Source organism: Phascolarctos cinereus, unplaced genomic scaffold (genome assembly GCF_003287225.1).
Source record: "Phascolarctos cinereus isolate Bilbo 61053 unplaced genomic scaffold, phaCin_HiC Scaffold_3;HRSCAF=262, whole genome shotgun sequence".
NCBI classification, from domain to species: domain Eukaryota; kingdom Metazoa; phylum Chordata; class Mammalia; order Diprotodontia; family Phascolarctidae; genus Phascolarctos; species Phascolarctos cinereus.
Genome location: NW_027555736.1, coordinates 138853292 through 138997470, shown reverse-complemented (window position 1 = coordinate 138997470; position 144179 = coordinate 138853292). Strand labels below are relative to the sequence as shown.

Genomic DNA, 144179 nt, shown 5'->3' with positions numbered 1-144179 from the left:
TTAGGGGTATCACTATCATCTTCTTTCCCTCCTTGGCCAGCTGTTGCTGTCTGTTAGGTTACTAACATAGCCTTAATTTCTTCCTGTCCTTACCCCAACTCTACCAATCTGGAAGAACAGTGTAGCAAGGGAGGAACAAGAAGATAAGGCTGTCCCTTCCTCTCATACTTGTCTAGCACCATCAGTCAGTCTATCAACAAATTAACATACATTTTATTAAGCTTTTCTAATGTGCCAGGCCCTGTGCTAGGGACCAGGGATACAAAGACAAAAAATGGAACAGTGTATGCTGGCAAAGACTACATTTTATCACCATTATTAGCCTCCTTCTGATCTTCCATCAGGGCCCCAGGCAGGCCCATTTTCTAATCTTTGTACCATTCCCAATCTTTTACACCCTTACCCCGTCAAGATCTTGACCCCCAGATCTCAGGCCTGCCATCCCAAATCCAGCAACAAAATGCCCTGAACCAGCTGAGTCTGCTTTTCCTTTGACATTGATGGATCTTACTTTAGTACTCTGTGGACTAAAAGACCTCCATTAGCACCTGAAAGACATAAACGAACTTTCCCTACCCGGTCTAAGTGAAAAAAAAAAAAAAGGTGGTTGGGTAGGGGGGAGCCCAAAGAAGGAAGCCTTTAAAGCAACCCTTCTATTTCCCTTTTGTTATTAGCAGTAAAATCCATTAGAAAGCCTCCAGTGAGGGCTATGTCTTTGCTTTGGGATCCTGTTCAATGATGAGACAAAGAGGAGAGATACCATAATTGGAAGCAACAGGCAGGTTAGGGGAAAGGAAACAAGGTAAGTCAATCCATTTGGCCTATAGAAGAAAAGAAAAAGGGTGACTGAGGAATAGGGTTGGAAACTGGTTGGTACAAAACTAGCCTAACCACTATCTTATCTCTCTCTCCCGCCCTCCACACACACACACACCAAAAAACAGTGCTTGTTTGTTTTGGGGGTTTTGAATTTTTTCTAAATTTTCAGTTACAAATTCTCTCCCTCATTCTACTCCTCCCCCACCCACTGAGAAGGCAAGAAAAATAATACCTGTTACACATATGAAGCCATGAAAAACGTATTTCCAAATTAGCCATAAAGAAGGAGAAAAAGGAGGAATAGAAAAAGAATTATTCTTCAATCTGCACTCAGAGCCCATCAATTCTTTGTGTGGAGGTAGATAGCATTTTTCTTCGTAAGTCCTTTGGAATTGTCATGGATCATTGCATTGTACTGATCAGAGTTGCTAAGTCTTTCACAGTTGATTACTGTTACAAAATTCCTCTCACTTCACTTTGCATCAGTTTGTATAAGTATTCTTAGATTTTTTTTTAAACCACCCTCATAGCATAATAGTATTCCATTAAGATCATATACCATAACTTGTTAAGACATTCTCCATTTGATGGGTATCCTCTCAGTTTCTAAGACTTTGCCACCACAAAAAGAGCTGCTATATTTTTGTATAGAGGGGTCCTTTTCTTTTTCCTTTGATCTCATTGGGTAGATACTTAGTAGAGGTGTTGCTGAGTCAAAGTGTATGCACAGGCTTCATAGCCCTTTGGACATAGTTCCAAATTGTTCTCCAGAAAGGGGTTCGCAGCTCTATCAACAGTGTATTAATGTACTTATTTTCCCATATCCCCTCCAGTATTTGTCATTTTTCTTTTTTGTTATGTTAGCCAATCTGACAGTTGTGATGTGGTAACTCAGAGGTATTTTAATGTTCATTTCTGTAATTATTAGTGATATAGAGAATTTTTTCATATGACTATTGATGGCTTTGATTTCTTCTTCTGAAAACTGCCTGTTCATATCTTTTGACCATTTATCACTTGGTGACTGACTCTTATTTTTTGTATATTTGGCTCAGTTCCCTATATATTTGAGAAATGAAACCTTTATCAGAGAAATTTGCCACAATTTTTTTCCTGTAGTTTCTTCTTTTTCTTTTAATTGTACTGATTTTGTTTGCACAAAAATTTTAAATTTAACATAATAAAATTTAACCATTTTACCTCCCAAGAACATTTTTATCCCTTGTTCGGTCTTGAATTCTTCCTCTAATCATAGATCTGACAAGCATTTTTTCCCATGCTTCCCTAATTTGCTTATATGATCCTTCATGTCTAAATCATGTACCCATTTTGAGCTTTTTCTATACACAGTGTGAGATATTTGTCAATGCCTGATTTCTGCCAGACTACTTTCCAGTTTTCCCAGCAGTTTTTTCCCCAAATAGTGAGTTCTTGCTGCAATAGCTGGAATCTTTGAGTTTATCAAATGCTAGGTTAATGTACTCATTTACTTCTGTATATTGTGTACCTACTCTGTTCCATTGATCAATCACTTTATTTCTTATCTAGTACCAAATTATTTTGATGATTACTACCTTGTAATATAGTTTGAGATCTGGTGTTGTCAGACTCTCTTCCTTCACATTTTTTTTCATTGCTTTCCTTGATATTCCTGACCATTTATTCCTCCAGATTAATTTTTAATTTTTTTTGTAGCTCGATAAAGTAACTTTTTGGTAGCTTAATAGGCATGGCACTGAATAAGTAAATTAATTTAGGTAGTATTATTATTTTCTTATATTGGCTCAGACTAGCCGTGAACAATTGATATGTCTCCAATTAGTCAATCTGTATTTATTTGTGTGAAAAGTGTTTTATAATTGTGTTCAAATAGTTCCTGTGTGCATCTTGGCAAGCAGACTTCCAAGTACTTATACTATCTATAATAATTTTAAATGAAAAATTTCTATCTCTTCCTACTAGGTTTTGTTGGTAACATATAGAAATGCTGATGATTTGTGTGGAAAAACAGTGTCGTGTGTCATGTTTTGGTTGCCCCTTTAGGCTAGTTTTAATTTGGTAATTCTAATAGAAAGCAAGATCAGAGATGTCTTCAGTAGGCTCCATCTCAACATTTCCTTACCCCTCTGAACTTTTTTTCCTCCCACCTCAAACTTCCTTATTAATACCTACCCTTGGCTAAATCCCCACCATGCATGGATAAGAGGGTGAGTTGGGGTGGGAGAGACCTTAAAAATGCATTCCTATGGAGTTCTATATTGTTACAGGAGTTGGTTTTATTCTACAGCAGTGGCATCAAACTCAAATAGAAAGTGGGGTGAGGAGTCACTAAGACATAATAACGATTCCTGTAGGCTACATGTTGATTTAATTTTAAAATGTTATCTGTGTTTTGTTAGATTTTTATTTATTTTGTTAATACTGGTTCTGCCATCTGGAATATTCCACTCCAGGCTTACCTCTAAGGTAATGCCAAACTATTAACGATTACTGTTTGGATATAGTCATTCAACTAGTTCCAAATCTACCTATTATTATCCAGCCCACATCCTTCCATTTTGTCGATGAGTTTAACACAAATCATTTCTCCAATCTACCAAACCCATAATCCTGTCAGAAAAAGAAAATTAAATATATATATTTGCCATATCTTGTAAAAAAGAAAGTCATTCTGAGTTTTTGTGGACATCACTTCCCTTTTTAGATGTTCACTAACCATCTCTTTGCTGATGTGTTCTAAATTTTTTCCATGACTTGAAGTCAAGTTCATTGGCCTATTTTTTATATACTGTATACACAGACACATAATGCATATGCATAGTGTACATTTGTATGTATGTATATACATGTACATATGTATTATTCATACATGTGTATATGTATTGTATATAAATATGTGTATATGTATATAATGCCCATAAGTTTCTATGTGCAGATATAGATAAAGATTGTATATCTATGTACATGTATCATATGGGTGATGCAGTGAATAGAGTGTCTGACCTGGAGTTAAGAAACCATGAGTTTAAATCTGTCTTCAGATACTTACTAGCTGTGTGACCCTGGGCAAGTTGCTTAACCCTGTTTGCCTCAGTTCCTCATCTGTTAAATGAGCTAGAGAAGGAAATGACAAACCATTCTAGTATCTTTGCCAAGAAAGCCCCAAGTGGGGTTACAAAGAGTTGGCACAACTGAAAAACAACTGAACAATAAAAATCTCTCTCTCTCTCTCTCTCTCTCTCTCTCTCTCTCTCTCTCTCTCTCTCTCTCTCTCTCTCTCTCTCTCTCTCCCCTCCCTCTGTCGCTCTTTCTCTGTTCCTCTCTCTCTCATCTTGCTCTATAATACCTCTCCTGTTATCCAAAGTCTTTTAAAAATCACTGTCATTCAGTCAACAAGTAGGTATTAAATTGTAGTTGTTGACAGTGCCTCAGCAATTGTAATTATCAAATGATAATTACAGTTGCTGAGGCACTGTCAACAATCACAATTCAGCACTCTAGAATACAGTGATTTTTGATATGGTGACTTGAACCCTTCAAGAACAGTTAGATGTTCTATAGTTATCCTATTATTTTATAGGATAATGGATCTATAATTTTCTGGGACTTCATACGTCATCTAGCTCAACCCTCTTGTTTGATGGATAATGAAACTGGAGCCTAGAACAATTAAAGAATTTTCTCATTGTCATAGAGATATTAAATGTCAGGCCTAGGAATTAAACCCAGATTCTCTGTCTAAAAATACATTGTTCCTGTCTCTATACTGTGTTGCCTTATTCATTCTTCCTTTCAGAAAAATTATTGTGTGAACAATCTTTAATACACTATCACAAGCCCTGGTGGCGGGGCAAGACAAGGAGCATCACAGATATCGCGATAAGCAAAACATGGTTCCTGCCTTCCAGGAGCTTAACATCTTTTTGGTTACTCCCTATGTTACAGTATAGCCTCCAAAATAGGATAGCGTTGAATATCAACCATAACACTTGCTGGTTAGGATTGACCATCAGTAAAACTGGGATAAACAAAGTTTGTCTTCAGAGCCCTAAATCTTTCAGTTTCATGTCCAGATCTTTAGAGGCATCCCTTCCTAGATACTCATTTCCCTTTTACTTTCCTTCTCTATTTTCTATTAAAATCAACTTCTAGATATTTCATCTATACCAAGGTATAAACGGGATAGCAATTAAAAACCTAGCACTTCTAGTGATATTTTTCAGATATTAAACCTTCCTCAGACCCTTAGGTTAGTCCTGTTTGTTACTCCCATTTTCTTTTTGGCCAGTTTTCATTGTGGCCAAGCCCAAGCGCAAACAATTTTTCTGAGAGTCAATCATTCAAGAAAGTGATGTTTATACCAGAAAATACGTGAACACTACAGAGGCAGTTGCTGGAGTATAGCATATATTATTTGAAAAGAGGAGAAAAAAGTATATGCTTAATCTTTTGATCTGTCAAATGAAAGGAATGCTCTCAAGTGAATAAATGTAATACTCGTGGGCTTAATTACTGAGAATGGGGAGGGGAAATCAAATACACAAATAATATATTTACTCTGTGTAGGGGTATATTAGATATGCAGTACATAATCATGGAAATTTGAGATGGATAATGTAGAAGGTTATTCTAGACATTCCCTAGGGCCAGAGTAGGACTGTTTACTACTTTGTATTCAGGACTGCTCTGTCTCATCTAATTGGCAGTCCTGCTAAAGGATCTTCCACTGCTTTCTCTAGCAGAAGATTCTCCACTGGGATGGATGTCGCCATTTAAAATCATTTGGGAGCATATATAGTCTGTTGATGTTTTCATCTGCAAATGATAGGATTCCTCTACAGGCATATGGTGTTAATGTGGCCCAGGGGATGAAATGGAAGAGTTCAAGAAGACTCCTTCTTTGTCTACTGTAAAATCCATTTGTCCAAATTCCAGCTGAAATCTGACCTGGGGCAGAGTGAGTGTGGGCACAAGGGAATAGTGCTTGTTTTGCTCCCATGCATCTGAAGATTGTAGACAAGTTACAGTTTTCCTAGAATGCCAAGCCCAGGATCCATAGTCGGAGGGGAGCCTTTTTTTCCTCTTTCCATGCCTTCTGTGAAATGGTGTGCAATTCTGTGCAAATCAATCAGTTGTTTTGTTAATTGACTGCCAATGTATAGACAGTGTCATAATGTAAGACTAAATTTGACTCTTTAAAGCTGAGATTCATACAATGGCTGTGCCCTGATAGACTCACCACATTACAGGACCTTGTACTCAATCCAGATCAACAAATAAACATTTATCAAAGCCTACTATAACCCTCAAGTGGCATAGGAATACATTTCAATGCTTTAATGAGTCCATGATCTCATCAGGGTGGGTACTTCCTCCCAGATAGATCATAACCAATACATGCCTTCTCTTGTGTGAATTTTGTCCAACTCCTCCCATAAATGCTTCTTAGAGAATCTATCAAATATATTAGAGGCCTTCTCATGATTCTTTTAATATGGATACCAGGTAACACTCAGGTTGTCTATCTGTTTTCTCATAGTCTTACTATATGACTGGCACACGTCCTTTTCTTGTGATAAATGTTATTGAGAAGTGGCATGGCATAGTGGACAGAGATTTAGGAAGATCTTGATTTAAGTCCTGCCTATGACACCTCCTGGCTGTGTAATACAGGCCAAGTCACTTAACCTCTCAGTGCTACAGGCAACTCTTGAGGAATGTAAATTGTAGAACAGTTGCCAATTTGCACTGGTAGAGGGAGATCCCTATTTCAATCAACCCTCCCCCATAATGAGAAAAACTTATTCTTGATGATGTTTTAAAAATGCACGAGTCATCTCTGTTGATAGGCTGCAGCTAACTTATACTTACCAAGAATCTTTCTACAATTTTTAGGGTCATCTGTAATTTTGATTCTTCTGAGGTCATGGTATTCCATGACTTATTATAGCCATATAATATCAGAAGACAGGTGCTTTTGAAATGATGGGTTTTGGTGACAGGAAACAGCTTGAGATGATTAAAAGTATTGCACAATTTTGCAAATGTGATCTAGCTTGATCTCTTATACAATTCTAGGCCTAGCTCATTGTCTGAGACGTATGTTCTGGTGGACTAACTCAATGAACTATCTATCTCCACTATATCTTATAATTTGAGAAATGCATATTCTTTATTTGTTTTTTCCTGTGTGGATTACTGTGCTGATCTATCTTGAGTTCAGTTCTAGGTGCCATAGTTTAAGAATGGCATTGACAAGCTAGAGAGTTCCAGAGGAGGGTCACCAGGATGGTGAAAGGACTTCAGTCCCTGTAATATAAGACTTGGTTGAAGGAATTGGGGATATATAGCCTGGAGAAGAGATGACTAAGGGAAGAAACCACAGCTGTCTTCAACTATTTAAAAATATTCATCATATTGAGGAGAGAGATGACCAACTGGAAGCAATGAATAAATGTTGCAGAGAAAAATTTGGGTTTGGTATCAAGAAAAAGTTGCTAGCAATTAGAGCAGTTCAAAAGTGGAATGAGCTGCCTCTGGAGGTAATATTTTCACTCATTAATCTTCAAGCCTAGACTAAATGGTTGTGTGTTGGGTATATTATAATAGGAATTCCTTTTAGGTATTGGTTAGAACAGGGCTTCTTAAATTTTTTTCCACTTGCAACTACTTTTTTCATTTTGGCAGTATTGATTGGCATTGCATGGCCTGAGGGCATGCACAGTACAAAGCGTGCATGCTTTGTGTTCAGAACCCAGGCTGCAGTGAAGTTGTATGATGCAACATGGGCAAGCGCTGTTAGAAACACCTTGGATTCATTACACGTTTCATTTTTAATTAATTTTTGGTCATTGTGCGTGCAGAAATCTTTTACTGTTGCCAAATTTTTTAATTTTTAAGAAGTGCTGGAATATACTAGTTGACTACTGAGGTTCCTTCCAACACTAAGATTTCATGATTCTTAGTGGCCATGGTGTCCTTAGAGGAGGCCCTGTGGCATTCTAAGATTCATTGAAGTTAGCACAAACAGAAGCATAAAGAGGACCACCATCTACTTGGTGAGGGACTTAGTTGGACAGTGTACCTGACAACCTCCATTACATTAATTACATTCATTTTTAATTAACATCTCTCCATCTTGTGCCTCACTTGTTATGGATAATCAGAGGAACTTTGAATACAATTATCTTTGTGACTACTTCTTCTAAGGAACTTATAATATATGCATGGGAGGAGAGCTCCTAAAATTGCATTTTGTCTGTAGAATTAAATTCCTTTAAAAAATAAAAATACAGGGTTTTTGCATTCTATATAACTGTCATTTAATTGTGTGGTTCTGAAGATGAAAACTGTTTGCAAAAGCCTTCCTGTTTCCTTCTTATATTTTAATCAGGCGTACTCTTAGTATGCGCATAGACATTTTCTAAAGGTTTTATAGTAACAAGAATGTAGGTCTATGGATTGCTAGTTATTGTTCTCTTCAATAAACTTCTAAATTTTTTTTCAAAGATACTATCCATTATACTTTCTATTCTTCTGAAATTTTCCTTTCTTTAAGATTTGTTGAAAACCAGTCCTTGAGTTTTAAAATGTGTAATCTTAAACAGAAATTTCCTCTCTCCATATGTAGTTTGATCCAGCTCTTCTTCCTCCTGATGTCATCTTTCTAAGTGCCATTTTCATTTCCTAACATAACAATAGGTTACGGAGGTGTTAGCATTGAATGTGGTAGTTTCCTATCATCATTGACAAGAATAATGTGCCAGAGAGAAGCTTTTTTACTATCGCCTTTATTTGTTGTCCTTTTATGTTCATCTAAAAATGCTCTGGGATGATCTGCCTTTATTAGATATCACACCAGGCTTTCTATGGCTCATTTCCCTTGCCATTGTTATTCTGTTTTGTGAGGTGATACTGATTATAATCTCCTATTTTCCTCCATGGTGTTTTTATTAGCTAGCTTGTGTTCTAAATGGGCATTTCCCTTTTCTTCCCAACTCTCTGCTTAGATACATCAAGTATTTACTGGCTAATATTGTTTCAGGGCTCTTTTGGCCTCCTCATTGTGGCAATCATTTTTACGTTGGTTAAACTTTTCTAAGAAATAATTATTATCAGAGGAAATACCCTTGCCCTTATCTTTCTATTTATTTTTTACAAAGATCTAGTTAACAGTTTAAGAGTCAATAGCTTATTTAAATAGTTCAGATTGGAGCTACTATAATTGAATGCAGTATCTTCTTTTCATCATTTTCTTTATTTCTAATTTGCTATTGATTTTTACTCTACATTGGTAATCCAACTTTATGCCCGCAGCTATCATACTGGCAACTAGTTGTTTTCTAAGAGGTAAGATATAGTCAAATTTACTTTTTATGTTGTTCTATGCTTGCTGCTTCTAGTGCTGCCTTTTACTTTTCTTCTTCAAGAAATTTTTCATGGTATACCTGAGTGAAACTTCTGAGTAATCTGCAAGTCTTGAGTCTCTTTCATTTCTTAGTGTGAACTATATTTTCTAGCATAATTTTTACTGTCTCCCTATGCCCACTATTTTATTGAAGTCACCGGGTATCAAGCTATATCTTTTTTTCTATTTTTTCCTCTATCCTATTTCCACCCTATTTATCCTACTCTCTCCTCTCGCCCTGTCCATTCTCAAAAGTATTTTGCTTCTGACTTTTATCTTCCACAATACACTGTCCCTTCTATCAGCTGCCCTCCCTGCCCCACTCCTCTTGTCTTCTTCCCTTCCTACTTTCCTGTAGGGTAAGATAGGTTTCTATGCCCAACTGAGTGTGTATATTTTTCCCTCTTTGAGCTAGTTCCAATGAGAGTAAGGTTCATGCACTCCCCCCACTCCGCTATCAGGCTATATTTTGAGTAGGTTTGGAGGATCTTGTGCAGTTCTTTATAGAATTTCTCTAGTTCCTGAAGCCTCTGCAACAGATAATTGACACCTAAGTTACAAGTATCCATATGGCGGTCTTCTTTCCTACACTCATCATGGAACCTGCAAGGAAAGATGACCAAGTATCCCATGGAATAATGTTTCTTAGTGATCTTTGGTTGACCAACACTCAGTTTTGTGACCTTGAAGTTCTGTGCAGCATCCTCATACTTCCAGAATGATAGGGACAAAAAAGCAGAAAAAAGGTGGCAGAGACTGATAAGAATCACGTGGTTTTTATCCACAACATGAATTTATTGTTCAGTACTTTGAATGTGAGATGTAGAAGGAATAGAGGGGACAAGAGAAGATTCTTTTGCTGGAAAAAGGAGAGATCTGAGAATGTTTATGTATATGGAAACTTTGGAGATTCAGAAATCCAAACTTACCAGTTTGGGAGTGATCAGCCTCTAAAAGACTAATATGAGCTAACAAACTATAGAAGGCACTCATTTTCCAGATAACTGGAACCTATCTGTTTACAAACTTGTAATCTTAAATACTATTATTAAAAGTCTTTCTAATGTGTATGATACACTTCCCTGCCTTTTAAGTTGAACATGAGGAACACAAGAAACTTTCCTTGAGGATTCAGCATAACCATTATGAACACCAATTATTGCACAGTGTTTTAAATGCAGTAATATCCTCAGAGATTACTGTGGTAGATAAGGCTGCTTACTCGTATGCTAAATAGCCTCTGACTGCTGGTTTTTGAGTGCTTAGGACTTAAAAAAATATTTTTGCCTTTATAGTGCAGTGGTTAGAGTGCAAGGCCTAGTGTCAAGAAGACTTGAGTTCAAATGTGCCCTTGGATAGTAGCTGCGTGATCCTGGGTAAGTCATTTAACCTCACCTCAGTTTCCTCAGTTGGTGGGGGCAGGAGGGAGGTGGGAAGTGGTGGTCACAGTAGTGGACATCGGAGTCTAATAATAGGACCTACTTCCCGGGGTTATTGTGAGGGTCAAATGAAATAATGTCTGTAAATACTTAGTACAGTTCCTGACAGAGTAGGGCTTAATAAGTGCTCATCTTCTTGCTTTCTTTCTTTTCCCCTTAATCCATCCCTCTTTCCTTCCAAAATCAGACTGTCAGCTCATCTTGCTGCTTTCTGTGTCTGGCACTGTCTCTCCCTATTCTCTCTCCTCCCTCTATACTGCTTCTAGTCTCATAGAGACTTGAGAAGCTAGATAGCATAACTCATAAAGACCATGTAAAATTAATCAATAGGTTCTTTGTGAGGACTCAGAAAGCTTTTCTGTGAATAACACACTTCCTTTTTAGCACAACATCTAATGTGGCTATTGGAGGCCCTTTCCCTTTGCATTCGAATCATTTGCCTGATAGATAGTTGAAATCGTTAAGGGTCAAATCTTTCATTTATGAGTTCTAGACAGCACTGCCACAACATGCTCTCCTCCAGTTTGCTGCTGCCTGACCAAGTTTTACAAGTTTAGTTCTTTTCATACTTTTTTTCATACTATATGTCATTCGCCCACTGCCTATCATTTTTCTTGCTTTTCTCTGATTTCTTGCCAATATGTCAACCTTTTTCTCAGCTGTGAGTTTTGCAGAAGTGAACAGGCTTATGGAAGGACAAATATCTCTGGGGCTCAGCTAGAGGGAAAGGTTATATGCCCCTTTATTACCTGTGTGCCAATAGCCTCTAATTCCACGGATGTCTATTTCTCCTGACTTGTTGAATTGCTCTTTGATATATATATATTCCTTGGTATTCTATCTTGTCTGGATCATCTTCAAGCCCAAGAACATGGTGCAAATCTCATTTTCTGTGCTCAGTTCTCGCCTGAATGATGTGGGGATCCTTAGTGAACAGGTTGAGCTGTGAGTATCATTTATATTCATTAGCACTAATTATTATGAACATGCACCCAGAGGCCTAAACACATCTTTTATAAATGGAAAGCCTGCATAAATAAATGAGTTTCTGCACAGTACATGGATTATTCTTTTCTTTTTCCTCTCCTGACTTCTCTGACTTATCATGAGTCTACTGCTTTCTGTTTTCTTCTTTTAAAACAGTTTAAAAAAAAAGACTGAGTCTACCCATCTTACCCAAATTGAAGTGTAGGGGCTTCTGATGATTCTGATCAAACTACCAATCAATTGACTTGTCCTTTGCTTTCCTCTGCTGGTTTGCCCATTCTTAGGCTACCTGGTAGCCCCCTGCTTAATGTGGGGTGGGGTGGGGGAGATGGTGGCAATGCCTGCAGCTCAGAACTTCAGAGCTCAAGAGATCGGCCCAGCATCTTTCCTAGATTTTTGGTGGGGCAGGAGGGAGGTGGGAAGTGGTGGTCACTGCAGTGGACATCAGAGGGAGCATGTGGGAGATATCTAATATTGTCTCTGAAATCCTTCATCAAAATGGCATCTCATTTTTGTTTGGGTTTGCTCTCCCCTCTTCTCCTGATCTAAAAGATTATGCTACCCACAATTTGGTGGTGCAGTGGATGGAGTGCTGGGCCTGAAATCAGGATGACCCATCTTCTTGACTTCAAATCTGGCCTCAGATACTTATTAGCTATGTGACCCTGGGCAAGTCACTTAACCCTGTTTGCCTCAGTTTCCTCATCTGTGAAATGAACCAGAAAAGAAAATGGCAAACCATTCCAGTTTCTTTGCCAAGAAAACCCCAAATGGGGTCATGAAGAGTCAGCTATGACTGAAAAAGAACTGAATGTCAACAAAGAGTTATGGAAAGTTATAGTTGTCATTTGTTTCCTCATAGACCCCACTGATGTCCTTATTCATATACCATTGGTACTCCAGATATCTCAGTTTTATATAAAACCATAAACTTTAAAAAGTTCCCTTTTGTTGTTATGAATTTGATAAACCTCAACAAACATGAACATTTCCCTATACAAAGAAGAATAGAAAAGGAATTGCATATGTAACCATGAATCTCTGCTATCTGCAGCTTAGGTTTGTGTATACATGTTTCAAATAAAAAATGCTAAGAACCCTCAGTTTCTTTTTTTTTTTTTTTGCTTTATGGTGAGGCATTCAGGGTTAAGTGACTTGCCCAGAGTCACACAGCTAGTAAGTGTCAACTGTCTGAGGCTGGATTTGAACTCAGGTCCTCTTGACTCCAAGGCCAGAGCTCTATTTACTGCACCACCTAGCTCCCCCAACCCTCAGCTTCTGGAAACATTTTTCACAACTATTATTTTTCTTACTATTATGATTTCTTGGGGAAAGAAGATATTGTTATAATCAGTCAGGTGATTAAAGTGATGGATTTGGAGTGAGCAAGACTTGAGTTTTAATCCTGCCTCAATACATACTAGCTGTGGCATCCTGAGCAAGCCACCTAATTTCTATAAGCCTCAGTTTCCTCATCTACAAAATGGGGACAAAATGGGGGTGATAATAGTACCTTCTTTAAAGGGTTATTGTGAGGATCAAATGAGATAATATATATAAAGTGCTTTGGGAACTGAAAGCGCCATATAACTTTTTACTGTTATGGTTGTTATCCTTGTTTTACAAATCAGGAAACAGAAGCACAGGTTGAAAAGGTGATTTGTCCAGAGACAAAACTATTTAATACAAATCTAGGATTTTGTTGTTTAGTTGTGTCTGATTCTTCCTGACCCCATTTGGGGTTTTCTTGGCAAAGATGCTGGAATGATTTGCCATTTCCTTCTCCAGCTCATTTTATGGATAAGGAAACTAAGGCAAACAGGAGTAAGTGACTTGCCCAAGGTCGCACAGCTAGGAAGTGTCTGAGGCCTGATTTGAATTCAGGAAGAGGAGCCTTCCTGACTCTGGGCCCAGCACTCTATCCATTGTGCCATCTAACTGCTAGGATAAGAATCACAGAGTCTCAGAGTTGGAAGTTATCTCAGAGGCCATTTATTATAGGATGATTCTAAATAGGAATCTCTTCTACAAAACATACCTGACAAGTGGACACTAACTTTTGCTGAAGACCTCCCATGAGCACCCACAGCCTTCTAGATCTTAGGATAGCAATGCTACATCGTGTTGCCTAATGAGTATCATTTACTTGATCAGGGTGTGTGTGTGTGTGTGTGTGTGTGTGTGTGTGTGTGTGTGTGTGTGTGTGTGTGGTGTGTGCATGTGTGCATGCATATGTGTGTGCACGTGCATGTGTGCATGTGTGTGTGTGCTGAATTCCTTTGGTAGTCTGGTGAAGCCCATGGATAAGTTCTCAGAATGATGTTTCTTAAGACAAAATATATAGGATTACAATGAAAGCCAATTATGTTGAAATACAGTTATCAGAATTTTTTTTTTAAATCCATGGACCTCAAGTTAAGAGTCTCTGTTGAAAGTGAGCAACCATATGGAAATATGAGTAAACTGGTGTGGCTGCCAAAGACAAGCCACTGCCATCTATGTGAATTATCCATCAGTTGTCATGTTTCCCGTCCCCTCATCAGTATCTTGATATGGGAGTGAAATCTCTCTATTTCAGCAATCTTTAGCCAGTGGTGTGATTAATCCCTACTCAACACTGCTGAATGAAAAGAGCTGGCACCTTAGTATGCTCATTTTAAAAGCTTGATGATCCCTGATCTAATCCAGAAGCAGTGGTATTCTAGGTCTTGCTGCCACACAGAAACACCAGTAAAATGTTTCAAAGGACCTTCGCTGTTATGAGAAGCTTCAGGTCAGTAAAAGTGCTTTGCACATTCCTTAAAATAATCAAAATGCGTCTAACTTAATCTGAAGTAATAATAATGTACTAACGATAAATAAAGTAATAATCTAAATTAATCTAAATCTGTGATAAAAGGAACACGCTTTAAAGCTGGGAATAAAATAAGAGTCTGCTGACTGAGGACTAGTGTGGTGCTTGAAAGCATTCCAGGTCAGGCCTGACTAGTCTAGTCTGGTGGGTCATGTTTGGGATTAGAATGAAATGTGATGCTTTTCAACTATTAATTGAAAAGGCTTAACAATTTAAAAAGAGATTTACTGAGCAATAGCTTAGAGAGAATATTCACCAAGGATACAACATTGGTTCAGTCGGATGCAGCAACTCTGCTTTCCTTTTTGCCATGGTGTATGCCTCATGTGAAGCTGCTGTTCCTCATTTTCTGGGCTCTTGTACTTGGGTGGCTAAGAAATTATGTGAATAGCCCAAGCCTTTGTTGCCTGGGCTAATCGTTTCAGAGATGATGCTTTCAGACGTGGTCCTTGTGTTGACTGGTTTAGCTGAACTCTTTCTTTGTTATAAGGGAAGGCTATGGGTAAGAGAATAGATTCAGAAATGACTGTATTGTAAACATATAAGGCACTGGTAAAACTTTGGTGGGTTTTTTTTTTTTAGGTGCATGCTTGTTTCTGTTGGTGCTCCTATGGTCTGGAGAGCTTAGACACTTATTTGTCCTGAGGTGTCACCTTGTCACGGGTGAGCATTAATGTGCAAGCCAAGACTCAGACATAAGTTTCGTGTCTAATTCTGTCAGAAATGAGAAGGTGATTAGGAGTTGCACGTGGAAAAAATGTTAAAATTAACCAGAAAAAAATACAGCTAAGGGGCATTTAAAGCAAAGATGAGTTTTTAAAAAGCTATTAAAAAGTACTTAATCATGTCTCTTTAAGTTTATCTGTATTTATAAAGAGCAATTTTTCAATTAACACACATTGGTTTAATTCATTGAACCTGTCGACTGAGGTTAGGGATGATTTATCCTTCCACTTTCTTTCAATGCATATCTTTGCACATGCAAGCATTATTTTAAGAAGTTTATGATTTGGAGAAGATAGATAAGTTAAACTGGGCGTGATGCCAAGTACAGCCTGTTCAGAATACCCTGTAAGCAGAGATGGAGACAGGGCATAGACTAGGGAAAATTAGCATTGGGCACAGCTCCTATGAGAGCGTCTATCATGCTGGGTGTATGGGTAGAAGTCAACATAGTATTCTGGAAACAATATTGGATTATGAGTCAAAAGATCTGAGTTGGGTAATGCCATTGACTACCTTGTGAAGCAGGGAGAAGCATTCATCCTTTCTGGACCTTGGTTATCTCTTCTAGAAGATGAGGATGATAAATGATGCCTACCTAATCTACAATGGTGATTGTCAAGATCAAATGAGAGATGTTATTTGACTATTCGATCTCAAGATTGGATATATGAGTCAGTGTTCAGGATATCAATAATGTTTTTGACTGTGGTTTGGTTAAGACTCCTTTTCTAGATAGCTAGCTAGGTGGCCCAGTGGGTAAAACATTGGGCCTAGTCAGGAAGCTCTGAGTTCAAATTCTGCCTCAGATACTAGCTGTGTGACCCTGAGAAAGTCCCTTAATTTCTGCCTATATCAGTTTCCTCAGCTATAAAATCAGGATATAATTAGTACCTACCTCTCAGGCTTGTTGGGAAGATCAGATGAGTTAAAAAGTGTAAAATATTTAATACAGTGCCCAATGAATAGTAGGTGCTCAATTCTTTCCTTTCAAATATAACTTATCTCTAATATTTTTTGTATTTGAATTATAAGAAATAATAATCAAATTAAAGCATATAGAATGGAGGGGATAGGGAATGGCTGAACACACTGTGGTGTATGGAAGTAATGGAATATTATTGCATAGGAATGTAATTTAAAATGATGCATGTGATGAATTCAGAGAAACCTGGGAAGATATGTATAAATAATGCAGAATGAAGATAGTAGAACTAAGAAACACACACAATTCCTATTAAAATATAAACAGAAAATGAATAACAAAATGCTCAGCTCTTTGTGACTGAAATAACCAATGCACTACTCTCCTTTTGTTGGAGAGCTGGAAGATTGTCAATCAATTAATCAGTCACCAGGTATTTATTAAATAGCTACTCCATTCCAGGCACTCTGCTAGGTGCAGTGGATGTAAAGATAAAAATTAAACAGTCTCTGTCCTCAGGGAGCTTATAATCTATTGGCATACACATATAGATATGTACAAAATATATACATATATATCTATATCTATATCTATATCCATATGTAGAGTATAGATATAATATATATGTATACATACACAAAGTAATGGGGAAGGGTAGGGGAAGGAAGTACAAGCCCCTGGAGGAATCAGGAAAGGACCTCATATAAAAGATGATGCTGATGGCTGGTTTCCCTACCACAAATCTCTCCTCACTATAATCCATCCTCCATGACTTATCTGTCAAAGTGATCTTCCTAAGGTTTGACCGCTTCACTGTTCCACTCAATAAACTCCAGAGGCTTTCTGTCATGTCCAGGATCGGACGTAACATCCTCTTTGGCATTCAAAGGCCTTTATAACCTGCCCCCTCCTTCCAGTTTTTTTTTTTTACAACTAAACCACCCCTCTCCACCCCGCACCCCCTGCTTCCTCTATAATCCAGTGACATTGGCCTCCTCCTTGCTGTTCCTCACACAAGACACTACCTCCTGACTCCAGGCATTTTCACCAGCTGTCTGAAATTCTCTCCCCTCATCTCTGCCTCCTGCCTTTCCTGACTTCCTTCTAGTCCCAGCTAAAATGCCACCTTCTATAAGAAGCCTTTCCCAATCCCTCTAAACTCTCAGTTCTTTCCCTCTGTTGATTATTTCCAATTTGTCTCGTATCTAGTTTGTTTGTACACAGTTGTTTTTAACTTGTCTCCTGCATCAGACTGTGATTTCCTTGAGAGTAGAAACTGTCTTTTGCCTTTCTTTGTATCCCCAGTGCTTAGTACAGTGTCTGGCACATAGCAGGCACTTAATTAATGTTTATTGACAGACTGAGCTGAACTATGAAGGAAAATGTGCATTTTAAGAGGTGGAAGTGAAGAGGGAAAGCATTCCAGGCATGGGGGTCAGCCAACGCAAAGACACGGAGGTGGGAGATGAAGTGTTGTGTATAAAGGATGTTTTTTTTTGAAGGAGCATATATTCAGAAATGACTATGATAAAAAGGTATGAACAATTTTTTTTAAATGCAGGCAATATGGACTTTTTTTTTTATAAAATATTCAAGTGTACCTCTTAGTAAGATTGACAGACGCACCTGAAGCATCACAGGACCTCAATGCCAAAAATCTAGGCCAAACAACTCAAGCAGTGGGAATGATTAGGTGTTATTCCTAGAATCCTAGAATGTTGAAGCTGGAAATGAGTTCAGGGGTGATCTGGTTTGGATAAGGAAACGGATCTACAGAAAGGTGAAGCACTTTGTCCAAGGTCGCAAAGCTAATTAGTAGAAGAGAAAGCCCAGGTCCCTTCACTCTTAGCAAGGTGCTCTTTATATATGTCCCCTATCTCCCTGTTCTATCACTGAATAGAAAGCTTGTATATCAGCTGCTTTTTCCTTTCCTATTTCTTTAACACTCAGTTCAGAGAAAAAACCCTTATTCTTTTGAGCCATTCACTCTTGTTGATTTTGTGCTCTAAATTTATATTATTTAAATCCCTTTGGCTTCTACTCCTCCTCAACCTGGCCACCAAAGCTGCTTTGCCAAGGAAGCAGTACAGAACGGTTTAGTTAAATTCTGCCTTTCTTTCTGTGGCTTCCTCTGGCTGTGCTTGGTCCAGCTTGGTGGATCTAAATTTTAAGGGCCTAAATGCTGATTTCCCACAGACTCAGCCCCCTTTCTCATTTAGGCCAGATACAAATGCTCTCCAGCGATGACATGAATCCACAATTCAGCGGAAGATAGTAGCATACGGTTACTGTGCTCAAGAGCACATTTCAAGTTGGCTTCTACCAGCACTGAATAAACACATATTGATATTATAGAACAAAATAATATATTAGTGCATTGCTCATTTGTGCTCTGATAGTCACCCTGATAGTATTAGTCATGTGGGGAGTGACAAACACAATTATACTCGAGTGCTAATAGAGTGGAAGGGCAAAACTGCCTGACCTCGGCATCCTGGGTCGATTTAAATGTTTGATGTCTCATTGAATTAGTATCACAGTGTGAAAGACAAAGCTCAAACTAATGGAGATGAGCCTGGACATGCAATACTGCTGATTGGGCTGGCATAATTAGAATAATATTCTTCACAGGGCTAATAACAAGCTGGAGAAATAAATAACCAAGAGATAACCTAATTGCTGCATGCTAAAATGCTCCTTTGAATATGCTAAGGTTAGCATTTTCTATTTACTTATAGAGAGCCTAGAAGGCTTTTAAAAAAAAGGAAGAAACAGCTCCCAATTTGGGAAGCTCAGTTGAGAGCAAAGCACTTCCCATCGCTCTCCTTCCATCCCATTGTGAAGGATACATCATATAGTAAATTGGGCTTTGAAAGAAAAGAAAAATAGTTTACTAGTATTGCTATAAATGACTATTTATTATCTTATTCTTACTTGGATCCCTGAACTAGATTAAGTTGGATTTACTACATTGGCTTATTCCTCAAAAGAAAAATGGAAAATTTAAAAAAAAAAAACAACCACCAAGCATTTGGAATAGATTGGCCAAATTTGGCTTTCTTTATCTCCTCTTTAACTATTATTCATTTTAATAATGATAACTCACATTTATGTAACATTTTCTATAGCATCCAAGAATAAGGAAGTGATAATATACCTGTAGTATGGTATCCTGGTCAGATCACATCTGGAGTATCAGCTTCACAGAACAGAATTAGGAATAATATGGTGGGGGTGGGGGGGTGGCTTGCAAAGAGGCAGGTTTATGATTGACCTGAGGAAAAAAACTCTATGATCTAGAGTTATCCAGAAGTGGAATGGGGGTAGGAGAAGACCTCTCATAGGTCTTCCAACAAATATGGGATGATTACCCATAAAATATGGTGTAAAGGGGATCCTTATTCAAGTCAGAGCTGAACTAGATGAACAGGTTCCAGCCCAATAGAGTACTGAGAAACGTTTAACAACCAGCTCTCAAAAAAATGTACTGTGCAACACACTTTTAAGTTTAATTTGCATACTAACATTTTCTCCATCATTTTCTTAAGTCTAGCAATCAATAAAATAATAAATCAAGCCCTGATTTTTAGCACCCAGTTGTAAACAAACGATCACGTTGAAATTTTGACAATGACTTTCTGCAGCTGGTAAGAGCTGGCTCCAGCACAATATTTCATCTTCCTCTGACCTCTTGTGCTTTTGTGAATCTCTGAAATCTGACAGTCCTACGAGGCAGGTACACAGGGGAGGGATTATTATTCTCAAACTGCAGTTGAAAAAACCTGAGGTTCAGAGGGGTTAAATAACTTGGCCAAGACCACACAATAAGGAAGCAGATGGAGCCAAGTTTAAAACTCAGGTGTTTTGATTCCTGCTTTAGTTCTCTTTCCACTCTGACATTCTCTATGCATCTGTAGTCTATTAAGTTCTGGGTGACATTTTGTAGGAGAAGAGACAATACTGAATCATGGAAAGAGTCCTGGATGGGTTTCCAGAGACCTGAGTTCTAGAACAGGCTCTACCATGTCTCGCTGTGTGACGTGGTTCTCTGGGCCTCAGTGTACCCATCAAACAAAAAGACTTATGTCTTAGGTCCCTTAGACTTAAAATACTATGATTCTAAGTGAACTTCTGAATTAGTTTAACATGTAGGCTGAAAAATAAGTTCCTTATCCTGGCAAGGGAAGATTGAAGTCACTAGGTTGGTTGTTATTCAATCATTTCTGACTCTCTGTGACCCCATTTGGGGTTTTCATGGCAAAGATACTGGACTGGTTTTGCCATTTCCTTCTGCAGATCATTTTATAGATGAGAAACTAAGGCAAACTGAACTGAGGTTAACTGACTTGCCCAGAGTCACACAGCTAGGAAGTATCTGAGGCCAGGTTTGAATTCAAGTCTTCCTGACTCCAGGCTCAGTGCTTTATGTATGGTGCCACCTAGCTGTCCCTGTTAGGTTGGACAAATGATACAAATATGACCCAAAATTCATGGATCTCGAGGAAAGAGGAGTCACTGAAATAATTAAAAAGAAACACATGTAGTAGGGAGGAAGAGATGCTAAATCACTCCTTGAAATGAACTAAGGCCAAGCATATCGCAGCTTCTTTTCAAAATTTGGTCACATTTGGTGGTCTTGAGTGTTTCTTATGCTTTGTCTGGTATCTGTGCTAAGAAAACAATATATGACCAAGTCTCAATAATTGACATCAGGATTAGCCACAGCAAAATTTTCATCCTGGGCCAGCTTCTCCTGCAACTGCGGGGTAATGCCAGGCAGTCCTCTCCCACCCAATCAGACTGAATTCGAGGAACGTAAATTAGTCAAAATTAAAATAGGGAAAAAAAAATCTACTATTAAAAATTCCCCAACCCCAAGTGAATGAAATATTTGTCAAAGGCAATTAAAATACCTTTTAGAGAACCTGAATTTTGACATTATCCATAGCACCCCTTCTTGCAATTAGCATTCTATTTTCATGTATTAGTCAACCAGCATTCATGTACCTGGCACCATGCTAAGTGATGGAGGTACAAAGATCAAAACAAAACAGTCTCTGCCCTCAAGGAGCTTACATTCTAATGTGCAGAAGAAATCCGTACATAATTAAATGAACACAAAATTTATACAAAATATTTTTGGCAGGGGGAAGCTGTTAGCAAATATGGGGAATCAGAATGTTATAGAAGGTGACACTTGAATCATATGGAAACCAAGACCCAGAGAGAAGAAATGGTTTTCTGAAAGCCATAGGGCAGAAAAGCAGAATTCATGTTAAGTATGGGTGATGATATAAGTAGACTTATGGAGGAGGGAGGAGGCGGGATGAGAAACAGGGAAAGAAAATAGTCCAATTTGGCTAGAACATAGATTAAATGAAGGGGAATAGTATCAGCTAAAACTGGAGAATTACATTGGGACCATATTGTAAAAAGCTTTGAATTCCATTTTCAGCAATGAATACATTTTGTAGCCACTGAAAGTTTTTTAGTAGAAGAGTGATGTGATCACAGTGGTATATTAACAATCACTTGGACAGCAATGTGAAGGTTACATTGGAGAGGGTACAGACAAGAAGCAGAAAGAATGATTAGGATGCTTTCTTGATGAAAACAGGAAAGGGCTTTACAAAGGGTGATTTCAGTGAGAATTGAACTGAAAGTGAGCATATAAGGAATATTTTTTGAGGTAAAATTGAGAGGAATTGGATACTTATTGGTTGTGAGAGTGTAGTGTATAGGAAAGTTTCAAATGGTAACTCCAGAGGTTGGGTGATTGGGAGAATAATGAAGTCATCGACAGAAAAGAGATATTAAGGGGAACAGCAGAGTCTGAGGGGAGCATTGTGGGTTCAGTTTTTTTTTTTAAAGATTTGTTTACAATGTTAGAAGAACATAAGAATTTGTGTGTGAGTTGGACATCTGAAAGTGTAGCTGTCAGGAGAAGTTGGAGGTAGAGTCATATATTTTAGATTGATTCTCATAGAGGCAATTGTTGAAGTCATTGGAGTGGATGATATTACTAAGGGAGAGAAATGTAGATTAATAAAAAGCAGTGCGTATACATTTGAGGGATGGGAAAAGGATGAAGAACCATCAAAAGAGCCAGATAATGAGTGATCTGAAAGATAATGGGAAAATGTCATAAAATTCAATGAAGAAGCAGATATTCAGAAGGAGGAGGTGTTCCAAAAGGTTAAGGAGACTGGAGATGGACAAAATACCTTTGGAGTTATTCACAAAGAGTTCATAAAGTGACCTTGGAAAGAGATGTTTCAACAGGGTGCTGTGGATGAAATTTGTATTATAAAGCATTAAGAAATGAGTGAGTGGTGAGGACATGGAGGTGAATATAGACTGGTCTTTGGGCAATGAAGGGAGGAAACATGTAAGATAAGGTAGGAGATAGATTTTAAAATACAAAGCATTTTGGTAGAGAACTCTCAAGAGTGAGACCTTAGAATGGAGAGTAAGAAGCCATTGAAAACATCAGTTAGATTCATAACATGGTAATCTGCTCTCTATTCCCCCAACTCAGAGCCCTGTCTTCATCCAGGAGCCAAGAGCTATTTCTAAGCTGAGGTAAATTCACTGAGTGCTCTCCAACCTATGTGTTGGCTTGTTTCCAGCATAGGCTGGCTATTTTGGCCTTGACTTTGTCCTTGGAAGTCTTTTGGGCAAGCACTGATGTTCAAGACCTGCATATAATGGCAACAAATCAGGTTCAAGATTTCCTAGTTAGATTTGGCCATGACCGAGATAGTCATTACTGGAAAAAAACCCTTCTCTCCCCCTCCTCCCACCCCAGTGAGAAGTGATGTCAGTATTTTAGGATGAAGGTTGGGAAAATATTAGGACACATTAAATTTGGCTCTATCAATGAATATTACATAAAAAAGGTTTCAATGTCCTTACAATTAAAAGAATTACAACCATGTAGAGGTTGGTCTTTCCTTCCTTCTCTCCCTCCCTCCTCCCTATATCTCTGCCTCTCTATTCCTTTCTTCACCCTCTTCTTTCCTCTCCTTGCTTCTTTCCTCTGTCTCTCCACCTCCTCCTTTCCTGTTCTTTCCTTTCTTTCTGCCTCCCCTCTCTTCCTATATCCCCTCTTTCCCTTTACTTCCCTCTTTTCCCCCTTCCCTCTTTGTCTAACTCTCCCTTTTTACACACACACACACACACACACACACACACACACACACACACACACACACACACACACACACAGTCTTAGAGCTCTAAATTATTGAGCTTGCGTTGTTAGTACATACAGTTATCTTGTACAGAAAAGACAGTTAAGCATGGGGTGCTTCTCTGATGGGTGAAAACATTCTTTATAGGTTTCATTATCTCTTCTTAGTTCCCAAAGATAAGATTAAGATAGGCTTGTTTCTTTCTCTCTCTCTCTCTCTCTCTCTCTCTCTCTCTCTCTCTCTCTCTCTCTCTCTCTCTCTCTCTCTCTCTCTCTCTCTCTCTCCCTCCTCCCTCCCTCCCTCTCTCCCTCTCCCTTACTTATTGCTGTTATTTCCCCTAAAAGAAGAAGAGCTCTTGCCTATACAGCAAATCACATTATTTCACTTCATTAAGGGTTAAGCGTTTGATTTCAGTTTATTACCAGTTGATACTGAGTAAGCAATGCTGAGCCAGCAGATGGCAATCAGTGGCTTGCTTCAGGGGTAGGTCTTTGCATTCTCTGTGCTGCCCCAATTTACCAAAAGGTGAGCACAAAAGTGGGAGTGGAAGAAGAGCAGAGAACAGGAAGGCTATGTGCCTCTAATGTAGTAGATCTAAATAATGTGAGAAAAACAAAAACTAATATTTCTTGTTCCTGGTCTTTCACTGAAACTGATGGTTGTTCTCACACCATAATTATAGAGTACAACTGAAGATCAAAATTTGTGCTTTTGAGATCATATAAGGCTGTTTGTACCTGTAAAAGTAGCATGATTAGTATTGGGTTTGGGGGCAGAATGCTTGGGTTTTAGCCTGGCTCTGATACTTACTGTGGTTGGAATGATAAGAAAGTGATTTAGCCTCTCTGAACCTCAGTTTCATCATCTATAAAGTGGGGATAATGCTTGCTCAAGCAATCTCATAGAATTGATGTAAGGAAATCACTTTGTGAAATTGTAATGTGCTATATACATGTGTGCTTTTATTCTTATATTAGGCAGCCCTTTGTGTAGATGAATTTGAATGTTTGATCATGTCTTTGTGAAGAGTAAAAATGATTTAGAAAATAGTGCAAATAGATGGGGGCTATACAATTTTGTTAAATATTTACCAATTACATTTTATTTTGCTTTGGACAACACTCAGGAGTGTTGTGGGCCACATGTGGCCCATTGGTGGCATATTTGACACCTCTGCTGTACAGTATGTTTCTTTAGCTTTTGTAGATTTCCTTACAACAGCTAGAGTCAGCTGCACAGGATAGTGTATACGGTGTCAGAATTGGATTAAAAAAGATATGAGTTTGATTCCTTCAGACACTAACTATATGACACTGGCCAAGTCACTTAACTTGTTTGTGCCTCAGTTTCTTCATCTGTAAAATGGGGATAACAACAGCCTCTATCTCATGAGGTTGCGGTTAGAACCAAGTGAAATGATTTATATAAAATGCTATCCATACTTTAAAGTGCTGTATAAACTTGAGATAAAAACAACTAAAGGAAGGTAATGCAATTATGCACCAAATTTTTAAGGATTAATTGGCTCCTACCTTACTCCCAATGTAGTGTCTGATTTTTGATCCTTGCTTATTCATTGAGATGTGTTTGGGAACACACGGTAGATACTCTATACTTCCGAGTTTCATCTGGTAGGGAAGGGCAGGACTTAGAAAACTCACTCAAAGGTTTCTGTGGAAGCTTGGGCAATTGAAGTCTCAAGAAGTGGGTATCCATTGATTGAAAAAGGGTTGAACAAATTGTGGCAAATGAATGTATTGGAATATAAGTGTGTGATAAGAGATGATGAATATGAAGAATTCAGAGAAATTCAGGAAGACTTGGAAGCAATTTACATGGAGTGAAACAAGCAGAACCAGGGAGCAATCTACTTGGCATCTACTTATGGGTTCCTGTTGGTTTGTTGAGTGCCTTATGTGTTTCCTGTTTTTGTTTATGGAGGCTTTGGGTTCTTTGAATCTTCTACACTTTCTATGCAACGAAATAAAGGTTGTCTTAGCTTTTATGCATTTATTACCTTGAATGCTTATATGGGATCTCGGGGCATTTTTACCTACATTTGGGGAAATATAGACATGTGCTATAACATGAGCAAGTTTGGAGATTTTCCTACAGCAAATCCCAAGTGGCAAAGAAATAAAATTACCTATTCTGGGTTATTCTTCAGGATCAAATTTGGTTCAAGTGAATCTAGAGTCTTTGGGAGCAGACTTGAGCAACAGGTAACTGAAAGACTTCAGAACTCTGAACAATATGACTAAAAGTCATTTCATCATACGAATGATAAACTATACTCTTCGCATAGAGATGGTGGGACTTTAGATGCAAAATGAGACATTTTTAAAAATAGTCTATTGATTTGCTTAAACATGCTTGTTTGTTACAGAGGTCAAAGGGGGGAAAGGCTCACATAGTGTCCAAAGAAGAATTCAAATTCATGTCTTCTTGGTTCCACTTCTGACACTTTTTCTTTGACATGGGAGGACTAGACTTTGGCTGTGATGTCGCTGGGACTTTTCTTTTTGGAGTTTCTTTTAGGAAGTGATAGGTAGATTGCTTCTATCCTTATTTGGCTTTTTGTTTTCAATAGATCTGGAAAGTTTTCACTTATGTCTCTTGAAATATAGTGACCAGGCTTTATTTTTTAAAAAATTAGGAAATACAATGATTTGAATTCTCTCTCCTTGACTTACTTTCCAGATTTGACTTATTTCCTATTTGTTTTTGATCTTAGTTATCTTCTTTATTCATTTTTTTCATCTTTTAAATTTATTCTAATATTTATCTCATGGAATCACTCATATCTGTTTAGTATATTCTAATTTTCAGAAAGTCTGTTGTTTGGGTAAAGATTAATACTTTCTCTTCTAAGAATTTATTTTCCTTCCAGTTCTTTCCTGGAACTTTTATTTTTTTAAAATACCTTGCTTCATTTCTTCTGGATATTCTTATAGTCCTGGAAAATCTGTTTTTTTTCCATTAAGTCTCTGCTTCTAATTGTTACCAAGTTATTTTGGGAAATATTTCTAGATTTCAGTAGACTTTTGGGCTGGTTAAGGACCTTTTTTTTGGTTTACTAATCTATCTAGATTTAATCCTTGAATTGGGGTTTGTGCCAGAGCTAGCCTCTAGCCCTGTAGCACTATTGGTAGGGGAGGTTTATGGAGTGTTTGTGGAGACTAGAACCTCTGGTGTGAGGACTTGCCAAGCACTTTTCAGGACTGATCATCTATCTTTGGTGTCCATCACTCAACTCTCTCACCTTTGACTCCAAGAAGCTTTAGCATGTGCAGCAACCTGGTAAAACCATCTCAGTGGGCTGACACAGGTTGAGTGTAACTGACAGGTCTCAAAACTGTCAGTGAGTTAGGGGGACATCTACCCAAGTATGAGAAGACTTCTCCCAGCAGAATGAGTAGATGAGAATAATTTGTTCCAATGGCCATGAAGCAGCCACTGTGGGTGCTTAGAGCTTGGTCAGACATTGAAGATATCAAAGTCATCCACTGCATTCTGGGCTGCTACCAGTCATCCTGATTTTTGTCAAGCCACTGGACTTTGATGATTGGAAAAGTGAGGCTGATGACTTTGTGTAACTCTGCCTCACTTCAATCCAGCTTGTGTGCAAGTTAAGACATTATCTCATGATGTCATTGGTCCTCTTCAAAACTGAAGAATGAATGACAACAATATTGTTACAAAGGAAGGTTCTTTTGGAGGCATGATGAGGGGTCTCTAGGAAGTGATTGCTATTTTTTAAAAAAGATCATCAATAAATCATTTACTTTAAAAAATGTTGAACTTTCTCTTCCCCCCCCCCAAAAAAAAGAATTCTACTCTCTGTCTCCCCTTTACTGCTTGGGTACTTTGAAAAGGATCAAAGTGTTAATACCAGAGAATTTCTTCAGATTTAAAAAATATATTTGAACCATCATGTAAGTACTTTAATATTAAAGTTATGCTGGACCTGAGTCTACATTTGACTTTTCCTTTCCTCTTTTCTCTTAGAGACTCCCATTTCTGTAATGTTTCAGAGCTTTCAGAATGAAATCATTAGAATCTAGATGCATATTCAAGTTCTATTGACTGTTGTTGAATAGAGAAGGTCATCAGTTTTCATTATGACATCCAATGACATTTAGGGAACATAGATTCCCTAAAGAAGCAGTGCCTAAACACCACATTGGACAACAACAAAAAAGATATTATTCTGGATTCCTATTCTTGGCTGTCACTTTTGAGTTCTCCAGTTCTCCAGGACAAGAAAATCAAGGAATTGAAGAGGTGAAGGTCAGTAGTTGTGTTAGAATTGTTATTAGCTCATAGTGAAAACCTAAGGCAGATGTTATGTCTTCCCCATCATACAGTAAATTCTGGTATCCAGCATGGTCAGGGAATGTCTTTCTGGTTAATCAAATATTCAGGCCAGTACAGAATTTCTGTAATGTCTTATCAATTTTCAAAGAATGGAAATAAAATACACAACACTAAAATGATACTGAACATAATTTACTATTTCTTTGATAATTTATAAAGCACATCAGAATCATGCAGTGCCTCAGGGTCATCATTATAGACATCAGTTATCACTTGTTCTGGAAAAATATGGAAATGCCTGTGAATAGAGATTTCCTGTTGATGGAATGCAAAGTGAGCAAGCAGTTTTCATAATTCTCCTACTGACCAATATACATGCATAGATGCTGCCCCAATGTGTGAGAAGATATTCTACACAAGACATTCAGATTTTCTGAAGCATGAAAGCATACTCTATGTTGATTCATTCTGTGTCTAACTTTTGTTTTACATCTTTAACATAGAACACACCATTCTCTTCCACTCTTGTTCCCAAAGTTGTTCCAACCTATTCCATAGTGCTACATTTTCAATTCTGGCATGTGCCATGTGGATGTGCTCTGAGTCTAGCTGTACATATTCAAAAATGTGGAGAGGAATGCAAATAGACATAGAATCTACCTACACACTATTCAAATGAAGACATTAAGAAAGTCCATTGCTCTCAATTCTTTGTCTTCCAGAAGGCACATATGAAAAAGACCATCCTTCATTAATATAAATTCAATTTCATAGCTCTTTGGGAGTGGAATATGTATTACCAAGCAATACCCCTTTCTGTAAGAATTTTACTTTTTCTGTTTTTCCCTTTCCTAGAGTCATATGAACAAGCTGTCATTACTGAACATTATCTACAATGGGTAGATCTTATGGCCTTAGGGAGATGTATGAGATTAAATGGTTAGTCATTCAGGTCTGAAAATGGAGAAAGTGATTTTATCATCTCAATATGGGTGGGAATTCTAAGAATTACACTAACATAATGCTTTATGGTTTGCAAAAGATTTTATATACATTATTTTTTTAGAAACATTATTCTTTTTAGAAACTCACAACAATTTTGTGAGGTTAACACTATAGGTCTTACCTTAGGAAAGTTAAGAAAAATTAAATGACTTGGTCATGCCTCACTAGTAAGTGTCTGAAGTGAGATATAAACCCTGGTCAACCAGGCTCCAAGCCCATAACTCTAGCCACAAACTCCTTACTTCTTCTTGCTAAACTTAAGGCTGGCAAAGCACTTTATGGACATTATTGTCTTTAAGCTTTGCAACAACTCAGTGAGGCAGATAAGATTATTGCCCTCAATTTATGGATAAGGAAACTGAAGCAAAGACAAGTTAAGTAACTCATCGTCTATGGTCTCACAGCTACTAAGCATCATAGGGGAAATTCTAGGCCCCATCTGATTCCAAGTCTGTTGTTTTTTTCTACTATAACATATACCTAACCCTTATGGTTCACCCTTGTGTCCAGTTGTAGTCAATCAACAATCTTTACTGAGTGCTTCTTACATTTCCCACCAGCTATCCTGCTTTCTTTTAACTCCATCATCATCCCCCACCCCCAGGAAGAGCTCACCCCCAAGAAACCTATCAGCAAGGAGATTTCATCATGTTTGATGCTCACACCTCATCGGAATCCTTGGTTGCCTCTGCTCCTCTGAATGAAAAGGTGAGAGGATGGAGCAAAGACTCCTACCAAAACCCCCATTTAAAGAGAACTCAGAAGCCCAGCTAACTCTCTATTTCCCACTAGCTGCTTGGCTTCAACTCAATCCTGGGGTGGGGGATCCCTTCACCTTCTTTTTATGTGTTGTCTTTCCCCTATTAGATTGTAAGTTTTTTGAAGGCAGGAATTATTTTTTTCTTATTTGTATCAATGGCACTTAGCACAGTGTTTGGAAGATACTAGATATTGAATAAGTGTGTTCTATATTGTATTTTATTGCATTGTATTGTATTATAATGTAATGTGGTATATCCTATATACAGGGCACTAAATGTTATTAGATGTATCTCTGACCTTGAAAAGTGTATACTTTAACAGCGGGTATGATGTTAGTGGACAAATAGGAGAAAATATGTAAACATGAGGAGACATACACACATACATATGCATATGTAGATATTTGAATACACCTGAGAGAGAAAGAGGGGTAGATAAGTAAGACTGAGGATTGCTGGATTGCTTAGTGTCTGAAGCTAGATAGAATCAATTAGGAAAGGCTGTTATAGAACAGCTTTCATAAGTGATGGTTTGAAAGAGAAGAAAGACATGATAAAGACAGAGGAGTACAGAAAGCCCAGGCAATTCATGAATTGACTTCAAACTCAGAGTTAGGAATTTAAATTTGATTTGTGAGGTAACTGAAAGACATCATCAGCTCTGGAGAAGTGGTGATTAAAAAGATGAGTTACTGTTGTATGTGGGATTGACTTGCTTGGATGGAAATTGGAGGCTAAGAAGTTGTATGTCTGGATGTGAAGAGGTTGGTTAAGGATTAAAACGATGGGATTTGATTTTAGTGGATTCCAGAAGTATATTTGGGCAGAAATGGCAGAACTTGATGTCTGACCAGATGTCGATGGGCATAGATAAGGTAAAGGGAAAGATGACTCCAAAATTATGAGCAATAGAAACAATAAATACTATAGAGATGTGTCCTTGACAGAGAAGAGAAAGTTGGGGAACAGTAGAGCAGTGAGGGCTTGGATTGGGAGTTCGATTTTAGATGTGGTTAGTTTGAACTTTGTTGAACATGCCAAAATATAGAAAGTGGGCTAGAAGTAGAGATAAGAGTTATGGCTTGGAAACTTATTGATACACATGCAGAAGCTGAAGTCATATAAGAAGGTCAACTCTTTAAGAGAGTGAGCCCTAGGCTTGGGTGGGAGGGAAAAGGCAGTGTGGGTTTGTTCCCAGTACTCTATACTGTGGTGAAGGTGTTGGCATTCTGACTCAAGATCCTTTCCTTTTGCTAATAGCATTCCATAATTGCCACAGACATAGAGAATAAAGTAAGATAAATTTTGTATTTAGCATATGTGGAAACATTATGAATAGTTGTAGACCCCATTCTCTTTGATGCCGTTTGACAATCTGATAATTTTTGCAACGATGTACTTAAAATGCTGTTTCATGCAAAGTTCAAGTTTTTCCCCTTTGTTTAAAAAACACACTCCATCTTTAATTTGCAGGGCTGTGTATTAATTTTGCTGAGAGCACCATTTATGTCCGTGTTCCTTCACTTTGTTTAAAGTCAGTTGTTGACAACTCTCAAGCGTGTCAAACTCTCATCGCTAATAATTGCTTAAGGATCCCTAACTTCTACAAATGTTGGTTCCAGCTCAAAACCCCATGCTAGCCCTGGAAGAAGAAAAAAAAGAGGGGGGGAGAAAGAACTTCTTCTGATGAATTTTTGATTTTCCTTCTTAACAAAGAAATGTCTGGGATTCAAAGAAATAGCTTAAAGTGATAATATAAAATAGAATATGGAGTGCACTGTTCTGAATGACTCTTTGCTTTTAATGTGGGGCTGAAAAATTGTCAGTGCCTTTTTTGATTAGATGACATTTTTTTTTTTGTTCTTGATCTAAGAATTGAGGAGAAAAACATGCTACTTGCATTTGAATATGGCATGAGTGGAAATGTAACATATTGGAGATAAAGTAATACCAGCAACGCCTCAAGGCAGCACCTGTATCTGTGGGTCAATGCTATTTCTCTTTAGATCGCTGCTGTGCCACTCTCACAGCCGCTGCTTTATTAGGCCTAATTAGGCGGGCTGTCACTTTTATTGGTGATGGAAAAGGAAGATAAGTAGATCACTTGTGTCATCTATCTCCATCCGGACGTGTCTAAAAAGTCTAAAGTGATTGCTGGAGGCCACAAATATATTCCACAAGAGGGAGAGAGGAGAAAAAAAAACACGCAGATCTGTAAAAAAATAAAATAAAACCTCTAGAAATTTCATCTTACCTTTAGCACTGCTGTGTGTAATTTCAAACCCACAGAGAAGACAGTAACAGAACACACTGAAAGCCCTTTTGTTCAGAGGGAGAAGGTTGTCTGTAATGGTTTTTGTGATTTTGAGTGGGGAAAAAAGCTGTTTTTCTACTTAGGAGTCTAGTGACAGTTTTTGAAGAAAAAGTTAGTCCAAGTTAAAATATGAAAACTACATGCAGTGCTACTAGAGACCAAAAAGCTACTTTAATGAGAGGAGAATCCTGCTCCTGATAATACTTTTTTTGGGGAATATCTGAAGGAGTTTTAATAGTCAGAGCCTGAATAGAATTATTTCCCCCAATTTGCCTGTAACAGTAATGTCTGTAAAACTAAATAGTCCAAAGGTGGAAAGTAATGTCCTTTCCTGCCTTGATCAAGTACCTAGGCCTATCTCAGAAGGGTCCATTTCCTTCTTTAAGATCCTTATATAACCACCATAGTTGATTAACAAATTGACTTTTCCCCATATATTCTTTCCAGTGTTATGTTAGTACTGCATTTGTAGTCTGTTCTTGTAACTTGATGTCTCTACTTGATATTATGGGATATTATTTGGAAATCTCCAATTCATTTGTTGCAATTCAACAAAAATTTATTAAACTCTTCAGTATTAGGCAGTGTTCTAGCCTTTGGGGATAGAGACAAAAATGAAATGATCCTTTCCCTCAGTACATTCTACTGGTGTGATGCATTGTGTATACAAGTAAGTAAATACAAAGTAAGTACAAAGAAATCCTCTTTAATCTGGAGAGGGAAAAAGGACTTATAACTTGGAGAAAGGGAAATCATGAAAACCCTCCTGTAGGAAGTAGCATCTTAACTGAGTGTGAAAAAAAAAACCCCAAACCAAGAATTCTATCTGTATGAAACACAGATTGCGTCCTCATGAAACTTACAATGTAGTTGAGGAAATACTTTTCTGTATCCCCAACAATGGCTCATATCCCCATCAGGGCCACAGAGCAAGAACTCAATAAACAACTTGTACTTTTTAAAAACTGATAATTGCATGCATTTTTTGATGGTGGTTGGGAAACTTGTTCGGCTATTTCCATGCCAGATCCTGAAAATCTCACCATTACAAAGCAAATATGTATAGGGAATCAACTTATACATAGTGCTGCCTGTGTCCTCTGAGTTTAGAGTTTTTAATCTAAAATAGGTGACTGACCTAGACCAACCAAAACCTTACAGAGACTGAGTGAGCACAGTGATAGATAAGATCAAATATTAACACTGTGTAAATGGAAGGTTAAGGGTGTTTGTGAGTTGGCAAGTATGATGGACTCATGGAAACTTCCTGCTTCACTGTAATGGAATAGATGCAGTTATCATTTTTCTATTAATCAGTTAGAAGGGACTCAAGGAGAAGGATTTCAGGAGATATTTGAAGGAAGAGAAAGAAAGAGATTGATGATCTGGGTTTTAGGGCTGCCATTTGTGAGGCATGATGTGCCACTTGGGATAAGGATCAAAAGTAGAGTGTGAAGGTCATGAAGTCATATGCAATTCTGTCTGTATTCAGTAGTCAGAACATGACTTACTGATCTTTTAGTAACTTCTGGTGTCCAGTATTACCTTTCATTCACTTGGGAACCACACTGTCTATGGGAGTGATTATAAGGGAAACTTGGATTATGTCTTAATGTTACTGTTTGTGAAAGACTGACAGTTCATTGACCCCCTAGACTTTTCTGTCATTCTTTCTATTTTTGGTCTTGTTGTCTTTGAAATCAAGAAGGACATTATCTTAGTTGGATGTGAGTTTAGTGAATAGACAGGTCTTCCTCCTCCTCCTCTTCCTTTTTTGTTTTTCTCCTTCTCTTGTTCTACCTGATCTTCCAGATCCAAGCTATATTTACATAAAAGCAAGTTTTCTGGTCAACCCAGAGAGCCATTTACTTGATCACCTGGCTGCAGGGTTTACATGATGAAATTATCTGGTTTTGCTGAATTAATTTCCATCTATGCCTATATGATTCCCATTCCCAGCATGCCAATCCCATTCTCAACTCTCCACCATTAACTTTGACTTTCAAAATTCTAAATACTTTTCAAGGCCCAACTCAGAAGTCATATTTCTCTCTGAAATCTTTCCTAATGCCTTTTAACTAGAAGTGATTTCCCCTACCTCTGGGCACCTATTTGTAACTCTTTGTTGTTGTTCAGTATCCGACTCTTTGTGACCCTGTAGACCATAGCACACCAATACTACCCATGGAGTTTTCTTGGCAAAACCACTGGAGTGGTTTGCCATTTCCTTCTCCAGTAGATTAAGGCAAACAGAGGTTAAACTACTTGCTCAGGGTCACACAACTAGTAAGCATCTAAGGCCAGATTTAAACTCAGGTCTTCCTGTCTCCAGGCCCAGTGCTCTATCTACTGAGACACTAAGCTGCCCCCTTATAAGTCATGCATTTGTAATTTTCTGCCTTGTATTATAGTTATTTACAAGCATGTCATCTTCCTTAGTAGATTATAAGCTTACTGGGAGCAGAGATATTGTTTGATTTATTTTGGAATCTCCCAAGGCACCAAACATAATGCCCTGAATATGTACCTAAAAATACGAGCAATCTACGATTTTGTCCATTGAGGAACTCCTTTCACTAACAAAGAGTTCAGTGACTCCTAGAAAGCTACTTGACACTCCTAAAGGTTAAGTGACTTATCTAGGTTCATATATCTAGTTAATGTCAATGTAGGATTTGAACCCATGTCTTTATTCCAAACTCCAGGCTCATCACTGTGGCCACTTTATTGGCTCTGCAGCACACACATTAGGCACTTAATAAATGATTATTGCAACCCGAATTGACTGGATGTTTTGATATTATGTAGATACAACCTCAGTCCCAATAAACAGTGTTATGGTAATAATATTAATTCAATGGATCTGTGAACACAGCAGAGTGAATATTTTTTCCAACTTATTTATGGCTTCTCATCTTGCAGAATTTTTGTCCATATTCTTCTACAGAAGGTCATGCCAGAAGTCTTCCTCTAGGTTTTTCTAAATTTATGGATACCAGGGTAGCCCTTGGGCTATTCATCTCTTATTGCTTATTCTTGTCTTGTAACTAGGTTACCTTGTTTTCTGATCATAAATTTCTTCAGTGGTAACTCTTGGCTACTTTGGAAACATAGTTCGATTTGAGAAATATGGTATTGCCTTCTTTGGGAAGGAAGGAAAAGGAATAAATATTAAGTACCTGCTATATGCCAGGCTCTGGCTAAGCACTTTATAAATATTATCACATCTGATCCTCACAAAATACCTTAGAGGTAGGTGTTATTACTATTCCCAATTTGCAGTTGAGGAAACCAAATCAGAGAGAAAGTTGTTTACTCAGGGTCATGCAACTAGGCAGTGACTGAGGCCAGACTTGAACTGAGGCTTTCCTGACTCCAGGCCCCACCCTCTATCCACCATACCATCTGGTTGCCTAGGTGCATACCACATGTGTATCTCTGTTGTTGTTTGGGTCACTCACAAATTTGATTTCTCAGAAACTGTAGTATTCCAAGATTTAGTATCATATAGCATCATGGGGAGTACTTTTTTGTTTAAAAATTATATCTTTGTGTCAGGAAATAGGTCAGGGGTGGGGAACCTGCAGCCTCAAGGCCTCATGTGGTCCTATAGGTCCTCAAGTGTGGAGCTTTGACTGAATCCAAACTTCACAGAACAAGTCCCCTTAATAAAAGGATTTATTCTGTAAAACTTGGACTCAGTCAAAAGGCTGCACCCAATGACCTAGAAGGCCCCAAGGCTGCAGGTTCCCCACCCCTGGAAAGGCACTGCACACTTTTCTAAATGATCTCCAGCCTCTTCCTCTTATTCGATTCTGGACCTAACCTTTCTACATTTGCAATATTTATCCTAGGTACATGTACTGATATATTAACTCCATCAGCTGGTTGGCCAACTGTTCTGCAGGTTGGACAATAGGCACTTCTTTTTATTTGCTTAGTTCTTCCGCTGATCTCTTGACTAATTATAGTTCCCATGGAGGAGACCCTGTAATTTGCTGAAGCTTGGTGAAGTCTGCACAATATTATCTGCAAACAGGAGCAGATATCTGGAGGATCTTGTCCTCCACAGGAAATCCCTCTTTCAGTTGGAATATCTGTGGCATCTTCCATGACAGTGCTGGTTTTCACAAATATACATTTCCCCATTTTATGCCTTTCTTGACAATAATCAGAGGGTCATCGGGAAAAGCCATCTCTGGTTTTGTCAAGGATTCTTATATTATATCAGTAATATTCTTTATATTTCCAACTTTGTTGTAAAATACTACAGACTTCTTCAGACCAAATTCCATCTAGTTCACTTTAAGAAATTGAGGCCCATTTGAGCCATGATCTGTCATAAAGAAGATCATTATTCTTATAACTCTTCAGTAGTCTATCCCTGCCCTGTTGGTTGAATTGTTTTCTATGTTACTGTTGAGTTTGGAGGAAAAACTCGTCTCTAATTTTTTAGTGCTCAGTGTTATTTAAAGCCAAAAAGTAAGAGGGCAGCATGGAATTGGAAAAGCACTGGTCTGGGTATCAAGAGGACTGGTTTTTAATCCCAGTGTACTGTTAATTCATCATATGCCTTTTGGTCATGGTTTCTTTATCCATATCACACTACATGGTCCCTAAGATCCCTTCCAGCTCCAAATTCAATTAAAATTTGGACTTAGTGCACTTCAAACAAGTTGTTGTTGGTGATGTATGTAGGCCATTGATCACTATAAGCAGCAAGTCCTTTCCACTCATGGACACAGTAAATAGTCATCAACTGGTCTGCTTTTTGACTTATTATTACTATTATTATTATTATAGTTATTAAAATAATAAGACAAGTCACACGGTAAAAGCAATGGCTCTAGTTATTCTACTCGTATCCTTGAGATAACAGGAGGAAGGAAAGCTGTCAGTACATTGGTTTGACCCTCTGTTGGGAAATTACAGCATGGTATGGATAAGATGCAGGAGTGGGGAACATGTGGCCTCGAGGTCCTCAAGTGCAGCCCTTTGACTGAATCCAACTTCACAGAAACAAATCCCCTTAATAAAAAGATTTCACCTATGAAGCTCTGTGAAGTTTAGATTCACTCAAAGGGCCGCACTTGAGGATCTAGAGGACCACATGAGGCTCCAAGGCCTCAGGTTCCCCACCCCTGGCAGATATGGATTGATTACAGTCTGCATCATTGGAGGCAATATCCAAATTGATAAAAATCTGATATCCATTTCAGTACATCCATATTTATACTGTGTGTTAAGGTTTGCAAAATGCTTACTTCACAATAGCCCTCTGAGATAATTATGTTACCTAGTAAGGGTAATATAATAAGATATTTTCATCCACTGATCATGAATTAGTTCGTTAAGTTAGTTAGCTAGTCACTTAGCAAGGTCTGAAAAGAATGAGACACAATTTTGATGAGGATAATGGGATATTTCCTAAAGTGGGTGTGTCTAGGTAGGGTATAGTGATGGTGATCAGCTTGGACAGCTAAGAGAAGGTTGATCAGAATGCTGGATACCTGCAGTGGTAGGGGAGAGGAAGGAGTAATAGGGATATTCCCTGAGGGGTGAGATATATAGTACCAAAATTCAAAGTGCATATATGTTTGTGGGGAAGAGGAGGAAACAAAGAGTACTTTTTCCTATCTCACAGTTTTACAAATGGTCAGTTCTTCTAGACCAGTACAGAATGATCAATAACACTATGTTCAACAGTAATAAAATTTTGCTTAACGTATATCAAAACAATATCCTAAAAATTAAAATCTGGTCAATATATTAGTCATTTTGTTTATATTGGTAGAATAGTCAGATGAAAAGTGAGATGCAGCATGGTATAGAGGCTAGGACATTGGACTCATATTCAGGAAGACCAGGGTTGAAAAAGAGCCAGGAGTAGGTGATAATACCTAGGTTTTGAGTCTGAGTGAGTGATGGTGATGGGAAAGTTAGAAAGAGGGAAGAGTTTAGGAAAAAAACCCAATTTACTAAACACTTTCCTCACAACACTCTTGTGAGACAATAATGGCTGGTATTTTTGTAGTACTTTAAGGTATATGAAGCATTTTACATATATTAATGCATTTGACCCTAACAAGAACCTGGAGAGTCATGTACTACAGGCATTATTGTCCCCATTTTAACGATGTAGAGACTGAGACTCAGAAGGTTATGTGACTTATAAAATCCTGGATCTCTCTTGAGTCCAAATCTAGCATTGCTATTCAGTTATTATTGTCCTTATTTAGATAAAAAAGCAGACTCATAGAGAAAAACTGATTTACTCATGCTAATACATGTGGTGGTTCTCAAACTTCTTGGCCTTAGGACTCCTTTAAAACCTTGCCCCCCCCAAATGATATTGATTGGAATATATATATATATATATATATATATATATATATACACACACACACATATATATAATATATAATATAAAGTACAATATATTATATATATAACACAATATATCATACCATATATTATATATATATGCATATATATTCCACACAAACATCACATGGAATATAACATATGTACACAAATACAGATGCATATATATTCACCTTTCTATAAATTAATATATCTTATTCACTCAATAAGCATTTATTAAATTCCTACTCTGTGCCAGGCACCATGCTAAGACCTGAGAAAGCAAAAAAAGATTAAAAAAAAACGGTCTCTGATCTCAAGGAACTCACAGTCTAATGGGTTAGACACCATCAAAACAGTTATGCACAAACAAAATATAGACCGAGTAAATTGGAAATAATCAATGAAGGAAGGTGCTAGCATTAAGGGCAATCAGTGGAAGATGAGACGTTAGTTGAGACTTGAAGGAATGCAGGAGATGGAGAAGAGGGATAGTATTCCAAGCACAGAAAACATTCAGTCAGCCAACAAACATTTATTAAGTGCCTACTGTGTGCCAGGTACTGTGCTGAGTGTTAGGAAAGCAAATATAAAAAAGAAAGGCAGTCCCTGGCCTCAAGGAACTTATGGGGAAAGATGACACATACAAAGATTGGCTGTGGGGGTAGGTGGCAAGATGTTGAAGTCAAAGGAATGCAGCCAGTGGGAAATGAAAATATGGCTAGCTTGGACGCCACCCGCCTTAAATGCTCTGTCTACCAATCAGAAGGGCAGAGGGTACAGATGAGGTGTGAGTGCCAAGGCTGATTCTATTTTGTAGGGTGATAAGGTTTCCCAATAATGAGCTTCCTGGGGGATGATTGAGAAGTCTAAAGAAGGGCAGCAGTGGGAAATGAAGAGCCAGTGAAAATGGCCCAGAATTTGAACATGTAACATCTTGTGCAAGGAGACCAGTGTGTAGATTACAGAGTATGGGGGGGGGGAAGGGAGGAATAAGGTATAAAAAGACTGGAAAGGTAGGAGGGACAGAGTTGCAAAGGGCTTTGCATTTCAAACAGAGGATTTTGTATTTTACCCTAGAGGTGATAGGGAGTCATGGGGGTTTATTAAACAGGGGAGTGACATGGTCAGATCTGCATTTTAGGAAGATTAATCTGACTGCTGCACAATGAATTATGAAAAGAGTTTTGAATATGTGGACCCTCTGAAGGGGTCAGAAAGATACAGACCACACTTTGAAAACCACTCACGTACAACTAGTAATACTTGTCCTACTTATCTTGCTCTGAACCCAGGGGATCATTTATTTCACTGAATTATTTTATTTACTAACCATATTTTCAAGCAACATACTTGGATGATCCTTTAAAGTAATTCTATTCAACTAAAATCGATTATTTTCATTATTACTGATGATAACAAGGATGACAGTAAACATATACACAGTGCTTTAGGGTTTACAAAGTACTTCATGTGATACAAAAACGGTTTAGAAAATGAAACGTGCTCTTGGGAGGTAGTGTAATTTAATGGTTAGAGAACTGGCCAGGAAGATCTAGGTTCAAATTCTACTACCAACATATACTTACTGTGTGACCCTTGGCAAGTCACTAAGACTAGCTGACAAGAAGGTGATGACTGGCATTGGCTCCTCTCTGGGATCTTCCCTGGTCAATGAAATCACAGATCCATTCCCTATACTTATTCAAATGTTGGCTAGTTCCTCAGTAGAATAAATCTTTATTCATTTCAGTTGGATTTATCAAAGGAAATTGACATAGATTGTATAAAATGAGGAAGGCAAGAAAATTTTATGATCCAGGCCATTGGCAGGAGTGCTCACACTGATGTAATCACAGATCCTTTGAAGCATTTGAGCCTCTACAATCAGAAAGTGGTGGCTATGTTTCCACAGACACAGCGTAGTGAAGTGGTAATGAAAATGATTTTAATATTCATCTTCAGAGGTTTTTTCATAGATTATTCTTTCCTTGATTTCAAGAAGAGAATAATAAAAAAAATCCTCCTTCCAGTCTCTTGACTTCAAGGGACCTTCATTCTCTAGCTTTTCTGAATAGTTAAGAATGGTGATGGTGAGGATAACAACTATCATTTATATAGCACTTTTGAATCTACAAAAATTATATTATTTTATCCCCACAACAATAAAAGGTAAGTACTGTTATTATCCTCATTTTACAGGTGAGGAAACTGAAGCAGAGGTTAAGTGACTCATCCACTTAGGATGACACAGCTAGTAAAGGTATGAAGCCAGATTTGTACTCAAGTCTTCCTGACTCTAGATCCATTGCTCTATCCACTATACCATCTATGAGGTGTGACAGACTTCATGGAGAAGTTTCTACTGCAAACCTTACCTGTGATGAATATATTGATTAATTAGTCATTAAGTACTTATTATGCTTCCTCACTCGTCAGGTATTGACCAATTAACACGCGATTGTTTTCCCATCTGGCTTTTTATTCCAGTCTTGATCTTAACCCGGTACAACAGGGACACAACAATTTTGGAGACAAGGAGCTTGACATTTCTGCTGCAATATTTTCCCAAGATAGTAGCAGTTACTTGATAGGGCTTTTTCAGGATGACAGAAATGGCACAGACTTTGGGATACTGGGAGCTATATACATTATTGACAACTATCCTCAAAAGTCAGAAAGTTTTCTGGTTACTATTTTAGATTGCTGGATATGGCATAAAGAGGCTAAAATCAACAGCAATGAGACATGATTGTGTCATAGTACTCATGGATATCAGTAGAAGAGTTTGTATGATTCTGTCCATTCCAGGCACTTGAAGTAAATCACATGCCTGGTGGCTCATAAGAGAAATAGAACAAGACGTAGTGTCCCAAGAGAGAGCCCTAAGCATGTTTATAGCCCTTTGATGACCTGTTACTTTTTAGTGTATCAGGAGACCTAAGGTTGTATGGAGTTTTGGAAAGATCTACTCGAGTCAAATTAAAGCTCTATAAATTTAATGTGACTAAGGGAAGGATATTTGTGTTAACCTAAAATTATGTTTACAGCCAAACTTCTTATCATAATGGTCAATAATGGCATGGGAAACTCATTATCTTGGCTCCCTATTTCACAGAAAATAGTCTAATTGTATTAATGAGCTTCCAAACTTCCATGTAATCACATTACCATTAGTTTTTGCTCCTCAGATATAAAAGCTAGTGCTAAAATGTTCAAATATTATTGTTCTGTATTAATGGCTTCTCTCTCCAATTAGTGAGCATCATTATTGCAATATATCAGCACTCACATAGTACGCCAGAGACAGCAACAAAAGACTCCCGGGTAGCAGCATTTTAGAAGCTTCTGAAGAGTTTTATCCTCCGACTACATAGAATCTCCTGGATCTCTATCCCTCCCATTATGACTCGCTACAATGTGCTTCATTCTAGCAATATTGTTAATAGATGAGCTGGTGTAATATTTTTCTCCCTCCCACAATAAAGGGATTCAGCTCTGGACCCCAGATTTAAATATTGAACAGAGTAGATTTACGTGCTTCTGCTAGCTATTTTAGAGAAGGGAGAATATTCTGCCTCATGGAGGACATCACTTACATTCTACTAGAGGTGATGTAACCTGTCTGTTAAGCACATTTTAAAAAGGGATTCTGTATTTTAATGGCCAGTTAGTAGCTGGCTATCAACAGTCTGTGCTCCCTGCCTGGGGACAGCATGCAAGGTTTATTAAATATTAAAAAGTTGTTCATTACTCCGTGGCGCTATGACAACAGAACATCTGCATATTTAGAAAACAGCAAGTTTACATTGTTTTGAGGGGTTGCTTGGGTTCTGGCAGAGGACTGATGTTTGCCTGGCTAAAGAAGCATAAAAATGTGTGCTCCATCTTGGAAGTCCACTTAGAGCTTTTTTTGAGGTTAAAAAAATGTCAGTGTACAAAATAGCCAAACTTCGCTGTGTGTGGAGAGAGAATGAAAATTAAAAACAAACAAACAGAAAAACCTTCCAGTTTGCAAATTTCTAGTTTGTAAATTCAAATATTCCCATGAACCTTGTTTTGGAGGGAAAACCCAATATTTGAAATGCTGACCTACCTCATCATCAATGCTCTTTTTAAACAATTCTTGAAACATCATTCTTTCCCCCCTTCTGGTTTCAATTTGAAGGATCCATGACATTTCATTGAAATATTATCTTTATTGATGCAAATTGTAACCTTTTCCATGCCTTAGAAGGTGGTCTTCATGAGTGCTATGGCCAAAAAAAATTGCATCATGTGTTTGTCCAACTCTCTAGAGATGAGATTCTTCAAACTTATCCAGAATTCTCCTCAGGTAACAGAGTCAGAGTCTGTCCCAGCCTATATTCTGAACCTTTCAAAGGCAGCTGGTGGCACAGTAGATAAAGTACTGTCCCTGGAATCAGGAAGACCCAAATTCAAATTCGGTCTCAGACACTTGCTAACCTGTGTGACCCTGGGAAAGTCACTTAAACCATTTGCCTCAATTTCCTCAAATGTAAAATGAAGATAATATTAGCACCTACCTTGAAGGGTTGTTGTGAAGTTCAAATGAAATAGTACATGTGTAACACAGTGTGCCTGGCACATAATAAATGCTATATAAATTCTCTTACCCTCTTCTCTCTTCTTCCTTTCTCTAGGATAGGACCTGCCAGACCTTGGATTCCTTTGGTGAAGCCTTTGATAACCTAGAGGTATCCCTAGGTCAAGATGAAGCACCATGAGTACGTTAGTGAGGGGAGTTACTTGATATTTCCATATGATTTCATTGACATGTGATTTCATCAGTGTGTGATTTCATTGGTGTAGGGAGCCCACAGTAAGAAATCTCTTGTATCAATGCAGCTTGTCACCTTCACTGCAGCATACAGTGTTAGAGAGTTGCTTAGAAGCATTGAGAAGTGAAATGCCTTCTCTAAAATCACACAGCCAATGTGTTGGAGATGGTTTTTTTTTTATTCTGTGTCTTCCCGGCTTCAAGGCCATTGCCTCTTAAACTTTCCCTGGCTTACCTTTCATAAATTTAATTTAATTTAATTAATTCCATTTAATACTCCTCATTGCCTGAATAATATACAAACTCCTTAACCTGACATTCAAAGACATTTCATCTTCATCCTTATATATCTTCATACACTTTATGTCCCAGCCCAACTGGATGACTGTTAGCCACTCTTCCCTGGCTTCTTCCTGCCCTCTTCTATAACCATGGATTTGTATGAGGTTGTCCCTATGTCTGGAGTGGAAGACCTCACATCTCTGCTACTGAAATCCTGTGCTTTGCTTAAGAGACAGCTCAAGGGCTGCCATCTGTACCTACAAAGCCTTCCCTGATCTCTTTCCCAGTTGAAAGAGATCTCTCTCCTTTCTCAAACTAGTCCTTTTACTTTGTCCAAACCTCTGTTCTGCTCTATCTCCTGTTTTTTATCCTACATTAGGTATGCATAGATTATGGAGCCAGGTGTGACTGGACATGCAAGCACTCTTAGGCCACATTCTTGATAATACATATAATCTTATTTGAGTACGTGTTGTTTTTCCCATTAGAATGCACACAAAGATAGTGTCATCTTTCCTGTTTGCATCCCTTGCACTTAGGGCGATGCCTTCATGTGGTAAATAGTTGATAAATGTTTATTGAATTTAACTGAGGTTAATTTCTCTACAAAGTAGCTAGGTGGTGCAGTTAATGGAACACTGGACTTGGAATCAGGAAGACTAATCTTCATGAGTTCAAATCTGGCTGCAGACATTCTCTGTGTAACCCTGGGCAATTCACTTAACCCTGTTTGCCTCAGTTCCTCCTCTGTACAATGAGCTGAAGAAGTGAATGGCAAACTACTCCCATGTCTTTGCCAAGAAAACTCTGAATGGGGTCACAAAGAGTTGGACTCGAACAACAACAAATTCCCCAACACAATGTCACTCATGTCTTTTTATTTCAGTTTTTATTCCTCTTTTACCAGAAATTCCTACCCCTAACCCATCCCAACCCCAACCCAAGTTCAGTCTTTTCAATTGGCTGTCTTTGTATCCATTTCCTTTGACCACAATGTTCAATTATGCCATTTCTCAGAAGGTTTTGAGACAGTATTGAATGACATGAGATTGCCCAAGATCCAGAGAGATTGCCCAACGTCTGGGAAGCTTTGAATGGAATAGGAAAAAATAAATACTCAGGAGAGAGGGAGTTCTTAGGGTTGTATGTTTCCAAAATTTCCTCTATGCTTCCTGTGACCACTGGAGAAAGATGACTATCACTGGATCTCTGTGATTGCTACTGTAAAGTTTCCATTAATGAATTTGTATCTTATCACTTAAAGAAAAAAAAAGAAACAACTTTCTGCACATTGTATCCTAGGCTTATTTAGTGAGGGAATATGAGAATCAGGATTCAGGCTCTGCTGCTTACGTAGCTTTTTCCTTTGGACGTGTCGCTTCCTCAGATGTATAAAAAGGGGGCTAGACTAAGTAATCTCTAAATTCCTTTCCAGTTCTAATATTCAATGGTCCTATATGTTGACTCAAGACAATTTGAGTTCAAGGAGAGGGGCTGGAAAAGAATAATTCTAGAAGAAGTGATGTGTGTGTGTGTGTGTGTGTGTGTGTGTGTGTGTGTGAAAGAGAGAGACAGAGACAGAGAGACAGAGACAAAGACAAAAACAAAAACAGAGAGACAGAGACACAAAGAAACATCCTCAAAACTAAAAAAAAAATCTCTGGAAGAATCAAATGGGTAATAATATAGTTTTTTAGGAGTCTTTGAATTTTAATTTTGATCTTTCATTGTGAACAGAAGTCTAAAGGAAGCTTTTTTTTTTGCTTATTTATAAATCCTTGCTTCACATTTTCAAAGTTTCAAAGTATCCAACTTTTTTTGGCGTCAGAGATGAATCTTGCCAATTTATTCCTGAGGTAGTATCTATCCCGGAATTTGTCTCCATAGCCAAGGATTGAGTTGATAAAGAGAAGCCGATCTTTTTTGTTGTTGTTGTCATTACTGCTGGCTAAGGCTGACAAATGGTTTTGTCCCAGCCTCCCCTGTACATTATTAATGAAGAATATTGTTCTCACCTGAGGCTAACCCGATTTCTTGTGTGAACCTTTGGCAACTAACTGTCTCTCTGTTGTCTGAAGTGCAGAGCAGAAATCTCTCCCCAGCTCTCTCCCTTAAGAAGTAGTTTAACATGGAGAAGGCCATGGCTTCAAATTAGGTATGGAATAAAGCCCTGTGATAAATAAGGGCATCTGCCACCCAGATTGCCACTTGTTTGGGGATTAAAGTATCGATTTTTGAATGTTGCTGTGATTTAGACATGGGTTAATTAAACATTTACATATATGGGCTGAACAATATATTGTGGAGCACAATAATATGCACTTTAATCAGAAACGGTGGGTGTTGTGTGTTTGCTTGCTCCATGTTAATTGGCACCATGCTGGCTCAAGCTTAGGTATTTGGGTAGATGGAAGAAAATAGACATGGTGTTTTAAATATTTTAATTAGGACCAGCAGTTCTCAGCTCACTCATTTCTCATTGGATTGTTTTTCATGCATGAATAAATTAGCTAGCATGGAAAGACCCGGCAGAAAGTGGTTGCCCTCTGGCTATAAAATGAGTCCTGTTCATTAATACTTTAATGAAATTAGCTGTGAGCAAAATATTATTCCTTTTAACTGTGTTCTAATTTCTTAATTTTAATTAGGCACATAATTGTAGGGTGCTGAAATTATCTTCATGTACAGCAAGAAAAGTTCCATCACCAGCAGCCTGTGGCTGAAACTCCCAACACTCCCAACACACTTGAGCTTGAAATTTTTTCCTTCCAACTTTTTTTTTCTTTTCATTTGTCTTATCCCTCACATGGCTGTGGTGAGGTATACTATTCCAGTTTCAAATATGATGCTTTGGTATTATGTAATATGAAACCATAGAAAAAATTCGATCAGAATGTTTCACTTCTAGATTTTTGTCAGTATCTCAATCAACCAATAAGCATTTTATCTCGCCCTGTAGGGCCTTTTTGAATTGCTTAGATCAAGTTTTGTTTCCATTTCTGCATTTACATCTGACAGCTGTAGCTCAGGAGTATTTCATTTAGGGGAGGGGATATCTCTGTACCTGAACATGAGCGTCTGAACCAACCAGAAGATGGCCCCAAAGTGAAAAGTACTAATGATTCCACCAAACTCAGCTCTTTCGGCAAATGCCGTAGTATTTATAGAGATTTAGGTAAATAGGAGAGCCTTGCTGAAATGGAACTTCCGAATTTCTCAAACTAATAATCTGAACTCAATAATTTCAACTCTTGAAGACTGATAGGCTAACCACTCTGAGGCCAGTCCCCTAACTTCCACTTGCAGATCAGGTCCCCAGAGAGTGGTTGCCACTGCTTGTCTCAGAAATCTATCAAAAAGCCCTGAGTGTACTGTTTCTAGTACTGTTGCTCAAGAGCTCCCACCAATGTGCTTCCTATTGATTATCAGCCATTTGCTTCAATGGGTTTTACAAAAAGTGTTGACTAAGGAGGTATATAGTAAGAAAAATTGTCATGAAACATTTCCCACAAACCAGGGGTGCACTCTCCCTTTGTACACTTAAGTCCTCTGGGTGGGGTTGGGCTCAAAGTTAAGAGTATGATAATGGTGAAACAGATGTCTAGAGAACTCATATTGCTAAGGGGTAATTTATAGCACCTGGTTATTGGAAGTCCTTTTTTTTCATTTGTGAAGTTCACTGTGGGAAATCACGAGTGATGGATAAGTCACTTGACTGTTCCGGCTCCTCCAGAGAGTGTAGTGTCTTTACAACCTCTCTAATACATTCAATGCTTATGAGGTTTCTATCTGAGCGTGATTTCCTCAGAGTTTCTTCTTGGTCACACTCTGACTCCTGTAGCTATTACAACTAACTCTAGAGGACCCGGAAGAGGGTCACTTGTGGGATCTCAGGATTTCCCTAATTCATATGGTCTCTTTCTCTTCCCCCTAAACAATGCCCTCTCAGAGCCTTGGCTGGAACTGTGACACCACTATATTGGACTGCTTATGGACTTCATGATTCTGAGCCAGCTTTCTTTTTTATGCATAGGCCAAGAGCTGTGTCTCATTCTTTTAGCCAACCAGTCATTTGTCTTTATCCAATGATCAAAAATGACTTAACCCTTCAAATTGATTAAGGACTTGCTCACATAGATTTTATACTTTCGATTGATTGATTGTTTCAATTATCTGTCTAAACATTCCATGATTATATTAATTGAGATTGGGCTGAAACACCCCCACCCTTAGAATGGTAAGACATTTAAATTCAGATATAAAATTATAAGCCCCCCTCCAAGGCACACAAAATAATTTAATATTTTTCTTTCCTAAAAAATATTTTTCCTTTACATACATTTAAACATGTATGTAAAAATGTAAACATGATAATTTAGATGTATCTGTAGGGAGGAATATACAAATGTAATAATACAAAGGATGAAAATTAGTTCAAACAATTTTTTATTTTCCTTCTATACACTAGGACATAATATAATGGATTAGATTATTTTTCTTCTCCTTTTTACTCCTGCCCTCTCCATTGTTAAAATGAATGGTTGTTGATCTGAATCACACGTTATTTAAAAAAATGAAATGTTTACTGATTCATTATGGAGTACCAATATTCCACTCAAATTAATCATCTGTTCTTTATCTCTCTCTCACTTTCATACCTACTTGCCACCTTTTCCAGTCATGTATGTCCTCAGTGATATCCTTTACACCATGTCTTTTATTAGCACGACAACATGATAAAGTCTGCCTGTGTCCACCATATACCTTTTCATTGCCTTCTGAATTATTATCATTTTAGTTCTTCTGAGATCATGCTACTTCAGGATTTATAGTCATGTAGAATCACCAGGAAAGCAGTGGTATTAAAAAGTGTGGCTTTTGCAAGGCCAAGTATTTTGGAATTATTGAAGGCACTATGAAAATTTCTCAAGGCCACTCAATTCCAGGACCAGCTCATTGTCCATGTTTAGTACTTGGTATCCAAGACAGGCACACGGAGGGACTAGTTGGATGGACTTTGCTACCTACCTTACTGAACTAAACTTATTTAAAAAAACTAAAGACCTTCTATGAAAAGGATATTCTTTTAGGTACTGATAAAGATACAAAAATACAGTCCCTGCCTTCACGGAACCTATAGTCTAGGAGGGGTATAAGATACTCAGAGGCAACTATAGTGATCAATGTCATAGCATTAGAGAGTTGCAGAGCAAAGTGGCCTGAGGAGTAAAGCTTTTACTTCAGGACACAGAGGACCAGAGAAGTCTTCATGAAGGAGTTTGAGTTTAAGCTAAGACTTAAGAACAAGTAAAAATTCACTAGGTAGAGAGGGGTAGGAAGAATACTCCAGGAAAGGGGAACAGAACGAACCAACACATAAGTCAAGAAAGCATACGTCATGCTTTATGGAGCATGCATTGTCATGGAGATCAGGTGAGATAATAATATATGTAAATAACTCTGTGAACCTTAAAGTGCTATATAAATGTAAGCTATTATAATTATGAATAGTTCAACTAGCTGCATGTCTGGACAAAGTGATTTTCATTCATTTGTCTTCCTAGTATGGAAAGTTAGACCAAACTCTCGCATTACTATTGATTTCACAAAGACAAATTTGTAATTATATAATGTCTTCTTATGGTGAGGAGCATTGGAAGAACCTTATCATCAACAGGAGATCCTTTTTTTGCACGACATTTTCCATTATTTGGATAAATCCCTTTGGCAACCATGTATCTATTTAACAACTCATTTAATGTCAATATTCAGTGGATTTTTGAATAAAAGATTTCTGAAGTCATCTATAATGGGATTTCTTATAATTTTGAAATATGTTTGAGAGAAATCTTTTCTGAGAAGAGTTTTTAAGACTGTATTTTGTCCAACAAAGATCAATACTTTATAAAAATCAACATATGATAAATCTACAGGGATCCAATATTTGTTGTTATCTCTCTGTCACCTCTGTAACCATAAAGATTTTATATGAGTTCAGTTAATTTTCAAATTAGCTGAAAAGAACTGCTTGTTTCTTCATTATATTTTCAGTGAAGATTTCTTCATTGCATATGTAAACCAGAGGTGTCAAACACATTGTCATCAGGTCACACAGTACTCTTGAACCAGATTCCAATGTAATTGAGAAATACCTAATAAAATAAATAAAAACATGACAAAACATAGATAATCTTAAAATGAGATTTTCTAAGTCATTATGTGGTTTACAAGAATCCTTATATGCTCACTCTTTAGTAACTCCCATTTCTATTTGGGTTTGACAACATTGTTATACACCAATCTTATAAAGATTATAGCCTTCAGAAAGCAAATTGGTAGTTGCTAGTATCTTCTCAGTTGTCTTTGTGTGGGGGGAGGAAAGATGGAATATAGTTATGGTGGTGATGGAGATAAAAATCATAGTTCATGATCTTTTCCATTCTTTCAGGGCAACAGTATCAAGCTCAAGTAGAAATAGGATCTGCTAATCTGTACTTAAGGATGGAGGGGACACATTGAAAACCAATAGGTTAGAAACAAATTATACATTGGAAAAACCACATAAAGATTATGTCATATTGTCTTTTTTTGTTGTTAAATATTACCCTATTATATTTTAATTTAGTTCCAGGTGCACTTGTAAACATTGAGGACTGCCTACTTGATACCTCTGATTTAGAATCTTCCCTTCTGCAAGGTATCCTAAAAAATTGATTCTTTTTGTTTGTTTTTGGTTTTTGGCTAGGCAATGGGGTTAAGTGACTTGCCCAGGGTCACACAGCTAGTTAAGTGTTATGTGTCTGAGAATACAGGGCCGGTGCTCTATCCACTGACCTACCTGGCTGCCCCTAAAAAATTGATTCTTGAACGTCTTTAAAATTGTGTAAGCTCTATCACGAACTTCTTCCATATGTGTGGTTGGCCAGATTTAGTTGCCTAGCCTAATCTTCTGAAGTGCCTTTATTCTTCACGTGGTACATTACATAAAGGCTTAAAGTACCAATTTGGTTGTTTCACTATTGGATTTTTATGGATTGTTGTAAAAAATACCAACAGATTTGTTCCAGTTTGTATCTGTTTATTGCCAGTATGATTTCATAAGCATGATCTGGTTTGGAGAGTGCTCATGTCAAAATATCTGCAGAATCATTTTGTTCTCTGCTTTATTTCTCCCTGGTTTAGGTATCAAGAACATATTTGTATTGTAGAAAGATTCAAATGGTGCCTTCTTTTCTTCTTATTGCAAACAGGGAATTGTTTTTTGAATATTTGATAGAATTCACTTGTAAAATTCATTTGGCCCTGGAGATTTTTTTTCTTTGGGAGTTTATTTATGGCTTGATAACTTCTTTTTCCTCTACTAGTTTATTTAGTCCATTTATTCTTTTGTTAGTCTGGGAGTTTCATTGTTGTTATTTAGTCATTCAGTTGTGTCTGATTCTTCATGACCCTATGGACAACACACCAATACATCAATACTGTCCATGGGACAAAGATACCAAGAGACTTCGAGGGATATGAGAGCTAACTGATGACACTGCCTCCATAGACAGCAGCAACTCCTCCATATGCATGTAATTTTTATCTATATTTTTCCTAATTCCTCCATAGAAACAATCAACAAATCATTCAAGAAGCATTAATAACTGCCTAATATGTGTTGGGCAATGTGCTAGGCACTAATAGTACAATCCTCCCTCTCAAGGAGCTTAGATTCCGTCATGGAAGACAAAATATGTAGATGTGTGTGCAGAATAGGTATATTCAGAATAAATACAAAAATAAGTAAAAAGATCCACTTAAAGTTCTAGAAATCTTCCTGGGGTGGGGAGAAGGAGAGAAAGGGGAGGAAAAGAGGCAATAAGCATTTATATGGTGCTACTATGTACGGAGCTAAATGCTTCACAAATATCTCATTTGATCCTCACAGCAACTCTCTAAGGTGGGTGTGGTTATAATCCCCATTTCATAGTTGAGGAAACTGAGTCAAATGGCTTGCTTAGGATGGCGCAGCTTGTAAGTTTCTGGGGCTGAATATGAACTCAGGTCTTCCTGACTCCAGGCTGAGCACTCTATCCACCCAGCTGCCTTGAGTGTTTTGGTACCAAAAAAGCAACAGGGCTATCCATTTGTCATTTCTCATTCTTGCTACATGACCTGCCCACCTCCTTTTCTAGACATACATGTCCTTGCTGCTGTGTCTTTGGCTATGCATCCCTGGTAACACAGTAAACCTTACTTACACCCACCATGCAGCTTTTGATTTTCCCATGCTTTGCTTTCAGGTACAAGTTATATTTAATCTAGATGTTATTGATGTAACCCAGCTAAATGATGTATGATAGCTAATTGTAATACTTGGTTATGTCTGAAATGAATGAACTGAATTCAGGTTTGCTTTCTGTTAAAACTAATATTATTTTCTATGTAGTTGGAATTCAATTTTCTGCTTTTTCACAGATTGCCGTTGGAAATAAGAAAGCCAAGGGATTTATCATTTCCACTGGCAATCTTGTTTTGCTAGATAAACAATTTAAAATATAATCTACTGTATAGTCTGGTAACATGTGATGTGACCATGGGAAGTGTTTACTTTTCACCTGTGGCCAGTCTTCCATCACCCTCTGTATACTCTCAGGACCTAAGATTGAAAGATTTAGTTTATGTAACCTCTAAATCATAATTTAAGAATTCCCACTAAATGCTGGTCAAACCACTGCTTTTGATGGAACTGGAATTGGTTGTATTTTATCAATAGAATGAGTTTGAAGGATTCCAGTTTGATGAAATGACTGTCTTTGTGTTTATGTGATTTTATTAAGGCAGTTTGCAATGTGAATTTTCTCTGTGTGCTGGTTGGATCTCCCACATACTTCCGCAGAGGTCTGCCTGAAAGCAATTTAAACGAATCATAGATAATGCCTCTATTTATGCCTCCCACCTTTGCCCTATTACAACCTGTTGGAGTAGGGTATAGAGAGGGGCCAAAGGGAGATTCTTTTCTCAGTGAACTGAAGGTTGGGAACTATATTAAGAAAGTATGGGAAGAAAGAAAAAGGGAAAAAAAGAGAAGGAAAGAAAAAGAAAATTAAGATATAAAAGTACAATCATAAGGGCATATGATTGGTTATGTCATATAGATTTATATACTCATAGAGTTCAAAATACTTTAGATATCATGTAACTTAGCCCCTCCATTTTACATATGAGGAAACCAAGAAACGGAATGAATTGTTTCAAGAATCTAAAAGCAAGATTAGACTTCAGCTCTCTTGACTCCCATTATGGGATTTAATCCATTGTACTAGGCACTCTAATGGTTTAAAATAAATATATAAATAGTATAATCATAGATAATTAAAATATAATAAAAATATAAATATAAAAAATAGTTTCTTAAAAGTCAGTACAGTTTTGAGCTTTAATAGCTTAAATATGTAGCTTAATGTAGTTTTATAGAGCCTAAATAGATTTTAAAACTTGAGATGCAGTAAGATTTTTGGGACACCTGGTAAAATAACTGACTTAATTCATTGGTGTGTGTCTTGAGCACAGGCATAGTTAATATTCCACATTTCGTTATGGGCAATTGCATATGTTCTGGAATCCATTTAACTTCCTTTTAGCAGTAATTTATTAAGTGCCTCTCATGTATGAGGCACTGAGGAAAGGAGGAGAAAGGAAAGCAAAGATAAATAAGGCCTTAGTTCCTGCCCTCCTGGCGATCGTAATGATTCATGGAATCACTTTGTATTTATTTTATAGATATCCTGTATTTATTTATCTATAAGCACGTAGTAGAGAGTTCTCAGTAGAACATAAAGTCCCTGAGGGCAGACTCTGTTTTGTTTTTTTATTTGTATACTCAGTATCTGGCATAGTGCTTAACACATAATAAGTACTTAATAAATGTTTGTTGATTGATTTCTATCTCAAAGATATAGATAGTCTCAGTTACCAGGGCAGTAGTAGCAGCTCCAAAGTGGCCAACTAGGGCAAACTAAGTATATCTGGTAATACCTCCCAGAAGCAGCAGCAGCATGTGACTTGTTGAAACTATGTGATAGTCAGAGGATCAGAGATCTAGAACTAAATGGGACCTTGGATGCCTTTATCCAACATTTTTCTTCACACATGAGGTAATTGAAGCTTGGGGAGATTAAATGACTGGCCCTACTTCATATAGGTGGTGTCAGAGGTAGGATTCAAACTCAGATCCTCTGACTTCAGAACTAATGTTCTTCCTGTTATAAGACCCTGCCTTCCATATGATAAGGGAATATGATTTCTAAAGACATGTAAACATGGTTAATTGTCTTTGAAACATTGTATTTTATCACAATCTAACAATAAGCCTTTATTAAGCATCTACTATACGCCAGCCATTGGGAATTCAAAGACAGCCCTGACTCTCTCTCTAATGGTAGGAAATAACAGGTCCATAAAAAATTAAATAATGGTAATAATAGCTGGGGGCAGGTAGGTGGTGCAATGGATAGAGTGCTCAGCCTGGAGTCAGGAAAACTCATCTTTCTGAGTTCAAATTCAGTTTCAGACACACAAGCTATGTGACCCTGGGCAAGTCGTTAATCCTGTTAGCTTCAGTTTCCTCGCCTGTAAAATTGGGTCACAAAGGGTCGGACAGGACTGAAAAACAACCAAACAACAATGAAAAATAACAGTTAGTATTTATATAGTACTTTAAGGTTTGCTAATGCTTTAATGTATGATTTCATTTGATCTATATGATATACTTATGAGGTAAATGCTATTATTGTCACCATTTTACAAATGAGGAAAATGAAGCTGAGTAAGGTTAAGTGACTTTCCCATTATTACACCTAGAAAGTATCTGAGGCAAAATTCAAACTCAGTCTTGATTCCAAATTATGGATTTTATGGATTTAAATATGAGATTTAATTTGTTGATACTGTAATATCTTTTCACACTTTTAGTTTGGCTAACACTGAAAAATTTTCATATCCAAGATAAAAATCTAATCTTTAAAAATTAAAATTTATTTTTAACATTTTTTTATTTTTAAATTTTGAGTTTTTAAATTTTCTCCCTCCTTTCCATCCCTTCCCCATCCACTAGAAAGGCAAGAAAAATGATATCAATTAATCCTGAAATCATGCAAAACAGTTCCATATTAGCTATAAAACAAAAATGGAAAAAAATAAATAAGGAAAGAAAATCATACTTCAATTCGCACTCAGAGTTCATCAGTTCTCTCTCTGGAGGTGGCTAGCAGTTTTTCATCATGAGTCATTTGGAATTGTCTTGGATCACTGACTTGATCAAAGTAGCCTAGTCTTGATTATCATTACAACTTTGCCGTTAACTGTGTACAATGATATCCTGTTTCTGTTCGCTTTACTTTGCATCAGTTCATGCAGCTCTTCCTATTTTTTTTCTGAAACAACCTCCCTAGAGATGTCTGTAGCACAATAATACTCCATCACATTCATGTGCCACAACTTGTTCAGCCATTTCCCAATTGATAAGCATCCTCTCAATTCCCAATTCTCTGTCACTACAAAATGAGCTGCTGTAATTTTTTTGCATATAGATCCTTTTCCTTTTCCTTTGATCTCTTTGGGGTACAGACCTTGTAGTGGTATTGCTGGGTCAAAGGGTATGCAGTTTTATAGTCCTTTGGTCATAGTTCAAAATTGTTCTTCAGAATGGTTGGACCAGTTCATTGCTCCACCAACATTTTGTTAGTGTGCCTATTTTTCCTCATCCCTTACAGCATTTGTCATTTCTGATAGGATGAAGTGGTATCTCAGAGTTGTTTTAATTTGTGTTTCTTTAATCAATAGTGATTTATAGCATTTTTCCATATGGTTATAGATAGCTTTGATTTCTTCTGAAAACTGCCTGTTCATATCCTTTGGCCATTTATCAATTGGAGAATGGTTCTTATTTTCATAAATTTGTCTCAGGCCTCTATATACTTGAGATCAAGACCTTCATTAGAGAAACTTGCTGTAAAAATTTTAATATTACTTCATTGTCTATAGTGCCTTTTAATAAAATGTATTTTCCTTGATTATCCCTTTTAATTAGGTCTACTTTTGCTTTTGCCTTGTCTGAGATCATGATTTCTACTTCTGCATTTTTTTTCCCTATACTGTAGGTGAAGCATAATAGAGTGCTTTAGCCCTTCATTTCAACTCTCTACATGTCTTTCTGTTTGTAAGTAACATATTGTTGGATTCTGGTTTCTAATCCATTCTACTATCTGCTTCCATTTTATGGAATAGCTCATCCCATTCACATTCAGTTGAAATCACTGTGTATTTTCCTGTATTCTATTTTGTTCTGTTTCTTCTCTCTCTCTCTCTCTCTCTCTCTCTCTCTCTCTTTCCTTCTTTCCCTCTCTCCCTCTCTCTTTCTCCTTTCCCCCCTCAAAAGTCTGTTTTACTTCTGATCAGTGCCTCCCTTAATCCATCCTCCCTTTTATCTTCCCCCTTTCCCATATCTCTTATTTCTTTCCTCTCTTATTTCCCTATTGGGCAAAATAGCATGTGTACACACACACACACACACACACACACACACACACACACACACACACACATTATTCCCTATTTGAACCAATTCTGATGAGAGTGACGTTCAAGAATTGCCCACCACCCAAACATTGTAAAATTCCATTGTAAAAGCTCTTCCTTGTGCACCACTTTTATGTTAGAAAATTTGCCCCATTCTACCTCTCTTTCTACCTTCTCCTAATGTATCCCTCTTTCTCATTCCTTCATTTTTTTGAAGATCATCTCAATACAGTTGATTCACACCTGCGCTCTCTATGTAGACTCCTCCTAATTGCCCTAATAATGATGAAGCTCTTAGGAGTTATGTGCATCATCTTCCCATGTAGGAATGTAAACAGTTTAACTTTATTGAGTCTCTTATGATTACGCTTTCATGTTTACCTTTTCATATTTCTCTTGAGTCTTGGGTTCAAATGTCAAATTTTCTATGCAGTTCTGGTCTTTTCAATTCCCTAAAGGATTTTACTCAGTTTTGCTGGGTAGGTGAGTCTTTGTTGTAATCCTAGCTCCTTTGCCCTGTGGAATATATCCCAAGCCCTCTGCTCCTTCAACATGGAAGCTGCTAAATATTGGGTGATCCTGACTATAGCTTCACAATATTTGAATTTTCTTTCTGGATGCTTCCAATATTCTCTCCTTGACCTGGAAGCTCTGGAATTTGGTTATAATCTTTCTAGAAGTTTTCATTTTAGGATCTCTTTCAGGAGGTGATAGGTAGATAATTTCAATTTCAATTTTACCCTCTGGTTCTAGGATATCAGGGCAATTTTCCTTGATATTTTCCAGGTCAGTTGGCTTTCCAATTATATATTTCACATTTTCTTCTTTTTTTCATTCTTTTGACTTTGTTTTGTTGTTTCTTGTTGTCTCATGGAATCATTAATTTCCACTTGCCCAATTCTAATTTTTAAGGAAATATTTTCTACAGTAAGCTTTTATACCTCTTTTTCCATTTGGCCAATTCTGCTTTTTAAGTAGTTCTTTTCTTCAGTGAGTTTTTGTGCCTCTTTTGACATTAGACCAGTTCTGTTTTTAAGGTGTTAATTTCCTCAGTATTTTTGTGCATTTCCAAATCATTAATTCTCTTTTCATAATTTTCTTGCTTCACTCTCATTTCTTTTCCCAATTTTTCCTCTGCACATTTATGCCTTTCTTTAACTCTCATAGAATTTCTTGTTGAGCTTGAGTCCAATTGGCATTTTTCTTTGAGACTTTTTAGCTGTTTTCACATTGTTATCTTCTGAGTTTATGTCTTAGTCTTCCCTTCCACTGTTGTAGCTTTTTATGGTCAAGTTCTTTTGTTGTGGTGGTTGTTGTAGTTTGCTCATTTTTCTAGCCAAGTTCTTGACTTTGAACTTCATGTGAAAGTTGGGCTCCCCTCATCTGAGGGTGAGGAGGCACTGTGCCATGGTTCAGACTTTTTTGTGCTGCTGTTTTCAGAGTTAATTCTGGAGACCTGCCAGTTTTTAGTGGTTCCAAAGTGGTATGATCTGGGGAGAGGTGTAGTCACTGCTCTCCTGGTCTGCACTCTGTTCTTTATCCAGAAAGGGCTCCTGCAGCCGCAAGTTCTAGCACTCTCTCTGTGTTGGAACTGCAACCAGGGCCCCTACTCCCTTGTAACCAACCACAGGTACTCCTCTCTGCCCTGGAACTGTACCCTAGAACTATGTATAGGCAATAGAGTTGCCAATCATTGCCAGCTGCTCCCAGTGCCAGCAAAGGGTCCCCTGTAATCTCTTTCTGACCAGTTGTCCAACCCCTTTACCCTCTCTCAGCTAAGAGTGCCCAAAGTTGCTACTGCTGCTGCTGTTCCCAACTGCCTCTAAGGGCCCCCTCTGTGCTCCGGCTGTGCCCCAGACCAGCTCCCGCTCTGGTGTCACAGACCTCTCCTACTGACCTCCTACATTATCTTAGGCTGGAAAAGTATCTCACTCTGACCTTTTGTTGGCTTTGCCACTCCAAAATTTTACTTGAGGAGTTATTCTAGAGTTATTTGGAGGGGAATGTTGGAAGAGTTCAGCTGGGTTACTGCCTGTACTGTTACCTCGGCTCTGCCTCCCCAAAATTTAATCTTTGTTTTTATGAGTTAGCCCAAATCATGTGCTGGAGTCTATAAGGACTTCAAGTAGAAACTTGAATATTCAGTACCATTTAATTATCCTCATTTTTCTATTAAAAACATTACTCTAGGTTGATGTTTCCTAGATTGATATAGTCTATATTTTAAAATTCTGGCTTATACCTATGTTTTCAAAGCAGCCTTTTAGTTAATCAGTCTGCTTGATCATTTGAGTTTATCAAATTCATTTTGTGCCCATGGAGGTATTCTTGAGTTCTTGAGGAATCTTTTAAAGAGGCTATTTTAAATGTGACATAAATCTTTCATTTTATACATGCCATGTAATAATGAGTTTTATGTCCCAATTCCTAATAAAAATATGCTAAAATGTGATTTCATTATTTAAAGATAATGTTTACTGTTAAGCTTCTCTCAGAAAAAAATTTGCTTCTCTTAGGAAAAAAAGTCATTTGTGAAGGACAGAGAGAATTCATAGGGCATCACGGATGACAGTATGGGAAGCAAAGGAGTAGGGAAAGAGAGATAGGTAAAGGGGAAGGAGAAGACTGAGGTTATTCTAGGGACTCAGCTTTCATAGCATTGTGGCTGGAACAATGTGTCCCTCCCTCAGGGAGCCTCTTCCACTACTCATCCCTTTGATTTAATTTCACTAACAATTTGGGAAGCAGATTTGGCTTTCAGTTAAATTAGAAACATTACCTAAGAGTGACAGTTAATTCAATTGATGTTTCCTTCTGTTACTTTTTTGTGTGTTTAATCACCATCTGTATTCAGGGGCTCTAGTCCCCCCAAAGATGAGTTCATTTCTTCATGCAGGAATATGTTTTCCTCACTGTGGCTTGACTTGATTTTCTTTCTTCATAATTCCGAGGAAAGAATAGGTTTTAATATTCACTTACTAACTTATCTTGGGGTCAAAGGCAAACTATAGGCAAACTGATTAAGGAAGGTGAATTTTGTTGTTGTTGTTGTTAACTCACATTAATAAATTGCTTTAAAGTTTACAGAATATTTTACACATATTCTATTTGAACTTCACAACTTTGAATGATGGGTTCTGGTGATGTTATTATACTCGTCATCCTGAGGGGGAAATTGAGGTTGAGAGACTTCAAACAACATGTTGATAGTTACACAGTTAAGTGACAGAGACCTGATTTGAACCCAGGTTGGATTTGAGTGATTCTTCACCCCCCAGGCAGCTCTCCCTTCCAGCTCTGTCCCATTGTGGGTTCCCAAGGGCCTTCCACTCAGTCACCCATCAACAGCCAGTTACGCCTAGGCTTTCTTCAGTCTTCTTTTTCCCATTCAAAATTTGCAAGTCCTGTTTTCTATTCCTTCATATGTTGGTGACCAGTTAGATAATTTGAAAACTTAGTTTGTACTAAAGAGTAGTAAATGCTAAAAAGATAACACCCACAGTCATTGACTTCTTAATGCAAAGGAATTATTGATGCGGGAATTTCAGGCATTTGTGGTAGGTTGACAGGGGCTATGTAATTGGGCAGGGGAATCTTTTGATCACAAAAATATGAAATCAGATTCAAAAATTCTGTTAGTTGGAAGAGACCTTAGAGGTTATTTAGTTCAGTGTTGTTATTTTACAAATGAAGGAGCTGAGGGTTGAAGGGGTAAAGTGATTTGCCTAAAGAGTTAGTCACAGAGTCACAGATCTCTGATTCCTAAATTGGAAATCTTTTGTCTACACTTCATGGCCTCCCTGTTATTGCTATTCCTAGCCCACAGTAATCAGCTGAGATTTGGGAATTTCCATGCAGATTGTGCAATTTTCATCGTAGGCCAATCCTAGAAAGCTAAACCCCCATTCCTAGGCATATGTGACCCTAGATGAGAAGTCCTGTGAAAGTCTGTTTGGTTTTATCCAATCTTTTCCAGGCCTCCAATTCTGAAAGAATCTCCTTATTCTAAATCTCTTCTCTGTGTCTGTTAGAAAAAAAGATCCCAAATTTGAGAAATTGTAGACTCTTTCAGAATTTCAGCCCTGGATAAGATCTGATGAAAATGCGCCAACTATCACCAGACTTCTGACCTAGGGTCACATATTACTAGCTTCCTGGAATTCACCTGTATCTATTTCTCTAATAGGCTAAGGAGAAAAGGTGCTGGTGGGGAATGTAAGCTCTTTGAGGGCAGGAACTATTGCACTTTTGTATTTACATGCATAGGGCCTGGCATAAAACCTGCCATCTAGTAAGTGCTAAGAAAAGTTTGTTGCCTGATTGATTAAGAAAGCTTCTCTTTCTAGTCTCTTTCTTCCCCCACTGAAGTCTTGGCTGTTTCCTCACCTTCACAGATCTTACTTTTATCCAAAAGCATTCATGCTATAGAACCAGCCCTGCATCCTGTATCTGGTATCCTCTATGCCATGCATATATTTTCATTTTAACAGCTACCAGTACATGTAAGAGAGGCTTTAGCAGGGAAACCTGTTTGGATTCATATATCTGATCAATCTTTGCTCCAGCATTGACACCTAGGAGAAAGCTATTTCCTGAGGGGATGCTCTAAGGGGAGTGAATTTCGATGAGTTGGGGGGACAAGAAGGGGAATAGTTTGGATATAGGGCTACTCTAGGGGCTCTAGCTGGCAGACAGAGGGCAGCATGAGCGCATGAAGCATTGGGATGAGGGTGAAGTGGGCAGGAAAGCTAACTCTAGCTAGAGCCAATGCTCCTTCTATTACTGTTCCATGCTGCCCATCTTTTAGTCTGATTATGTAGTAAAAGCAGTTGATTCAAAATCTCTGATTGCATTACTTCACCTTTACCCAACCATACAGAGGTCACAGAATTCAACCTACTTTACATGTAACGGGTTGAATGGGGGCATGTACAAAGCTGATATTCTTCCTTTCTGTTGACCACATGAGCGTGACTCAGTACTGAGGAGTCTTGGGCATACCAGTGATGACAAGCCTCTGGCTACTTCCAGCTATATGTAACTCAGTGCTTAAAAGGATTTGGGGTTTTGATATGACATGGAAAACCTTGGGTAATTCCTTGGTCTTCTCTCTACTCTTACCCCACGGCAAAGGCAGTATGACTCATGCTTCCTCAGTTAAAAAGAAGTAGTTAGTTTTTGGCTCTCCCATGTGGCAAGTAGTGCATTCTGTGCTAGACTTCTGGCGCAAAGAGGGGGGCAATGGGCAGTGCTCTTCATCCCCAAACTGCCCCAACCACTATCACACATGGAACATGGGTTCAAGTAGGTGAGTTTGCACCTGGATACTGATTGTCTTTTCCAGTTGATATTTCTTTTGGTGAGCAGATGATGGAACATTGTTCTTGAGATGGATATGTCTAGATTTGGGGGTGACCTTGTTGAGACTCCAGCTTTAGGATCCTAATAATGATCACAGGATTTCGAGCTGGAAAGAAATTGAAAACTCATTTAGTTCAGTTTCTGACTTTACACACGAGGTAGTTGGTTGTGAGGTACAGTAGAATGAGTATTAGCTCTAGAGTCAGAGAGCTTGGGTTAAAATTTTACCTCCCATGCTTCCTACCTATATGATCTTGGGTAAGTCATTGAACCATCCTGGGCTTCAGTCTCCATATCTATAAAGTGAAGGGTTTGGTTTGTGAAAAGAAACAACTTTGAAAGGCTCTTGACATCTTGTTTATGCAATGACTAATCACTACTCCAGAGGACTAATAACCGAAGTATACTACCTACTTCCTGGCATAGTAGACTTGGGATAGAGATGGACTCAAGTTGCAGAATAAGACATAGATTGTCAGATACAGCAAATGTGTGAATGTGCTTTTTTTCTTGACTGTGTTTGTTACAAGGATTTTGTTTTTGTTTTTCCAAAAGGAAGGTGTAGGTGAAAAGGAAAGGGGGGTATGATTAAGGTTGCAAAAAAGAAAAGAAAAAGAAAAAGAAGTCATTAGAAAATTTTAAAATTCATAGAAGACAGCACAAAGAAGGCCAGAAGGAATTAAAGATAAGCAGAATAATTTTAAAAGTTACATGCTCATTTTTATATACTTAAAAAGAAAATCAATTTGTACATAATAGAGATTTGCAGTTTCAGGTGCAATCCTCTTTTTCTATTCTCCCAAGTATAGGGGAATGCTCATTTTTAAAAATCTTAAGTACAGAATAAATTTTTAAAAAAAGATAAGATGAAATGTTGGGTTTGTACTAGGTAAATTGCAAGGCTTTTTTCTATCTCTTAGAACTGTGATCTCATTACTTCTAGAGTTGGCTATTTAGTAACATACTTGGCATGAGAACCCAGGACTCCTGACCTGCAGGCCAGTAATTTTGCTGGTATACAACTCTTCAAGAATGGCAGAATTCATTTGAGGATTATTAAGTTGAGCCTCAAGTTTTTGGCAATGTTTTCATATTCAGAATGTTAAATATGAGCGAAACACCAAAGCACCTACCTCTCCCCTCCCAACAATGGTACCAAGAGAGAAAGTGGGAAAGATATTAAAATCATACTCATTGCTATAGCAAGGTCCGAGTGTGAGCTTTATAAATAATAATACCAAGCTGCCTGAAGCTAATGTCCCTTGTGGCTGGGGAGATATTGGCATTAAAGCAAACATCATCAATTTTTTAAGAAATGGAAATGGAGTTACAGATGTTGAGGGCTTGGAGGGCTAATGTGTGCTAGGTTTTAGTCGGAATATGACTGGGGAGATTTTAGTGAAAATCAGTTAAAAGAAATTTCCTGAAAAGAATTTTTCTTCACTCATAAAAGAGAAAGACAAGGCCATCTGAAAATACATTTGAAAATATTAAAATGCTATTCTCTTTCTTTTTTAATCAAGGAAGAGATAATCATGATGAAAAAGCATTTTCTTACTTCTAACAGAACATCAGCAATAGAAATTTGAACTGTTTAGATGCAAATACACATTTCTTCAGCCATTTACCACCTGAAACTTTGGCACTGCTTTCACCTAATTTCCCTGATTCAACATATAATTTTCTTAAGGAGAAGCAGTTTGCATATTCATTAAGGGTTAGTGTTGGAGTCCAGTATAAAAGGTTTCTGGGTTCAAGACCTGTCTCTGACAGATACTGTCTGTGTAATTATTGCAAACTTACTTAACCTCTCAGTGTCCCATTCAACTCCCTAAGGGTACAGCTACAAACTAGGTGCATGTCTGATTAGTGGAGGGAATTGCCACACCAGGATATCTCAGTCGTGAAATCACAAATCCAGACCAAATGTAAAAGTTTCTACTAAAGGTCTCCCCCTCCCCACCCCCCTTTTTTGGAAGTGTATCTATGGTATAGCTCTAGACTTTGGTTCAAATTTCACTGTTGCCATTATTACCTGTGGGATTCTGGCCAAGTCATTTAACTTAGCTGGGTCTCAGTGTCTTTATGTATAAAATGTGAAGGCTGGACTAGATGGTTTCTGAGAACCCTTCCTTATTCATAGCACAATGCTCAAGAATCCATTTCTCCCTTTGGCATATGTTTTTAATTGTTTTCCATTTACAAGGAAGAACATACATTTCACACATAGCTGTAAAGAGTTGTAAAGGTTGAATTGATTGCTTTTATATAATTCTAAAAAGTTTAGCTAATCATTAGAACATTCAAGAACACTTCTTACTGCTTCATGTCAGATAACCTTCGTTGGTTCAAACCAAGCTAGAGTAGAAGAGCTGAAATCTTTTCTATGTAAATAACGCTTGATGGCAGATAATTCTCCTAATAAGAATCAATTACTTTTTTTTTTTGAAGAATCTAGTAACAAATCCTGGGAAACAGGCAAGATTATGTTTTCAAACCATTAATTTCTCCTGATTATCATACTGCTGTCCCCATGCTAATTGCAAAACCCTATGGGATCTCACTAACATGAGATACAGCCAAGAATAGACAACAAAACCCAAGATCAGCAAAGGCAGGAATGTTAGCATCTCATATACATTTAAAAAAAAAGATGCATTACTTTATAGCCAGCAATCTCAACAGAAGGAAGGAAACATAAATAAAGGAACAAAGAATGTATTTAGCTATAGTCCTGTTCAAATCAGAGTATAAATTGTAGAGGTTGAACTAAGTATTCCCTTGAGATCCCTGCTCACCCTAAAATTCTGAATTCCATCTTACATGTTGATCAAGGTTTCCATGGGCAAAATGAAGCAGAAAATTGAGGCAATTATTGGAGTAATTAAGATTTTTAAAAACCCACTTTCTCTCAAATCAGCCAGATAATTTAAGCAAAACTGTATGCATTCTCCCCTCCCCCCTGTTTTGCATGAATTGATAATTAGTACTGTGGTTGGTTTTACTAGTGGGAGAACTCAATGTAGTCTTTACCTTAGCCTGGCTGAGAGATACTTTTCTTGGTTTCTTTTTAATCACTTTCAATCCAGTGCTTTGGTTGGGTGTAAAGACTTTGGTAGGGATGATAAATATGGTGATGCTGGTTTATGTTTTCTTTTCTTCTCCATCTTGGTTAAATCTCTAATGTTTGTGGGAACTTGAGACACTGAACTTTTTGGTTCCCCCTAATGCAGCTGAGGGTACATTCTTAGAGCCATTCTGCCTACATCCAATAAGAGGCAGTACCAACAGATTTAAGATCCGAAATTAAGTCCAGAAAACATGAACATTTAAGTAGACCACCATCTTAAAGAGCTCTTGGTGAGTCATTAGAAGTATACACATATTCTAAAAGAAGACCTAACAATGAAAGAGTGGATGATTTGCAACCAATTTTTTAAAAACACTGTTTAAAAACAAAAACTAAAATTCTAGATCAAGGATGTCTAAGTGCTACTACTATTACTACCACTACTAACAACAATAAAAACAAAAATAATAATGATGGCTAGAATGTATATAGTACGTTAAGGTTTCCAAATATTTTAGCCTCACTTATTTTATCCTTGCAATAACTCTGAAAGATGGGCACAATTATTATATATTATATATTGTATTATATATTCTCCATTTTACAGATGAGAAAATGGGTTGAAAGAGGTTAAGTGGCTTGCCCAGCACCACACAACTAGTGTCTGAGGCTGGATTTAACCTCATGTCTTCCTGACACCAGACCCAATACTCTATCCTAAACTGTGTACAACAGTTAGCCGTATAACCAAAAATTCTATGTGTGTGCAGGCCACGTAACTTTATTAAAAAAAAAAACAAAGCTAAGAATTGATCCAAATCTATTGGCAAGACACTTGGGGAAGGTGTAGAGAATTAGACAAAAGCAGTGCAGGCAAGTAATTGGTCCCTATTGGCCTCCTTTTATACATGACAGATAACCTACTTTGATACTGCAACAGACTTGTAATCTTACTGACTTGAGTGCTCTCTTCAATAATATAGATTGTAACCCATTTGTACCTACCATTCTTCTGTGACTTTTGTCTGTATCCTCTCATAAATTCTCCTTAAGGGGTCATCTCAGTGTTTGGGAAATTTTTTCCATATTATTTGACATTGTGTATCAATGGAGTATAGGTCCTCAGATAGACAGTTTGTCTGTCCATCAACTGTTCACTCACTCTAAGTGAATGGCCATTGTTTCTGTTTTTTTGTTTGTTTGCTGGGCCATATATCTTTGCTGATATCCTTTATGTTTCTCCTGTGTAATTCTTTCTTAGCAATGCGCTAATGTGATGTGACCTGCTTATACCCACAAAGCTTGACTCCTATACCCTTTGAGTTACCTACAAGTTAATCCTTTTGGATATGTGATATGGGGTATATGGCTCATGACTGGGGATCATATGGCATTTATTTAAAATGTGGACCTTTGTTTCATGGAGAAGCTTTGAGTCATTAAAAGTACTGTTGAATTTTCTGAAGGCAATTCAACCCATTCCTGTGTTTCTGTTTAACTTTGCACCCAGTTCATTGTTCATTTGTACTGTCTGTCCAAGATATGTATACTGATGAACCAACTGTATGGATTAGTCATCCAACTGCAAATCATAATCTGGGCAATAGAGTTCTTGGTGTTTCATATTCTTTTTTATCATGCGGATGGTCTGACCAAACTCTTTTGAGTGACTCAATTTCATTTACGAGGCTCTGCCATATTTCAGGGCTTGACACATTTAGCATGATGTCTGGGTGGCATAGTGGATAAAGCACTGGGTTTGGAATCAGGAAGACTTATCTTCATAAGTTCAAATCCAACCTCAGACACTTACTTGCTGTGTGACCTTGGGCAAGTCATTTAACCCTGTTTGTCTCAGTTTCCTCATCTGTAAAATGAGCTGCAGAAGGAAATGACATACACCAACATCTTTGCCAAGAAAACCTCAAAATGGGATCACAAAGAGTCAGATTTGACTGGAATAGCTGAACAATAAAATAACATTGCTAAATAAGAGTATCCAGAAGGCCTCATTTTTTTTTTCTAGGAAATCTCCTTTCCACTTGTACTCTGCACTGGATATCCTCTTTTGTTGAGCATATCACTAAACTCTTTCAACCTTAGGTCCTTCATCTGTAAAATAGGGATAATAATAGCACCAACCTCACAAGGCTATTGTGAGGATCAAATGAAATAACACATCTAAACATCTGCACAAATTATATGTCTCCCTGCTCCATACTTTGACATTTATAGTAAGAAGGTCACTGAACAGTTGTTTCTGCTGTTCTATATTTTGAACACTCACATGATTTTTACATTATTATATAGGAGACCCCTTTGTTGGAGGAAAGCTATTAAGATGGCATTTGTTTTACCAAATCAATTGCATTTTTATGGTAAAAAAAATACATATGGTGAGATATCTCATTCTTTATACCTTTCCATTAATGGTGTGATGGTAAAGATATGATCTACTTTAGAACATCGTTTATGAAAGCTTCCTGTTCCCTTCTTATGCTTTCATTAATGGTGCTTTCAATGCATAGATGATCTTCATTACAATTCTTAAAATAAGAAAGTAGGTATATGGGCTGGTAACTTAATAAATATTGATATAATCACCCTCTTGGTAATAATTCAAGTTTAAAAGATATATGGGGGAACTTTTTTTTTTTTACTAAAAAATCGCAGGCGAGTTGTACTCTAGAGGTAAATATGCTGTTTTTTCTTCTCAGGCTACATGTTGGACACCTAAGTTTTAGAAGAGATCCTTCCAGAAGGGATGGACTAGAACAGTGGTGTCAAACTCAAATGGAAATAGAAGCCACCAATGCATACACAAGAATCCCTTCAGGGCATATATTGACTGAGTCTCAAAATATAATGTTATCTACATTGTATTGTATTTTCATTTTGTTAAATGCTTACCAGTTATATTTTAATCTGGTTCAGACTCCATTCTGTTTTTGACATCTGTGTACTAGAAGATCACTCAGTGTTCTTTCTAACCTAAAGAGTCTTCATAACCCTATTTCTTATTTACAAAGTTCTGAAATGTGGAATCTCAAGTTTCATTTTGTAAGTGGATGTGCCATTTATTGGTTGAAGAGAAATACTTGATCTGGGGGCACCAGTGAAACTCCCCAAGGGGAAAAAATGGAATTTCACTTCATACCACCCCTTTCCCCTTCCTCTCCATTCCCTACAAAAATTCCCAAGTACCCACTCAGATTTGGTAGTGGTATAGAGTTCTGATCCAAAAATGATTTTTAAAAATCTGAAACAGAAATGAAAATGAAAAGTCTAGTTTTCAAGTGAACACTCACTACACTTTAGGAATTATTGACATTTACCCTAAGTAAATCATTGAATGTCTTGCCTTTGACAAGAATAAACCAGAGTTCTTAGAGTTATTTTCTTTTTTTCATTCTTATAGAATTTAGAGTGGGAAGGGACTTTGGAAATCGTTTAATCTACCCCCTTCATATTACAGATAAGAAACTGAGACCCAGAGAGTGTGACTTCTCAAGCCACACACGCAGTGGAAGCTGGGATTTGAATCCAAGCCATTTGAGTTTGCGTCCAAAGCTCATTCCACTATAATGTACTATGAAAGACCAGAGGGAGATATGGAAATCTGAAAATTCTATACTTAGCAGGATCAAAATATAGGCCAAATATGTTACTGGCCACATTTTGAGTCCCAAATCACCACTCAAGATAAGAAACAACTCTTTTGAAACTTGTGATCACTTGACCAATAGATGATCAGAATAAATCCTTTGAAATCACCTGGAAAAGAAACATCCTAATAAACAGGGGTGACTTCTTTAGATTGTAGCTACTGTAAGAACATTTCAGAAGCCACATCTTATTAGAAAGCACTATTAGGGAAATTGAGCATGAGTCAATGGAAGCAATTCTCTTGTTTAGATCTATTAAAATGAGCCCTTCTTTTGAAAGTCATCCACTTCCCATTTCCAACTAATAAGAGGATGCCAATGCAGTGCGAAGCAAATGTTTCCTTTCCAATTTAATGACAAAATCCAAAGTGCAAAGCCATCTGCACCAAGAAAAACAAACATCCCTACAGCATGACCCTTCAGTTGAAATATATTAAGGTAGGGGGCCATGCATTTGCTAGGAGCCTTTCTTTCATCTGAGCATGGTGAGTTGTCCTGGGCACTACAAATGGTGCCATCTGCAGACAAACAGTAACTGTCAGAGCTCAGGTTTTCTCTCTTTAAGACCTGATATTCTCAAACTGGGTATTCTAAGTGTAAAGACCAGTGGACTTGATAATGGAATAACAAGTATTCCTCGAGGATTTTAGTGTCAAAGAAAGGAGCTCATAGCCTTTGCTGCCAAGAACCTGTCAAATCTGCTTTAATTATGATTAATAACATACACATACCTGAGATTTTTTCTTCTCTGTGACTTTCCTAAAATGTCTGTCTTTGCTAAATATTATCTCAGCAGCAGATGAGTTGTGGCTTTAAGGATAAGATAATGTGCTATCCTATGTCTTCAGAAGTATTTACAAAACATCTGGGCATGGCTAAATAAATGTTTTCAACATCTCCTCAAGTACATTTCTTTCTCTTTTGGGTGGCTACTTTTAGAGGGAAAAGGAGCAATTTTCTACTGGGAATTTTAGTCTTGTTAACCAATGTCTCTGAGAAGATTTTAAAGATCTTCATCAAAGACTTCAATCATTTATGTTCTAGGCTATTGGCAGGAGGTTATACTTGCCAATCTTTCCTAGGGAAGAATGCAAACTGAGTACTTATACTATTGACAAAAGAGTAAAGAAAGGCCTATATTTTAATTGTAGTTATAGTGAAGCTAATTGCTTTGTGAGTTTCTTAATGGTTGTTAGTAATGTGGAGGATGACATCATGTTGGATTCCGGTAATTGTTAAAACAGGAATAATGTGAAGAAAGAGAAGCAATTTATGGGAGAGTTCTATTTATTGGGCACACATGGATTTATTTACATTTGTGCCTTATAAACACAATATGATTTAAGAAATGAATATGTGTGTATGTATAAAGAAGCTATCAATTGTATAAGTTGTGCTTTTTTAAGCCTGAAGCATCAAATATCTTTGCTTATTTTATTGTTATCTCAATATCTTTACGTGTATGTTTCATATTTGTAAAGTGCATCATATACGATTATTTTTATTAGTTATTCCCTGTGATAATATACACCTGACCTCCCTCTATTGTTCAGGTAACATTAACAGCCTCAAAATTCCAGAGTTGATGGCTCAATCTCTTGCTTGTTAATTAGACAGTTTAAGCTCTAATTGGCTGGTGTTAAGTCAATCAATCAGTGCAAGGGTTATACATTCACTCATTGGGAATTGTGGAAGCAATTGATCTAATCCACAGTAGGCACTCCCGCAGTAATCACTTATTCATAGCCGAGCCGACAATACAGAAGGACAGTATGCAGTTTATGAACTTTCAGGAAGGTACAAAGACGGATACAGATATCTGCCAGGAACTTTGTTGCATTGCAGCTTGAGGGAAAAAGCAAATTGCTTGCCTCAGGCTTCTTTGCTGATGATTGGACACGACATACAAATCTAAATCAAATTTGTTGAGAAAAAAAAAGATAACCTACAAGACAACCCAGGTGATTTCCTATAGAAGTCAAGAATGAAATAAGCTGCCTACATGAGAAGTGACTGAAACATAATGCTATTTTTTTTGAAGGGTGGGAAGAAAGCTTGATTTCATCCAAATGAATATTATTCTTTAACTTAAATTTCTACTAGACTGGATGTTTATTACCTTGTAAGATTCTGGAGGATATGAGCCAGATCTGCTACCCTTTGTATCCTCCTCCCCTTCCTGCATAATAGGTGCTCAAAAGATAGTTCTGAATGAACACATGGAATGAATGATATCTTTTCTGCTACTTCTCCCATATGAGTCATCACTGGTAATGTGTTCTCACCCACAATGGTGTTTTTCCATTGTTGCTCACATAAGAAGAGTGAATGATCCCCGATGGAGAGCATGAACATTTTATTAGGATTCACATGATATTAAAAAAGATACAGAATGCTATCTCTAGGCTTTTGGGGATACCCTCCTTTTTATTTTTTTCTTTTCTTTTTTTTTTCTTTTTGGTTAGGCAAAGGGGTTAAGTGACTTGCCCAGGGTCACACAGCTTGTAAGTGTTATGTGTCGGGTCCTCCTGAATCCAGGGCTGGTGCTCTATCCACTGTACCACCTAGCTGCCCCAGGGTTACCTTCCTTTATGGAAGATATAAGGAAGGATATGACCAAGAATTAGAATTAGAGAGACTGCAGAAGTGTTGCCATCTGTGGTAGAAGGACCCATATTGGGGGTGCAAGAGCAAGAGCAAGATCTTTTTGCTCATTTGCAAGAAACTGCTAAAATTCCAATTCTGTCCAACAGAACTCTGTCTCATGTCATACTGTCCCTAAATATCTAGAAATAGGAAAATCACAATTGAAAACTATATTTGATGGCTGACTCAGCAAAAGTGTTGAACAGTGCAAAGAACATTAAGATTTGAGTTCAAATCTTGACTTTAATCCTTACCAGCTACATGACCTAAAAGAAATTACTTAAAGCTCTCTGAATCTCTAGTTCCTCTTCCAAGAAATAAAGGATTATATTTGTACTATCTACCTCACAAGGCTTTTGGGAGGAAAGCACTCTGCAAACCTTAAAATCTTATAAGAAATGGGACTTGTTATTACCATCATTGAATTGGTCTAGAGTAAAGGCTCAAATTCTCAGTTCCATCTATGCATACATATACCAAGTAACACTCATAGTATCATCATTGAAATACCTGAGAAAATAGAAAAAAAAAGAGACCCACATTGAGAGTTGGAAGATCTTGGTTCTGGTACTGCCATGCAGTTAGTTGTTTTACTTTGGGCAAATTATTTCACGTCTTTGGCTTGAGGTGATTCTTATGCAATCCTCCTTCTATGCTACCTTTCCCAGATCATCACTCATGGATTTTCAGGTTTAGTCCCCAAGGAGACTATTGATGCAAGACAGTCCAAAGAATTTAAGTGACTCACTCAAGGTCACAGAAAACTTGGCAAAGTTGTGATTTAAACCCAGGCCCTTTGACTCCAAAATCAGAATTCTTCCCACTGCACCATCTAAGGATGAAATCCAAAAGAAGGGGGGAACTCTGGTGCTTAAATATGAAGTTATTTTCCAAAAATCAGTGCTAGTTAACTTGTTGCTGTACACTGAAACGACTGATTTTCAAGTAGGAAAATTAAAGGTTTGGTCTTATTTTTTTACAAATATACCAAAATCTGAACCACTCTTACCTTTTAGTATAAAAAGGTCTGGGTTTTTGGTTTAGTTTATACAGCAACTCACTACTTTGGAAAATTGCTATTACAATCTGGACAATAGAAAATATACATTCTCTCCTTTAGATAATAAATGGTAATGCACATGTAGAGAGAACTTTTATAAAATATTTTCTCAAAACAATCCTATACAAGTACTACTTCTTTTTGCAAATTTGGAAACTGAGTCTTTGAGATATTAGGTGAATTGCCCAAAGACACACGACTAGTAAATTTCAGAGCTTGAATTTTCTTTGGGTCTTCTGACTTTCAGTTAAATACTTTTTCCATGATGCCATACTGTTTTCCCTGAAAGTGGAGATAGTGTTACATATCTACCTTATATAAAAAAACAACAACCTAGAAATAGAGTTAAGAAGATTTGGCTTCAGATCCTTTCTGAGACACTTACTGGCTAGGTCACCCTAGGCAAGTCAGTTAATCTTTCTCAGTTTCATCACATGTAAAATGAGGAGGTTGCCCTTGATGGTTTTCAAGTTTCCCTTCAGCTCAAAATCTATGGTCCAATGTTCCTATGACTTAGAATTCTTTTCTTTTTCTTTCTTAGATTTAAAACATTTTATTGCTGACATTTGTTTTTACATCACAGTTATTTCCGGATATTGCCCACACAGACACACAGTGAGCCACTCATTGTAACAAAGAAAAAATGTTAAGAAAGCCATTTGATGACTATGACCAAGTCCGACAGTATATGTAGCACAATACACCCATAATGCCCCATGCCTATGTTATTTTCCCAGCAGTGAGGATAAATTTACATTATTGTAAATTCACATTCATATCCAATTAATTTAGTGACTAATATTATATACTTTTGCTATGGGTCAGGGTTGCAGAGGCAGTTTGTAGCCTTGAAATGTCGCAAAATGTACTGGTTAAAAATAAGGCCCAGGGTTTCTTTCTCATTAGCTCATTAGCACCATAAACTAACCGAACACAGCCAGCTAGAGAGGGAAAATATTAGATGAATATTATTTTGATCCCTGAAAAAGTTTCATATGTAAATTTAAAAATGGCATGTCAATCAATGGGAAATAATTTTTACCTTGCTTTGGAGTTAAGGATTGAGACCTGAATAGTCTTTCAGAAAGGAATTGGTCTAGAGATGTTTCCCTCTGCTGACTGGCAGAGCTGTTGGAGAAAAACTCTCAGTACCCCAACAACTGATTTTGGTCCCCATGTCCCTGACCCAATGTCTTTTTCAAAGGGAAATCTTTAGAAAAGCCCATTCTGCATTTAACTTTGGTGTCTCTCCTGTGGGCCTTGTGTCTAACCAGACACGGCACATCTGAATATTTCCTGCATGCTAAACAGACCATTGTAAGCCGTTTCCTCTAGGCTAGATTGTTATAAATGCTGTTTATGATCCTGCTATGACAACTGTGAAGGACATGGCAAAGAATTTATCACAGGATTATTCATCCACCAGCAGAATACCTAATAAGATTCTAAATGACCCAAGATGATAATAAGATCTAGCTTGTAGCAATAAGGTATTAATAAACTGCTTTTTTTCAATAAGAAAGAATCCTGGCATCATTACCCTGACATATTTGTTTTGCTTATATTTTGCTGGCAAAATAAGTCTGCCGGGTTATAGAACAGATTTATAAAACCCCCTGATGTATGAAAAATACAACACATGTGAAGTGGAACTCATAGGTTAAAGTCAAGAGCCCCATGTTTGCATATGCCATCACAAAGCCAGACTTCCAAGTCATAGATTCTAATTGTTCCATGCCATTTGCCTTTGTATTTTGAAATTATATATAGAATAGTATATTCTGTCCACTGTTGAGTACAAGGCCATAATTCAGATGAAGAACTTTTGTTTAAAATCACCAAGCAGCAGAAAGTGTCATTTAGGTGAGTAATGGATGACACTGAAATGCTAAATTCAAACTGAAGCCTGAGATTCTGTCACTTGGCCTTGTTGAAATATAGTTCACTATTCTAACCCACCCTTAAGGTTATTAAAAGGATTCTTTGCATTATGACCAAGCACATTCCTACCAGGGCAAGTGGTTTAGCTAAAGAAAAGTGAAACACAAACACTTCGAAGTAGGAGAGAAAGTTGAACAGCCAACTCCTAAGAGGCCTCCCACCTATTGGAACCAGAAAAAGGTACCCACATAAAGATCCAAATAGCGTCCCTTGGTATCCTGAATGTAAGAGGAAGTAGAGCCCTCAGATTTCTGGGCCCACATCACCTTCAATTTGCAAACCTCTGTCACAGTGAAAAAGTCCTTGGGTCTGAGAATGCAAGTTATCATGAAGAGTACAGTGGAAGAAATCTTTATTTTCCTGCCAATCAAATTACATTTTGTCTTTTCTTCCCACTTTGGATAATAATATCTTAATTACATGTAAAGATAATTTTTAACATTCATTTAAAAATATTTTTGAGTTCCAATTTTTTTTCCCTCCTTTCCCTCCCCTCTTCCTAAAATAGCAAGCAATTTGATATAGGTTATCCACATGTAATCCTGTAAAATATATTTCCATATTAGTCATGTTGTGAAAGAAGAAACATACCACAGGGAAAAAACACACAAAAAATAAAGAAAGTAAAAATAGTATTCTTTGATCTGCAGTCAGACTCCCATCAGTTCTTTCTCTGGATGTGGATAGCATTTTCCATCATGAGTCCTTTGGAATTGTCTTGCGTCATTGCATTGCTGGGAAGAGCTAAGTCATTCCGAGTTGATCATCACACCATGCTGCTGTTAATGTGGGCAATGTTCTCCTGGTTCTACTGATTTCACTTTGCATCAGTTCATGTATCCCATTTTATCTCAGAGAGGTTGTTTTGTGTGATATTCCTTTTGGGATCAGATACATTAGTATGAAAACTAGTTAATAAACTTGAAAAGTCCACCCATCTAGTGGGTAGGATTTAGGGTGGTGTGAGTTGTTGACCAAAGCTATTTTGGCTTGAGATGGGTGCTTAGTTCATGTAATCCTAACTTATACTCCTTTTGTGGGTGTTACACAAATAAAACAGACTTTTCAATCATTATATTTCAGAATACTGTCAATAATAATAGCTGTCATTCACACAGCACTTTGAGGTTTGCAATGTATGTTACCTATATCTCATTGAGACCTCACAGCAACACTATGAATTCAGTATTGCAGGTATCAATGCCCCCATTTTACAAGTGAGAAAACTGAGTTTTAGGAAGGTAATCAGTGGGACCAGGGAAACACAGCTAATAAGTGCTGGAGGTAAAATTTGAGCATAGGTCTTCTTGACTCTAGGTCTACCACTCTAATCACTTCCCTTTTAAGCATAGCCTCTCAACACTTTCTTCTTTTAATTTTTTTATATAAGCAAAAGAAATAGAACCTGTATTTATTTTATTTTACGTTATTTGATAATTAAAATTTTTATTTCCATTTTATTTTATACCACCTACATTTTGCAATATATTCCTCACTACCCTCTCTCACATAGAGTCAATGTTCGTAAGAAAGAATTTTAAAAAGAGAAAAAAATACGGTTAGCAAAATTAACCAAGAAATCAACCATCCTAGAGTTTCATGGCTATGCAAAAGAGGGAGAGAGATGCATTCTTATATCTCTTCTTTGGGACCAAACTTGCTCATTGTGATCTCACCTCATTCAATTTCATTTTTATTGTTCTTTCTATGTATGTGGTTTTAGCTATTGTGCGTATTGTTTTCCTAATTTGGCTTACTTCACATTCCATTAGTTTATACATGTCTTTCTATCCTTCATATTCGTCACTTCTTGCAGCATAGCAATATTCCATTTTATTCATGTACCAATTTCTCTAGTCATCCTTCAATCAAAGAGGGTTATCTACTTTGTTTCCACTTTTTTGCTACTACAAAAATTGTTGCTATGAATATCTTGGTATATATGGAATCGTTCTTTTTATTGCTGATCTCCTTGGGAGTCTATAACTAGCAGTAGGATCTCTGGGTCAAAGGGTATGTATATTTTAGTCACTTTGTTAGAATAGTTTCAATTTCAGAATTTGTTTTTAACTCCAACACCTTAACTTTGTCCCTGCAAATTATAATTCTTGATAAAGAAAATTACTTGCTATATTCTCTTAACTAGATACTCCATTTTACATATCTCAAATATTTAGAATCAATAAGAATTTATTAAACACTTAACTATGTTATGAAGACAAAAAGAAAGGCAAAAATGGTCCCTTCCCCAATGAAGATGACATTGTAACGGAGACATAAATACATACAGACAATATTCCTGCAGAAAAATGGATGGTTACTTTACAAGGGAAGATTTTAACAGCTAGTAAAACTAGGAAAGACTTCCTGCATGAGATGGTCTTTGGACTGAGTCTTGAAAGAAACTAGAAGGTGGAGGCAACAAGGAGAGCATTCTAGGCAAGTGGGAACAGTTAGTGCAAACAGTCAGTAATGAGAGATGGAGTGCCATGTGTGAGAAAAAGTAAGTAGGGAAGTTTACCTGGATTGTTATAAATGTGCAGAAGGGAATATTATGTAAAAAGAACGGGAAAGTATGAGAAGCCAGGATGGGAAGAGCTTTAAATAACAAACAAAAGGCTTCATTTTTGATCCTGGAGATAACAATAGCACCTACCTCCCAGGGTTGTTGTGAGGATAAAATAAGGTAATATCTGCAAAACATTTTGCAAATGTTAAAGATTTCTATAAATGCTAGCTATCATTACCATTAACAATAATCCACTAAAGTTTATTTACAATGAGGTAATGAAAGGTCTAAGAAAATAACTCTCTAAATTCTAAGGATTATAATTACTTGTGTAGGACAACTAATGTCCCTTCTCCTATGTGGGAAACTCAAATCCTTTGTGCTAGTTGAAAAAAGACTGATCAGGACCTTGAACAGCACCCCATGGCTCAAGCTTAATTGAGGAAACAATTCTCATCACAGGATCATAATATAAGAAGCTTTAAGAGCATTTTAAAGCTTATTATTTTCAGTTCATATCTGAAGTAAGAAGCTCTTGACAAAGAAAAATGAGTGTTATCTCTTGTTTTCATACAAACTTCCGTTAACATTTAGCCCTTTCTGCAAGAAAACAATTGTACATCATCTCATAGGGTTGTAGAGTTATAGATTTTAGGCTGGAAGGAGCTATGGAGGCAATCAAATACAACCATCTTATTTTACAAATGAGGAAACTGAGGCATAGACAGGTTAAAATGGCTTGTTCAAAGTCATACTATTGTAAGCATTTGTGGCAGGATTTGAACACGTATATCCCTGACTCCTTGAGGCAATGCAATACAATATATCTTCATGTGGACTTGGAAGGCCTCTATTTCTAAATTTCTACAGCTAGATTGTGGGCCATATGAAAACAGCATTGTGCATTGCACCTTTTTATGGGTGCTAAATGGGTTATAGGCTGGAATGACATATGACTTGCCTCCCTTCATACAGGCTCATTTAAAATACTATGGTCAAGCTAAGTATCCCTACCCATATAGTCATATTAAGGGAAGGCTATAGGTCACTGAAGGATGATTCATTAGCCCCATGGGAAAGGGTGAAGATGGGAATATGTCTGACAGTGGAGTAAGAAGAGAAAACCGGCACCAGTTCTCATGCTACAAGGATTATTACAGAGGCAGCTTACTTTTGCAGTGAAGCTACTATGATAAATAATTATGACTAGAACCACCTTATTGTAAAAGGAAACCATCTTTTACAATAGATACTTGGAATTAAATGCAGACAAAGCAATACCGGGGTCTTAGAAATAGATGAAAGCAGTAGCCAAATCCTTTAAAAATAAATCATTACTCAAAAAATATTTACCAAGTATCTACTTTGGTTCAGGGCACTGTGTTACATGCTGTGGAGGATATAAAAATATAAAACATAGACCTTGCATGCTTAAGGACCTTAGAGCCAATCTCATGGAACAAGTATAAACATGTAAAAAAGAGAACTTTTGTGTCTATGGTGCATCAGATGAACCATACAAAGAGTGTTAGAGGAAGCAGAGAACATTGTGGGATGGGGCGGGTGAACAGGGAAGAAACCTGGTGGAGTGAGAACTTCAGCTTGTCCTTGATAGAAGACAAGTGTCACAAAGTGGGAAAAGAAAAGAAAGAATATTCCAGGCTTTATTTTTTAATAAAGAAAAGCACACTTTCCCCCCGAGATCTTTATCTATAGGTCAATAGATATGACTCGGTGGAATACAGTCATGTACACACAGAATTTTTGGTGTCTGTTGTTTTTGTTTCTGTTGTCATCTTTTACCTTTCCTCTGCCCTCCCCAGGGTCTGTTCTTCTGTGGAAATGAAATCAAGCTGTGTGAACCGCGGGAAGATATCTTTGTACAGCATGCACCACATGGCTCCAAAACCCTGGCTTGCTGATTGTTTCCTTAGGGCAGGGAATGATGGTGAAGAAAGCAATTGGGAATGCTCCCAGGGCATTTCAACTGTAGCTACTAAAAGAAGAACAAAACCAAAACTTGTGCCAGAGTTCTTTTAAAAGCTTAATTTAATGAACTAGAAGACACTGTGAAAAGGAAGTATCCTCACTGTATTTTGGAAATTCACCCCTGGTTCTTCAAACTGAGTATAAAAATACCTATTTAACCTTACTCTTAGGGTAGCTATACAGACTAAATGAGAGGCCAAATTGAAAATTAAATGATATATAAATACTATTGCTTATTATTTTTATTATATTGATCACCACTATGTAGGCTGTAGTTTCCTTATCTGATAATTTAGACTAGGTGCCTTCCAGATCTAAATGTACAATCCTATGGTCTGTATGGATAATATTTATGTCAGAGTTGATGGAACTTGGTGGCAATGCATCCTCCCAATTCACCATAGAATTTTGTGATGCTAGTTTCTGTTGATGTCTCACACTCAGCCATGCTGGACCAATACCCTACTTCAGCACTTTTTCCAAAAAGAGACCCCTTGTTTAATCAATGTGGGGATCCTTGAGAACTCTTAGGTAATTTTAACCTCAGGCCTCTCATAACGTGCCCCTTTTTAAAAAATAATATTTTACCCCAAATTACATGAAAAAACAATTCTAAATGTTCATTGTTTCTTTTTAAAGTTTTGAGTTCCAAATTCTGTCCCTCTCTCCAACCTCTCCCTTTAATGACCTGGTAAACAATCTCATATAAGCTATATACATGTGATCAATGACGTATTACTTTTAATGGGTCAGGTTACAACTAGTGAGTATTACTAAGATAATTTGTGAAAGAATTTGCCATCCACTCCTAGGCTTCCTTTTGTAGGTGATTTAAGATTTCCATAGGTTTTTAATATGGCAGAGGCAGTAACATTAAGTGTATAGAACCAGCCATGGAGTCAAGAAAACCTGGATTCAAGCTCCTCCTTGAATACATACTGGCTGTGTGATGTTGGGTACATCCCTTAACATCTCAGTATTATAGCCAGCTTTTTAAGAATTAAATTACAGAGAAGGTGGCTATATCAGTAGGGAGAATTTCTTCATCCGAGGATAAAATGATATCACAGCTCCAGGACCTATTCCTATTTAATAAGGAACCATGAGATCTCTTGTCGGTGAGAGCTGAAGGTCCTAAAGTTGAGAAATCTTTCAAGGCCTTGACAAATATCTCTGAGTAGATGTACTTTTTAAAACTCCCAAGACTCAATGACCTGCATGTATAAGCAGATGATTTTCTTCTGTACTTGGAAGCAACCTCAGCTTTGATAATAGTCTAGGCATTTAAACAGACTCAGGAAGGCTGGCAAAAGTGGAAATGTCAAACTTTATTTCTTTTTAATGATGTGTGTCATCCAAATAGCAATGCCATCAATAGGGGATGTTGTGTTTTTGTTATTTTTTCCCCTTCAACTCTCAGATGCCTTTTAACATATGTAAAAATATTTATATAGTATTTAAGTTCCACAACATTAATGGTACAGACACACTCTTCTGAGCTCTTCCTCTCGGTAATATCATATTTAACTCAAAAGAAGTCACAGGCATATTGGGGGCAGATAGTAGGTACAAATCTGACAAAAAGCTAATGAGCTCTCCTGTGATTATCAGTGAGTACTGTGACTCATTAAATCTCATTTCCTGGGAAAGTCCACATAGGGAGAAGAAATTATCTGGAATAAAGGCCTGAAAACCTAATGCAGTCAGATTTATGGGCATCTACATAGCGGCCACATGATAATCAGTGCAAATAGTAAAATGTTTTAATGAGGTTCTCTGAAATATTTAATGGGGTATTTTATTTAATTTTTTTTTAAGTTTTGCTATTTTCAGTAAGAAAGTGGCACCACAGCAATGAGTAAGGGTCTTAAAACCAAGTAGGGTTGTTCTTTATACTATTTGGACTTAAGGTGTTCCCCTCATCCCCAGCATAATATATTGTTACGGGTATTAGAATTGTCATTGATATTCATGCCTGTGATCAAATGAGGTCAGGATTAGACTAAGTCATAAAGACTCTTCCTTTTGGTCCAAAGGTATATAGGTCTCTGCTTAAGATGCAGTTCTCTTCAAAGCTTCTTGTAGTAAATCATTACTTATTCTGAGATTTTTCCCCTACTCCCAGGGTTTATAACCTAGGGTCTGTGAACTTGTTTTAAAAATATTTTGATAACTGTATTTCAATATAATTGGTTGCCTTTGTAATCCTGTGTTATTTTATTGAATGTATTTAAAAACATTATTCTGAGAAGGATCCAGGTCACCAGGCTGCCAAAGGGGTCTATGATGCAAAAAAGGTTAAGAACTTCTTTTCTATAGGGAAGAAATACTGCCTAAAAAATTTTCCCCAAGGAATTTATCTTAGGTATCAGCTTTCCCTTTCTCTTTCTTGGGGCTTGCTTTTTCCCCTGCTTCTGTATGGTGTCAAGATATTATCTTAAACCCATCTAAGCTCTAACCTTCTTAATATGTTTTTGCCTTACCTTAAGTAAATTGGGGTATCTGGGGTGTTCAGGGAGGACTATCGCCTCTGATGTGAGGACCTGCTGAGCCCTTTTCAGGGCTGCTCATCCATCTGTCCACCTGTCACCCAACTCTTCCCTGTGGCTCCAAGAAGCTGTAGGATGTGCAATAGTCATACTCCGGCAAAGCCACCTTGACAGATTCTGGAATAGATTGTGAGGCTGATGACTTTGTGCCAACTTTGCCTCACTTAAATCCAATTCATGTGCAAATCAAGTCATCGTCCCGTAAAGTCACTGGTCCTTTTCAAAAATGAAGGATGAACAAGTAAGATGGGCTTCTCAGGAATATTTACATTTTAATAGGCAGTTCCTTCAAACTGAAAATCTGGAGTGCATTGATTCCTTATTGGAATTAATCTCTAATGTTAGAATTCCACAAATAACATCAACAGACCCATTAGGGAAGTATATAGAAGTTTCATTAAAATCACACAATCCAAATGACATTGATTCAGAAGAATTCCAAATCCAAATAGCACTTTTCTGACTCCCCTATTTGAAAGTAATGGGTTAAACCCAAGTCGATGGCAGCTCCAAAAGTTCTGTGGTTGGACTCAGTGTTATTTAATTAGTATTTAATTGCCAAAGCACATGAACTTACTTGTAAGCATCATCCTTAAGCTTTAGAAAACATGCTTTAGATCCAAATTCTTTTAATGATCCTGGCATTTAAGGAGAAGGTACCAGAGCACACAACAAATACCCATGTGCTTTCCCCTAACTATAAGAGGATAAGAAACCAACACTTTTAACTGACATAAGGCAGATACCCAAAAGAAATCATTCAAGAAAATCTCCTTACTATAAAACTAAGCAGGGCACAAGGTGGGGCAGCAGATAAGAGTTTAGGCCTGGAGTCAGGAAGACAAGTTCTAATTTGACTTAGATGCTTAATAGCTGTGTGACTTTGGGCAAGTCATCTAACTTTCTTTTGCATCATCAATTTCTTCATCTGCAAAAAGGGAAAATAATAGCAGTTACCACCCAGGGTTGTTGTGAGGATCAAGAGAGACGATAATTTTAAACATTTAGTACAGTACTAGGCACATAATAAGCATGACATAAATGTTATATGATATGAGTGGAATGGAATATGATATAAATATGATATAAATGTTATACAATAGAAATGTTAGCTGTTATTACTTCTGCTTTTGTAAGTTTCAAAAAGATTTAAATTGGTAGACGAAGCATTTACTAAACACTTGCTATGTATCAGATTCTGTGCTAAGTGCTGAGGATTCAAGCGCAGACAAGCAAGACTGTCCTTACCCTCAAGAAGCTTACATTCTAATGAGGGAGCACAGCATATTGAGGGATGCTGGAAAGCAGGGGGAGAAGGGGAAGTGTACTGCCTCGGGCTGATGCAGAAAGTGAGGAGAAGAAGGTGTAGTCCAGAGAGAATCAAGGTAACAGTGAGATGAGGCGTGGCTGGGGTCCTTCCTGAAATTGTCATCTCGGAGAGTGAATCGATAAAAAGCAAAGGAGAACTTCTGATCAGGGGTTTCCCAGGAGGACAGTACAGTAGGTAGGGAGAAGGAGTTGAGATCCAGAAATTGTTTAGGTCAGTGTGAGCCTTCCAAAGTACCCTTTATCATCTATTATTTGGTTAATTGAGGCCCCAATCCATATTCACCTGCTATATCCAGATATTGGAACCCAAGTATCTTTTGAGTATTTACCTAACTGGACAATTTGCACATGAAGCGAAAATATGCATTAGGGGAGATCTTTGTCAAAAAGAAGGAAGGTGAGTGGGGATCTAAATAATTACCTTTATTCTTCTCAATAAGTTATGCAGTTTTTTGTTTGTAGAGGAGAGTGACTGTTGAACTGATGAACTGGTCCCAATTAGTGCAAACAATTAATTTTATGAAGTAGTCACATTTATTTGAATTTGCACTGTTTTAAGTTATAGTTATGTAAAATGTGGTAATTGATTCCAGCCCAGTGGAAACATGCAGTACAAATTCAAAAAGCACAATCACTTTACGGGATTCCTTATTTTAGCCACTTGAGATCTAGCTGTTCTTTGTGTTGTTCCCATCCTCAGACCACGGCATTATTCTAATGATGGTATGGACAACTTTTTACAAATGAGAGATACTGTTAGGGAAAGATAGGTGGTAAACATGGCCTTGCATGGGTAGGAATAGCTTAGGAAATTAGGGTCACAGAGGAACTACTATCTTGTTAGATCACTGAAGGTCTATTTTGTGGCCCTTTCGTGGAGTGTATATGGGATGATGGTGAGGACTGGAGAATGTCTTCCCACCTGCAAAACAGAGCTTCAGTTCTGCCACGACATAGGACCGTGCTTTGATACTTGGATGAATCCACAAGATCACTCGTGTGTCTGTTGCTGCTGTTGAGTCATTTCAGTTATGTCCGACTGTTCATGACCCTATTTGGGATTTTCTTGGCAACAATACTGGAGTGACTTGCCATTTCCTTCTCCAAGTCATTTTACAAATGAGAAAACTGAGGCAAACACAGTTCAGGGAATTGCCCAGGGTCACAGGCTGGAGTTGAACTCACGAAGATGAGTCTTCCTGATTCCAAGCCCAGTGTCTATCTACTGTGACACCTAGTTATCCATACTGATGTGCGTAGCACCTCCAAAAATGCAAATCGCAGCCCATCCCTATCATCTTATCCTGCTGACTTGCTTATGTTTTCTGGTAATCCCCATCATACTTGGGGTCTTCTGCTAGCTCTCTTGATATTGCATGGATGTGAATGGAACGTGTGGTCTGTCCATTCATTATCCTTCACTCTTTCTTCATGAAATTCTTTATTCATGAATTATCTCCTTTTCCATTCAGTGAGCACATTGATGAAATCCTTCACACCACACCTTCTGCATAATACTTTCTTGGTAATTAGCATATTGTAACCTCATCACAGCCAGACTACATCTCTCCATTGCCCTTTGCATGACCCAGAACTTTAATTCTTCAAAGACTAGCATTCCATGATTTCCAGGCATGTATTGTTATTGGTGGAATATTGCTATTAAAATACGAACTTTGGTTTCAAGGAGAAGATTGGGGTCCCCAAAAGCACCTTTCACAAAGACAATCCAATATTAGAATGTGGTTGAAAGAGCATTGGATTCGGAGTTATAGAACCTTGGTTCAAACCTTAGCTATTACTAGTTTGAGAACTTTGGCAAACTATTTAACTTCTCTGAATTACTTTTTCATTATCTGTAAAATAAGTAGTTTGGACAAAGTGACCTTGAAAGTTTCTTCAAGTTCTTAAGATTTCATGAGCCAATGAAGTTTACTTTCTTCCTCCTTTTGAATTCTTGACCAAATCCCTTCTCCATTTTATATATATATATATATATATTACATATATATATACATATATACATACACACACATACATATATATACATATACACATACATATATATACACATACATATATATACACATACATATATATACACATACATATATATATACATATATATATGTATGTATGTATGTATCTATAATAAAGATATCACATGTTTGGCTGAGGTCATTTCTGGGCTCTTTGGGTCTCCTCATTGTTGCAATTGATTTAAACTATTTAAAATTCTCTAGGAAATTTAGATACTCTATAGTAATGCCTATTATTTTATTCTTCCTTCACCTCATTTTGTATCAGTATCTTGGAGTTGCCTCAATTGAATGTCATAGCCTCTCATTTTATTCTTTCTTCTTACAGTTTCTACTGATTTTGATTTTTGCTCTGAGTCAAAGACTTGACTGTATACAAACAGCTGATTCAGAAATACCATCTCCATCGGTAACCAGTCATTTCCCATCTATTAAAATGTAATCAATTTCATTTTTGTGATGTTATTTCATGCTTCCTATGTTTGGTGGCTCTTGACTCTCTTTTTTGAAGTGAGTATTCATGATAATTGAGCAAAAAGTTTCTATCTGGTCTACAAACCTTTACCTTCTTTCTTTTCTGAATCTTGAACCATATTTTCCAACATCTTCAACTGTGATTTCCTAGTCCAACTTTTCATTGAAGTCACTAAGAATTTAAATAGGTGTTAATTTATTTTGAAGCACCTTATAAATTTTTTATTGAATTTCTCTACCTTCTTACCCTCTACCAGACACTTGACTAAGTACCCTCTGCCCCCTTTTATGCTACTTTGCCTCCATCATTTAAAAAGAGGAAGGGACAAGTCTGGGGACTGTTTTGTATTTTCTTTTTGTTTACTGGCTTGTCTTGGTCAAAGAATTCACTAAATAACCATCCTTTGGTGATTTAATTAGGCTGATCTTCAGAAATAAATCAGTCAACAAGTTTCTATCAAGTGTATAATCTGTGCCAAGAAATGAAATATCATGGTCCCTGATTTCAAGGTGCTTACACCCTCCACTCCCTATCACCACTTGGTAGAAATGGAAAGGGGAGGCCAGAGCCAATTAGAAAGTCTGTGCAGTTTATCAATTCATCTTCCACTTACATGTTAAAATGATCTTCCTAAAGTACAGTTCTGACATATCACCCCCTTCTCTCACTCATCAGCAAACTTTAATAGCTCTCTGTTACCTACAATGCCTCAACTTGGCATTCAAAGCCCTTTATAACACGTGTCCTCTCTACCTTTATAGCTTTCTTATACCTTATGCCAGTGGTGTCAGATTCATATAGAAACTGAGAGTGGAAGCAGGGACACTAAACTAAACATAAGGATCCCTTTGTGCTGCATATTGACTTAGAAAACCATATGTCAACATTACTTATGTTCTACTGTATTTTTTATTTTGTCAAATAATTCCCAATTACATTTTAATCTGCTTCTGCACTCAAGTCCACTCAGGTGGGCAGCTAGATGGCACAATAGGTAGAATGCTGGGCCTCAAGCCAGGAAGATGAGTTCAAATCTAGCTTCAGACACTTACTAGCTGTGTGACCCTGGGCAAGTCACTTAACCCTGCTTGCCTCAGTTTCTTCATCTGTAAAACAAGCTGGAGAAGGAAATGGCAAACCACTCCAGTATCTTTGCCAAGAAAATCCCAAATAGGGTCACAAAGAGTGGGACTTGACTGAAATGACTGAACAATAAGAAGCACTCAGGTGCAGCCCGTGGACCATGTATTTGACACTTCTCACCCCACCCCCACACATATACTCTGTGGTCCAATGACCCTGGCCCCTATGCTATTCCTCACATAAGACTCTCCATCTCCTGTCTCCTGAACATTTTTGCTGACTGTCTCCTACCTCTAGAATTGTCTCCCTTCTCACGTGAGAAGGTTTCCCTGGCTTCCTTCAAGTCTCAGCCTTTCCTAATAGTGCCTCGCTTCTGTTGATTATTTCCAGTTTATCTTATATTGAGCTTATTTTGTATATAGTTTGCCTATTATCTCCCCAATTACACTGTCAACTCCTTGAGATGAGGGACTGTATTTTACCTTTCCTTGTATCTCCAGTACTTAGCTCAGTGCCTGGCACATAGTAGATGTTTAATATCTAGTTACTGATGATAAATCATTGATTGGTGATGTAATAATGATTATTCTAATTCTGAAAAAAGAAAAGAAAAGAAGGCTGACTCTGTTGTACCACTGGATACTCTCTAATGAACCTGTAAAGTAACTGTGTGGATAATAGAGGTTAATAAGCAGCATGATATAATGAATGGTGCATTGGCTTTGGATCTGGAATACAGGAGTTTAAATTCTGGCTCTTCTATTTACTACTTGTATGTGTATGAATCTGGAGAGGTCATGTCATCTTTGGGGCCTTGATTTCCTCATATAAAATAAGCTGATTGAACTCAATGGTCTCTAAGATGCCTTCTGATTCTAAATTCAAATTCTTTGAAATCTAGATGCAACAAATTTCTCTCAAACTCAAATATTACACAACAGCTTACTAAATCTCCCACCGGTGGCTCACATCAAGATGCAATAATCCAGACAACTTCTTGGAGTTTATAGTAATTGGATTTGACATCCACCTTTTTAATATCTATTTACTTACTCATTTACCTGCAAATATATTTGATGATTACAGATGAGCTGGGATGCACCATTTCTGACACCCTCACAGTCGATCTATCGGGACTAAGTCAGTAAGAGGGTATCTAATTGAGGCATAAATTAACTTTCGTGATCTTCTTCCACCACCCCTTAAACTGCATATGACCTTTGGGGGCACTTTTCACTTATTCATTTCATTCATTCATTCAATAAGCACTTATTAAATTCCTACTGGGCAAAAGATGTTTTGGATACAGAAACATAAATTCAACACCCTCTGGTTCAAAGAGAGGCTGTTTGATCAGGGTGGGAGGAAACACATGTACATAGGTTGTTGTTCATCCTTCTTGAAGAGGACCAGTGACATCATGAGGTGATGTCTTGACTTACTCATGAATTGGATTTAAGTGAGGCAGAGCTGCACAAAGTCATCAGCCTCACTCTGTCCTCCAGAGTCATCAAAGTCCAGTGGCAAAACAAAAGTCAGAATGACTGATAGCAGCCCAAGATTCAGAGGATGACCTTGGCATCTTTGACATCTAACCAAGCTCCACACAGCCTGTTTTAGCTGCCTTCATGGCCGTTGGAACAAATTGTTCTCATCCTACCATTCTAATGGGGGAAGTCTTCATGTGCTTAGGGTGGACACTCCCCTAACTCTCCAGTGGGTTTGAAGACCATGGGTTACCTGCAGCCTAGTTTAGCCTATCTACCAAGACAGTTTTGCCAGCTTGTGGCAGCTGCACATGCTACTACTTCTTGAATCCACAGGTGAGAGCTGGGTAACAGATGGACACCAAAGATGGACGAGCAAGCCCTCATACCAGAGGTGCTAGTCCTCCCTGAGTGCCCCATATACCCTTGGTGGAGGCTCTAAAAGGATTGGGGAATACCTCAAATAAGAGGTACATTGCTTTGAAGGAAGCTAGGGATTCTAAGAGCCAGACATGAAGAGAGTGTGCTTGCCAGGCATGGAGGTCAACCTGTACAGATGCACTAGGGTGACATAAAATTCTGCATTCCAGGAATAGCTAATAGATCAGTTTGGTTGGAAAAAAACAGTGAATGAAAGTGAATGACATGTAATAAGCCTGAAAAGGTATCCTAAGGTTTACAAACGGCAATAAAGAACTGCTGGTGCTTTTTGAGTGGGAGAATGACATGGTCAAGGTAGCTTTGAGGATATCACTTTGGCAGCTGTGTAGAGGATAGATTAGAGAGGAATGAGATTGGAGACAGGGTGACTATTGCAATAATCCAGGTAAGATGAGCTAGGGTAGTAGCTGTGTTAGTAGACAGAAAGGAATAGATGTGAGAGATGAGGAGGTGAAATTGATGACAACTGGCATCATATTGTATATGGTAGGTAAAAGGAAGGTAAAAAATTGAGGATGTAAACATAGACAGCTGGAAGGGTAATGATATCTTTCACAGAAATAAGGAAGTTAGGAAGAGGGTGTATTTGGGAAGATGATGAATTTGGCCTTCTCATTCAAGATTGTCTTTTACATTCACTTGAATTTGATTTCATCTAAAAAGAAATATTTTGAAGAGAAATGGCCCACAGTGATTTGTCCTACACAGAAGAAGTGGGAGAGAGTGAGAAAGAGAGAAGAGGGGGAAGGAGGAGGGGGAGGGAAAAAAGGAGAAAAAAGAGAAGAGAGAAGGAGAAGAGAGGAGAGAGAGGGAGAGGGGAGAGGAGAGAGAGAGAGAGTGGGAGGGGCTAGTACATCATTTCAAGGTCTTAAGGAAATAACACTCAGAAAAAGAAAGGATATTTAGAAGGAAAGTTCCATTTCCCATTTCCCATTGGCTTAATAATACCATGTGCTCTTATAGCATGAAGGGATTTGCAAAGGTTGGAGACATAGGAAGGCTAAAGAATATTCTAAGAACCAGTGAATCTCATGGTGCCAGGCTGCTCAAGTCTCTCTGGCTGATTAATGTTAATGAGAACTGCACACATACATCAAGCGGAGAACAACCCCGAAAAGCTGATCTGCTGCCTCATTAGAAACCAATCAAATGCTTCCAACATTAGTAATAGGTTTGGCTGGTCTGGCTCTAGAGAGCTGTGTAGCAATGACGTTCTATGCTCATTTCAGACAGCTGGAGAGGGTGAGAGTAGGGAAGTTCAAGAAACTTATATATGACCAACCTGATAAATAGCCATCCACAGGAAAAGAAAAACGAAACCTTTGCTAATGGCCAGTCATACCAAGTGTTTGTAGTTCATTTACAAGGTGGTGCCAGAGCATGGTGTGAGCCTGTATTGAATCCTCATGCTTCCTGATACTCCGTGCTGGATGAGCTCTGTTCAAGTAAAAAGTTCCTTTCTTCTTTGCCATAGTCTTGACTAGAATCTCATCAGATCTCACTCTTTCAATTTCTTAAACTGGGAATAAATCCTATTTTGCAGAAGCACATCAGAAATATTCCATCTCTGCTATAAGTTTGACTTCATATCATTTCCCCTGCTCCTACTTCTCATCTTTCATTTTTTTCTTAGGGGCTTAGCTCTACAGACAGCAGTGATGTAATGAATAATCTATGTATATATGTGTGTTGGTGCACACGTCTGTGCGTGTCTGTATGAAATCTGAAATGACTCTTTTGCTATGAACCAAGATCCCTGGTAGTCTGCACTGGGGTTCCATTTTATATCAAGGGCTCTAATGAGGAGGGACAGGCAATTATTATTATTTATTTCACTAATTAGCCAGATAATCATTCATTTCGAAACTATTCTGTGTTGGAAATATGTTCTTTTGTGCCCTTTGTCTAATGTACTTTCATTTTTTTCATTTTCTCCTTCTTTTAACTAACCCACTGCGTGGAATGCTTTGTTAGTGGAGGAGGGGGTAAGTTTTTCAAAAAAGAGATAATTTCTGAGCTGTGAAGATAATGCAACAAGAAGCTAGAGTCCATAAAAGCATCACCTTTCAGTCTCTCAAGACATAATGCTTTATGATAACCATAAAACATTTTAGTGCAAAATAAATTGCTGTCCTATTCAAATCCTTAAACGTACTACAGGGGATGTCACTGAAGACATACAACTATTTTTTCCATTGGTGAGGTATATTTTATCATAATTTGTGGGGTAGGTGACAACCTTGTACACATGATTGCCTTTTCCTGCTTAGTTAGCTTGTCAAGGTCAGAGTCCTTTGGCCTTTTATGAATGTCGGGCTATTAGGAAGTAAGCAGGATAACGGAGGAGCTAAAGGAAACTTTATTTTTTTGTGTGATGAACAAATACATTAAGTTTTCATGGTGTTTGCTTATAAGACATTACTGTTCAACTCTATAGGTTTTTTTTTAAGCAACTGTCTTCCTTTATGAACTGAAGGAAGCCACTTTCAGATTTGCTATTCTTTCTAAAGAGAGCATTCAGATTTTCTTTCATAGTTTAAAATTAACTATGGAGGGACTGCCTCCTCCTTTAGCCAGAGGCAGTGATGGCTTTTCTCTCCAAGAAATCTAGCGCTCATTCGAGGAATGACCAACTGAATCTTACTTCTTGACTTGGCAGGCCAGAAAGAAAGGCCATTTTAGGTGGAAATTTTTCCTTTGGTATAGCTGGCATTCTTTGAAAACGGATTTTGGTTTGAGAGATCGTCATTTTTCCAAGCCAAAGAAATGCAAGGTTGTTAATAAACAGTCATCAGGGACCTCATTCCAAATGAAAAAAAAAATGTGACAGCATCTTACTGATGATGAAGAAGCCATTTTGATTAAAGGAAATAAAAGGTGGCTAAAATTTTGATGCTGCCACTACTACTACTTATTGTTGTTATTGTTATTGGTCATAATTATGAGGTTTCAAGTTCCTAATGGAGACTGCAGGGTGAAAAACATTTATTGAACTGAATGGAGTTTTTCTACATCTAATTTTTCCAGGCCTTGGAAGGCTACTATACCTGTCAACAGCAAGCAGAGCTCTTCCAAAAGTTTGGTAATAAAAGTTGACAAAGGATCCTGGATTTAGTGCCAGAAGGGATTTTAGGGATCATCTGGTCCAATCCCCTCAGTTTCCTCATCTGGAACACTGAAGGCCACTAGATGAGGGTAGTAAGGCCAACAAACTTAAGTGACTTACCCAAGGCAATCATGTGTACAAGGTGGTTACCTACTCCACGAATTATGATACACAGGGAGTAAGAAAGCAGATTTGGGATTTGAACCCAGGCCCTTTAACTCCAAATCCAATGCTCCAAAGAACCATAAACTACCATGTTTGCTGCAAATTGTGAGTAGTCATTTGAAATCCTTTAGCTATTCATGGAAAGCTTTCAGAACCTCCACCAGGGGAAACACACTCTTGGCTGTAACTGTTATCATCCTGGTGTTCCCAGAATTCACTCTGTCTGGAGCATCAATTTACTTTCATAACTCTCCCACTTATTGTACCCCTCCTCTGTATTTTAGTTAGAACTCTTCTGTAAAGTTTTATAAGAAGGAGTCCTATATAGCAAACCTCATTAATTTGGACTCAGTTAAAATGATTGAATCTGACTTTTGTACTTTATTTTTATGTATGTTATTACATTTTTTTTCAATTAGCAAGAATTTATTTTCTGTCTCTTCTACCTCCCTTCCCCCATCAGTGGAAAAAGAAAAAAGAAAAAAAACTTTGTAACAAATATGTATAGTCAAGGAAAACAAATTCCTCATGTTGACCATGTCCCAAAATGTGTCTCACTCTGACTCTTAGTCTATCACCCCTCTTTCAGGAGGTAGGTGACATTTTTCATCATCAGTCCCCTGGAGTCATGGTTGATCATCAGGTTAAACAGAATGAAAAAAAATTAAGGTCTTTGTACTTCCAGTTCAATTAAATTAGGAATTTATTAAGCACCTGCTATGTGCAAGGCTCTAGGAATAGAAAGATAAAAATTAAGTTCACTGACCTCAAGGAGCTTCAGTCTATCCGCAGGAGGATTATAATATATGCACAAATAGGTATAATATTAAGAGTGTGGGGGTAGATTAAAGGAGAGATAAGAAAATGTTCTTTAGAAATATTTGAGGAGAGAGAGAGAGAGAGAGAGAGAGAGAGAGAGAGAGAGAGAGAGAGAGAGAGAGAGCGAGAGAGCGCACTTTCTATAGGAAAAGATGTGTGCTGGGAAGGTTGCTTATATGTACTGGAGAAAAGTTTCCTTTACTTAAGAGGGAGAGCCAATTAAAAATGACAAGTATCTCTCTAAAAAACACCTGCATTTTAATAATAAATGTGCTCATTATAAAAGATTTCGATCTATTTGTGAAAGGGTTTTTAAAGCAACACTAAAGGAAAGGGAGTCCTATGAAAGTATTCGAACTTCATTGAAAAATGAAACGTTCAATAATCAGACTTTTCAATAAAGATAACAAGTGACAAGTCTAACTATGCATATAATTGCTGAAAAATTAAGACCCAAAGCAGGTATATTGGATTATACCCTAGAATTTCAAAATAAGAGCATAATATAACCCCAAAGAAATATGAAAATACTGAAAAATACAATGTAAAAAGTTTGTATTTCTAATTCAGGAAAGAATAAACAAAAATAGAAAGCGGCATAGAATAGCATCTGTTACCTCCACCCACACCCTCCAGGTCATGCTGAGCCAGAAACTGATGGAAACTTGGGATAAACATAGAAGATTGGAGTGAACATTAAGGAAGTGCTACAATAGTGTTAATGGGCTGGCAACCAAGAGATCAGGTTAATGTAATCATAACTACCACTAGCTAATGGTATGGTCTCTGGGAAGTTATACCCTCTATGGGCCTCAGTTTCCTCACATGCAAAATGAGGGTGATCGTATGATCATAGATGTAGAATTGGAATGGGTCTCCAAGGTCATCTACTACAGTGGTATAGTATACCCTCACATAGAAATTCATCCCCTTTGTCTGCATATTGCTTTAGAAAGCTACAAGTTAACATTATATTGTACTGTATATTTATTTATTTTCTTAAACATTTCCTAGTTGCATTTTAACCTGGATTGGGCAGCACTGGGGAGTTTTGTGGTCATGAGTTCGATGCCTCTCCTCGTCCAACTGCTGCTGCTACTGTTGTTGTTCGTCCTTCATTCTGGAAGAGAACCATGATGTCAGAGAGGTGATACCATGACAGGTAAACGAATTGGATTTAAGTACGGCAGAGCTGTGCAAAGTCATCAGCCTCACTTTCTCCTCCAGAGCCATCTGGGTCCAGTGGCAAGACATAGATCGGGATGATTAGAGATGGCCCCAGTGCAGTGGGAGACCTTGGCCTTGTTAAGCCAAGGTTTGTCCCAGGTCTCAGTTTTATTGAGACCCAATCAGTGATGAAAGCTAGGTAAGAAATGATGCAGAGAATTGCCACTTTACCTAGTCAAAAAAATCGGTCTGGGAGGGGAAGACTATTTTAGAGATAAAGTAATTGAAACTTAGAAAAGTTGAGCCCAAGGCCAAGATCATACAGGTGGTGAAAAGCAGAGCTGGGATTTAAGTCTAGTTCCTCTGACTCCAAATTAAACCTCCTTTCCCCTGTTTCAGGAATTGTACTAGATTCAGTAAAACTTGACTCAGTAAGTTTTGATTATGTACCTGTTATGGGTGGGTAACTGTGAATGGCTTTAGGGATAGGAAGACAGAACGGAAATAGACACTTTCTTCAAGGGGTTTGTTTATATTCGGGGGGGGGGAACAACATGTATATAGCAAATGTGTGTGTGTGTGTGTGTGTGTGTGTGTGTGTGTGTATGAAGTAATTGCTAGAAGGAAGGTCCTAGAAACTGAGAGAATCCGGACGGGCTTCCTGTAGGAGATGGCACGAAAGTTAAGCTTTTCATGAAGAAAGCTAGAGCTTCTGAGAAAGGAAGCAAGGAGGAAATTCATTCTAGGCATGAGGGACAGCTGGTACAAAAGCATAGAGAAAAGATGAAATGAATATGAAGAACAGCAACCAGGACAAGAGGAGAGGATGATATAAAAGCAAAATATTACAATAAACATTTAGGAGAAAAAAATAGTTCCTAATAGAACTTGAACCTCAAACCCCAGACTAAACAAAATCCAGTGGTATTAGTTCTAGTCTTCTTGCAAACAGGCTGAAACATGTCCTTATGAAGCCAGACTTTCTAGCTTAAGTTTGTCATCAGACCTGAGCCATGCTTCTAGTCTTGATTTCATTGGGAAAAACTATTCATGGAATCTCCATTGGTGTAGTTCAAAGGACTTAGTGAGTCAGCCCTAAACATAGAAAATTTCCTCACCCCTGGCCATGAGCAAAGAGCCTTAAGAGAACATACAAAGAATCAATGGCAAATGATTACAGCGCAAGCAGAGTGCCATATGAGAATAACACATATAGCAGGGTCAGCTGCAGGGCAGATGGAAAGGCTCTTAGAGCACAGTAGCAGGGTAAATGACAAAAGTCCAGGGTTCCTTAGGATGCAAGGCACATAATGTAGTAGTGCCCACAGCTTTGCAGGGCATAGCAGCAAGGCGGATGGTAAGGTCCAGTAGCATACCATCTCACTGAAAGGACTGTAATTGGTATCTCCCTGTTTATTCAAGCAATGTGAGTGGCTATGTCCCCAATGAACTACTGTTATGAAAGAGTTAGTGGCCCTAAGAATTTGGATAGAGCAGTGCTACAGAAGGGGTATCGATAAGGGGTTCATTATCAACTGAGAGGGAGTGTCTGGCACCCTCTCCCACCATCCCAGCTGGTAGGAATTGGGAAAGGGGGCCTAGATTGGGGAGGAGACCCCTGCACGATGCCCAAAGGACCTGCTCCTTGTAGGACCACTGGTAGTGATCTGGGTAGCTGCAGCCAGGTTAAGGTAGGAAGGGGGAAGATCCCTAAGGCTCTGCACAGTGCCTGTTCCTTAGGCCCTCAGGATATCCCTTAGAAGCAGACTGAGACTCTCCTTCCAACTTAGTGTGTTCACAGGACATCCACCCAAGGAGTAATCTATATGCCAACCCTATCCAAGCTCAGCCCAGGTGCCTACTCATACATGAACCCTCAGTTATTAGGATGTTATCTCTTCTCTCTCTCTCTCTCTCTCTCTCTCTCTCTCTCTCTCTCTCTCTCTCTCTCTCTCTCTCCTCTCTCTCTCTCTCTCCTCTCTCTCTCTTTCTCTCTCTCTCTCTCTCTTTCTCTCTCCCTCTGTCTGTCTCTCTCCCCCCAACATTACACATACTTTGTTTTTACTTGTATTCATTTTACATCCTGTCCCCACTCCCTAAAGAATAAAAGCTCATTGAGAGTAGAGATCGTTTCATTTTTGTTCTTTTCTCCTCCACAGCACCTAGCACAGTACCTTGAATATAGTAAGCACTTAATAAATGTATATTGAGTTGAATTAACCTAAAATCAACAATAGCGGCAGACATTTGTGCCATTTCAGTCAGACAGTCTCATGTTTTAATCTAAATGACAATATTTAACAACAAAAATCTCTTCCTTTTGACTTTACTGAATTTCTTCATGCAGGAGAATTATAATTCAAGGATAACAAATGCAACAGGGTGAATATATTGCTTTCATTAATGCCCAAATCCTGCTTATTTTCAGCACTTTTTAATTATTTGGGTATGCTCAATACATTTAGTTGAAGTGGAAAAAGCAAAAGCATTAAAATTTCAGGCCATTTGCGATTGCCCATTTATCTGCGATGTTCCATCCAAGGAATTGAACTTCAAAGTAACATTTCAGTTTGAGTGATTTCCTCCCCACCCCAGGCCTGGTAGAAAACACTGAATTAGTCAAGTAAAAATGTCTGCGGAACTGCAGGTGCTATAAACAAGGACCTCACAGCCTCTGAATGAACAGACAGACAATTGATGCTGATGCGTCATGGGAATGAATTCAACACCAAGGGCATCCACATTATCAACTGAGAATGGAAACTCCAGGTGTCTACAGGTACCCAATGTGAAATGAAAAAGTGAGGCAATTGTTCTCTACATATAAGACTTGGTCATTTCCAGTTCCCATGCCTTTTTACAAGTGATGCTCCATGCCTGTAATGTACTACTTCCTTTCTCTTCTTCTAGAATCCCTAGTTCTCTTGCAAACAAAGATTTGGAGCCATCTTTTGATCCTCTCAATTATGAGTTTCCTCTCCCTGTTGAAATTACTTTATATAAACTTTGTGTTTACTCTCTTGTATAAAAATTTGTTTTCCCTATAAAATGTAGCCTCTATGAAGGCAGAGATCAGGGTGGTGGGTTTTTTTGTCCCCATTGCCTTGCACTTTGAAGGTACCTAATGTTTATGTAGCATTTTAAAAGAGAAAGAAAAATGTTCCCCTTAAAGGAAGTATAAGGGAATTGTGTGATCACATTGTGTCAGGACCCAGGCTACTGTAATCCAGGGAATTTGCATGCTCAGACTTCCTCCAAGGGGCCCCAGTTAGAGACTTCTTCACGATTGCCACGTGTGGTGAGTGGTAGGGATCCCAACAGATAACCTTATCATCCCCTTCCTGGATTTGATTTTGTTTAAAAGACTTATTTTTTCCTATGTCTAGGATGTGCGCTCTCTCTCTCTCTCTCTCTCTCTCTCTCTCTCTCTCTCTCTCTCACTTTCATATACACATATGCAGAGAGACATTCCTACATCTTTTTTTTCTTTTTCTTTTTTACAGGCAATTGGGGTTAAGTAACTGGCTCAGGGTCACACAGCTAGTAAGTGTCAAAAGTGTTTGGTCTGAGGCCGCATTTGAACTCAGGTCCTCCTGACTTCAGGGCCAGTGCTCCATCCACTGAACCACCTAGCTGCCCCTTATCTTTCTCTATATAAACATGCTCCTATGCTCACACACACACACACACACACACACACACACACACACACAGAGATATGTATGCAGTCATATATATACACACAACGTCTCTCTACTTACAAGCTCTCTTCCTTGTGGAAACCTGAGTTTGTCTAGTGATATGATTTTGATACGTCTGCATTGTGTTTTGGATTTCCAAATTAAGTTAGTATCTTTTCTTCCTTCGTGCCTCAGTCAGGCTAAAATGGTGATTCCTCTCATCACTCTACAACAGTTCAAACCACTCCTCCAATCTCCACTCACATCAGCACCAATCATACCAAATGAGGATTTAGCAGCCATGGGATTTTCTTTTATGTAACAGGGGAATTAACTGATAACAATGAAAAGGCAGCAATCTATGAAGCAAGAGGATCGAGATTGTTGGTTGGATGGAAAGAGGCCAGTGGCTCATGCTTCTGGCTGCAGAGATAGAATCCACATCTCCTCACTTTAATCTCCTCCCTTCACAGGAAAGGAGGAGAGATAGGACTTTGATTCTTTTGGCGGTAAGGTGTAGCTGCTTCTTCACCCAAAATGGAGATGGGAGGATAAGGAGTTACCCCAGTGCAATGCTTACGTTCCATACGTACAACCACCATAATTCCCAGTTCTTGGCAGTCTCTGCAGTGCCTCACAACTCTTACAGCTTCATTGAACAAAAGCAGCCCACCGAAGTCTCAGAAGGAGAGTCAAGGGAAGAAGCATCTAGAATATGGACACGTCACTCAACTTGTGTGCCCATATGGTACCAAATATAGGACAAAGTTGCTTCCTCGGGCTCATCTCTCCCTGCATCTTCTTAAAAAATAGTCCCAGAAAGTTAAGTTCTAAAAATATCAAATTGGCTAACTCTGGCTAGCATCTGCTTGAATTCCTCATCTTTGTTGCACTGCACACCTTTAAATGCCGCAAGCTATGATCATTGTCATGTGATTTGATCTGGGAACCAAGGAATCCAGTCTCACATTTTATAGATAGGATTAATTACATCACAGAATCTAAGGGTTAGAAGGGAATCTCAGGCAGGAATTGTCTAGTCTTTCTATTTTTCTTTTTTTTTTTTAACCACAGACTCCTTTGTCAGTATGGTGAAGCCTATGGGTCACTTCTTAAAACACTGTTTTTAAATAATTAAAGGAAATGCTAAATATCATGAAGATGTCATTTTTCCCATCCAAGTTCACAGACTCCCTGAAATCAATCAAGGAGTCTGTGGACAACCAGCTTCAGAACCAGCTTCTTGTCCAACTAGTACCTAAAGCAGGAATCCCCTCTGCAACGTATCAGTGAAAGAATATCCAGGATATTTCTCTTGTAAATCTCCAGAGCAGGGTAAGACCCCCTCTGCTCCCTCCTCCACAGGAATCCTATTCCTCTTTTGGATGGCTCTAATTTGTTAGGAAGTTTCTCTGCCAAATCTCATTCAGCCTGCCCCCAATGTCTATGTATTGGGCTTAGCTCTGCCCTCCATGATCAAGCAAAGCACAGCTAATCTTAATGCTATGTTCTAGTCCTTCAAATCCTTGAAAACATAATGGCCCCTTCCCATTTCTTCTTTGGATACAATATTTTTGATTCCTTCAATACGTACTCATTTGAAAGTAAAGATATGGAGAAGTTAAGATAACTTAGAGAAGTTAAGGGACTTGTTTGAGGCCACATAACTATCAAAGTAACACAACTAGGATTTGAACACTTGCCTTCTAATTCCAAAGCCAGTGTTCTTTCCATGATTCCACAGCTGTTTTTCAGGGAGGAGCCTTTTGGAAATTTATAAGTGGGTTGATTTTCTGGCCAATGGGCAATATTATGAAATATGGGGCTTAACTATATGTTTATGTGTGTGTATATATATTATATATATGCATAAATACACATACACATATTATATATACATAAATTTTTTGATTGCCAGATGATTCTAGGTGTTATAAAATGTACAGGGATGAGTCTACTGGTGTGTTGGCAAGAAGAAACCAGCATATGGATGAAAAGCCAGAAAAAGGAAGAAAAAAATAATTGTTGAGGCTAATGTCACCCTTATTTTATAATTCTTATAAAAACATAATTAGCAAATGCAGTGTTATTTGAATTCTTTCAAAATTATACTATAATTTTCTTTCTTTTTAAATTTATATTTAATTTTTAATTTATAGAATAACCCAAGCATTTCCACAACATAGCATAATTTTTGAAAAGATGATTGCACATGAAACTGCAAATCTACTGGGTATAGCTTGCTATTCCTTTAAAATATATGATAAAGTTGTCATGTAAAAATCTTTTTTTTCCTTTTTTTGTTCCCTCCCCCCACCCTAGAGATGGCTAGCATTACACACACACACACACACACACACATTCTGTACATAGTTCTAACTCAGGAACTATATAAACAAAATTATAAAAAAACACCTTTTTATATAAACTAAATCAGATTTAAATAATTGGAGAAATAATAATTGTTCATGGGTAGGCAGGGCTAATATAATTTTCTTTCAATTATGAATCAATAGGGTGATGTAATAGCCTCAAAATCCAAGGTAAGCTTAGAATTCACTGAGGATGACATGGATATGGTGGTTATTGTCCTACTATATCTTCCCCTGATCAGAGTTCATCTAGCATGCTGTGTTCTGTCCTGGTTGTCACATTTTAGAAAATACATTGATAAATTAGAGAAGATCCATAAAAGGGAGAGACCAGGATGGTGAAGGGATTCAAAATCATTCCACATAAAGATCAACTGGAGAAAAGCCTCTGAACTGATTCAGGATTGCTGTCTTCAAGCATTTAAAGAACTTTTATGTAGGAGAGGAATTATTCTTCTTTGCCCCCAGAGAGAAAAGTGGCAGTAATGGGTAAATACGGCAAAGGAACAGATTTTGGCTCTTGTAAGGAAAAACCTTTGTAACAACCAGAATGATTCAAGAGTGCAGTGGACTGCCTTGGGAGGCAATGAGTTCAATTTAACTGAACAATCACTTGTGAAGTGTCTAGTATTCACAATGCACTATGAATTTCTTTGAGAAAGACTATGAAGGTCTTTGAGTGAGGATCGGTGAGTACATTGTGGGGATATTCTAGACCATTGAACCCCTATAAAGGTTGAAATAGATGGCCTCTGATGTCCTTTTCAGTGCTGAGATTCTGTGATTCAGTGTTGTTAGATGCTTGCTATGATTCAATTTCAAAGTAATTAAGGGCATAGAAATTGCATTGTGGAATATGAGAACAGAGTATTGTATGATGATGTGAAGTAGGGTAAAGATAATGTTAATGATATTAATAATAACATAATCACAGAAAGATATGAAGATGTGAAGATAATATTTCAAGTGATGTGGGAGACCTATGGATTATGAGGAAAAGATTGTAGCTAGATCTGCTAATGCAAATAAGAAATAGAAGAGTCATTTCCGAGCAAAGATATTAAACAGACTGGGATTCTAAGGCCTAAGAATCACATATGCTCTAGACAGTTTTCATAGCATTAGATACCACCAACTAATGATTCTTATTTGTGCAAATGTTATGGAAGGATTGACTGTTGGCCATTCATCATGTTTGTTTGGGTTTTTTCCTCGGGTCCCAGGCACACATGCACACATGCACATAGCAGTCAATGTCAACATTATCCTCAAGTTGGTCAAACAATGACATGCATAAGAAAAGAGCCATCTAATCTGGAAGAAAATAAAATACATTCAACCCCAGTCCAAACATGGTCACATTGATATGTAATACAATAAATTGTGTACCCACTGGATGAAAGCAGAAGCTCACAAAAGAGATACGCTAGTAAAAACTAAATGATTTACAATTGGAAGCCACAGCTGGTATGAAAATAAACATTGAATCAGTTCCTTCCTATAAGTCTCAGTTCCATTAGAATAACTACATTCAATGACATTTTTCACATTTTAATTGGTGTTTTGCTGATTTTATCAGAATTTCTGCTGATCAAAGCAAATTGCCTATTTATTTATTTTGCAATGAAGCTAACTGTTCAGTGTAAGTTTAATGTACTGTAATGAATTTTAAATATCTTCGCCGCCAGATTACAAAGTATGTGAATCAAGATTTCCTTGTTATAGTTACATTATTAATTACTCAAACAGATAAAAGGTAACACAAGACAGAATCAGACTTCTTTCATTGATATGAATTAAATGAGACTTTTTGCCTCTATTAAATGGTGACAGTAAAATAGAAATGTTTTCCTGTTATCCGCTTAACCCAATTCTACCTGCTTGGTTTTAGACATATGATAAATACTTCCATTATTAGTTTATTTTCAGTAGCTTACAGAACAATAAGTTTTTATGTTATTTACACTTCAGTGACTTTGGTTTAATTGGCTTCTTTTATGTTATTTATATAAATATAAATCATGCTGGGTTTTAAAGCATTAATGACGCATTTTATGCTATAATGCTGTTTTCTACCAGGGTAGCACTCCATAAATTCTCATCCTCCATGACTAGCAGCTAGGGAACTTCCTAGAGCATGCATGAGAAGTTGAAGGCAGGCCTACTTTAAGATTGGGTGAATTATGTTTCTTTTGTATTTGATTCAGAAATTTTATTTCTACCTCTTGGAGGACAACTAGAGTAGATTCAATAGAAAGATTGCTGCTCTCTTTGGTATCAGTGGACCTGAGTTCAAATCCCCATTTCTGCCATTTTTTACCAGTGTGACCTTGGGTCAATTACTTTCACCTCTTGAGGTTCAGTTGCTTCATCTATAACAGGAGGAAGTTGTACTAGATGACCTCTAAGTGACCTTTAAGATCTCTTTCAGCTCTAGATCTTTGATCCTAGCCTATGAATTTACTCTCCTCCATTTATACTTTCAGATAGCTATGCCTTCATCAATACAGCTTCAGGTTAGATTGCCACCCATCTGTGACTTAGCAGATAAGTCTTAGTGGGTTGCTAAAACTCATAGAGATTAAGCAGCTTGCTTATGGTCACACAGCTAGTAAATCTCAGAGGCAGAATTTGGATCTAGGTCTTCCTGACTCCGAGTCCAACCCTACCCACCATGCCATACTACCCTCACCTCTATGCTGTTCAAAATGTCAAAGTAGATTATTTAAAACAACAAATGGCACAAGAAAATAACCTCTGGGGGAAATGGAAGGAGATAGGAATTTATTAAACACCTTCTAGGTTAAGTGTCACACAGTTAGCAAGTGGGAGAGGTAAGACTTGAACTCAGCTTTTCCTGACTACTAAACTCATCTTCTTAAATTCAAAGATAGCCTCAGACACTTACTAACTGTGTGACCCTGGTCAAGTCACTTAACCCTGTTTGCTTTAATTCCTCATCTGTAAAATGAACTGGAGAAGGAAATGGTAAACCACTCTACTGTCTTTGCCAAGAAAACCCCAAAGAGTTGGATACAACAGAAAAACTTCTGAACTTTCTGACTTCAGGCCCAGCACTCTATCCACTGTGCCACTGGATGCTTCTATCTGAGGTTATCTCCCTTGAGTGGACTTGGGACATTTCTTTCCAACACATAAATGGCTTTGCCTAGTAGTTGAATAAAATTCTCATGTATTTTTCACAGTTGTTAATCAATTCTCTGCCCCATAAATAGTAAGTCAGAGAAACTTTAGGAATTTCCAAATGCCCCTCTACATGTAGACCTATTTTACTTTGAGAAATGTGCAGAGAGAATAAATAAAGAAAAGATTATTTAGAATGGGACAGTTACAATGATGATGATGATTTTCAATTATAAACATTTACTGTTAACAAAGCATTATATATAAATTATTTCCTTTGATCCTTACAACGGCCCTGTGAAGTAAGTAATTCAAGTATTACACTCTTTTTCTGTGGATGCTGACACTCTAAGAGGCTTTAATGACTTGCCCAAGGTCACATGGCTAGCAAAGATCTGAGGAAGGTTTTGAACTCAGGTATTCCTGACTCCATATATATGCAACTTTCATTTCTTTTTTTTTTCTTCAGGCAATTGGGGTTAAGTGACCTGCCCAAGGACACACAGCTAGTAAGTATCAAGTATTTTGTTTGAACCCGGATTTGAACTCAGGTCCTCCCGACTTCAGGGCCAGTGCTCTATCCACTGCGCCACCTAGCTGCTGCAACTTTCATTTCTAAAACAACAGTGAACTACAGTGGCACCTTGCTGAAGCATTTACACAGCTTACTATAGAGTGGAAGTTAGCAGATATAAATCTAGTGCTGTTGACATCCCAGAAGTAGCAATATTATCTCAAAATAAAATGGTTTGACTAGAAGACACCATAACATGGATCCTACAGATAGTATTATAATGAGTCTTTAGTTTGTATTTGATTGAAATTATGGGAACTTTTCTGGTTAAAAGCCAGCTTCTGGAGTACTGGGCTTGTTTTTTCTCTTGGCAAGTTTCTCAAGAGTAGAAGGGTCGGCTCTGATCAATTTGGATCCCAATAAGCAAGAAAGGAGTCTTGGGACTGTGACAAACAATCTCAGTTTCCCATTTTTAAATTTAGTTAAAAAAAAAAACACTGAAGAGTAAGCAAAAAAACCACAACAGTCTGTGGATAGCTTAGAGGTGGTAATTTATCACACTTTTCCTGTCCTGTTACATGTATAAAGTGATAGAAAAGTTTGTAACTTTCTACCAATCACAGCCTGCATAATTGTCAGATGGGAACGTGAAAAATAGGAAACCAGTAATCAGAAGATAGGTCTTACCAACAACACCATCACCCACACAGAGGCAGCATGCAATAGTACTGAGTGTACTCAATATCAGACCAGAAAAACCAAGTTTCATCTCCTGTCTCTGCCACTCAACCAGCTTTGTAGGACTAAATCATTTAATTTCCCTGAATCTCTAACATCTCTCTAGGACTTCTCTACTAAGTTATAGATAGGTTATGATCTGTGTTAGTAGGAGTTCCAATATCCATTAAATCACAGATCCTCAACCTGTTGACATATGGGAAACTTGGTCAAGGACAGTATGACGTTGTAGAAATAGTCTTGAACTTGGAATCAGAAGGTATCAGTCTATATCTTGCCTCTTCTATTTATTTCTATCTAATCTTGACCTCTGGGGACCTCAGTTTTCTCATCTGTTAAAAAAAGAGGAGGGTTGGACAAGATGATCTCTAAGGTGCTTCCAGCTTCAAATGATCCCCAAAGTTAATTATGATAATAATAAACTGGGCATTTTTAAAACTCATATTAACATGACTCTAGGTATAGCACATATTTGTTTGGCAATGTAGTTGTGTCAGTCAATCTGAGAATGCCGGATATGCAAGTTTGCAGTCAATGAATGAAAATATATTCTAGACTCTTGTAGGTGTTCTTGGGTTGAATTGCATTTCTCTGAAAATGGATGTAAGATGTTAGGCTGATGAAGCGAAACACCAAAGCCAGACATGAAAGGACAATTCGGGGAGAGGAAGGGGTGTTGTATCACTGCTGCTGCTGAGAACAGAATAATGCAGCCACACTGAAAGTGGAGCTATTAGAATATAATGCCTGTGGCAGTTACAAGATACAGAGACATAAGGGCTAGAGGGTCAGCCATGAAGGTAGGAAGACCTGGATCTGAGATCTGCCTCTGTCACATGCTGGCTGTGTGACCATGGGCAAGGTACTAAGCCTCTGAATGCCCTGGGAAAATCTGTATGAGAGTGAGTTAAGGACAAGTTGAAGACTGAAAAAAATAAAACTGCCTGCCAGAAAAACCTACCTCACTAAGTAGTACAATCTGAACGATTGGGATTGTGAAGAGATATGAAGTATGAATCCTTTGAAGGTATTTGGATATGTTAGTACTCTTTCATAGCATAGGAGAATGGAAAGGTTGATACTTCATAGCTTGTTAGGTAAACTGACACATTGGAACATCATCAACACACGTAGAATTCTAGAGTGATCAGCCCTTAGCCCTAATTGAGAGACAGAGGTTGGAGAAGTCTCCTAGCATGTGCAACCAGAACCATCTTGATGGTCTTGGGATCTCTCTCTTATATAAATGAAATCTCTTCTTATGTAAATGAAATCTGGTTATAATGAACACACTCAAAGGGGATAGAGAGAGAAGAGAAGAGGGACAGCTGTGTCTCTTTGCCTTGGTGACAGTATGTGAGCTTGTTGGGGAGACCCTAAAAGAGGGAGGTAGTTTGAACTCATGAATTCATTGGCATAAGGCAGTGGAGTCAAACTCAAATAGGAATGGAGCCACTACACCATGCATAAGGATCCTTGCTGGCCACATGTTGACTTAGAAAACCACATATTATCTACGTTCTGTTGTATTTTTATTTGTTTTAATAAGCATTTCCCAATTACATCTGGTTTGGGCTGCCCTAGGGAGTATTATTGGCCAAAATGTGTTTGATCCCTCTAACACAAAGAACACCAGGAGTAAAATCTCCTTCGACAACCATATAAGCAACTCTCTTGTAACACAGAGTCTCAAAAAATTGACCAAGACATTAAGAGGTTATATGACTTACGATGATGGGATTATAGGCTTGGAACTGGAAGAGGGGTAGGAATCTTAGCGACCATTTTGCAGATGAGGAAATTGAAGCCCAAAGACATTAAATGACTTGCCCGTGGTCACACAACCACTCTAAGTCTGGCATTCTAGCTGTTGCCTAGGAAAGAATAATAATAATAATGTTATATAACACCTAGAGGTCTGCAAAGTACTTTACATATATTATCTCAGCTGTGTTTGACTATATTATAACAGATTAAAATTAATTTTTAGCACAACCTATCCTCAAAATCACTTCCTCCCTTACCTGTTGCCTCCTAGAGTCAGTGATTATCAGCCAACACAGTGTAGCACTGCTCAAAGTGTTGGGCCTAGAGTAGTTGTCTCAATCTCCCTATTCAAGGAATTGCTCTGGTTAACCAAGAGATAAATTATATTTTCCCCAAATGAAAAAGAAGTCGAGGCAACAATTGGTTCCCATGCTAAAACTTTGAATCTCAACTACTGTAGGCACTATTTTATTCACAGATCAAATACTTGTTTTCTGTCATCGATAGAAAGAACCTTAGCATTTCTGGCCAAGGAGTGCAAATTGTCATGGTTCTATGTTCTTAAAATAAGATGAAATTATGACAAAAGAGCAAAAGCCCAGAGAAGTTATTAACAATTTAACAATTTACCATTCCAAGCTAATGGGTGAATGTTAATTGCATATAGCAGAGACAAGTATAGAAATGGCTTGTCCAGTGATAAAGGGTTTACAACTGTGGGTAGAGGTTTGAAATTTATGAGCTTATAGACATGTTTAGTACAGTATAAAATGAAAATATCGAAGTAGAGTGGTTTGGCATTTAGGTCTTCAGCAGGTTTCCCTTGAACTTATTACCTTATGAAGTTAGGTGTTGGTACAGAGCTTCCACCAAGGAAGCGATTTTAAATCACATCTGCATTTATTCTCTCAGGATTACACCATTTGCTTTGACTGGTGGTACCAGCCTCATATATAACCAAATGATCCTTTTCCTTGGCAGTGTGAGATGGAGGCAATATATTGGTTTCAGGATAAAACACAGTTTTTCTAATTTTCATACAGAGCAGGTCAGAATTTTATGGCTTTTGGCCAAAGGCCATTGCAAAACTTAAAGAGCAAAGAATAGATACAATGAAATCTTTAAAATAAATCATAAAGGCCAATTTTAATGCATTACTGGTATAATATCCATCTTACATAAAGAATGAATGGACAGGAAGGAAAGGAAAGCAGGCAATATTTGGAAGGAAGTTGGGGAGAGAATAAGTAGGGCAAAGGGAGGACCTGAAGGAGAACTGTGGAGGAAAAGGTAGAAGAAAAGGAGGTAGAAAGAGGCTGTGTATCAATGGAAAGAGCAGACTTATACCTACTTACCCAGGAGATATTGCTATGCCCCTTAGGCTCTATGTATGTAAATAGTTTGCTTTGGGGTAGATGAGAATACTTTACAATAACCTAAACCCTGCTCTGTTCTATTGATTTTTGGCGGTTTTCACAATGTGAAAAATTGACTGTCCCAACAGATGGAGGTGGCCTGGCTCTAGATGTTCTCATTTGGGCTCAATGATTTTAGCAGCTGTTGTCATACCCTTCTACATATTTTTCAATGATTGTTAGCATATAACATAATTATTGTTAGCATGTAATCTCTAATTGCTATTAGATAGCAAAATACTCATAGCTGCACGGACTCATGACTGATTAAGTTTTCTTGCATGTATTGACGGGATTTTTAGAGAAAGGATTTATTTTCCCCTCCCATTCTCTGACTTGTTCACCCCTACTCTACCCCAGAGTTCTTGGGGAAATCTCTTAAACAAAGCTTAGCATGGCTCATGTTTAACTAGGGTCTCCTCCTCTAAAAAGGATTAAACTGTGGGACAGGTACCTCAACAGCAGCCTAGAGGAAGCTCGGGGACACAGTGTATACAGCATTAGTCAGGAGACCCAGGAGATCCTGGGTGAGTCACTTAATCCCTGTCTGCCTCTGTTTTCATCAATGATAATATGGGGATCATGGTGGCACCGACCTCACAGGATTGTTGTGAGGATCAGATAAGGTAATATCTGCAAAATGCTTAACTCATTCCCTAGAACATAGTAGGAACTTTGTAAATGCTTGCTTCCTCCTTCCCTTTTTAATATGGTGTCTTCTCCATAAAAATCTACCTTTCTGAGGCTAAAGGGACAGAACTAATGTTGGAAAAATTTGGTGGGATCTATAGGAATCCCACATGTTTCGTGCTTAGAGACAAAAAAAAATACATCATTGTGTCCTTCTAAATCCATCAAACAAGCTGTTTTTGGGTCCCCCTAAGGGTTTATTTTTAGAGGCACTACAAGGTTAGTGGATAATGTATTATGTTTATTATTAGAAAGGCCTGGGTTCAAATCCCACCTCTGACAGCTACTAGATGTGTTATGCTACACAAGCTGTTTAATACCTATGAGTCTCATGCAACTCCATAGAACTTGTGTATTAAGTCACAGATGAGTCTAATGAAGTCATAGATGAAGCCATCTATTTATTCATTTACTTTAAACATATTTTATTATAATCAAGGTAATAAGAATGATGGGACTGAGCACTCACCTTCACCCTGGCCCCTTCTGATACATTACATATTTGAGTCTCTTGCTAAAGGACATGTGTGACCAGTGACTTCTAGTTGGCTCATGTATATCCCCATGAATGGGGGGCAGTGTCAAAAATGGTCGATAACAGAGCCAGGAAGAGTTATCAATTCTTTGGGCCATAAAGAATGAGGAAAGATGTCTTCTGGCTTTTTTTAAGTTTTACTCTTTGTTGAGGAACAGTCAACTCCCATTCTTCTTCATACTTCCAACAAGGAGCGTAGGGATGGATTTCTTCCCCATCCCCTGCCTCAGCAATAATGATTGTACTGACATGGTAGCTGAACATAAACTTGTCTACATGAGCCTGGACCTCAAGTCCCTGCTGGCCAGTTCTGCCTTGTGTTTCTTTTCCTGAGCCCAGGTTGGTGAACAATGAACCTGAGAAATGAATGTATTCTGCTCTTTTGACATTTAGTGAATTTGAGTTTGGGAGCTGATTGCCCAGCAGGAAATGACTTCTTCAATAACTTCCTAGAAGGGAAAGGTACCACTTCCAAGAGGGTCTTCCAGGTGAAAGTGCTACAGAGCCTTGCCTGACTGGCCAGATCTGCACTAGGACTTGTTCACACAGCACAGATCCAGGGAGAATATGAAATATCAATCAAGTGGTTCTACAAAGTTGTCTTTATTTCTCAGTAGAGTATCACAGGACTGATGTGTTATTGTTCCAAAAAGTATTAGTGTGTAATGAATTGGATTTTAAGCATTCATGTGTGTGTGTGTGTGTGTGTGTGTGTGTGTGTGTGTGTGTGTGAAGGAGGTAAAAGTCCCGTAACTTAAGTTGTAATTGGGGAATATTTAACAAAATAAAAATACAATAAAACATGGATAATACTAATATGTGGTTTTCTAAGCCAATCTGTAGCCAATAGGAATTCTTATGTAGAGTTTAGTGGTGCTTGTTTCTATTCAAGCTCAACACCATTGGATTAGATGATAATGCAATTAAATGAATTCCAAATTGTTGGATGGCTAGATTCAAGGAGTAGTTGTTAGTAGTCCAACATCAAGTTGGAAGTAAGTATCCAGGGGAGGGCCCCAGGATCTGTGCTTGGTCCTGTTGTGCTTGACGGTTTTATCAATGACATGGCATGGGTGACATGCTCATCACCATTGTAGATGCAAAGCTGGGAAGGATAGCCAACATACTAGATGCTAGAGACAGGATCAAAAGAGATCATGACAAGCTAGAGTGGAGGATGACGATGTCCCTAGGGTCAAATCCACCCAACTGCCCATTTTTTTGTATAGCCCAGGAGATGAGACTGATTCTTATGTTTTCAAATACAATAAAACTTTATTTAAAAATGTAAAAACCATTCTTGAGTGGCTTACAAGATCAGGCTGCTTGCAAGATTTGGCCCTCAGGCTATAATTTTCTGACCTCTAAGAGTATTGGAACAAATCTAATAAGATGAAATTCAATAGTGATGGTGCTTGGTTTCAAAAAATCGACTTCAAAAGTATAGTATGGGAGAGGCATGGTCAGACAGCACATTGTCTGAAAAAGATCTAGAGATTTTGGTGGCATCAGCGTGAGCTTGTAGCATGATACAGAAGCCCAAAACAAGGTAACAAGATCTTGATAAGAGAGACAAAACTACCAGGACAAATAGGTGGTAGACTCTCTGTAACTCTGCCTGGGTTGGGCAGGCAGTTGTGTTCAATACTGGGAGCCACAGTTTAAGAAGGATATTGAGAAAGTGGAAACAGTCCAGGTGAGAGCAACCAGGATGGTGAAGTGGCTTGAGTCCATGTCCCATGAAGGTCAGCTGAAGAAATGAGACGAGTTTGCCTTGGAGAAGAGAAGATGGAGGGAACATGAGAGCTGTCTTCACATATTTGAAGTGCAGGCATGTCGAAGATTGATTAGATGTCTTCTGTTTGTCTTTAGGAGGCAGAATCAGCAGGAATGTGTGAAAGTTGAGAAGTCATTTTTAAGCTTGATTCCATGAAATTCTCCAAAAAGAGAGAAAGCTCCCCCTCAATTAAAGACCAAGCAGAGACTAAATGACCATTTGTCAAGTGCACTACAGCATGTGTTCCTTTTGGGCTGGTACTGAGGCTCTTTCCCACTCTAAATTCTGTAATCCTGTAATTTGGATGGTACTTTAAAGTTTGCAATGTCCTTTTCTCACATTATGTTATTTGATAGGCTAACTTTGTGTTATAATCTGAGAAGGACACATTCTGCAAATACTTTATTATTTTCAGTATGGAGGGGTATGAGAGACCATGGAACTAAATGGGGAAATTCTATAATGTCAGACTGAATGCAATCAAAACAATGTCATCTCCAAACTAGAGCATCTGTAGAATTTCTCTTTCAATTGAGAATCCTTCTTATATTTAGATTATAAGTTGGTCTTTAAATAGTATCTGGATGAACCCCTGTTGTGTAAAGGGGACCCTTTTTGTGTGTGTATTAGAACAAAAGGCTGCTGAAATCTCTTGCTCAGATTTGGTGATTTTTCATGTGACTATAACAATTTGTGTCTCCTCTTTTGAAAATTGTCTGTTCATATTTTTGATCATTGTCCATTGGGGATTAGATTTTACTCTTATAAATTTATATGAACCCATCACAGATCCTGAATATCCAATTTTTATCAGCTATAATTAACACAGTTTTTTTCTCTATCTTTGTGTGAAATCTTTTATTTGCATGTAGTCAAATTCCATCTCTTTTGTCTCCATTGTTTGATCATATTTCTCTTATTCAACACTATGATAGACTTTCATTTTTCTTCTGATTTTTAATTATTTTTATAAAATGTTGAGATTATTGATCCAATTGAAACATACTATGCTATATAATGGAGTACAGATCTAAATTCATTTTTTCATCATCCAATTATCTTAATAATTTTAAGTGAATAATGATTTCTGTCCTCTAGCCAAGTCCTACTCTGATTCCTTATGGCAACTTGGAGGTGATCTTAGAGTTTCCAAGCAGATCATAGCAAGATGGAAAAGCTTTAAATTTGGGCCTAGTGACAGACTGTATTTGTTCTGTTAGGAATTGACTAGAGAGATTAATCACTAGGCTAAATGATTTTGTCATCACTAACAAGTGTTCCACTTTCCTGTTTAAGAACTTCAATATTACTTCAGCCAGTCTTAACCTTTTATCATTCCATCTCTCCTTATGCCTTACTGCTACTAAAACTATTCTTTGTTTTCACCAGTCCTCCATTTATTTCCTCCTCCCTTCACTGCTTTCCTAGGCTATCACTCTGGCTCTGACTACACTCTCCATCCTTCCCAATCTTGACCTTTAAATAAACCAGTTTGATTCTACAATACCCTCTCTGAGAAAACTCAATCTCTTTTTCCCTTTTTAGTCCACTTACACTTTGCCAAACCCCTGGATTACTTCCACTATCTACCTCTTTCGCTCCTGCTTATGGATTTCTGAATGGAGCTAGGAAAAGTCACACAACCTCGTTGACTGGGTCCACTGCAGATTTTTTTTATCACAACAAGAACGGATGTTTACTGCATCAAGGAAATCCCTAATTCTCTAATTACTCACCATAGCAGCTGTCCAGACCTTCCCGTCTCCCTTCAAGTCTCTCACAATATGTCCTCACTCACTTTCTCTTCTGAGGACCTTGCCTTATGCTTACCCAAAACATTGAGGCCATTTTCTACAAATGTCTTCTTCTTCCTCTCTCTATATCTTACATCCCCCTTGCTTCATCCTCTGGGTATCACTTTATTTTATTTGATGAGGAGGAGGTAATTGTTCTCCTTGCCAAAGCCAACCCCTCTACATGTACCCAAGACTCCATTCCCCCAGCTTCTCAGCATAACTTCCTCATTGCCTTCCCCCCACTTATAATCATCAACCTTTCCCTATTGGCTATTCCTTCCATACTGCCCACTAACATGCCTAAGTCTCCCTATCCTCAGAAACCCTTCCTAGATCCTACAATTCCTCACAGCTCTTGTGCTATTTTGCCCATCTTTCTATACCAAACTCCTTGAAAAACCTATTTAGTGTCTCCAAGTTTTCTCTTTCTCCCTTCTTCTGTAATCTGGCTATGTCATCATTCAACTGAAACTGCTTGCTCCAATGTTTGCAGTGATTACTGAATTGCCACTTCAGATGGCCTTTTCTCAGTCCTCATTCTCCTTGACCTCTCTGCAGCAGCATTGTCCACTGTTGACCATCATCTCTTTCTGGATACTGTCTCCTCTCTGGGTTTTTGTGACATGACTCTCTCTTGATTCTATTTTATTCCTACCTGGCTGACCTCCCCCTAGTTTCCTTTGCTGATTACTGCTGCTGCTGCTGCCTCTGCTACCACCACTGCCACCACCTCCACTACTACTACTACTACTTACTACTACTACTGCTGCTGCTGCTGCTGCTGCTGTCGCTGCTGCTACTATTATTATTACTATTACTACTGCTGCTGCTGCTACTACTACTATTATTACTACTACTAATAATAATAACTTGCACATATATACTGCTTTGAGATTTACAAAGCACCTTTCTTATATTTTTATTTTCCCCTCATAACCACTCTGTGTGGTTGGTGCCATTATTATCCTCATTTTACAGATGAGGAAACTGAGTTTGAGAGATGTTAAGTGGCTTATTCAGGGTCACACAGCTAGCAAATATTTGAAGCAGGATTTTAACTCAGGTCTTACTGACTCTATCTACTCTACCTTCTTCAGCATCTTTATCTACCTAGCTTCTTCATGGATCTTCATTCATGTCAGGTCCACAAAAAAATGGATGTACCCCAGGGGCCCTGTTCTCAGCCCTTTTCTCTTTTTTTCTCTCTCTGCTCTGTCATTTGGTGATCTCATTAACTCCCATGGGTTCAATTAATATTTCTATAGAGATAGCTTCTTTATATATACATATATCCAGCCCTCTTCTCCCTGCTGAGCTCTATACTCACATCATGAATTGCCTGGACATTTTCAAGTGGATATCACACAGGTACATCAAACTCAACATATCCAGAACACAGCATGTTTTATTTTCCCACAAATCCACCCCTCTTCTGAACCCCCTTATACCCATTGAGGGGATCGTTTTCCTTCCAATCAGTCAGGTTCATGAGCTGGGTATCAACATCCACTAGTCACTCTCACTTTCCATATCCAAGTGGTTCTCAAACCTTATTTCTCTTTCCATAGAATCTTCTCCTCTCCATTTACAAAGCTGACATAGTAGTAGAGACCCTCATGGTCTTTCAATCATACTGTTGCAATAGAATTCTACTTGGTTTTCCTGCCTTTGATCTCTCCCCTTTCCTGACCGTGCTCCATATATCTGTCAATGCTTTTCCTAAAGAGAAGGTCTGACTGTGTCACCTCTTACTTGATAAACATCAATGGCTTCCTATTACTTTTAGGATCAAATACAAACTACTCTATAATTTAAATCTTTTCACAACCAGTCTCTTTTCTTTCTTTCCAGTACTGGTCCACATTACTTTCCTGAGGAGATGACGACCAGGGTGCTAGGGAAGACTCAGAGAAAAAAGTGATTTGCTTAAACCATACACAGGAATGATGTAACAGAACCCAGATTCCCCAAATCCAACATCTTTCCACCATACCAGGTATCAGACAAGGTGGCTCACTGGGTGATATTTTTCCTTGTCCAAATGATCCCCTGATTGAAAAACTTTGAGAATCTCAGCTTTAAAGGACCAACAATAGCAAATGTTTCTTGTAAGGAATTTTAATAGTTATCTTCTGATTGAGTCTATAAAGTACAGCAGAAGTCAAAGTGCTCAGCCTGTCTGATTAACCTAGGCCAATCTTGACGCTCTTGAGTCAGTGGAATAGTTGTTTCTTTCCAGGTAATGGTCTGATGTTTCTTTTCTGTCTCATATGGTATATGTGGGTGTCACCATAGCTGCCACAAAAGCTTTATATCCCAGAAATGGGTGACTGAGAATTTTCAGTTCTTTCTATGACTGACTCCAGTTGACTACACAGCTGAACTGTTTGATTATACAGGAATGGACGGATCATCAAAATGAAACCCTATTCCCTACTACCCCCTCTTTGCCCTGGAGAGTCAACCAAAATAAAAGTTAATTCAAAACCTCCTCTAGACTTGGCCTCCCTCTTTATTATATGTACAGGTTTTTGACTATGGGGAATGTTTTTGAGTTTGAGGAAAGGCGTTTTGTATTTGTGTTCTATTTGGTATTCTCCACCCCTCATGCCATCCACATCCCATCCTCTCCACTTTGCATCCTTGGAGAAAATCCCCTGAGTTGCTTTTACACACATCTGACATCCCTATGTGAAGCCAATCCAGTAATCCTGACATAATTAGCAGCCGCTTCTCAGCAGAGGCTTGGAGCAGGGCTGTAGGTCAGATTCATTGGCAGAACTGGTATAGGGGGAGCAAGAGAGGGAACTGGTACCTTTTCCTGCTGGGCTAGAATCTTCACCAGGTCCAGGAGTTCCCTACTTCCTTCAGGTCAATGACTTGCTTGAGCACCAAATTGGCTCACAAAACTTAACAAACCAAAACATAAAATAAAATAGAATGAAGCAGCCCACTGCCTCCACCACAAAGATATCCCACATCTGTCAAGGATCAGAAGTTCAGCAGAGTGGTCTCTTGAAAAATGGATTGCCTAATTAGACTCTCTTGCAAGGCAGAAGACTAGTGCATACCTGTTGCAACAGGGGAGAAAGAAGATGTTCTAAATTTAAGTCTTAAACTGGTTCTTTTGAGGTAAGCATATTTGCTAATCCACTTCAAATTGGATTATACTCTGAGTAAGAAAGTACTTGCAGATTCATCTTGTTTATGAAATCAATAGATGGTTATCAAACATCTACAATGTAGTAGGCCCTCAGAAAACAAAGCCAAAAATTAACTTCCCTAACTTCAAGGGGATTGTGTTCTACAGGTGGGATTTAACATATACACAAGTAAGGGGAGGAAAGGCAGCAAACTAGAGAATTTGGGTTGTAGAGTCAGAAGACTTAGGTTCAAACCCCAGCTCTGACTACTTCTATCTGTGTGACCTTGGGCAAGTCATTTAACTTCTCTGGGCCTCATTCTCCTCATCTATAAATCGAGGAAGTTGGACTGGATAATGTCTGAGACCCCTTCCAGCTCCAGAGCTATGGCCTTAAGTGTGAACAGTGATTTCTGAAGGGAGAGGCTAACAATAGACGGGGTTAGGGAGGACCTGTGCTTTGGAGGAAGCTAGCTTCCTCCTTCTCATAGATAGTGAAGCATATCTTATATATTTTGCTGGTGCTGCTTTTTTATTTTTGGAAACACAGCTCAATAATTTTAAAGAACTCTTGTTCAGATCATGATTACTGTGGTTATAGGAACTTCAAAAAGTTCTGGTGATCAATTTATCCAGCCTTCTCTATTATCCATTGCGTAGTTCACAGCTACCTTCGGCACAATGTTCATATAATTCACTTTGGGGTTATGGCCTGTGTGTTGGCAGAATAGATAAGGTTATGATTCATTGCATGAGTCTGGTTTTCCAGGGAACATTTCCTACACTTAGCCCAGTACTGATGTTGGAATCTGTCTAGTCTGTTGAGGCTCAGTTGCTTAAGGAGCTAATGAATATTCATTTCTTTTCCCTGGGTACAAAGTAAAATAACCAGTAATTAGTATAATATTTAATACTTCTATTCAAAATAAATAAATCTTTTGTAAAAAAAAATCTAATTATTATAATGAAGCAAATTCTGCATTTGTAACTAAAATTCGATGTGGTGTTTTGAAAATGCTTCTAAGCCTTCATTTACATGTTGAGATTAGTTAATTATTCCCCTTGTATGCATAAAACAGAACTCTAGATCTTACCTGCATATATTATTCGTTTTCCTATCTAACCACTTCCTAAGGTTTAGCTCAATCTGATATTGAAATATTACTTTTTTATGTAATGGAGACTATAGTATTGGTATTCTGAAGTCATAGTTTTAATCTGTGTTTGTGCTACTTTTCCCTCCTCTTCCCCCACCCTCCAGCCAACTTTACATTATGGTTAATGTAAATTACAATATGGTCATTCAACTGAGTTTTGGGTTTGTGGATGGCAAGAATTGTGAAGTACAGTTCCAATGTTTAGATCTCTGAGCTTCTGGCACTCTAGGAGGGAAGGGGGTCTACGGTGATAGCAACTGGTCTAAATTCCACTAAAAGATCAGTTACTGTGACATCTTTGCTACATGCACTGTGAATTGCCAACCTCTAGTCATGGTGTCATGTGATCTCTGGGTATAAGCTGCTACAGCTTGGTATAGTGAAAATAACTCTAGACTGCAGTCAAAATGTCTGGGTTCAAGTTTCTGCTCCAACACTTACTGGCTATGTAACCCTGGACACTCACTTGTCATCTTTGAGCCTCAGTTCCCTGATCTGTAAAATAGGGATGTTCACACTTGTACTACTTAAAGAGTTGCGATAAAAGAGTTTTATAAATCATAAAATATTATACGAATGTGAGTTATTTTAAGCACTGGGATGAACATTGAAAACATGTAATCATAATCTCTCATATAGACATTTATTAGATACATTTGCCTAGTGAAACTAGCCCTGGTCAGAAGGGAAAAATTCATTTTCTCATGCCCTGATGCATTCAGTACAACTAGATGCATCCTAGATAACATCACACTGTTGTCAACAGGTAATTTAAGAAGCCCTCAATAATTTAATCTATTAGGAAAAGCAGATGTACAAGATATTTGTTTGGATGAAGTGTGTTCAACTAATAGAGACCAGGGCCTATTATTTTAGAATTTATTGACAGCTTTTCTGGGTAGCAAATCAATAGAATCATAGAAATATTGAATGTGAAGGAAGCTGAGAAGTCATCAGGTCCAGGCTTTTTCTTGATAGAGCAAACCTTCTAGAATATTCTTGGTATCCAGCTGCTGGGCAGCCTACATTCTCAGAAAGTTACTTCTTGTATTGAGCTAAAATCTTTCTCCCTGTAGCTTCCACCCAAGTCTTCCCTCTGGGGCAACACAAAATATTACTACTTTTTTCTTCTAGCTTTTCAGCTGTTTATAACTAGGTATCATATCATTCTTGCCCTCCTAACTCAACACCAAAGTATGTGTCCTATAAGGTGTATATCCTATACATTCCCTAAAAGACCATCTGAAATGTCCCTTTAGATTTTCACCTAAAGAAGCCCATAGAAATTAGAGGAATAAGAAGGAAATTAAAGTATGCCAGTCATATGATGGTAGAGAAATAGGGATGAAGGGAATTCTCATTCTGGAGTAGAGGGAAATAAAAGCAGCAGTGACTAGGCTGAGAATTGCTTTGAAGAAGAGGAGGAAAGCAAGGTATTCAGAATTTAGTTAGGGACAATAGAATCCTTCCTCTTCATTGTTTCTCCCATATGTTCTAAACTTTGCATCGTGGAAGCTTCCAATTTGCTTTTTTTTTCTTCTTTTTTTTTTTTCATTTTAGAGGTTCCAAAGAACTGAGTTGTACTGGTTTGTTGAATTGGACCTGCATCTAAGTAGCTGTTGTTCAGTCATTTCATTTATATCTGATGCTTTGTGACTCCAATTGGGATTTTCTTGGCAGAGATACTGGTTTGCCATTTCCTTCTCCAGCTCATTTTACAGATGAGGAAACTGAGGCAAACAGGGTTAAGTGACTTGTCAGGGTCACATAGTTACTAAGTGTCTGAGGCTAGATTTGAACTCAGGAAGATGAGTCTTTTTGACTTCAGGCCTGGCGCTCTATCCACTGCACCACACGTAGCACATGTAAACAGTAAGCATTTGGGATCATCAGTTTCTTTTTGCCAAAGACAGCTTTCTTTCGGACAGAAAAGTGACTGTTAGAAAGATATAATGATTGGTAATGGGGCAAAGTTTCCAATCAAGACCCTACCATAACACCTTTCATGCCTCCAACTTATACAGCATTTTCAGAATTTTGCAAGTTCATTCTGAGAGAATCATACAGTTTACTTCCAAACATTCTTTTTATAGGATAGAAATAATACGAATAATAAATTACCCTCTCTTCCTCAAGATCTTCCCAGCCATTATTCTTTGATCTAATTAGACTACAGAACGCAGCTCCATTCATCTTCATAGAGAAGCAATAGCATAATGGGGAAATGCTCACTGTAAAGTAACTTAACTGTGAGATAGGATGCAGTTGCTGTTATAGTGGCAAAGATTAAGTTTCTAAGAAATTTGGGTGTGAAGTCAAAAATCAGGCATTAGAGCCCTTTGCTCTCCCCACCCCAATCCAAAGCTTTGTTAAAAGATTATGTGTTGTTATTGGAATTTTAACAATTCGTAGGGTGTTTTTCCACAGTTTTCCTTCTGGGAGGTAATGTAAGATGGTAATGTAAAGATGTAATGTAAGCTTAGGGGATCCAAACATGGAAAAAGCATCATTATTGTAATACTCAACACATTGTAATACTCAACACTTACTAAACTAAACTTAGATCTAGGTACTTCAAGAAGATAGTTGAGTAACCCCTACATGGAAGTCATTGTAAAGGTTGCTCTGAGGCATAAGAAGATATACAGGGTGCCATCTCTGCTTTTCATTTTTTCAGAGCTTATGTTTCACGACTTATGAACTATAAGGTGAGACAAGACATATAAACTCATAAGGGTAGCTAACAAGATTGTGTATGGGAGACAAATGGGTGGTGGGAGTAAGCCAGACTTGAGTTGAGCCAGTCTGGTATCTCAGATTCAAGATTGGAACAATAGCTGCAGCTGCAGAACATAATCATCTTACAAAAGGAAGTTTATGGAGCTACATTGGAGGAACCCAGTGCAAAACAAGGAAAAGATATTCAGTGAGGCTACAGCATTGATTTGCTGAATGTAGCTTGCTGGTGCTAATGTTGTTGTGTTCTCACTCTACTAATTGGAACAGAGGGAAGAGCTACATGAGCTTTTTGTATCCTGGATTTTGAAGGAAGGGCACCAGGAAGCTGCCTCAGTGGCCCAGGCCTTTAGAACTCTAATCCAATTTTAAGTTTCAAGGACATTTTCAATATCGTTTAAAGGAAAGCTAGTTAAGACTGCTAAGGGGCAAGGCCTGTGGGTATTAATCCCATCACGGACGGTGCAGGATTTTGGAAGAGGGTAGGCCATAGGATGATGTGGTTTTTTTGCAAAAAGTTTCTAAGAGTCAGAAGGACTTGATTTGGGCCTTGAAGGAAGAGTCGGAAGGATGTAGATGCAAAGGGAGACATAAGCTATGGCTCTTACCAGACTGGCACTAGGCAAAGTTTGTTTGCCTTGTCATCCTCTAATCAGGACCTTCTCCTTCCACTCTTTTCAATAAGCCTTCACCCCAAGTGACCTCTGAGGCAATGCCTCCTAATGAGTGGCACCCATGAACAAGGCCAGTCCTAGGCAAAATCTGAAGTAAGCAAAGTCTTTTACAGTTGATCATTATTACGACATTGCTATACTATGCACAGTGATCTCCTGGTTCTTCTTGCTTTACTTTGCATTAGTTTATAGAGGTCTTGCCATATCTTTTTTCCCTGAAACCATCTTTCCATTCATTTCCCATAGCACAATAGTATTTTATTACAATCACATGCCACAATTTGTTCAGCCATTCCCTGATTGACGAACATCCCCCAAATCCAATTCTTTGCCACCACAAAAAAGAACTGCTGTAAGTAAATATCTTTGTACATGTAGGTCCTTTTCCTTTTCTTTGATCTCTTTGGAGTATAGGCCTAATAGCTAAGTCAAAGAGTACACATAGTTTTATAGCCCTTTGGGCATAGTTCCAGACTGTTCTTCAGAATGGTTGGACCAGTTCAGTATTCCAACAATTCATTAATGTACCTATTTTCCCTCATCCCCTTAAGCATTTGTCATTTCCAGTAGGTCTGAGGTATCTCAGAGTTATTTGAAATTGCCTTTCTTTAATCAATAGTGATAAACAGCATTTTTTCATATGACTATAGATGGCTTTGATTTCTTCTTCTGAAAATTGCCTGTTCATATCCTTTTACCATTTATCAATGGGGGAATGACTCTTATCTTTATAAATCTGACTCAGTTCCCTACATATTTGAGAAATTAGGCCTTTATCAGAGAAATTTGCTGTAAAAATTTTTATATTACTTCATTATCTATAGTTCCTTTTAGCAGAATGTAGTTTTCCTGATTATCTTTCAATCTGTTCTATTTTTGCTTTTGCTTTGTCTGAGATCATGATTGCCATCTGTGCCCTCTTCACTTTGCCTGAAGCGTAATAGACTCTGCTCCAGCCTTCATTTCAACTCTCTGTGTGTCTTTCTTTCCAAAATGTGTCTCTTCTACACAACATATTGTTAGATTCTGGCCTCTTCTGCTGTCTGCTTCCATTTTAGGAGTTAGCTCACCCCATTCACATTTAAAGTTATGATCAACAACTATGCATTTCCTTCTATTCCATTTTCCTTTGTTTATTTTTCTCTCTCTCTCTTTTTAACCTGTTCCTCCTCAAACGTTAGGCTTGATTCCGACTAGTGCCTCCCCCAATTTGTCCCCCCTTATAATTCCTACTGTATATCTCTTATCTTCTTTCTCTCCTTTCTCCCTATTGGGTAAGACAGATTTCTATACTGAACTGAATGTATGTGTGTATGTGTGTGTGTGTGTGTGTGTGTGTGTGTGTGCACGCGCGTATGTACATGTATACATATTTTTTCCTCTTTGAACCAATTCTGATGACAGTGAGATTCAAGCATTGCCCACACCCCCCATTTTCCCATCCACTATAAAAGTTCTTCCTTGTCCACCTCCTTAAGGTGAGAAGATTTACCCCATTCTACCTCTTCCTTCCCCATTCTTCCAGTGCATCCCCCTTTATCACTCCTATATTTTTTTTTAGAGATCATCCCAACATAATCCACTTACATCATGACCTCTGTCTTTGCAGACTCCTTCCAACTGCCCTAATTATGATAAAGTTCTTAAGAATTACATGTAGCATCTTCCATATAGGAATATATGCAGTTTAACTCCATTGAGTGAGTCCCTTATGATTACTCTTTCATGTTTACCCTTTTATGCTTCTCTTGAGTCTTCTGTTTGAATGTCAAGATTCTTTATCCAGCTCTGGCATTTTTATCAGGAATACTTGGAAATCTTCCGTTTCACTAAATATTCTTTTTTTTTCCTTGAAAAATTATATTCAGTTTTGAGGTAGATTATTCTTGGTTGTAATCCTAGCTCCTCTACCCTCCAGAATATCATGTTTTGAGTCCTCTGATCCTTTAACGGGGAAACTGCTAAATCTCGTATGATACTGACTGCGGTTCCATGGTATTTGAATTGTTTCTTTCTGCCTGTATCCAATATTTTCTTCTTGACCTAAGAGCTCTGGAATTGGCTATAATATTCCCTGGAGTTTTCATTTTGGAATCTCAGGATGTGATTGGTGGATTATTTTAATTTCTATTTTGCCTTCTGGATCTAAGCTATCAGGGCAGTTCTCCTTTATAATTTCTTGAAATGTGATATCTATGCTCTTTTTTTGATTATGGCCTTCAAGTTGTCCAATAATTCTATGCTATTTCCCCTCAATCCATTTTCCAGATCAGTTGTTTTTCTAAGGAAATATTTCACATTTTTTCTATTTTTAAAAATTCTTTTGACTTTGTTTTACTGTTTCTTGATCTCTTATGGAGTCATTAGTTTCCACTTGCCCTATTCTACTTTTTAAGAAGTTATTTTCTTCAGTGAGCTTTTGTACCTCTTTTTCCATTTGGACAATTCTGCTTTTTAAGTTCTTTCCTTCTGTGCTTTTTTGTGCCTATTTTATCATTAGACCAATTCTGTTTTTAAGGTGTTTCTTTCTTCCATTTTTTTTGTCTCTTTTACCAAAATTCTCTTTTCATAATTTTCTTGCATCACTCTCATTTCTTTTCACATTTCCCCCTCTACCATTCTTATTTCTTTATTTAATTCTTCCAGGAATTCTTGCTAGCCTTGGGTCCAATTAGCATTCTTCTTTCAGGCTTTGATTGTAACTGTTTTCACATTGTTATCTCCTAAGTCTATGTCTTAGTCTTCTCTGCCACTGTAGTAGCTTTTTATGGTCAAGTTCTTTTTGTTGTTGTTTGCTTGTTTCTTCAGCCGATTTCTTGAATTTGAAAGTTATATTAAGGTTGGGATATCTTCATCTGGGAGTGGAGAGACACTGTGCCAAGCTTCAGGCTTTTTCATGTTGTTGTTTTCAGAGCTAGTTCTGGGAGTCTGCAAATTTTCAGCCTTTCCAATTCCAATTGTGATCCAGTGAGAGGTGTGGTCTCCTGATCTGATCTCTTTACCCTCCTCCCCTGCAGCCCCAAGTGCTAGCACTTTTTTGGCCTTGAAACTGTGACCAGTGCCCCTGCTCCCTTATCACAGGTCCTCCTCTCCATCCTGGAACTGTGACCTGGAGTTGCTTATGGGCAATAGAGTTGCCAATCAGTGCCAACCAAGAGTCCCCTATAATCTCTTTCTGACCAGTTGTCCCACCCCCTCATTTTGTCTTGGCTGAGAGTTCCTGAAGCTTCTGCTTTTGCTACTGCTGTCACAGTCACCTGCAAGGCCCCTCCTGGTGTTACAGAATTCCCCTGAAGTCCTTTCAAGTTGCATTAGGCTGGAAAAAAACATCTTCTGACTTTTTGTTGGCTCTGACATCTTGGCTCTGACCCTCCCTATTCTAATGTTCTTGTACCTTACTCTCCCACCCCCATACTCTGCAATCTAGTGACACTAGCCTCCTGGCTTTTCCTAGCTCACATGACACTTCATCTCCTGACTCCAGGTCTTTTCACTGGCTTGAAACTCTCTCCATGCTCATCTCTGACTCCTAGTTTCCCCGGATTCCTTCAAATCTCAGCTGAAGCCCATCTTCTACAAGAAGCCTTTCTCAGGGCAGCTAGGTGGCCCAGTGGATAAAGCACCCTCCCTGGAGTCAGGAGGACTTGAGTTTAAATCCAGTCTCAGGCCAGACATTTGCCATTTACTAGCTGTGTGACCCTGAACAAGTCACTTAGCCCCAATTGCCTTGTAATAACAACAAAAAAAGCATTCCTTATTCTTAGTTCCTTCCCTCTAAGACCACCCCTAATTTATCCTATACATATCCTGTTTCTACATAGTGGGTTGCATGTTTTTCCCTCCCTTCAGCAGTGAGCTGAAATCAGGGACTGTCTTTTGTTTTTGTTTTTTTTGTATCCCCAGCACTTAGCACAATGCCTGGCATGCAGCATGTATTTAATAATTGCTAATTAAATGATTGAGAACCAGCCTCAAGAGTAGTTTTTCTAAAAATTTCAGAATGAAAAGCATAGACTATAATATTTTTCTATTCTTAAATTATAAAGGATTACCTATTAACAGCTTAGCTTTCTCTTCTATAGAAATGTTCATTGCACTTACGAAAGAAAAGTGTAGAAATACTATGGGTTATGAATAATACCTTGTAAATATTCAAAGGTAGATGTATGAAACAAATAATATTCCAGGCTTGTTTGGTGTATGATAGAAATATTCTAGCAGAACGGGCAAAGCATCCAAATCAAGAGAGGTTGGGTCTCCCTGGAATCTGGCAGATGACACTAACAGGAAAGACCATTAGTTTGGGTGTCATCAAGCTCACATATGATCATTTTCAGTTTCTTGCATAGTAATTCCCCATAGCTTATAATCTTTAGAAGTATTTGTGGGTTTACTTCATGTCAGTTATTTTATTTTAAATTTTCAACTAGGAGTTCTTATGCTTCAATGGATCTGTGACCTCAATGATTTGGATGTTCCCTCCAAGGATACAAAATTGCAACCCCTCCATGCCTGCCCATCCTGTGTGACTCTGGTCTGTGTCCTTCTATAAATTTGCCACAGGAAGGCCCATACAACCTTAGGTAGGTCTTCTCCATTCTCTTATACCACTAAGAGGTTTCCAGTGGAGCACTCTAACTATCCCCATCATCCCTTATCCTCACTCCATGTTCAACCTATCTTCTCTTCCTAGCATACATTTCCTTGATCACTTCTTTTTCTCCTGTTCTTCTGCAAAGATCTTATTTGTTGTCTTGTCTGTTATAGTCAATAGGGAGCTCCTATCAGGGTTCAAATTTCCCTCTCTCCCCCATGTTTAGCAATTTGGGGGAATGCAGTTTCCTAAAAAGCTTCCATCTCCCCTCATTTCAACAAGCATTTACTAAAGTATTTAGGTATATAACACTATGATAGATATTGTTGAAACAACGACAAGAAAGTACAGTCCCTGCCTTTAATGGGTTTACATGTAAAGTAAGTTTCTTGATGGAAATGACTGTCTTATTTTTACATTTGTAGCCCCAGTGTCTAGCCTATTACTTGTCATACATAATTAGGTTTAATGAGTGATTGATGATTTGGTTACATTATGCCAGGATAACAAGAAACCTGAAAAAAAAATTTGTGATAAATCCACTAAATAATCCATAATTCACAATTCCTTTGAGCAGTGCTCCATTACCCATTAAGATTAGTGAGGGGCCCAAAGCTATAATTGCATTCAACTGCTTTTTGTGACTACTTCTTTGAAATAACATGGCTGCTGGGGAAGGAAGCCATTTTTCATATGTGAGTTTGAGCTTGGCTGGCACTTCCCCAACAATTTCACTAAGATTCTGCTTCTTGGAATGGCAAACATGAACTTTTTCTCCTCCAGTCATGTCAGTTGCCTGATCCTGCTGTCCTGAGGCAAAGAAAGAACTGTCGTGGCAGAGAACGAGAGCTCGGTGAGTTCAAGGACGGCAGGAGACCTCTCTTCCTGCATTAAATTATAGATTAATGAAGATAAACCTGAACTGCTGGTACCACTGTTATTCTCCCCACAAGGTGAAAACACAAGCCCACACTTCCTGGACATGAACTGGTCTAGTCATTTGCCCCAGGTTGTTTTCCAGAGGAGGGCTTTAATGTTACCACATTTGAAATGTATTTGGACTTGATGGTTCAGTCGTGTGGCCACTATCATTCACTGAAGTTCAAAATAAAGCCCCTGCCTCATCAGAGGACAAGGCTGCCTGCAAATGGGACTGTCTGGATTTGAGAGTGAACTCAAATTTCTAGGTCTCATGCTGGTGAAGGATGAGTTGGTTATGGAAATGATGCAATTAGTATACCTGTTGGGGAAGGAGATGATAGCTACTTTGTTCATACAATGCCCCATGTTGGCTGATTAGAGCAAAAGAGGAATGCAACATTGATGGGTATGTACAGTGTGACACGCTACAGGGACCACAAAATTACAATCATGTGGTTGTACAGAACTAGGGCTTATCTTGGTTCCATTTTCTATTATGATCTTTCTTTGAAGAATGGGTTTGTATTGGGCAATTTTATGCTTTCATTATGTTCTTTTTTCAGGAAATGAATCTATTGGAATTTTAACACATTAAATCCTTTTGAAAATGGATTACAATTGTCTGATCTTTCTTAAAAAATGAAATTTCTTCCCTTCTGGGTTATGGGGGAAGGGAGCGGTACATGGGAAGGGAGGAGGTTGAAATGTGCAACCTGTTATATTCAGAAAGCTATCATGGAATGTCCTTTGAAGACTTTGAAGATGAAATGTTTAAAATTCAAACATAAGTTCTATTTGGACTTAGGGTTTTTTTAAAATGTAAAAGGGCTGTGAAAAGGCAGGGTTCATGGAATCCACAGCTTAGAATGCAGAGATTCATTTAGGTCTCTTTTAGTAGTACAAATGATGAATCCTCTGAAGTAGTCACATTATTCAAATCCATATGGCACCTTTCCTTTGGACTGGAACCAATGACCATATTTTATATAATCATAATTTTGAATAGTGTGAATTTGAATATATGTGACCATTTCAGGTCATTTATTATTGGCATTAATTGGAACCAGATCTACCAAATTGTATCTTAGCCAACAAAGGTAAGTTGTAGAAAATGTAGAAAAAGTTGTGGAAAAAACTCACTCCACTCCTGTGTTAATGCTTCTTTTTTTCTTGCTTTTGCCTAGCATCATAACTAGGGTGGGGTGATTGGAACTTGTTCCCAGGGTGCTGAATTTAGAGGTTACCAGAAGCACTTGCAACCTTTGGCAGCTTAGATAGAAATGATAGAGCTTAACAACTAATTAGCAAGAATAACCAATTAAAATAGGAAACTCTGAAGTGAATGTAGTAGCTACAACTCAGGTGACCCTCCTGATCCTCCCTGAGGTACAATTTGTTCTATTTCCTCCTAATGCCTCACCCCCCAAATCCTGCAATGAAGTGGTTTACCACAACAGAGGGAAGCATATAGAAATTTCGGAGGCAGAAATACATGTCATTTAGTATGGATATCATAAATCAGTGAGTTAAAAATTTGAACCTATCCATCAGGCTGATCTAAAAACCTGGGAGAACTGACTTTTTCCTGTGTTGCTGCTAATTAATAAGTCCAGAAGTTTTCTTGTGTTTTGACTTTGGCAAGTCACTTAACGTATATAAGCCTCGGTTTCTCTATCTGTAATTATTATCTTCACAAAAATGGAGATAATAATAGAACCTAATTTGGTTAGGCTTGTTATGAAGCTCAAATGAGATAATGCATGTAAAGTGTTTTGCAAAGCTTAAAGAACTATATCACTGTATTGATTATTGTTATTATAGGTATTACCATTTCTTTGTTATCCACGCAAATGAAACAGAGCCATGACACATGTAATCTCAAATCAATAGAAAGATATAATTATATGAAGCTTTGTAATTTCCTTTTCTTCCAACTAACTTGCCTTCATCATCCATTTATCTCACTTCAATACTAAAAATAATTTATCTTCCCTAACCATTCACACTGCCTTAGTTGTGGTGGGGCAAGTCCATTCTCAATGAAAAGATTGTCATACAGGTTCTGTAAAGTGTATGGTTAAGATTGGAGTTTGAATTTTAATAAGAGAAATGCCTAAAAACCTATTAGCCATAAAATGGAAATATCTAGATATATTTTATCAGAAAACAGTATCTAGATCAAGCTGCCCCTCAGCTAGGAGTTAAGTATGAATGAAATCTTGTTAGTACACCAGCTTGATCCTTCAGGACCTCATAGCACTCGAGCCTCTCCACAAGTATTGGCATGGGCAAACACCTCCATTAAGAAAGACCACATGGTTGCTAGAAACTACCCAAGATTCAGCATCATGAACTGTATAGATCCTTGAGGTCCTGGTAATGTATGAATCTGAGGAAGAAGCTTATTTTCTCTTTATAGATTCTCACTAAAGCAACTCTTCACCTTTGCAGGAACATTCTAAAATGGTAGGAGTAGATGGTCTTGTAGAAAGAACTCATTGTAAGTCAGCAGGACTCTTTCTTCTTCTCTGACTTAGAATAATAGATAAGGAGGAGCTCTTTGGATGAAGACAGATGCACTTTTTTTGGCTTCCCAAAATGAGGAATTCCACCTGCTCCATGCCATTTGGGCCTTCTCAAATCACGGTGAAATAAGAAAGAATAAATGTGAAAAATAAAGAAAAAATTACCAAAACATCCTTAACAAATTAAGCTCTAACCAAGCTTGTGAAAGAAAAGACAAAACTATCTTTCACACAGCTGCCAAATCTCCCTTGATAGATGGGTCTGATCATGGCCACTCCTTTGTTCAAGAATCTTCAGTAGCTCCCCATTATACAGAAGTTAAAATACAGCCTCAGATTGGAGCCCCTCCAAAATCTGACTCAAATCTACTTTTATAGGCTTATTACATTTTAAGCTAAATATTATTTTTATAAGTAACAGAAATCTATTTTCTCTCCTTCTCATCCTCTATATCATTGGAAAAAAATTAAAAATAAAGGCAAATTCCTTGTAACAAACATGCATACTCAAGCAAAACAAAATTACTCATTGGCCATTAAAAAAAAAAAGCCTTGTCTCATCTGCACCTGTATAAGCTGTATCAAATCACTTTACTTCCTCAAGTTAGAGAGAGGGAAGGAGAGAATTTGTAATTCAAATTTCAAAAAACCAAATGTTTAAAGGCCTTTGTTTACATGTAATTGAGAATAAATAAAATGAAAATTAAATATAAAAAGAAAAGAAATTTTAAAAATCACTTTGGAGATTATGTGTATGCATGTATGTATATGTATATATGGGTATGTATAATGTACATGTGCCTATATGTATATCTGTGTATGTGTGTATGTATATATATATATGTCATTCTATGCCTTCAGTCCATCACCTCTCTTTTAGGAGGTAGGTAGAGGGCTTCATCATTGATCCTCTGGAATCACGTATATTTGTTGCAATAATCAGAATTCCTATCATTTTCAAAGCTATTTGTTTTAACAGTGTTGTTATATAAATTGTTCTTTTAGGTCTGCTCATTCCATTGTTTTATAGCTTCTACAAGCTTCAAAATTGTTCTATTACACAATATTGATGTTACAGTATGAATTATTCTTCTGGTTCTGCTCACTTCTCTCTGTACCAGTCCATACAAATCTTTCCATGTCTCTTTGAAATGTTCTATTTCCTCATTCCCTATAGCAGAATAGCATTTCGTTACAGTCATATGCCAAAATACATTCAACCATTTCCCAAATGATGACTACCACTTTATTTTCCAGTTTTTGCCACCACAAAAAGAGCTGTAATAAATAATTTTGCATATATAAGACTTTCCTTTCTTTGATTTCTTTGGAGGATATAAGCTGCTTACTGTTTAGGAAGGTTTTGTGTATAGTTCCAAACAACTTTCCAGAATGGTTGTACCTCATTCACAGGTCCACAGGCACCATCGATGTGCCTACTTTCCCATAGCACCTCCAACATTTATCATGGGGTTTTTTTGATCATCTTTGCTAAGCTGTTGGATATGAAATAATCCTCAGAATAGCTTTAATTTGAATTCATCTAGTTATCAGTGATTTAGAACATTTTCCTATATGGCTATAGATAGCCTGGGTTTCTTCCCTTGAGAATTATTGTTCATATCTTTAGACTGTTTATCAACTGAGAAATGGCTCTTTTTTCTTACAAATTTTAACAGTTGCTAATATATTTTTGAAATTAAATCTTTGTCAGAGAAACTCACCGAAAAGATACCTCCCCCCCCAGTTAATTGTTTTCCTTTCAATCTAAGCTTTATTGGATTTGTTTATGAAAAAACTTTTAATTTCTTTTTGTTTATTTAATCATCTGTGCATATCTCTATCCCGTATTTTGTGGTGAGCTTTTCTTCTAAACATGTATCCGATATTTTTGTTTTTCCATTGGTTCTCTAATTTGTTTATAATGTGATCTTTTTTTTTCTCCTAGATCAGGTACCCATTTGGAACTTATTTGGCATAAAGTGTGAGATGTTGTATAAATATAATTTCTTCTATATTGCTATCCAATTTTATCAGCAGTTTTAATCAAATAGTGAGTCCTTTCCCAGTAACTGGAGTCTTCGTATCAATCAAGCATTATACTACTATGTTCATTTGCTTCTATATGTTGTATACTTAATTTATTCTACTCATCAATCTCTCTATTTTCAACCAGTAGGAAATCGTTTTGAAATTTTCTACTCTGTAATATAGTTTGAGATCTGGCACTACTAGTCCCTCTTCATTTATCTTTCCATTTCTATAACTAAATCCTTTGGTAGTTTGATCAATATGGCATTGAATAAGTAAATTAACTTAGTATTATCATTTTTATCATGTTGACTCTTCCTCCCCAAGAGCAATTAATATTTCTCTAATAACAACAATAGCTAACATTTAACTTTTAAAATTTCCTCCCAGCTCCTTCTTGAGCCAAAATTAAAGAGGGTAAACAAAACAACTTTAATTAGCTTAAAATAGACAGTGGTATTTTATTCTTTAAGAATGAAAACTACAATGAACTCAAACCACCTATCTCAGGAAGGGAGGCTTCCTGGTTTTTTAGATCTCCAGAGACAGATATTCCCAGAAGATGTCTCTTCATGGCCCATTCCAGAGCTATGGAACCCAGCTCTTTCAGAGAAAGTTAAGCCAGCTCTCCCTTGGAGATCAGGGCTCAATTTGACAGATGTATTGTTGAATGTTTTGTGCCAGGCACTGTGCCAAAGTGCTTTACAATCATTTTCTCATCTGATCTTCACAACAACCCTGAGAGGTATTTTTATCATCATTTTACAAATGAGGAAACTGAGGCAAACAGAAGTTAAGTGACTTGCCCAGGGTCATATAGCTAGTGTCTGAGGTGACATTTGAACTTAGGTCTTCCTGGCTCTAGGCCCAGCACTCTATCCCCTTCACCACCTTGCTGAAAGTAAACATTGTGGAATTGAATGAACTGGCTTTATTCCTCACTGAAAAGGAAGAGAACCTTAAAATTTTAGAGATGGAAGGGATCTTTGAGATGGTTTCATTTAATCACTTGATTTTGCAGATGAGACAGCCTGAAAGCTCAGGGAGTTTCAACAGCTTGCCTGAGGTCACACAGATAGCTTGGTAGTTCATCATTTCCTCTTAACAGACTGGTCTGAATTCTATTAATGGCTGAGCCAGGGCCTAAGCCCAGATCTCAACTCAGAGCTAAGTGCCCTCCTAATGCACCACCCCATCTTCTAGTTTTGCTTGAGTGTGTCCTCATGCGCATGTAACAGGGCCAGATTTGAGTCAGCAGCAGAATTCTAAGGATTAGCTTCAGGTGCCGATTTCAGCTGATAGCAGCAAATGACTCAAATCTGCTAGAAACTGAGTTGAGTCATGCGTTTCTGTTTTTCAGTTTCAGGGTCTGTCTCGTAAGCACCAAGGGCCTCTCCCCTTACCAGGCAGCTAGTTTGTAAGGACATATTTATAAAAGCTCAGGCAGACTTACTTAAAGATTTGAAATCAACAAAAGACTATGTATTGAAGTGGAAAACTGCTGGATGTGGGTTCAGATCCTGATTCTGACATATTACCTGTGTGACATTGGGCAAGACACTTAACTCTCTGGTCCTCAGTTTCCTCAACTGTGAAATGAAAAGTTTGGACTAGATGACCTCCAAGTTTCCTCCCATTTCTGTAGGAGAGAAATTGATGAGAAAGAAAGTAGTATGTCTAGGCCTAGACCTAAAAGCAATCACAGAAACAGGAAAGGATCCACAGGGACAGGAACATTTACAGAAGTTCTTTTCATAGTAGCAAAAAAAAGGGGGGGAGGGGCAGGTGAATCTAATTGAGAATAGCTAAACAAATTATGGCAAATGAATGCAAGGAAATACTCTTGTGCTGTAAGAAATGATGAAATGGAATAGTTTCAGAGGAAAATGGGAAGAACTCTATGAACTGATGAAAAGTAAAGTAACCAGAACTAGGAAGACAATTTATACAACGACATTTAGAAAAACTATTTTGAAAGATGTTAGAGCTCTGATCTGGGTAGTAACAGCCCGCAATGTGAAAATGAAGATTGGTCCTCTCCAAAAACAACAGTAACAACAGCTCACCTCCTGCCAGGGAAGTGATAGGCTTAAAATGCAGAAATATATGTGTGTGTGTGTGTGTGTGTGTATGTGTGTACGTGTATGCGTATATGTGTATATATACATATATGTATCCATACATGGTCAGTATGGGAATTTGTTTTTGTGGACAATACATATTTGTTACGAAGGTTTTATCTTTTCTTCTTTAATTGTTCAGTGGTGGTATATATGGGAGGCAGAGGCAAATGCCTGTAAATAAATAATTTTTTAAAAGAAAGTAAATAATGTGGTGCCATAATAACTAGTGTTAGTGAATTTCCAATCCCTTGGAGCCTTTTAAGCAGCAGCGGGATGAGCACCTGTTCAGAATATTAGATTGAATTCCGGCTCAGGTGAAGATTGGATTTGATGGCTCTGAGGTACCTTGTAACTCAGACATTCAGTGGCCAAGGCCACCTGCCCTGGCTTATGTATCCCACAGTGTTGCTCAGAGAATCAAGTAAAGCCTTATGTAGGAAAGCACTTTCTATCTCAAATGTTCACATCTAAGTTGGCATTATTGTTAGACAAAAGCCCACAGCAATAGTTTTAGAAACAAGAGGGATATTTCCCTTTTAGCAGTCCAATTAAATAAACAACAGGACACAGAATCAAACTGCATAGAATGAATAAGAATGACAGGAAAGCCCATGCAGGCATAAGTAGGGATCACTTGCAGTGAAAGGCTGTACTTTTAAATTTTCCCACGGTGCATTTGAACACCAACACTCAACTTGTTCTTACAAGCTTGTTTTAAGTTCATTTGAGCCGACAATCCTCTGACAATTCCTCTTAATAAAAGCATGCTTTCCTATTGGAGACATGGTTTCATGTACTTTTTTTTCCCCGGCTGTACTGTCACCTCCAATGACAAATTAACCTTAAAAAAAGAAAACAAAACCAGGAGACTTGAATGCCACTACATCCCGACTTTTAAAAATGGGGCTAAGCTGCTTTCTTTTCACACCCAGAGTTTAGAGAAACCAAACATATGCTTACACAATACATCTGCCACATTAAGTCCTACTCTCCAAGGGAGAGCTGGTTTAACTTTCTCTGAAAGAGATGGGTTCCATAGCTCTGGAATGGGCCATGAAGAGACGTCTTCTGGGAATATCTCTCTCTGGAGATCTAAATAACCAGGAAGCCTCCCTTCCTGAGACAGGTGGTTTGATTTCATCTTAGTTTTTCATTCCTAAAGAACAAAACACCACTGTCTATTTTAAGCTAATCAAAGTTGTTTTGTTTACCCTCTTTAATTTGGGCTCAAGAAAGAGCTGGGAGGAAAACAAATATAAATGGGTATTCTGAAACAATAAATTAGCCAACTCCTTATAGCCTCAGCAAAGGGAATAGAATGAAGGAACATCTGGCCCTGTGTTCTAGGTTCTGAAGCAGAGTGCTTGCTTTCCCTTCAGAAACACAGACATGGTGTGTGGTCCTCTGCACTCATGCACAGCCATTGAGGCATTCTTGGGGCCTGGATGGATTTTGTTCCATTTCTAAACCTGATCCTCTGAAAAGGAAGACCCTCTATGTTGGAGACTGGTAAAATTAGGTGAGGAGGATTTTCTGGAAAATGGCTCCACAAATTGTGTGCTGATGCAAAACTAACAGGCATATGAAAAATGTGTATTTTGAAAACAAAACCCCAGTGGGATTCTCTCAGCACAAAATGAAAAGGTCTTCTTAACATTCAGTTGAACTATTAGAGCCAATTTTTGCTGGTGCTAGCAGTAATCCAGGTATGGCCACTGTCACGGTCCCAGATCTCACCACGGCAAATTAGCACAGTTTTAACTTGGCTCCAAATATCAAGCTAGCTGCTTGTCATTATGCAAGAAAGGGAGGGGGGAAGGGAGAGCAGCACCTACCAGTAAAGCACATTATAATTGTTTAAGCAGGCCCCACAAGTCATGCATTTCAATTATTTGTTCAAAGCAGCCTGCAATTAAGAGTTGCAAACAAGGCTTTTGAATGCAAAGTCAGACAATTAAAATGTTTCATGAGTGCATTAGAGAAAGAAGTTCTGAATTAGCACTTTGAATACACAAGACCTCTCCCTCTCTCTCTCTCTCTCTCTCTCTCTCTCTCTCTCTCTCTCTCTCTCTCTCTCTCTCTCTCTCTCTCTCTCTCTCTCTCTCTCTCCTTCTCTCTCTCCTCCTTCCTCCCCCCCCCATGCTAATCTCTATTCCCTTTCACTCTGAAAGAAAGTGCTAAGGAAGAGACATTTTGGGTTGTGGTTGGGAGGGTTTTTTGTTTTGTTTATTTATTTTGAAAGCCTGACTAATCCCAGGAAAATTGAACCATCCTAATCTGCCACTTGTACATTTCAATGTCTTTTGGTCTCTGAAAGATCGTCCTTGTCCCTGCATAATGGCCCAGGTGCCAAAACTCTTCTCCAAGGGGGGTCGTAAATCACTTTAAGCCTCTCTCCTCCCTCTCTTCCCCACCCCCTCCTTTCTTCCTCCTCCTCCTTTGAAGAGTCAAGACTATTTGAGTCTGTGATTTGTGGCTCTCCAGCATTTAGACCATAGCCCCTCTGCTGGGTAAACTAAAAGACAAGATGAGGGAAGCAGTGATGTATTAGTTGCTAATGGGGGATTCTGTGGTTCTGTGGAAGTTGGTATAACTTCTGCTAGAGAGCAGAGCACACACAGCTGTTTCTGGGGGAGTAGGTAGTGGGGAGTAGGATTGGAAGGCGGGGTGTTAGTTCTCAATCCTTGAAGTTTACAAAATGGACTAAGCTGCCCTATTTCTTTTAAGGGAGCCCGGATGCTTAACTCCTCCCCATGCTCCTTCTCTGCCCTTCTCCATTCACTATCAGCATCCTGTGATTGCTGACATTTAGAAAATTGTTTTTCTAAAAATTAAAACTTGGTTTTTAAAAACATGAACCAGGCAGTTTTGCAAGGGAAGGATTTAATCATGGAAACTAAGTGAATTATTTTCTTTTCCTCTGATGCTTGGCATTCTGTGAGTAGAATTACACAAAGGAATTATCTGGGTGGAGTGGGCTTTTCTGTAAAGGTGATATATAGAGCAAAGGAAAGGAAGAAGGTCCCCAGTATTCAAAGGAAACTGATCAAGCCACAATCACCTTCTACTTAAAAAAAATGTCTCATCAGAGCCAGGTCAATAAAACTCAGGCAATACAAGGCAAAGCTACCTGTCTAGAAGTGTGTGTGTGTGTGTGTGTGTGAGAGAGAGAGAGAGAACCCACCAGGTCCAAACTTTCTGAGCCAAATATCATTAATTTATAATTCTCCAACTTGGTCTGATTTATGAAATGCCTTTTGAATATATTTTATACATTGATTAGGAGATTAAAAATTGCATGGACATTTCTTAATATTAACTAATAATGTGAGCCAGCATGGTATATAATGAGTAGAGAAACAGCCTGGAAGTCAGGAAGACCTAGGTACAAATCTTGCCTCTAAGAACACATAAGGTCTATGTCACCCTGGTTCACAGTGATACTTACTCTAATTTTTAGCATGTTAATACAAAAAGGCTCCTCAAAGTAGTATCATTGAAAAATAAGCAAACAAACTTTTATTTGTTAATTAGAGTGGTTAGACATTCTTTACCACATCTTTACCACAGGGGAGACATGAAAAAAAAAGTTAATGTGTTAATTTACAAGAAGAAGAAGAGGAAAAATAGAACAGTAGAGCTAGTGGATGGTCTACATAAAACTGTGCTTGCGATGTACAATTTAGTTCCCTACTTGAAGTGTCTCAAAAATCCTTGAAAACATCTGTCCTGAATCAGGAGCCATATTCTAAAGTCAAGCCTGGTTAAAATAAATTATAGCTATGTCATAAGTTGGATCACTGGAAAATGGCAAACAATAAATTATTGGATCATATTATTTTTATGTCACACTGCAATTTTCAGGCCTACTCGCCTACTCACTCATTCATTTTATGAGTGTTAGCACTGCTGTTCTTTTCTCCCTAAAGCCTCCTAGGAGGACATGTAGAGAGGCAGCCTCAGCCTAGCAGTGAGTCAAACTCTAAACTGGTGGTGGGGGGTGTTGGCACTTAAAAGCTACCTATCTAAAAAAAAAAACAGCCCACTCAGATATTGCTGCTGTCATATGGAAACTATTCTTCCGACCATTGCCTGGAAGTGAAGAAAGAAGTCTTATTTTAGAGACAAAGAAAAAATAATGTTCCATAAACAGTCTCAGTGTTGAGACAGGTGAACTGAAAGATACATTCCAAGGTCATGAAGTGAGGGTGCATTGCATTCCTGTCCCAGAGAAGGAGGTCTTAAAGAAAGACTGTCTGACTCCTACTTAGAGAGTAGATCTCATTCCAAACCACTTCACAGTCAAGAGGTAGCCTGAGTTTTGCAACTGAAATGTTACCATCTCTGGACTCAAGGGCTGACAGCCAGTTGGCACTTTGGATATCTCAGTAGGAGGGGAAGAGAAGTTTCTGGTGAAGGACACCAGTACAAATGCCTTTTTATGTGGCAGGACATGGAAATACTTCAAATTATCTACCTTCAAAAGCAGGGCATTTTAGTTGCCACATCAGAACTGATGCCAGTTTCTGTGAAATGGAAGGACAAAGGTGTTATGGGGTCTGGCTAATGGGGCCAGGGCTTTTCCCAGCTGTAGAATTCAAGGATGGGAAAGGAGAGCAAAACAAGTTGTGCATTGGAGTATGGTGAAGATTTGAAAGTTTGGTGTCTAGAACATGAAAGATATTAGTCATTGGAAATTACAATTTATCTTACAAAACAAAGATAAAGAGATCAGGAGAGAAATAGCGACATTAATAGTAAACATAAAGGCATATAATTTAGCTTTAAAAAATTAGACTACAGCAGAAACTTCTCATTGGCTTAGGAAAGAGGTGATAGATAAGTACAGAAAACCATGCTGATAACAGCATTGTCAAAGGGATCCTCAGCAACAAAATCAGGTGTTTAGTAATTATGTGCTGTTTGTTAACTGAACCTGAAAACTGATTTCCCCCCTTTCAAAAGAGCAAATCACAGAATATAGGGAGGATGAAGAGATGCTGAGGTATGTCAGAGAATCCAGCCTGGAAGGTTTTCCCTAAGGGCACAGGAAGTCCAAGGTCAGAGACCATCAGCAAGAATGAGACTAGTGGAATCTTATCTATCCACCCAACAGACTACACACACACACACACACACACACACACACACACACACACACACACACACGTGTATGTATACATATATGTATACATACACACATATAATATATACTATATTATGTATAATGCACGTATATACATATATGATATGTCACATATGTTATATATATATAGCATTATATTATATAATATTATGTTATACATACATATACACTGCTAAAGGGAGAGAGCAATTTTGTTTTAAGATGCCTGGGCACAAGACTGTCATTGTATACTTGGGAAAATAAATCACTGAATTGAGCAATGTAAAGGTAAATAGTAAACAGAGGTGATTTTAGGGGTCCTTCTTCCAGAGGAAGGCTAGGTTAGGTAAAATAGACTGGTAAAATCTTGACTGTCCAGTCAACTATTGATTTTCTATGCAGATCGAGTGAGAACATGGAAAATCCACAATAGAGGTTCCTAAAATCATTTTCTGCTGGGTTTTGAATGCAGTCAGTGATTTTCAATGGCAGATTTACCTTCCTAATTACATTTTTCCATCAATCTTCATATTGATGAGAAACAGCCTAATATTTATAATTTACCACATAAAAGGTTTGCATCCTGGCTCTTACCTTGACTAGCTTTGTATCCATGGGGCAAATCTCTTAACTATTCTGGACCTCTGTGTCCTCATCTGTAAAATGGAAATAATAAAAATCTATTTTCTCTCTTTTCCATACCCCTCCATTGGAAAACAAAATAAAACTCTTGTAACAAAAAGATGGATAGTTAAGCAAAACCTATTACCACATTGGCCACATCCAAAAATGTATGTCTTATTCTGCATCTTGAGACCATGTATTATTTTTCAAGAGGTGGGTAATATGGTTCATCATAGGTCCCCTGGAACTATGGTTGGTCATTGCATTGATCCAAGTTCTTATATATTTTAAAGTTGTTTGTCTTTATAATATAGTAGTAATTGTATACATTGTTTTCTTGCTTCTGCTAATTTCACTTTGTATCAGTTCATATAAATCTTCCCAGGTTTCTCTGAAATCATTCCTTTCATAATTTCTTATAGCGTAATTCTATTTCATTATATGCATATACCATAATTTGTTCAGCCATCACCCAGTTTTTGACCATCCCACTTAGTTTCTAGTTCCTTGTTGCCACAAAGATATTTGCTATAAATATTTTCATATGTGTGTGTGTGTGTGTGTGTACTTTTTTTCTTTCTTTGATCTCTTTGGTGTACAGGTTAAGTAGAAGTATCTCTGGCTTAAAGACTATGCACAGTTTAGTAACTTGTGGGGGGACATAATTATAAATTTCTCTGCAAAATGACTGGACTCCACTAGTAGTGCATTTGTGTGCCTTTTTTCCCCAGAGCCCCTCCAACATTTGTCACTTTCCCTTTTTGTCAACTTTACCAATCTGATGGATGTGAGGTAGAACTACAGAGATCCTTTAATTTTAATTTCTCTGTTATCAGTGATTTGGAGCATTTTTTTTTATGTAACTGCTGGCAGCTTGGATTTCTTTTTCTGAAAACTGCCTGTTCCTAGAGAAAAGCACTTTGTGAATCATAAAATATGATAGGGAAAAAAGCTAGCATTATATTTGAGATGAAGACTATTCAGGTAAAGGTTAAATAGGTACTACAGATAGGTGTTTTTATTTAATTGAAAGAAAACCAAAAAGTATTCTCCTTCAACTAGAAATTCCAAGGCAATGCATAGTTCTGTGCTTTTATATACATGGTCCATTTCTAACTGTACAGAGGTATTTTTTTTAAATTATATATCGTAATTTGATCAAGAGTCAGCTGGTAACATTTCTACTGAAACTATTTAATCATACTTTCTTTACTGGAATCAAAACTCACTCAGGCTTCCAACGTCATCTGTGCTTGCTGATAGAAGGTGCAACAAGCAGCTTATCCGTTTGTGGGTGGGGATGGGGAATGGTCAATTTCTTTCTTTCCTTAGAAATGAGAACTCTTCTTTACATTCATTGGCCCTTAGGCCCAAAGCAAGTAGTCCTTCATTTAATGCTGGAAGACCTTGTTCTACTCAGTGGATATTCCTGAAGAGTTAGTTGTAAATCAAATCTTTTAAACCATTAAAATATATATACCATGGAGCTATTATTTAAGGAAATCCATGGTGAATACTTTGTAATATAAATAACGGAGACTTACACAATGCTTTAAAGTTTGCAAAGCACTTAATCTCATTTCATCATCATGATAGCTTTATGAGGTAGATACCACTAAGTCTATTTTAGAGATAAGAAATGGAAACTCAGAAATGGCCGCTGACTTATCTAATGTCATAGCTGAAAGTTTCTGAAACAATATTTGAATCCTAATATATCCTGACTCCTTACCCAGCATTCTTTTATACCACACACTGCTACCATAAAAAAAAGGATTTGCGAATAAAGAAGACTCATCTTCATAAGCTCAAATCCAGTCTCAGACACTTATTACCTGTGTGATCCTGGGCAAGTCACTTGATCCTGTTTGCTTCAGTTACCTCATCTGTAAAATGAGCTAAAGAAGGAAATGTCAAACCACTCCAATATCTTTGCCAAGAAAACCCCAAATGGGATCATGAAGAGTCAGAAATGACTGAAATGATTCAACAAACCACAAAAGAAAGGGAAAGGGTAATTACTGGGAAGCTGCTAAAGTTCGCTAAGAACAAATCATATCCAACAAACTTCATTTCCTTTTCTTATTAGGTTTTCTAGACTTGTAAATCAGGTCAGTGCTATATACATATTAGTATATTTGGAATTTAACAAGGCATTAGATGAAGTTCCTTACACTTTACCTGTGGATGAAATGGAGAATTGTGGAATGGTGGATTGATTATTTGTTGAATAACCATACTTGCCAACTAGAACCAATATTAGACTAGAATGTCCTATCCTGTTACATTTTACCAACGACTTGGATGGAGACAGAGAAGGCATCTGATTATCCAACTTGAAGATAACATAGAAGTTTGAAGGAATAGTTACAATAATAGTAATAGCTCATATAGTGTCACTGATTACAAAGCACTTCCTTCCCAAGTCAACAAGTATTTATTAAGTAACTACTGTCTGCCAGACACTGGGGATATAGAGAAGAGTAATCTATATTATAATAATAACCCTTTGTAGAGCAAGGATTGGGATGTGCATTCTTATATACATTTTAACCATCAGAATGCTTTATCCAAAGTCACACAAACTAGAAAGAGTTGAAACTGGGATTTGAACCTGGGTCTTTTATTCTTTAGTGTGTGTTCTATGCAATATTACGATATTTATCCAGTATCTAATACATGATAGAACCAGGATCCAAAAAGATCTCAGCAGGGGTGCATCAATGAGTAGAAACTAAGTAAATGGAATGTAATAGAAATCCACAAAAAACATAACACTTTAGTACAAAAATCTACTATATAAATGCAGAATAGAGGAGACCTATAGAAAGACAGGGATGTCCTTAAGTAGCAGTATCACTAATGAGTCAACAATTTAAGAAATACAAAACAAAACTACTGCAATCTTAGATTAATAAAAATGTAGTGTCCAGAATATGGGAATCATAGTCACAGGCACACAGGCTGGTCAGACCACACATGGTACCATTCTGGATGCTACATTTTAAAAGAGATATTTATAGACTGGAACCTTCCAGAGGATCAGAATGTGGAGTCATTTCAAAACTACATTATATCAGGAACAATTGAGGGACTTAGAGATGTGGTTAACTGAGTAGTTTTCAAATATAAAATCCTATTTGACATTCAAAGTACTTTATAACTTCCCCTCAATTTACAAGTTTTTTACACCTTATGCCCCACTAAGTAATCTGCAACACACTGACACTGATCTTCTTGAGGTTCATTTCACAAGATACTCCAACTACTGACTGCAAAGATTTTCACAGACTGTCCCCTAGGCTTGGAATATTCTCCTCCTCATCTCTGTCTCCTGGTGCCCTTCAAGTTCCAGCTAAAATCCTACAATCTACAGGAAGCCTCTGTCCATTTCCCTTAATTCTAGAGCTTTCCCTCTGCTGATTATTGCCAATTTATGCTGTATATAGCTCATCTGTATAGAGCTCTTTGCACATTGTTTTTACCATTAAACTGTGAGGGCCACAAGAGCTGGGTATGTCTCTTGCCTTTCTCTGTGTTCCTAGCATTTAGCACAGTGCCTGCCACATAGTAGGACCTGCCACATAGTAGATGTTTACTGACTAACTGGCTCAAAGTATGTATGGCCCAGGGACTGCCGGGAGTCCCAGAAACCCTTTCAGAGGATCTGTAAGGTCAAAACCATTTTCACAATAATGCTGAAACATTTAAAATTTTTAATAAAGTGCATATTAACAGACATAACCCACATAAGCAAGAGCTCTTTGGAGGGTCATCCATAATTTTTAAGAGGACAAAAGGGTCCTGAGACCAAAAAGTTTGAGAACCACTGGTTTCACTTGAGGGAGACTTAGAAGATGTAATCATTGTCTTCAAATATTGGAAGGACTACCAACCATGTCTGAAAAAAGGCTTAGAGTAATTCTGTGTGGCTTCAGAAAGCAGAACTAGGACAGATGGACACAAGATTGATTTTAGCTCAATTTAAGGAATAATTGTGTTTAGAGCCTTCCAAAAACAGAATGAGGTACCTTGCAAAGCAGTGAGCATCATGGGAAGTATTTAAGTAGATGCTGGGTGGCCACCTATCAGAGATATTGTAGTATGATGCCCTACGTGGAGTAGGTGGAGTAGATAATCCCTAGGATTCTTTTCTACTTGAAAATTCTTTCATTCTACAAACATCTTTGCAAATATATTTTTTTCATTTATAACGTAAACTCAATTAACTATATTTTCAAAAGAAAGGTCATGACATTTGTTAACGCTGAAATGAGTTTGAGTTTTCAATACGTACCATATAATCTAGTGAGTGTTTGCATCTTGTCTACAATGAAGGTAGCTGCTACCAAGTACCTGAGGTTGTGGAGTCAGGTGATTAGATTCTTATTTTGGCATAGATAGCTAATGTGTGAGAGAACTTGTGCTTCCATAATGGAGTGTGCTTTTTAAAAAATAAAAATTAACTCTTGGGGGGCAGCTAGGTGGCACAGTGGTTAGAGTACTAGCCCTGGAGTCAGGAGGACCTGAGTTCAAATCTGGCCTCAAACACCTAACACTCACTAGCTGTGTGACTCTGGGCAAGTCACTTAACCCCAACTGCCTCACCAAAACAAAACAAAAAACTCTTGACAAAAATTCTTTTAATTTAACCATTGACTATTAAATCTAAAAGTATATACTTTTTGGAACATAATTTAAAGAAAGATTACAATGTATCCACAAAACTTCTTTTCTATTTTCACTTTATTAGTAAACTCTACTTTTTTCTAATATATTTATTTTAGTTTTTATTTTTTAAATAGTGTTTTATTTTTTCTTCAGTCACATGTTGAGAAAATTTTTAGCATTTTTACAAGATTTTGAGTTCCAAATTTTTCTCCCTTCTTTCCCTCCCCTCTTCTGAAAATGGTAGGCAGTTTGACATAGTTTATACATGTGCTATCATGTAACAATATTTCCATATCAGTTACAGTTGTGAAAGAAGACAGATTAAAAAAAACAAACATGAGAAAGAATAAATTAAAGGAAAAAATGCTGTAATCTGCTTTCAGAGTGTATCAGTTCTTTATCTGGATATGGATAGCATTTTGTGCTTATATGCTTTATATGGATAGTTCCTTGTACTTGTCTTGGATTATTGTGTTGCTGAGAAGAGCTGAGTCATTCATAGTTGATCATCACATAATGTTGATACTGTGTGCAATGTAGTAAATGCTACTTAACTAAATACTTGGTTTCCTCCTTCCTTTATGAAAAGCTTTTACGCTCCAAGAGTAAGACTGACCTGCTCAGCACTAGGTGAGAGCTCATTGAGAAGTATGACAAATCACTTCACCATGTCATTGACAGCGACAACTCTGGAGACTACCTCAAGGCTTTGCTGGCCCTCTGTGGAGGAGAGGGGAGTTGGAGAGGGGAGAGCTGGTCCCCAGTTCAAAGCTGCCCTGTTGGTTGTAGAGATTGCCATGGCTTTGGGGTGAAATTTCCTTTGCTATCCAGCCTCATACTTGAGGAAACCACAGCTAGCACTGATCCTTGCACAGCCAAGACAAGTGGGGAGGGGGAGAGTAGTGGAGATGGGGAGGGAAGGGACTTGAGACTTGTCTTCTGTGAATGACACAGGAGGAAAGGTAGGTGTTATACTCAGTGAAGCTACTCCTGACTGTGTATTCTAAAACAAATAAAATATACACCCATCATAAAAAAAGAAAAGCTTTTACATATCATCTTCTTTGTAGTCATTGGGTCTATGCTTGGCTCTTCACAATGAAGTCCAGTTCTCTATGAATCAAAACTGCTTAGATATGGTGTCCTGCTGTCTACATTGAGAGAAAGTGATGCTCCTAGGGGCAGCTAGATGGCGCAGTGGATAGAGCACCGGCCCTGGATTCAGGAGGACCTGAGTTCAAATCTGGCCTCAGACATAACACATACTAGCTGTGTGACCCTGGGCAAGTTACTTAACCCCTTGCCTAGCTAAAAGAAGAAAAAAAAGAAAAAGAAAGTGATGCTCCTGTATCCTCACTGTTAGTAGAGGCTCATCTCTCATTGAAGATCTAGTTTTAGATAAGACTTATTGCTGTTGCAGGTGGTGGTGGTGATATTTTTCCTGTACAAACTTATTTGTCCTAATTTAGGTTCAGTTCTGGAAAGACAGATAAAATATAGCATTACTTTTCTTTGTTCCAATCTACCTAAGACCTCATGGTTGTTTTCCCCTATTTTAGGATATGGTTACATGGGTAACCAAATCATTAATGGAAGAAACATGGCTTCTACCATATTTCCTCCCTGCTGGTCATAGGATTTTAAAGACGGAAGGCCATCTAGTTCATCTTCCTCCCTTGACCCATTTTTAGAAATATGAAAACTGAGGCCCAGAAAGATGAAGTCACTTGCCCATGGTCACAGGTGTAATAACAAGCAGAATTGGGATTTGAACCTAGGCTGTTGTTATTCCGTTACTTCAGTCATATCTGACTCTTCATGACCCCATTTGGGATTCTCTTGGCAGAGATACTGGAATAGTTTGCCATTTCCATCTCTGGATCATTTTACAGATGAGGAAACTGAGGCAAACAGGGTTAAGTGACTTGTTCAGGGTCACACAACTAGTAAGTGTATAAGGCCAGGTTTGAACTCAGGAAGATGAGTCTTCCTGACTTCAGACTTGGAACTCTATCTACCATACAGCCTGGATGCCCCAACCCTAGGTTTCCTGACAGCAAATCTAGTGTTCTTTCTACCACATCTTACCGCCAGCTAGTCATACATTTTACTTCTCATTCTTTTTTGACATATAGCTTATTTTTAACATACAAGAAAATTTTTGAAGCTACATGTCCTGTAATTTCTTAAGCCTCTAGAGTTTATCTTAAAGGAGTCATTCTCTAAAAAGAAAATAGGGATAATGAAGATCTCTTCTCAAATTTCTCATAAAACTTTGCCTGAATTTTTCCTTTGTACTTGTCATACTGTCACTACTTATCTGAATACATGTCATTTCCCCCTACTACTAGGCCGTAAGCTTCTTGAGACTGGAAGCTTGAACAAATACAAAAACAAATAGATATGGTTTCTGTGTAACATGTGAACAGAGGGCTGACCTTGAAGTCACAATGACCTGGATTCAAATCTCACCTCTAAAACATATTGGTTTGTAATCCCACACAAGTCACCTCTCAGTATTCAGATCAGCAGTGGGCAAACTGCTACCTGAGGGATATATTTTTATAGTTAGTAAACTAAAAAAGTTTTTTTCTTTTTTAATTTTAAAGTAAACTCTTATTATATTTAAAAATATAAAAACCATTCTTAGGTTCCAAAAACAAAGGTGGGCCATATTTGGCTCTCAGGAAGTACTTAATTATTGACTATGGCTATCTAAGCTAGCAGTTTTCAAACTTTTTGGTCTTAGGGCCCCTTTTTACTCTTAAATTTTATT

At 37.8% G+C, this 144179-nt stretch overlaps 1 long non-coding RNA gene across 3 annotated transcripts; it reads left to right on the top strand.

Annotated features, from left to right (window-relative positions):
• Positions 1–27511: 27511 nt before the first annotated feature.
• LOC110195773 (uncharacterized) lies at positions 27512–78186 on the top strand. Of its 3 annotated transcripts, none has more exons than XR_002321006.2 (4): positions 27512–27637; positions 42772–42855; positions 49639–49719; positions 49816–49889. It is a non-coding gene; the product is annotated as an uncharacterized LOC110195773 (long non-coding RNA). The 3 variants fall into 3 exon arrangements; XR_013485097.1 differs by lacking the exon at positions 27512–27637 and adding an exon at positions 29300–29377; XR_013485098.1 differs by lacking the exons at positions 49639–49719; positions 49816–49889 and adding an exon at positions 77827–78186.
• Positions 78187–144179: the final 65993 nt, after the last annotated feature.